This window comes from Lutra lutra, chromosome 9, assembly GCF_902655055.1.
Source record: "Lutra lutra chromosome 9, mLutLut1.2, whole genome shotgun sequence".
NCBI classification, from domain to species: domain Eukaryota; kingdom Metazoa; phylum Chordata; class Mammalia; order Carnivora; family Mustelidae; genus Lutra; species Lutra lutra.
In genome coordinates, this window is record NC_062286.1 from 118,874,540 (window position 1) to 119,010,587 (window position 136,048).

Below are 136,048 nucleotides of genomic sequence, written 5' to 3' on the forward strand. Positions count from 1 at the left end.
CTGAGAAGATGGGATACAGAAAGGACACAGGGAATATGCATATACAGGAAAGGTTCCTGCTCAAGAGGGAGGAAGAGGAGGGTGTGCTTCAGGAGCCCACAGATATGTGGGAGGCCCCAAGCGCAGAGGAAAGGGGTTATGGGAAACTGCCAGACCCCTAAGGGTGGAGCCAGGTCCAGGTGGAAGATTATGATACAGCCACACCACAGAGGTGTGACAGGCAGGACAGTGACTGTCATGTGCCCAAGAGCAGTGCCATCGAGGGAGAGAGTGAGAAGTCCCCCTCCCCACCCACATCCAGCCCCATGTGGCCCTGGCAGGGCAGGGCAGTGAGCAGAGAAAACCCGGCTCCCAGAGAGCTATGCATTCAGAAATGTCAATAGCTCCATGACTGCCAAGGGCGGCAAAGCGGGTAGATGACCCTCCCACACCTGGGCATCTGCCAAAGTCCACAGCGAGCTAGGCCTGGCCCCAGAAAAAGGCAGATGAAAGGAAACTTTGGTTTGTGATAAAATCCCCATCACGGGCAGGATGGAGGCTCATAATAGTCTCTGTTTCAGGAGTGAAGAGGGGTCAGCAGCCTGGTAACCCCAGCTCACCTCTGGAAACTGGTGGGCCTGTGGGGAGGCCCTCCCGGCAGCGGGTTCTTCACCCACTGCCCACAGCAGGTGGTGCCCCACATGGATCTGGTGCAAGGGTCCCTGGCCTGCAGTCGGAGGCTGCAGCCCGGAGCAAACACTGCTGTGGGTTCTCTGCTTGATCCCCCGACCTGTTCTACAAATATGAACCACGAGCCTGGCCGTGAAGGAAATAAGTCCCTTACAAGCAGCCCGCAGAGAAGTCCCTGGGCAAAAGGACAGGGCCACCCCACACTTGGGCCTTGCCGTCTCCCAGCCTTTGGTGCGTCTGTGATACACTAAGATCGGGTGAAGAGTGGGAGACACTTTCCCAGAGGAGAGCTGAATCCTAAACCCAGAATTTTCCCACTAGGGGACTAGTGGTGAGCACTCTGCCTGGTGCACGGTAGCTACATAGTAAGCACAAAACAATGGAATGAAGACAACCTCAGGACCCTGAAGAAAGCGGGGATGGCCCTGGCCTGCTCCTCAGCAGGAGTGAGCTATCCAGCCATGAGAGGGCCTGCCTATCAAGGAAACCCCTCCATTCCCCCCCCTGTGATACTGACAAGTGCATCTCACTTTACAGTCCAGGCACGGATACCTGCACGGACAGTGCAGGCACGGCACTGACATGCCCATCAGATTCTACAATAACACTGAGTGGAACATGAGGGGCTGTGCAATGACCCCCACTTGCCCAGACAGGGTTGCCCACACCCCTTCTGGTGCCAGCAGTCAGGACACCGGCTCCAAAGACCACCATCCTTCTCCCTCTACCCCAGATGGCCTCTCCCTGCCCCCACTTCCATCCCAGGCCTCTTCGCTCAGCTGGGGAGCAAAGAGTCCAAAACACCTCTCCCATTCACCTGCACCGGTGGCCTAAAGTCTTCCCCAGTGGCATCACTCAAAAATTACTTTTTGAGAAGTAGTTTTCCCATTTTTTCCAAGGCTAATGATTCATTTCCTCAAACAAAAGCTTACAAAGAAAACTGATACATAAGAAATGGCAAGAGAGAGGCTCTGACTAGAATGAGACCAGGAACTAGAGTCCCGCCCCTCTAGTGCCACCTTCTAACCCCCAAAGCAGACACACCTGAGGAAGCTCTAAGCTCCATGAGGTTAAGGCACTGGGTCACCCAGGAGGGAAGCCCAGTGCATGTGCCATCAAGAACCAAGGAGCAGTACGCACAGGACAGATGTGTTTTGACAACTAGGATAGTAACCTAGAGAATGGGGCGGGGGGCACCTGCTGGCTCTAACAGCTGAGCATACTACTCCACTCTAGATCTCGGAGTGGTGAGTTCAAGCCCCATGTTGGGTCTAGAGACCACTTAAAAAAATGAATGGGGGGAAATTCATCAGAAGAAAGAAAGGGGCCTAGAGGAAGGACACAGAAGATTCTCCCTCTTCCCCACCCGCAACAAGGCACCACTACACCCCCAGCTGAGGGCTCTGCCTTCTCCACACCTGGTCCAACACCCAGTCCAGTCCTGTCGTCCTGCTTTGTAAATGACTCACACCTCCACCTGCAATACCAATGGACAAGGCACCCTTCGTCTCTCACCTGGATTATAACATCGTAGCCGGAAAAGACTTTTCAAAACATAACCCGAATCATGTCACTCCCTGGTTAAAACCCTCCAGTGGCCTCCCCCACAACACAGAAGAAAATTCACCATCTTCACCACAGCCCCCAGCCTCTGCCTCTCCTGGTCTCCAGTTGTGTCCCCACCAGTCCCTTCCCTTCCCTCGGCGGGTACACTGGCTTTGACTTGCTCCCCACCAGGTTGCTCCCTACTGCAGGCTTGTTGTGCAAGCCATTCCCTCTCCCTCTCCCCCGGCCCCCCGCATGGGTAGTTTCTTCTCATCCTTTAGATCAACTTAGAAATCGCCTCATATGAGAGGCCCTCCACTACCCCATTTCAACCTTCATTTCTTTCAGAACACTTAGCACAACTTATTATTTTATTGGATGGTCTGTTACTTGTTCTGTGTCCGTCTCTCTGACTACAAATTATGAGCGGAGAGATCATGGCTCATTGACACATTTCTGGGCTTGGTATACAGTGGGTGTTTAATAAGTATCTGAGGAATACATGGATGGATAGATGGATAGATGGATGGACGGATGGATGGAGGAGGGAGGGATAGATGGATGGATGGATGGATGGTAGATGGATGAACTCATCACCACTAACGCAGGCCCTGCTCCCATCTGAGGACACACTACTGCCAGAAATCAGAGGGGAGGCAGGACCAAGGACTTCAGATTTTCCATTTGCATAAACATACATTTCAAGGAGAAAAAATCCTTATCTCTTTTAGGTGATACCTTAAAGCAAACAAAACCTAGTTTGAGATGTTAGATGGAGTCAAACTGCTTTTCCTTCTAGTGTAAACTTGTAATTCAGATAATTCACTTAATGACACTCACCTTCTCCCACAAGAAACCCAAATGCTTGAGGTTGGCCAGAGCAAGCCAGATCTCACATGGATCCTGAACATATTCATATTCTTTTAGATGCATATGATAAATTTCCACTTCTGGAGATTTTCTAAAGAAATCATCAGAGATTCAGAGAAAGATTTAAGGGCAAGACTGGTTTGCCACAGCATGGTTTTATGATGAAAATTTGGGAACAAGTGGGGCACCTGGGTAGCTCAATGGGTTAAGCCTCTGCTTTTGGCTCAGGTCATGATCTCAGGGTCCTGGGATCAGGCCCCGCATCAGGCTCCCTGCTCAGCAGGGAGCCTGCTTCCCCCTCTCTCTCTGCCTGCCTCTCTGCCTACTTGTGGTCTCTGTCTGTCAAATAAAAAAATAAAATCTTGGGGCACCTGGGTGGCTCAGTGGGTTAAGCCATTGCCTTCGGCTCAGGTCATGATCTCAGGGTCCTGGAATCGAGTCCCACATCAGGCTCTCTGCTTAGCAGGGAGCCTGCTTCCCTCTCTCTCTGCCTGTCTCTCCGTCTACTTGTGATCTCTATCAAATAAATAAATAAAATCTTTAAAAAAAAAAGTAAAAATAAAATAAAATCTTAAAGAAAAGAAAAGAAAATTTGGGAACAAGCTGCATGTCCAACAGAGCGTTTTTTTAATGAAAAATTATTAGTAAGAAATATTGCATAGCCATTAAAGTCATGCTTTTATTTATTTATTTATTTATTTGGATTTATTTATTTGAGAGAGAGAAAGAGCAAGAGTGATTGCGGTGGGGAGAGACAAGGGAGAAGTAAAGTGAGTCTCAAAGCAGACCCTGTGCAGAGCACAGAGCCCAACATGGGGCTAGATCTCACAACCCTGAGATCAGGACCTGAGCAGAAACCAAGAGTCAGACACTTAACTGACTGCACCAACCAGGAGCCCCTCACATCATGCTTTCAAAGAGAATTTGGTGTCAAAAGAAAATGCTCACAGAAAACCAGGATCCAAAATCATCTAGAATAAGATCCCCGATTTGAATATATATAAATGAAATTAATTCAAAAGGTTGGTTGTGATTGTCAGATGGCTTGAGTTGGTAGGATTGCATGTGATTTTTATTTTCTTCTTAATATCTTTTTCAAACATTTTATGGTGAACATAACTGATTTTTATCATTACGGGGAAAAAATGCTCAATTTATTCAATAAATAGGATATCAAACACCTACTCTGTGCCACATAAGCGAGACAGAGCAAGAATGGCTTCTGCCTCATAAAGCTCGTGAGGGAGACGACATTCAACAGCTCAGCCAACAGACAGACACATGACTACAAATTCCAATGATGGCTAAGAAGGAAAACTGTAGAGGTACTGAGAGAGATAACAATGCAAGGGCAGCCCCATTTCAACAAGGTGCCAGGGAAGGCCTCTCAGCTGCCATACATAAGCTGAGACCTGCCAGATGAGTAAGTTAGGCAAAATGTGAAGGAAAGGGATCAAGGCGATGGGACCAGAATGTGAAAAGACCCTGACACAGGAACAAGGTAGGTATATCCAAGAAACTGAAAAGAAAGCCAGTGTGGCTAAAGAGATTAGCAAAAAGTGTTGGAGAATGAGATTAGAGGGGCAGACAGGAGTCACCAGAAAAAGCCTCACAGGCCAGGGCCAAAAAGCCAAAAATACTCTGTGCACAATGGTGAATTATTGTGAGTAATTAGTGACAGAGAGAGAGAGAGTTATGTGGACCAAATTATGTCATATATATATATATATATTTTTTTAAGATTTTATTTATTTAGAGAGACAAGGAGCAGGGGCCGGGCAGAGGGAGAGAATCCCAAGCAGACTCTGTGCTGAGCACAAAGCCTGACATGGGGCTCAATCCCATGACCCTGAGATCATGACCGGAGCTGAAATCAAGAGTCAGATGCTTAACCGACTGAGCCACTCAGGCGCCTCTGAGTTATGTCATATATTTTTAAGAGAGAAAATACTGAACCAGAGCTTCAAAGCAACAGACCCATAGAGCTTTGGGAGAAAATCCAACGTCTTTATTTAATCATGAGAATTCAAAGGATTTGTCCAGAGCCATCCAAACTGACAACCCCAGGGGGCCCATATCTCTGCCCAATGCCATTCTGAAAAAGAGTCAAGACAGGAGAAAGGACAGCTGAAGATGGAGGGAACTCCGTGCCCCACTTTAAATGCTCAGAGCCACTATCTGATTCCCATAACCATTACGTAACAGAAGGCAAGGAAACATTAGCCAATTTGACAGACAGAGAAACTGAGAAGTTGGCCCGCTCATTTGTTCATTCACTCATTTATTCAACATTTGCTACATGTTAAGTAGAGACAGGAATAGACAAGAGAAGTAAGACACGCCCTAGCCATCGAGAATCTCACGGACTAGTAGAACAAGAAGACAAATGGCATGTTCACAGGCTTTGGTTTCAGGCACATCTTGGGCTTGAATCCCCATCCTGCCTCCTCTGTGGAGAAGTCACCTAATTCGTGTGAGCCACGGTTTCTTCATCTCTAAATGGGGATGTGGGTGATGATGGTGATGCCGCTGTTGATGATAATGGTAACAAAAGATTGGCGTCAGGGTGGAAAGCATTTTCTGAGTGCTCATTAGTAGGGGTTTGGTGGTTGTGGCCACAGCCTTAGGATTCAAGTTGACTGTGCATGACCCTTCTCTCCTTCTCAGGCAAAGCTAATTCCACATAACGTAAAACCCAAGCTGGCTGAAACCACAGGCAAATGATGCCAAAGTGACCCCCGCTGCTATATATGGAGCCAACTTATTGCACTTTCAAACAGGATGACCATTAGCAGCAATGGGTAGCCAGTGATGGCAAAGTCGCAGCAGGTGCTCAGAGGGAGAGCAGCAGAGACAATGCCCACCAGCTACTTGCCCCTCTGGGAGTAATGAAAAGCTCCTCCAGGCACAGTCACACTCACCTCTGGCCTACAAAGTCAAGACCACAGGCCTGACAATGGACACTGACATCTGTGCGGCAACTGGGTAGGAAAAAAAACAGAGCCAATACACAGACACTTGCAAACGCGTCCTGGAAGTAAACACTCAGCCTTCTAAAACCTCTCATGCATTTGTGAGAAGGTATATTCACCAGTACAGTTGCAGCTGAATGTGCCAAGAAAACTCTATCCTTCTACTAACAATGAAAACCCAGAGAGACATTAAAACATCTCTATACCTGCCTTCATTTTTTTTTTTTAAGATTTTATTTATTTGTCAGAGAAAGAGAGCACAAGCAGGGGGAATGGCAGGCAGAGGGAGAAGCAGGCTTCCCTACTGAGCAAGGAGCTCGGTGTGGGACTTGATCCCAGGAACCTAGGATCATGACCCGAGCCAATGGCAGATGCTTAACTGACTGAGCCACCCAGGCGTCCCAACCTGCCTTCATTTTGATAAAAGCACAGTAAAGAATCCATTTTTTTGGTAAAGAAACAATTTTAAAAATCCATATTTTTTTGTTACAAATAAGGTTTGAGTAATTGCCAAAATCTAGGGAACATCTAGGGAAATGGTATAAAATCTGAGAGAAAGGTGGATGGAAAAAAACTGAAAATGGCCAACACAATAGTAAACAATGATGATGGTGACGATGATAGTAAATTATAGAATACTCGCATATGCTAACTGTGGTGCTAATCTTGTTACATATTTCATCTCGCTTAACCCTTGTGACAGTCCCATATAAGGACAGTATTATCCCTACTTTACGGATGAAGAAACTAAGACACAGAAACATTGGATCATGCCCAAGAGCACATACCAGCAGGCAAGTGAACCAAGATTCACAACCAGGTCTGTCTGGCCACAAAGCTTATATGCAGGAATTTCGCCTCCTCCTAAAACCTATATTCTTTGCCTTTGAGAACTCACAAAGCCCACTGAAAATCTCATGAGAGATCCTAAGAAATGAAAATTGACCCAAATTTTACAAGCAGCATAAGAGTGTGCAGGGACACAAGTTCCCTGAAGGAGGCCCCTGTGAGTTCCTGCTACCGGCCAAGATCTGAGATTGATTACACCAGAGAAGGAAACTGAGGCAGGAATGCTGGACATGACCGCTGAGTTCCAGGGCTAGAAAGACATAGACAGGCATATAAATGTGTGTGCAATATGTGTGTATGTCACTAAAGAAATACCTATGAAAGGTCAAAATCCTGATGGCTGTCAGTAGGACACGCACAGCTCAGCCAGACCTATGGAGACATCTTCTCACAGAGGCCATTAAGAATTGGCACCTGCCTTATCATCGGCACCTCTGATCTCAGCCAAGCCTTGGCCAGCCCTGAAAGGGTCCTCTCTTTCAAGAGTCAGCAGGTGAAATCACTTAGGGCTTGGGAACAAGCAGGTCCTTTTACCCAGTGTGATAAGCCACCCTGAGTGAAACGGCTTCCCATAAATCCTGGATTAGCAGAATTCAATGGCTGCCCCACCTCCTAAATCTAAAGGAGAGAAAGACAAAGAACTGGGAGGCCTCAAGGGCCACTAGAGGCTACATCCGGGATGTGCCCTTTCCCAACATCTGAAGTTGGATTCATTCTTCGGGTCCAGAGAACCACTTGGAGGTACCAAATTCAAAGGCCACATCCACCAACAGCTGTCACAAATTATGCCTAAAAGATGACTCCATGTCCTTCAGATGTCCAAGAAAAATAACACCAAGACAGTTGGGTTTTGTCTTCTACTTATCATCATCTATAAAACTCTAAGTTCTGCCCTTTGAGAAAAGGTCAAATGTCATTCGTTTTATGCATCCGACATTTCAGCAAAACCCAAAATGGGACATTTGGCAAATGGAGCTATCGTTGAGGTTCACAGCATGAGAACCCCCATGGGGCTGAAGAGAGCCCTGCAGCAAACATGTGGAGCCTGCTTGAGGGCAGGGATCCGGGCTAACTCCCCAGCCTCAGGTGGGCAGGAGCAGGCATTAACCAACCCCTTAGTCAACATCATCTCTCTCTCTCTCCCAGACTCTTGCACTGATCATACAGGATGTACAAAATCACAAAATTTCGAGTGGTAGGAACCTAACAGGTGACTAGGCCCTTCTCTAAAATGGAGGAGGAGCCAGAGGCCCAGTGAACAGGCTCTAGAGTTTTAGGGGTCATTAAATGAGGTAACAGAGGAGAAAAACCCTAGAATTCTTGAATACAAATGAGCACCACACCAGGCTACAGACTCTGTTCAAGTTTTATCCCAAGTGCAATTAGGGAAAGGAAAGAGGGCTGAGCAAATTCTAGAACTCCTATGCTTAAAATTCCCCAGGCACACATGCATATTCTCAGCGGATGCAAACACTGTGTATGTTCCCATCCTGCATCCAGAGCTTCCTTCTTATCTCATACATCCGATATAAAAAAGTCACTTGACAGGAAGGCTGTCTCTAAACACTCTGTCCCTCACATCCCCACCCTAGCACTGGTCACTGCTGAGTGCTGACCACGGTGAGGGCATGGTCCCAACACCAGAACAGGTGTCCCACTGGGCTGGCACCTGGCACCCTTACACGGCCTTCCCCTCTGCCATGCACCCAGCACCCCCCCAGCTAGAAGATAACAGGCCTGTGAAGGTTTAAAATAAGGAAAGGACAGATACCTGGCCTGTTCCAAGCACCCTGAACATCCCTGAGAAAGACACCGGCAAATGTCGCAGCCATTAGCAGGTGCTTATCTTGGCAGTCAGCCTGTATCACGCCACCCTTATCAACACATTTGGATCATGTCCCTTCATGTCTGACAACTTCTGTGAGAGACACAGGACTATAAAATGAGATACAGCTTTGCTTCTGACAGTTCACAAGCAAGAGAAAGAGGAGAGACAGCTTCCAGAAACGTCCACCTATCAACAGAGACCCATCAACACTGGCTAAGGTAAGAACTTGCTAAATCAAAATTCACGAAAGTAAAGGTCAAAACTCTGAGGCTGGAACAAGTATAAGGCAGCTTAGCAGAGGATTGATACCTAGGGTTTTGTGTTGATCATCTCCTTAGCAAAGCCCCTTCCCTACTGAAATGCACAGCACTCTGCCTAGCATGGTAGATGTTAACAATTGCCTGGTAGGCAACTGCTTTTTAAAATGGGGCATCTTTTGGGGCACCTGGCTGGCTCAGTCGGTAGAGCATGTGACTCTTGATTTCAGGATCGTGAGTTCGAGCCCCCCATTGGGCGTAGAGATTACTTAAATAAGTTTTTAAAAATTAATTAAAATAAAATCTTTTTTTTTTTTTAAATGGGGGATCTTTCCTGGGATTCTTGAATGATGCCATTCAAAACAATGTCTTTACAATTGTGCCACAAATTCAGTCACAGGCAGAGAATTTTATTATTTCTCCATCACAGGACACCTACATGTTGCCTTAGACACCAAATTCCAATTTCTCACAGATGAAGGTAAAATGAGAAAAATAATGACAAAGTAATGAGCTTTTTCCTAAAGTCTAACAAATTCAATGTGAAAGATGTCACTGACTTCCCATTATGTCTTTCCCATCATTTGGGCAATAGCAGTTCTTCTCGGTCTTGGTAAATGGCTGGCAGTTTGATTTGGGCAATGCCTAGGCATGGCGAGGGCACAGGTCAATGAGCCTGAGCTTTTTTTTTTTTTTTTTTTTTGAGATTTTATTCACTCATTTATTTGAGAGAGAGAAAGAGAGCACCAGCAGGGGGAAGGTCAGAGGGAGAGGGAGAAGCAGGCTCCCCACTGAAGACCGTGGGATCATGACCTGAGCAGAAGGCAGACACTTAACCAACTGAGCCACCCAGGCGCCCTGTTGAGCCTAATCTTATTAAACCTGACAAGGTAAGAAAATGCAAGCAGACAGGAACTCCAGAGTCTACTGGTTTCGCTGAGGGAAAATACCCTAAGACACGAATCTCCCTACTACCTTAACATGAGAGGAAGCCTTGAGAGAATCGTTGTAAGGGAGGAATGTGATGGCCAGGAAGGGAAGCTACCCTTGAGTCACACACCTGAGCTCAGAGTCAAACAGGGATTTTCTGCTGCATAGACCCAGCTTTCTGTCTTCTTGCTGAGGCTAAGTCTCCTCAGCTGGAAATGGGGTAGTAAGTATTATCTAGTTCCTGGATTTGCTGTGAGGATTACATAAGATGTTGGGGACCAAGGGCTTAGCATACTGATCAGTACCTACACTGACCAGTACTCCATAAGTAGATATGTATGGACACATCCCAATAAAGAGAGGGAAAGTCAAGTCTTACCAGTTTACACATCCACAACAGCTATGGCTGCTCATCCCTGGCCAAAAATAAAAAGAAGCCACATGCTCTGTGGTTAATACGCCCATCCAGTTCCCTGCAATAGAAGAAGTGACAGAAAGTGGGTAAATGTGCTAACTCCATCATCAATCCACACCCAGAGAAGTCTCCTTTGTGCCAGCCAACACAACAGTGAGGACGGTCCAATGCCACCATCAGACCATGCCTGTGCTCTCCGAGAACACGGGAACAGGCTTTAAAAAGATGAGAGAAGGCCTGACATGGTCATGCTGACATAAAGGTAGCTCTAGCCTCTGCACCCTGAGATGAAATGCCAGGACAGACCAATGACCAAAGGGGTAGATGGTGCCAAGCCTGGAACTGATTGATTGGGTGATTTAGTCCTGATTGAGCAAAACTACCAGCTGGAGGCTGGCCAGTGGGCTCAGGTGAGAACATTGCCTACTCTGTACCACAAGGTTCACCACTGGTAAAATGAGGATATATCCTCCTTCTCAGGGTTGTGTAGACAGTTTAGACCAACTGATGTCCATTTACTCTGACAAAGACTCTGTGTCTGACAAAGCTCTCTTTTGCAGGTATCAGTTGCCAAGATGCTGACCCTCTGGGCCCTGGTCATCACATTGACCGTCCAGGCAGGAGCACTTGACCTGCAGACTCCGTCTTTACTGCTGGGAAATCTTCCGGTCGATCAAGTAGCCACTGAGGCTTTCAGAAAAGGCCCTCTCGATCTAACTGGAAGACTGCTCCGTACTTCCCAGAGAGCCCCTCCATTTAGAAAACATCAAGCTAGGACCCTAGGAGGCAGGTGTCTATCCTCGGCCAAGTACTTACTGTCTCAAAGCAACCTCAAAGAATGTAAGTAAAAATTGTTTCACCTGCATATCTTTGATTTTCCACCCCCTCCCACAAACTTCTCATTTCTAAGCCCAAAAGCTAATTATACCTTCAATAAGGAGAATGCATCAGTATCGCCTTGGGAGCTTGTTAACGAAACAACTGCCTGGGCTCCACTTCCAGACACTGTGGTAGAACGGTACTGCAGTGGGCCTGAAAACCTGGTTTTCTAATAAGCTCCAAGTTGATTTTGAAGCGCTTGTCTGTAGTCCACACATGGGAAAGGACTGGCCGAAGCAACCCTGGAGAAGGGAACTCTTGGATCCAGCCAAATGTCTGGTTACCTGCCTTTTATGGGACCTTCATCGCCTGGACACTGCCAGGAGCTCCCACAGCTGCTCAGGGCTGCGCTCTACAGCTCATCTCCAACACCCCCACGTGCTTAGAACATCAACCTGGCTGACAAGGAGGCAGGAAATGGGAAATCCAGGTCCACTACCAAACCCGCTGACCAGATTTGCTCTCTCCAAGCTCCCTTCTCACACCCTTGCTAAGTCTCAGCCTCCCCCTCAAAGATGTGGCATTCTGTCCTCCAGCAATCTCCTAGGGTCAGAGAGCAGAGGAGCTCAGGAATTCCAAGGCTTGGCGAAGAAGTGACTCTTTTTGGAAACCAAGAAAGGAGTAGGACTCATCAGCAAATGAAGGCCAGGAGGAGAGCCCATAAGGCAACCCGTGATGGCCTTTTGCAGCTCTGGCCTCTGCAGCCAGCCTTCCAGGATGACAGGACAGGGTGACATAGGGGAATTAGTGCCTGCCTAATGATCACAGTGCCTAGCCCACAAGCTCACACATCCACTGCTTTGCCTCTTCAGGAACATTTCCTCCTCTCTGCCTACCCTCATCCTGCCTTATGACAAAATCCTTGAAATATATAGAAAAGTTTCAACAGTGGTAAAAATAACAGTTGTGGGGGCACCTGGGTGGCTCAGTCGGTTAAGCGTCCAACTCTTAATTTCAGCTCAGGTCATGATCTCAGAGTTGCGAGATCGAGTCCCATGTCAGCTCCTTGCTCAGTGCTGAGTCTGCTTCAGATTCTCCTCCCGCTCCATCTGCCCCTCCCCCTCCTCATGCCCTCTCTCTCAAATAATATATATCTTATTATATGTCATATTATATATAATATATATCAAATAAATAAATCTTTAAAAATAAAAATTAAAAAATAATAGTTGTGTACCCAACAAACAGTGATTGGTGGTGCTGGTTGTTAATTTCATTGTCAGACATCAAAAACCATAAACGATATATACAACAAATACTCTTGTAGACACAACTGAGATTAAGGAATAAAACCCAGCCATAGGGCTGAAGGCCCCAGGGCTCCTGCAGGGCTGCAGGGTGGCCTCCCTCCCTTCCTCCCCTTCTCCTCCCACCTCTGGAGGAGACCTCTGGCCTGATTATTTTTCCCTTGCTATTTCTCTATATGTTGTGGTAAGTGGCTATTTCTTCTTAATATTAAGAACTGCACTACATGTTATAAAGTTTCCCAAAAGGTAACCTGCTTGCAGTGTCTCAATCTTGTTTCTGAGGTCATTCATCCATGTTTAATGAGAAAGACTTTCCATTCACTTTCACCATGGTATTCTACTAGATGAATCTTCGATAATGTGCATCTATTTAATTTCCATTTTGTGTAATTCTCCGCTACTCCAAACAACACTGACCTGAACACCCTTGTGCGGGTCTTGTGGTGTTCGTGGGAAATTCTCTGCACATCCACATCAACCTCCACAGGCAAGGGCTCTGCAGAGTGTGGAGGACCACGCATGGGAGGCAGCAGCAAGGCTCCCAAAAGCCAAGGCTCATCAGCTCAACAGGGCTGGTACCCGTGAACTTCTTCCTGCTACTCTGTTGTACTTTGGTCCAATTAACTTGTTTGCTGAGGTAGGTAAGGTTCATCACCACCCAGATGCAACAGTTCCCCTTCTGAGTTTCTTACTCAGGCCACTGAGAACAGTATGACAGGGTAGGACTCCCATGACTTCCCGGCTCTCCAAGCTGGCTCTTGACCCTTTCTCCTTCCCCACCATCTTCTGGGAGTCCACGTCCCCTTGCCCTGCTTACCTCCAGCGTGGACACAAAGAAATGGTGAGCACCTCCTCCACCCTAATGATAACAATGCTGCAGAAGGATCAGCGCTGATGCAGGTGTCCTCTTAGTGTGGGCAATTTGTCAAAGGTGGCAAGACCTCTCAATGACCCACGAGGAGGAAATGAGGCCTGGAGAAGAGACTTGCACAGAATCACACAGATGGAGACAGAAGAGTCCAGATCTATCAGCACCACCACTTCTGCACTAGCCACCTCAACCCTACTCTGCACTTAAAATCGGCTTAACTCCTTAGTCCTGTCCCCAGCAGCCCATGCTGCAGGCTCTATCATGCATTCTGGACAGGTGCAGAGACTGGGGCTCAGGAAAGAGAAGACCCTGCTTTGGGCCATTTGGACTTCTAGGAACAGAGTCTAGACCTTACAAACTCAGGGCTACTGGGCTCAAAAACTAAACTAAGTCCTTCCATGCCATGCCCAGCCTGCTTTAGAGTAACATACTCAACACCAGGCTGGCCTCAGGTAGGTGCTAATAAATGTTAACTCTTAACAGAAGACAGGTTATCTCTGCAACGGCAGGATGTCCTGTGGGGGGCAGGGGCAGGGATGGATTTATCCAGAAGGCATGACATATAGGACCTATGGGCCTCACAATTCAGAGGTGCTGGTTTTCCAGCTGGGAAGTTTCCTCTGGCTGAATCAGTTGCACAGCCAACAGCAGGATCATGTCTCTTGACCCATTTCAGATATGAACACCGTCCTGCCCCCAAAGATCCAGAAGAAGCTGATGTGTGAGAAGGTACTTCTGTCTGGCACAATTGGAAAAGTGCTATCCACGGTGTCTAACTCCGAACTACTGTCTATATTAAACAACAATGCAGTCCTCAGCTTACCTGGAGGCGATGCTCTTGGTGGCATCCTGAGCAAAGGAAGTGGTGGCCTGACCTCACAGCTCCCACTGCCATCACTCTCAAAGGTCACTGACGCCTTCAGGATCCCAGGGGATCTGGGCAGCCTACTACCCACTGGTGCAGAGAAGAATCCTGCAAAAGGACTCGTCGACACCCTTGGTGTTGCAAATCTCCTCCTGCCCCTGAATGATGTGGGTGAACAAGCCGGCAAGCTCACAGAATCCACCCAGGACATGCTGAACAATGCACTGCCAGCAGGCGTGGGAGATGCAGTCACAGGCCTGCTGGGAAATATTAACATAGAAGACCTCTTGATAGGGTAAGTGATTCCTTAATCCTAAGGTCTGGCACAAGAAGAAAGCTGCTGTTTGGGGACACTGAAGTTCAACCTCCAGCAACCTCATGGAAAGGGACAACCACATTTTCATGAAGCAACATTCTAGTTCTATGCTGAAAGGGTGCCCTTTCATTGGGAAATATGTTCATGATTTCTTGAGCTTAAAGAGCAGCGTGGGGAAGAGGGCTAGGGAGTCCCAGAGATGGATGGGTTGGTAAGTTGTTAACTGGCTGCTTCGAGGGTATTTCTCCTGCTGCCCAGGCTGATTTCTGGAGCCAGGACTGACCCATGATATTGTCACTTTGCAGATTAAATGTTCAAGCCGTGACTGTGGAAAACATGACATCAACCATGACAGGTGGTGGGATCCTTGTCCAAGCCACAACTACTGCCATCATAGGTGGAAAAGGGTGAGTATGTTTTCAAAGCAGTCAACTGGGACAGCACAGACTAGAGACTTAAGATCCAGGGTCCTAGGGTCAGGCAGAGACAACACAGAATAAGGTAGGATGCTTGAGGATGGGATAAATTGGACACCAGGCACAGCTGTCTCTCTCCTCTGCCCCAAAGGACCAAAGCAGGAGAATGACCCCATGGAGCCCCATCCTCAAATAGTGTAAGCACAGCCAGAAATCCAGATTTCCATGTGAAATCTGCACAATTTTATACATGGGCAATGAAGAGAGAAACCTCAGAGAATGACATGTACACTGGTATTATGACTCCAAATAATCTGGAATCTCCGAGGAGAATCAGCGCACTCCACAAACACCACAGTCTGAGGCAGTAATGGGGGACGGAGAGGACTCATCCACCTAGTGGGTACTTAATACACAGCTCCCTACCAGATGTCATGCTGGGCACATAAGGAGCACTAATGTCGGTCCCTGGCCTCATCGAGCATCAGCATGTGGGGAGAAACAGGTTAACAGTGCAAGCCCAAGGCACACAAGAAGACATGAGAGGGAAAGGCAATCCACACTGGGGAGAAGGCTTCTTGGACTAACACACACAGCACTAAAAACTGAGTAAGCTCCAGCCAGGCACTCAGCTGAGGCACTCTGAACTCCCTGAACCCTTCTGACGACCTCGTCAAAAAAGCAGTCCTATTTCTGGACTAGGGAACCAGTACAAAGTCAGTTACAAACCTTGCTCAAAGTCACGCAGCTGACAGAGTTGAACCTAGGCATTGTGTCTTCAGAACCCACATTTGTAACTAGTACAGTTAGCAGTATCAGGGAGAACTATTTGTCTTCTCCAGAACATCCGGCGTTAATGAGACCTGTGGCTCTGGTAAATGGTGGGTTTTTCTTATGCTGTCACCTACGCAACAGACAGCTGGGGATGCTGGGCACAGAAGCGTAGACTATAATGGGCATCTTGTTACACGCAGGCCTGGGGACACCAACAAAAGACTTCTTGAAGGCTGGTGAGGAGAGTGACTTTATCAGTGTTTACTGAATGCCTCCTGTCACCTTTGCGAGGTGGGGATCCTGGTGATCGGGCCCATGTGATGGGGGGACTACCGACTGATGATCAGTAGACGTCTTTATTTCTTACGATCACTTCTTTTATACCTTCCACAAGATCCAACTACAAACAGGATATAGATTTATGTGCAAGGCACGGGCTACATGTGAGATGTGATTTACATGTAGGCAATCAAGTGAAACAAGTGAAAAACAATGATTATCTCTTAGCTTTAAATGACAATATCTCTTAGCTTTTTTTTTAAATTTTTTTTTTAAGATTTTATTTATTTATTTGACAGACAGAGATTACAAGTAGGCAGAGAGGCAGGCAGAGAGAAAGGAGGAAGCAGGCTCCCCGCTAAGCAGAGAGCCCGATGTGGGGCTCGATCCCAGGACGCTGAGATCATGACCTGAGCCAAAGGCAGAGGCTTTAACCCACTGAGCCACCCAGGCGCCCCAGACACTATCTCTTAGCTTTAAATGACAGGAGCAAGTTAAGGATTCTCCACACTTATCAGATCTATCTTAAAGGAGGACCTGAAAACACCCCAGAGATCCTCCCATGTTTATTCTGGGCATTGACCCAGGAAGACTCTTGCCCTCCATCTCCTGGAGTTTTCTCACAGGATTCGACAGGACCCCAGTCACAATGGCGAGGATCTGGGTTGTGTTCCAACAACCTCCCATGAGCCAAGCTCTGAATCCTGTGTAGAGGAGGAAGGCCAACCTTGAGGCATCCTCACTGGAAAGCACCAAACTTTCCCTCTCTCAATTAATCTAGACAAACACACAAGGCTGACTCCCCAAATGCCTATTGGTTGGCCTAAGGGACATCCTGGAGCCAAGTCTGGTTTCACCTGCATCTTGCTCTCCACAGCCTAGCAGGACCTGTAGTCAGCATACTGGGATATCAAGTACATGGGGAAGTAACCCTGAAAATTGGTCTTTCCACGAACAACACCCAGTGTGTCAACCTCCAAGTCCAGGACAAGGACATCAAGGTCAACAAAGTGTCTCTTCAGATAGTGGAAATGTACGTAAGACCATTTTTCTCATTTTCTAGATCAGTGTGTGCCAGAATGTCCCCACTAATGCCACCCTTAGAGATGAATTTGGCCAATCCAATGGTGTGAATGGTCTGTAAATGGAGGCTCAGAGAGGGGTCTCTGTTTGGGAACAGCCCACTGTTTGAAAACTGTCTTCTCTTACTCTGCCTGTACTATGCTAGACATACTCTTTGTATTTTGTTCCTTTTGCATAAGCAATACATCTACTTAGATTAAAATTCAAAAGATACGAAAAGCCATGTGAAAAGTCTTCCTCCCACCCATTGATGCCAACTGGCTAATTATCCTTCTTGGAAAGAACCAATGAATCTAGTCTCTTCTGCTGGCTTTCAGCAATGTTGTATGTGTGCAGCTGCGTGTATGTGTACACACACTAAAAGGGGCAGATATTTTATACACCTTTCTGGACTCTGGATTGTTTCACTTAAAAAAAGAACTTGGAATCTGTTGCATTCATATATAGCTTCTTCATTTTTTTACGGCCTAGCATTCCATTATGAAGAGGCATGCGATTTAACAGTCCTTTATTAAAGAAGTATTGTATTTTTCAGTTATTAACTTTTGTATCCAACTCCAACTAGTAAGGTCCCAGACAAGTCTGTTCACTTTTTTTTTTCTTTTTATTTATTTATTTGAGAGACAGAGAGAGAGCATGAGAGGGGAAGTCAGAGGGAGAAGCAGACTCCCCATGGAGCTGGGAGCCCGATGTGGGACTCGATCCCAGGACTCCGGGATCACGACCTGAGCCGAAGGCAGTTGCTTAACCAACTGAGCCACCCAGGCGCCCCGTCTGTTCACTTTCAATGGGTATCTGAAGGATAAATCCCTCTGCATGGGATTGCTGGGTCAGATGTCAGGCATCGGCAGTCTTCGCAGGTATCGCTGCATCTTCCTTAATGACTGAAACTGTAGACAAAAGGACTCAGGTGCTTGCACAAATTAGGAAGCAGGACATCAAGCAGCTGTTTCATCGGTAGATGGGTTTTTTCCCAATGTCTGGGCAAAATCTAGAAATGCAAAAATCACATGGTTCTCCACATCTTTCCCAGGCTCACAGGTACTTTGTCAGGGACCATCCCTGTGCCTCTACCTTTGGACAACATCATTTCTCAATTGTTGACAGTCGCCATGGAAGAAAATGTAAGTCCTAAGAAAGAGGAAAGCACCACCTCAGAGGGCTAGGTCACTGGGAGAAAGACAGGGAGGAGCCCTTTCCTTGGATGTAGCCTGATGTGGGAGAGACTCAAGAAGGAAATAATCAGTCAGGCCTTCTGGCCCCAAAGACCCAGCAGCAGGACAGGATAATGCCTCTGGCTGGGAGAGGGAGAGGATGAGTTCTGTCAAAGAGAAGTCCAAGAAATAGGACTGGAAGAAGGGAAGGAGAACGGGGAGAAGGGGGAGAGGAGCTGGGATGAGGAGGAGAACAGGCCTGCTGCACTTCCTTGGCAAGGCTAACTGGTGGTAATTTCACAGTTTCAAGAATCAGAATCGTGTGACATTGAGTTCAGTGATTTCAACGAATGCAAGAACTGTGAGTACAAATTCCAGACCTTCCTGAGGCTCATGGGTCAATGGAGGGCTCCTCTGGGATCCCACCAGATGACAGAGCAGAGAGTATGGGGCTGTGAGCTACAATACCACGTACCTCCAAGCATTCAAACCTCTGCACCCTCATGGCAGAAAATGTGGCAACCTACAGGCTTCTCTGAATCACTGTGACTCATTCTCTAGGATAGAGCTGGGTAGAGACCCTTAGAAGTCTCTTTGTTAACCCTACCACCCAAGTGGTTTGCAAAGTGCACATGTGTATAGAGTTGGAGCAAGGAGCATTCCCAGTCCTCACTCCAGGGAAGCTGAGAAGCAAAAATTCCCTCCAATGTCCCCATATATATCTGGGAGACAGGAATGAGAGGACATAGTGGGACAGTGGCTGCCAAGACAGTCAAAGCAGGAAACTAGTAACATTTTCCAAGTCCCAGAGTAGATGAAACTGGGGCCTGGGCAACAAGCCTTTTCCTCTCACTTGAGGTTTTGGCACAACAAGAATAGGGCCAAGCCCTTGTGTTGTCTTCCTCCCTGAAGCCTCCTCCCAGAAATGTGGAAAAGCCAGTAGGGTACCAGCTTTCTGCCTGGGAGCAAGAAAGCAAGAGGTGTCCACACTGATCCCCCACCTGGAGGGCGGGGCCACCAAGAGCCCAGGGGTGGCAGGGGTCTCTCTATATACTCTTTCCTCTCACCTGCAGCTACTGGCTTGTTCAAGTACGAAGTTAAAAGCTCCAGGATTTCCACACGAGGTCTTTCTATCTCCTACTGTGTAAGTGTTCTTTATGCTTACAACAGAGACATCCCTGAACTCATGAAATATATGCTACTTAAAGAACCCTTAAATAGGGGAATCCACCTGAAAAGTGAGGTTCTATGGCTTCTCTTAGACAATCAAAAGCCTGGTGGGCCCAAGTTGGACTACATCAGAGCAGTGTTTCCTCCTTTATAAGAGGTTCCTACTCTCCAGTCTCCACAAACCCCACAAGTTCCCATAGGCCCCTAACACGGAGGCTGGGTAGGTCTACTGCTGTCATCATTCTCATCCACTGCAGTGCTCACAGGGGGCCACGTCACTCCTCGAAATCTCAGCCGGAATTGTTAGTCACACATGATGACACAGACTTCTGCCTTTCTTTCTCTAGGCTAAAGCCCTCTTTAGCAGTGGTACAGTCCCTGTGCCTGGAGGTCCCCTGCCACCAGATCCCAAAAATGCCAACATTTCCTTAACTCTGTCTTCTAAGTTTTTCAAAGTAATTGTCACTCAAAGTGCCAAGCAGAGCTCTGTCAAGGTAAGCACCATCTACATGGCCCCTGGCACCATTCTCCTCTTTGTGTAAACCTAGTCTGTCAAACCCTGAAAGAAGGTAAAAAGGAAGTGGGTTCTAGAACATTCCTCCAGAGATAAATATGAGGAAATGCTGTGGGATGCAGATTTTCCCTTAACGATCATGTAAATGGATCTTTATTAACACTGACAGAGAGCAGGGACATGGAGAACAAAGGTTTTCTGAGTGCCTACTTTATGCCAAGGACAAAGCCAGGTGCCTTCTTTACATAATGAATGTCCTCGCATTGTCACAACAGTACTAGGAGGTTGGGGTTCTTATCCCCATTATTCAGAGAACCAAAGCCAGAGAAGTCATTGACCCACAGCCACGGTATGAACTAGGGAGTGGGTTTATCCACATGGGAGGTAGTCATTTGCTTCTGGCCCCGAAAGTGAGAAGAGAGGCAGTAATAACAAGGATATGATAATCACTGAGTACTTTCTATGGGCCGGGCTCAGTTTCAGCAATGTACGTTGTTTCCTTAACAGTGTCCCAACATGATCAAGTACAGAGCGGTCACAAGAGCACAAAAAGAAATGGTTTTTTAAGTTGCTTGAAGGGTAACAGAGAAGCAAAATTTTACATGTTAAATGCCTTCCTGTCCTTCTGAGAAAGGAAATGACCTATAGGAAAATATCTGGAATTAGACCCACTAGGTGAGCAACTCGTACTAGAGGGCCAATAAATATTGAATAAATGAACTGAGTGATGCCCGAGTATCTCACTAGGCAACATTCTGCAGTCCTTCTTCCTCTCCATATTTTAAATGATGACTTCTTTACAACAGATGAATAACCTGGCTGCAAGCATCACCAAAATAGTCTACTCCTTCCAGTCAGGAAACCAAATCCAAGCCACCTACTGGGTCACTGTGGAAAAGGATGGTGATAGTTTTGCTACTGGGAAAAAAGTAAGTACTGAGTAACAAATCAGGATTGAGCTGAGAGGAGGAACTAACAGGAACGAAGGTTAAGAAAGAAGAGTGGCCTGGATGGTAAAGAGAGCTAACATCAAATCCCTGCAGGCCCAAGTGCCTGGGTGTCCCTAAGACAAGGGAGGCTGGTGGGCTCAGCCACCAGGGCAGAAGAGATAAATAGGTTGTCTCCTGAGACCAGGTAGTCTCCGTTCTTGTCCTTCCCTATGATCTTGCTGGTCATATCACAATGGGATACGTTTGCAGATTGGCCAGGTCAAGATATTATTTTTAACTCATGTTTGTTTTATATGAATGCAGACCTTGATCCTCTCCCATGACTGCAAGATTTTGAAAGACAAACTGATACCAGACATCAAGGTTAAGAGGTACTGTCTGTAACTACAAAATCCTGTCATTTGTCAGTATAGAAACAAATTATCAAGAGCACAACTGAGGGTGCCTGGGTGGCTCAGTGGGTTAAAGCCTCTGCCTTCGGCTCAGGTCATGATCCCAGGGTCCTGGGATAGAGCCCTGCATCGGGCTCTCAGCTCAGCGGGGAGCCTGCTTCCCCCTCTCTCTGCCTGCCTCTCTGCCTACTTGTGGTCTCTGTCAAATAAATAAATAAAATCTTAAAAAAAAAAAACACTTTAAAAAAAAAAGAACACAACTGAAATCACATGCATAATTATAGGAAAATCAAAATGGAGCTTTACTCACCTTAAAATTCATTTCTCCTCTGTATCTGACATTTTATAAGTGGCTTTGAGAAGTGACTTAATACCTAAATTCTAGAATTGGTTAATATTTTTTATGTGAAAATAATTTTTCCTTGTACTGTTTCCTGACAGCTCTGAACACTCGGTGACACCCCCTGAGGCTGTAAGTGGATTCAATTTTCAAAATATCTATATGTGAGAAATTACTTTAGGGCCATATGCTCAGTGACACAAGGACTCTGGAAGGAAAAGGTCACACAGACTAGATCACACATGCAATGTGGAATGGCACTATAGGTTCCAAACCTAAGCCCTTTCTGGAGAGTTCTTAAAACTAGTTCCCAAAGCCCATTATTGGAGTCCCACATTCAGTCAGTGACTCCAGGAAGTCCTAAATCCACGCTTTTTTAGTGTCCTGGGTGATTCTGATATACAAGGAAGTTCTAGGGTCCATTAGAAGGATGAAAAGGTAATCTAGATTCTAATCTTGCATGGGATCATGGGGGCTGCTCAAAAATATACCCAGCCTCCCACAGCCTCACCCTTCCCATCAGTGGTTCTCAACCCATGTTCTACGGAATGAGCACATGGATCATCAGATGAGACCCTGGGAAGTGGGGAAATGGGGAAAGTGAGGGTAGGGCCCAGCGAGTGGGCTCCAGGAAATTCATAGGAAGTTCCCCAACCACACCCCCTTTAAGATACTTGGTCTTACACATGTTCATGCCATTATTCAACAAATGTTTAGTGAGCACCACTATGTGCCCAGCCCTAGGATACAACAATGATGAGATCCCTGACTCCAAGAGTGACTCTCAAGTTTAAGTGGTAAGACAGAGACAAATTAAAATCATTAATGAATCAGGTAAATCTTGAAGAGTCAAGTAGCCATACACTGTAGAGGCATATACATTGGGCACCCAGAAGTGAACAACCTTATAGCTATGGGTGACTACAGGTGTTGTTCTTCTATGTCAGCCCTGAGATAAAGAGGAGTCAGTTGAGAGACAGACTCTGGGAGTGTCGCAAGCCCAGTGATCCTTCATCTCATCTTTACTGCTGGGCAGCTGTGTAGACATGCCAGGCTCTGTGCAGGGGACGGACTGTGGAAGGCACGGTCCCTAACCTTGTATAACTATCCACCTGACAGAAGACACAAGATTTATGCAGAAAGTTGTCGATTTAGCATGAAGATGAGAGTAGAGACCACCAACTAGGAGGCAGACAGTGAGTTCCCTGAGAAGATGATATCTGTACTTAGCCTTGAAGGAGGAGCGGTTTACTACTTTGGTACCCAAAGTGGGTACCAGGCAGAGGAAACAGGATGCATCAAAGGTAGGCATCACGGCATCATAGGCCTTTTGAAGAGGGGAAAGTTAAGTAGAATGTCAGCAGAGAGAAGCAAATTTGGGGAGATCCTAGAAGGGGATACAGAGGAGGCAGGCTCAGAAACAACCAGGCCTTCCCAATACTGAATTCAGCATCTGTCTTAAGAATATGCTGCACCGCTGTGACTACAGCACTGTCTGAAACATAATAGGAACCCAATAAACATTTGTTCAAAGAGCCACCTAAGGCATCAAAACCCCTAAGGCAGAAGAGGCCCAAGGGATTGACTGAGTTCCACCTCTCCACCTAGTCTTGTTCAGTAACAGACTTCCACTGAACCCACATGTCAGAGGCATCCAAGATACACTGAAAAAATGCTCTTCCCATCTCTTCCAGGAGGATGAGGTGCAAGATATAATGCCCGTGGTTCTGAAGAAATTTTTGTCTGCCGTTAACGGTATGTGGAATTAGTAATGTAAACACTTAGAAGAGTCATAAGGGACAAGACTGTGAAACCACACTGCAGAATGTACTCTGGCACTGAGCACAGTATCTTTCAATCACCATCCAGACTGAAAATCACTTCTTGTCTTCAGATAGGGACTTCAGAATCTTGAGATGCCAAAACATGAAAATTAAATCTAAATGCCTCTTCTATAGGTCCTAATGAAATCTTGCCCACTAGGGGGTTTTCAGGACCAACATCATCATACCACTGGACCTGGATCACCTAGTCACAGAGATGCTGGAGTTTGAGTCACTTGAGACTGAGATCATGAACTTCACAACCATCCAGAGATGATGGTACAGAATACCACCTGTACATACTTGTGATGAACTCTAGAGGGGTTCAAAATATTGCAAATAACACCAAAATAGTAGGGTCTTTTAGTCTTCTTAAGTTAGTGAAGGCAGACATGCCTACATGTCTCTTAATACTTATTCTCTGAACATAGAATACCCACCAGGTTTCCAGTTATTTCTGGGGTCATTTCTGATCCTTGCAAACTTACCCATACACACACACAAGACTAAGAGAGTCTATGTCTAGAACCTGTCCATTGAATGGGCATGGGAACAAGTTCTCCTAGAGCTGTACACTGACCAGAGATCCTGCCGGTTGACTGTGGCTAAAACAACCCAACGAGATCATTGTTCTTTTTCAACTCATATCATAAAATTCTTCTTTATTTTAGAACTGACAAGTATATGGAATGTGCCACCAGGAATAACCTCAAATCCTCTAACCAAAGCCAAGATTGAAGTACTTAAATCGGTAAGAGAGAAATATAAATATTTCCCTTTTGCACTAAGGCCTACTCTGTACTTCAAACTTCACAGGAATACGAATGGGGCCAGTGGGCCTCAGCCTCAGTCTGTTCCAGGCTGCCTTATCAGCTCCAACCAAACTCCCCACTCTTTCCTAGGTGGATTCATTGCCTACTGTCCCTTTAGTCACAGGTCCTAAAACTGAGACACTCTTGGTTATATGCAGGCAAATAATCTATCCATACCCATGAGGACTCTCATACTTTTCTGACTATGCCTCAGTCCCTTCTTTGGAAAGACTCCTACCACATATCCCTGACTTCCGTATGCTAGAGCCTTTCACTCTTTGCCACCCTGACTCTCATTTCCCTCCTTCTTCCCATCTATCTATCTAACCTTAAAACCAGAGAAAATTTCAAAAAGAACCTGCTTCCTAAGAAACAGGTAAAAGAATGGGATTTTTATTTAAATTTGTCACCAGAAAAACAGTAAATGATGAGAGTGGAACAAGAGAAGATATCTGAGAGAGCAAATAAGTTCAGAATCTCCATCACCCTTAGATGTTTCATTCTTGATAAACATGCTTATCAAGTATGTAACCCAACTGGGAAAATAACTTCTTTCATTTTGGCTCAAATCTCAGAAGTTGTATATTCATGTTTTTACTTAACCCACAAATTTCCCTGGATCTATGGCCAAATCAACTATCAGAGTATAGAGCAGAGTAAATCAGCATTTACCTCAGTGTTGGTTTTCTCCCTCCTGCTCTTACCTGCACCTGTACTCCATGGCTCTGAGTGGCCTTGGACATATCAGTTAGCCTCCCGAAGTCAGCCTTGAGTCAAGGGATTGGATTAGATGAACATCAACTGTGTTCCAGCTACAAATGATAGCCCAACCAGAACTGGCTTATGCAACAACGATAAAATTATAGGCAATGAACATCCAGGGATGAGACTAGCTTCAGCAGTGGCCTGATTCAGGGCCTAAATGATGATACCAGAATCCATCTCTTGGCTCTACTATTTCTAGGTGGGGTGTACTTTGGCTGTACATGGAGGTCTCTACCTACCAAGAGCTTCACTCTCCATATCTTTCTGGAATAGTTCAAACAACAATCACCCAGAAATAACCTCTGGGACTCCCATTAACCTGACTTGTTCCTTCCTTGAAGCAAGCACTGTGGGCGGGGGGATAGAGTGCACTGGCTAGCTCAGTCCATGCCTATAGTCAGCTTATGTATTTGAGTATAATTAGTTGTCTTTCATCTCCTCACAGAACGATCTTCAGGCAGCAAACTAAACCCAGCATACCTGATGCCAGAGAATTTTCCAGAATGAAAGCATTCTAAAACTTCTCTAAGAAATATTGAGCCAAGAACATCCTTATCATTAAAAAGCCAAGTAGAATAGTGTTCTGAACATGCCAACTATTCTTCGGAATCTCACCAACATTATCTTGAATTAACAAGTGCAACAAAAGCAAGAATCCAGCAATTTTTGGCATTCTGTAATCACTTCTTTAATAATTAACCTGTTTTCATGCAAAAAAAAAAAAAAAAAGACTCCTTTGTCTTCAATTCATAGAAACAGGAATTTCGTCTTGTGTTTATGACTAGTAAAAGCACTATTTACTAGGGACATAAAAACAATAGTATGAATGATGAGGCAACAAACCCAGGGTTAATTTATCTTGTGCACTACGGAACAATCTTGACAATGATTAAGACTTTTCAGGGCACCTGGGTGGCTCAACCGTTAAGTTTCTACCTTCAGCGAATGTCAGGATACCAGGGTCCTGGGTTTGAGCCCACATCAGACTCCCCACTCAGCAAGGAGCCTGTTTCTCCCTTACTCCCTCTGCCTGCCGCTCCCCCTATTTGTGCGCTCTCTCTGTCAAACAAATAAATAAAATCTTAAAAAAAAAAAAAGACTTTTCTACCCCTCTTTCCTTTCCTCTCCAATTCCAAGTGCTTTCTTTCTTTTTTTTTTTTTTAAAGATTTTATTTATTTATTTGACAAATCACAAGAAGGCAGACAGGCAGGCAAAGAGAGAATCAGGGGGAAGCAGGCTCCCAGCTGAGCAGAGAGCCTGATGTGGGGCTCGATCCCAGGACCCTGAGATCATGACCTGAGCCGAAGGCAGAGGCTTAACCCACTGAGCCACCCAGGTGCCCTCCAAGTGCTTTCTTTTTTGCCCTTAGCCCAATATGAAAATCACACAGGGGATAGAATCCAACCTCCTCCTAAACAATGAGGGGCAGAGTCCAAATGCTAAAAGGTGGTTGGAAAAGAGCACAGGAGAGCCTGGCAATTCCATGAATAGGGTACCAAATGATCTGGGTTCCAGCTTAGGAATTACAGGCCATGCCAAGTGGCCGGAGGAGGAAAGCTAAGCCAAGCAGTCAGGAGACCAACATATACAAAGAGCCCCAGAAAAGTATGCAAGAGGGATACTGAAAAACACAACTATGATCTCTACATCAGGCAAAGACTCTATGCCTTCCGCCCAATGTCTGTTCTGGAACCAAAAGAATTCATATTGTGGACACAAAGACCAGGTAGGGGAAGAAGAGCGAGATACTGGGCTTGTCTCACAGCAAGGGGCAGCACCCTATAAAATAAAGGCCAAATCACACTATTACCTTCAGCCTCTTGTCCAAATGTAGGTCTTAATTTCTCCCCAGGCCATACCTCCCATAGTCAATCCCAGCTCAGTAAATGGCAATACAATTCACTCAGGTTCCCTAGCCAGACCTGGAATCATTCTTGATTCCTCTCCTTCACCAACAGACCAAGTCCTTTTGATTCCACCTCAAGAACACCTCGCCCATCTGTTTGCTTCTCTCTCACCATGCCAGTCCAAGTCATCATCATCACTTACCAGGGCAACTGGTCCCCCTGCTTCTGCCCTTCCCACCTACCATCTAGTCTCTACCTGGCAGCCAGAGTGCTCTCAATAAAACACATGCTCCTACTTAAAAACCTTTCCATCACTGTGAGCATATGGAGAAATTGGAACCCTCATGCATTGCTAGTGGGAAAGTAAAAATGGTCCAGTCTCTGTGGAAAACAGATTGGCTGTCCCTCAGAAAGTTGAAACACAAAATTTACACATGACCCAGTAATTCCACTCCTCGGTATATGCCCACAAGAACTGAAAACAGGCATTCAAACAAACGCTGTACATGATTATTTGTAGCAGCACTGTTCACAACAGCCAAAACATCTGAACAACTCAACATTTAAGATGTTCAAATGTTCAACTATAAATGGATGAACACATGTGGTATGTACACACATACAGGCACACACGCAGATGCATGCACACACAAAGGAATATTCTTCAGCCATAAAAAGGAATGAGGTACTGATACATGCTACAATGCAGATCAACCTTGAAAAGATTATGCTCAGTGAACAAAGCCAAGCACAAAACATCACATATTGTAGGACTCGATATATATGAAATATTTAAAATGGGTAAATCCATAGAAACAGAATGCAAAATGGTAATTACCAGGAAGGCAGGGAGTAGCTAAGGAGCCTAACTGCTTAATGGGTATGGAGTTTTCTTCTGGAATGACAGAAGTATTTCAGAACTAGATAGAGGTGGTGGTTGCACAAAATTGTAAATATACTAAATGCCTCGCCTCCATTTAAAACAGAGACTTCTAAACAAACAGAGACTTCTAAACAGGGACTAAACAAAAGAGACTTCCAGGGAAGATGGCGGAGTAGGAGGACCTTGCCCTCACCTCATCCCACAGATACAACTAGGTAACACCCATCAGTGTAAACAACCCAGAAAATTACCTGAAGACTGGCAGAAAAGACTCTCCACAGGGAAATGTAGAGAAGAGGCCACACTGAGGAGAGCAAGAAGGAAAGAGAAATGGTGGGGAGCTAAATGGAACCACAGGGCTGACCATGGGAGGGAGCGATGCTGCAGGTACTGGGTACTGCGAGGGGAGAAAAACAGACCGTCACACCAGGCATCCCAGGCACAGGGAACCCACACAGGAAGACTGGGAAGACAAATCCCCGTTACATTTGGCTTTGAAAAGCATAAGGGCTGAATTTCACGAGTTCTTACCTTACCATCAGAGGTGCTTAACAGCTGGAACTTTAAAAATCAGCAGACTCAGCTCTAAGAGAGCTGAGAGAGCAATAAAAAATTAAAAATTGAAGCAAAAACCTTCCAGGGCACCTGGGTGATTCAGTCAGTTGAGTGTCCAACTCTTGGTTTCAGCTCAGGTCATGATCTCAGGGTGTGATCTCAGGGTTGTGGGATTGAGCCCCACATCAGCTCCCTGCTCAGCAGAAAGGCTGCCCTCACCCTCTTCCTCTATTCCTCTCCCTGCTCACTCGCTCACTCTCCCTAAAATAAATAAAATCTTAAAAAAGAAAAAACAAAAGCCTTCTAACCCACAGTAACAACAAACCACCCAGATGTTGGTTTCTATTATCATTCTCTACAAAAGTAATCAGGATCCCTTGGAGAAATGGCTAATTCTAGGACTAGAGAAAATATATAAAAGATGACCCTGAAGCATCTTATTAATTGCTGAAAGTAAGAAAGTACTCAAGGAAACCACAATGAGGGAAGTATGTCAAAGTTAAAGAACCAACTGAAAGGGCTGCAAAAGCTGAAAACAACAGGACCAACAGAATAAACAGAGTGGTACTGGATTATAACCCAAGTATAAAATAAACATCCAGCAGTCTATACTGATATAAACAAATTATTCAGCAGATAAATGAGAGGAGAACAGACACAGCCCCTGTGCAGAAAAAGCCTGATTTACATAGCTACTTCACCTTCATGGACATGGAGCAATACTTCCCACTGGCTAAGTCTCAGCGGCACAGTGACCTTTCTCCCAGGAGCACAGTATGGAAAGGGGGCGAAAGCAACTTTACAATCAAGAAAACTGACAAACACTACCTCAAGCCAGGTGATCAAGGGTAATATGAATAGTGATAAATAGTATTACATATGTACCCTTGCGATGTGATGAGAATGGTACTTTATTTCTGTAGTCTTCCTCCCCTAAACACGTAACTGCAGTCTGATCATGAGAAAAACAAGTGACAAAATCCAATTGAGGGGCACTCTACAAAGTATCTGACCAGTTCTCCTCAAAACTGTCAAGGTCGGGATGCCTGGGTGGCTCAGTTGGTTAAGTGTCTGCCTTCTGCTGCCTTCCGCTCAGGACATAATCCCAGGCTCCTGGGATCGAGCCCTGTGTGGGGCTCCTTGGTCAGAGGGTAGCCTGCTTCTCCCTCTACTTGCTCTGCCGGCAGCTCCCCCTGCTTGTGCTCTCTCTGACAAATAAAATCTTGAAAAAATAAAAAACTGTCAAGGTCATCAAAAACAAGGAAAATCTGAGAAATGGGCACAATCAAGAGGAGAAATTCACTTTTAGAACCAAAGACATGGGGTGCCTGGGTGGCTCAGTGGGTTGGGCCTCTGCCTTCAGCTCATGATCTCAGGCTCCTGGGATGAAGCCCCACATCGGGCTCTCTACTCAGCAGGGAGCCTGCTTCCCCCTCTCTCTGCCTGCCTCTCTGCCTACTTGTGATCTCTCTCTGTCAAATAAATAAATAAAATCTTAAAAAAAAAAAAAGAACCAAAGACATAAATAAGCTGAAAGTGAAGGAATGGAAAAAGGTATTTCATTCAGGGCGCCTGGGTGGCTCAGTGGGTTAAGCCGCTGCCTTCGGCTCGGGTCATGATCTCAGGGTCCTGGGATCAAGTCCCACATCGGGCTCTCTGCTCAGCAAGAAGCCTGCTTCCCTCTCTCTCTCTCTGCCTTCCTCTCCGTCTACTTGTGATCTCTGTCTGTCAAATAAATAAATAAAATCTTTAAAAAAAAAAAAAAAAAAAAGGTATTTCATTCAAATGGTAACCAAAACACAATTAAGGAAACTATACTAGTATTACACAAAATAAAATAAACTTTATTTTTGGGGCGCCTGGGTGGCTCAGTGGGTTAAGCCGCTGCCTTCGGCTCAGGTCATGATCCCAGGTCCTGGGTTCGAGCCCCGCATCGGGCTTTCTGCTCAGCAGGGAGCCTGCTTCCTCCTCTCTCTCTGCCTGCCTCTCTGCTTACTTGTGATTTCTCTCTGTCAAATAAATAAATAAAATCTTTAAAAAAAAAATAAAAAATAAACTTTATTTTTTAAAAAAGATTTTATTTATTCGTTTGTGAGAGAGAATGGGGTGGGGGAGGACGGGCAGAGGAGAGGGAGAAGCAGACCTCTTGCTGAGTGCAGAGCCCAAAACAGGGCTCGATCCCAGGATCCGATATCATGACCTGAGCTAAAGGCAGCCGCTTAATTGACTGAGGAACCCAGGAGCCCCCAGAAAATAAATTTAAAACAAAAACTGTTACGAGAGGGCTCCTGGGTGGCTCAGTGGGTTAAAGCCTCTGCCTTCAGGTCAGGTCATGATCCCAGGGTCCTGGGATGGAGCCCCACATTGGTCTCTCTGCTCAGTGGGGAGCCTGCTTCCCCTCTCCCTCTGCCTGCCTCTCTGCCTACTTGTGATCTCTGTCTGTCAAATAAATAAATAAAATCTTAAAAAAAAATTTTTTTTTAAAACTGTTACAAGAGACGAAGGATATTATATAATAATAAAAAGGCAATTTATTGACATGATAAAACAATTATAAATGTAGGTGCAATAAGCCCAGAAGTTATGTAGCAAACTCTGACAGAACTGAACGGAGAAATATATAATTCAATAGTAACAAACAGAGAGCACAACATCCTACTTTCAACAGTGGAAAGAATAATTACACAAAAGATAAACAAGAAAGTAGAACATTTGAAAAACACTATAAACCAACTAGACACAGCAAACATACAGAATCTACCACCAACAAGAAAATACATATTCTTCTCAAGTACACCTAGAACATTCTCTAGGAGAGACAGTATTTCAGATGACAAACAATTCCCAATAATCACGTACTTTAAAATGGTGAAATTACTGGGATTTGAATTACATTTCAATAAAAAGGGAAAAAGGGAGAATTCAGCCAAAGTGGCTACAGTAATATTAGACAATGTCGATTTTAAAGCAAAAAATATTACCAGGGAAAGGTGCGTGGCTGGTTCAGTCAGTGGAGCATGCAGCTCTTGACCTTGCGGTGATGAGTTCAAGCCCCTCACTGGGTGTAGAGATTACTTAAAAATAAAATCTTAGGGGTGCCTGGGTGGCTCAGTCGGTTAAATGTCTGTCTTTGGCTCAGGTCATGATCTCAGGGTCCTGGGATCGAGCCCCGCGTCAGGCTCCCTGCTCAGAGGTAGGCCTTCTCAGTTTGGAAGATACTTTACTGTCCCTCCTCCACCTTCTGAAAGTGCTGGCCTTCATAAAAAGGAACTAAATTAGGAGAAAGTGGTAGTAGGGAAACTGACCAATTATAGACACCTATTGTATTGTTTTAGTTATTTACCATATGTGTTTTACTTCTTCATACTTCGAATTTCAAATTTTAAAATTTTAAAAACAGTTTTTGAATAAAGAACTGAGGTGAAGAGCCATAACAAATATTTTCCTCAGCAGATGGACATTGAGAGCAGAAACCAATCTTCCCAGGCTAAACCAGCATCTGAGGAAGAGTTCCCAAAGGCTGCCATGCAGGTCAGTGGAAAGGTCTAAAGATCATGACCAGACACACAATAAAGGCTTCAGCATACCCTAATATACACAGTCTGTTTTAGAAGCAAAATCTTTCCATGATCACTCCCATCTGCTGAGACTCACTATTTCATAGTGCTATACTCTTCACAAGTTATAATCTCACTGAACTCCATATGAGATAAGCATTTTATTATCCTTATGTCACATGAGAAAACCAAGGCACATAAGAATAAAATAATTACTGAAGTTACTCTGATTCCAAATATTCTATGTTACCATCTTTTAGATTTTTTTTCATGATACCCACAGAATGACATAATGTTGGTAGTGAATGGTCCAAGAGTGACTTCTCAGAGCCTACTAGGAGGTAATGACATTTCAAAAACTCAAAGTGCTAACTGAATCAGTAATCAAAAAACTCCCAAAAAACAAAAGCGCAGGACCAGACGGCTTCACAGGTGAATCCTACCAAACATTTAAAGAAGAGTTAAGGGGTGTCTAGGTGACTCAACCAGTTAAGTGACTGCCTTCGGCTCAGATCATGATCCTAGAATGCCGGGGAAGAGGCCCACATCACCAGGGAGTCTGCTTCTCCCTCTCCCCCCACCACCCCTGCTCCTTTTCTCTCTCACTTGCTCACTTTCTCTCAAATAAATAAAAATAAAGAAGAGTTAATACCTATTCTCAAACTATTCCAAAAAAACAGAAAAGGAAGGAAAACTTCCAAATTCATTCCATGAGGCCAGCATTAGTACCCTGATACCAAAAACAGATAAAGGTACCATTAAAAAAGAGAGCTGCAGACCAATATTCTTAATGAACACAGATGTGAAAATTCTCAACAAAATACTAGCAAACTGAATTCAATAATACATTAAAAAAATCATTCACCACGATCAAGTGAGATTTATTCCTAGGTTGCCAGGATGGTTCCATATTCACAAATCAATCAACATGATACATCACATCAATAAAAGAAAGGATAAGAATCATACGATCATTTCAACAGATGCAGAAGAAGCATGTGATAAAGTACAACACCCATTCACGTTAAAAACCCTCAACATAATAAAGGCCACATATGAAAAACCCTCAGCGAGTATCACCCTCAATAGGGAAAAACTTAAGAGCTTTTCCCCTAAGGTCAGGATGTCCACTCTTACCACATTTATTCAACACAGTACTGGAAGTCCTAGCCACGGTAATCAGGCAACAAAAAGAAATAAAAGGCATCTAAATTGATAAGAAGTAAACTTTCACTATTTTTTTAATCCAAAATGTTTTATTTTTTTTCCTTAAATAGAGATAACCAGTAAACAATTTTCAGAACTTGAAAGTTTAAAAGCGTGCATATAAAAATGAGCATTATATACTTTTTATTGAATGTAGATTGACTGCAGTCTGCTAAGAAAAATGGGGTGTGGGAGCTGAAGAAAAAGGAAGTTGTCTTTTTTTTTTTTAAGGCTTGCTTGTGAAAGGAACAGTTGTAAAAACAAAATTGCTTGAAGCAGGGTCAGCTTTGTGCTTCAGTTTGACTGCTTCTCTATAAACTTTCACTATTTGCAGAAGACATGGTACTCTATACAGAAAACCCTAAAGACTCCATCAAAAAACTGGTAGAATTGGGGCGCCTGGGTGGCTCAGTGGGTTAAAGCCTCTGCCTTCGGCTCAGGTCATGATCTCAGGGTCCTGGGATCGAGCCCCACATCGGGCTCTCTGCTCAGCGGGGAGCCTGCTTCCTCATATCTCTCTTCCTGCCTCTCTACTTGTAATCTCTATCAATTAAATAAATAAAAAAAAAAATCTTAAAAAAAAAAACTGGTAGAAGTGATAAACAGATTCAGTAAAGTCGCAAGACACAAAAATCGATGTACAGAAATCTGTTGCATTTCTATAAACCAATAATGAAGCAGCAGAAAGAGAAATTAAGGAACCAATCCCATTTACAAATGCACCAAAAATAATAAGATACCTAGGAATAAACGTAACCAGAGGTAAAAGACCTATACTCTAAAATCTATAAAATGCTGATGGGAGAAACTGAAGGTGACACAAAGAAATGAAAAGACATTCCATGCTCATGGATTAGAAGAACAAGTATTGTTAAAATGTCCACACTAGGGGCACCTGGGTGGCTCAGTGGGTTAAAGCCTCTGCCTTCTGCTCAGGTCATGATCTCAGGGTCCTGGAATCGAGCCCCGAGTTGGGCTCTCTGCTCCACGGAGAGCCTGCTTCCTCCTCTCTCTCCCTGCCTGCCTCTCTGCCTACTTGTGATCTCTGTCAGTTGAATAAATAAATAAATAAAATCTTAAAAAATAAAAAAAAGTCCACACTACCCAAAGCATCTACACATTTAATGCAATCCCCATCAAAATACCAACATTTTGGGGGCACCTGGGTGGCTCAGTGGGTTAAGCTTCTGCCTTTGGCCCAGGTCATGATCTCAGGGTCCTGATCCCAGCTCTCTGCTCAGCAGGGGGCCAGCTTCCCCCTCTCTCCCTGCTTGCTTCTCTGCCTACTTATGATCTCTCTCTCTCTGTGTCAAAAAAATAAAAACTTTAAAAAAAAAAACATTTTCCACAGAGCTAGAACAAACAATCATAAAATTTGTATGGAACCACAAAAGACCCTTAAGAGCCAGAGCAACCTTGAAAAAGAGAAACAAAGCCAGAGGTATCACAATTCTGGAGATTAAGTTGTTACAAAGCTGTAGTAATCAAAACAGTATGGTACTGGCACAAAACAGACACACAGATGAACAGAACAAAATAGAAAACCCAGAAATGAACCCACCACAATTATATGGTCAATTCATTTTCGACAAAGCAGGAAAGAATATCCAATAGGAAAAAGACAGTCTCTTCAACAAATGGCGCTGGGAAAACTGGACAGCCACATGCAAAAGAATAATACTGGACCACTTTTCTTACACCATACACAAAAATAAGTTTACACTGGATTAAAGACCTAAAATGTGAGGTCTGAAACCATGAAAAGCCTAGAAAAAAACACAGGCAGTAACTTCCTTGACATCAGCTGTTGCAACTTCTTTCCTGAGGCAAGGGAAATGAAAGCAAAACTAAACTATTAGAACTACATCAAAATAAAAAGCTTCTACACAGTGAGGGAAACAATCAACAAAACCAAAAGGCAATCTATGGAGAAGATATTTGGAAATGACACATCTGATAAAGTGTTAGTATCCAAAATACGTAAAGAACTTACAAAACTCAACGTTCATGGGACACCTGGGTGGCTCAGTCGGTTAAGTGTCTGCTTTTGGCTCAGGTCATGATCCCAGGGTCCTGGGATCAAGCCCCACTTCAGGCTCCCTGCTCAGCTCCCTTCTCCCTCTCCTTTTGCCTATCACTCCTCCTGCTTGTGCTCTGTCAAATAAAGAAATAAAATCTTTTTTAAAAATGAAAACAAGGGCACCTGGGTGGCTCAGTGGGTTAAAGCCTCTGCCTTCAGCTCAGTTCATGATCCCAGGGTCCTGGGATCAAGCCCCGCATCGGGCTCTCTCCCAGCAGGGAGCCTGCTTCCCTTCCTCTCTCTCTGCCTGCCTCTCTGCCTGCTTGTGATCTCTGTCTGTCAAATAAATAGATAAAATCTTTTTAAAAAATAAATAAATAAAAATAAAAACAAAAACAAAAAATGAAAAAACTCAACACCCAAAAAACAAATAATCGAATGAAAAATGGGCAGAAGACACGACAGACATTTCTCCAAAGAAGGCATACAGATGGCCAACAGACACATGAAGAGATATTCTTTATCACTTATGATCAGGGAAATATAAATTAAAACCACAATAAAGCATCACCTCACACCTGTCAGAATGGCTAAAATCAGTAATACAAGACAACAGGTGTTGGCAAGGATGTGGAGAAAAAGGAATCCTTGTGCACAGTTGGTGGGAATGCAAACTGGGGCAGCCACTGTGAAAAACAGGATGAAGCTTCCTCAAAAGTTAATTACATTAGTAGGTGTGATTACAAGAACACTAATTCAAAGGGATACATGCACCCCTATGTTTATAGCAGCATTATTTTCAGTAGCCAAGTTCTGGAAGTAGGCCAAGTATCCATCAACTGAGAAATGGATAGAGAGATGTGGTGTGTATATACAATGGAGTATTGCTCAGCCCTAAAAAAGAAAGAAATCTTGCCATTTGCAACGACATGGATGGAGCTAGAAAGTACAATGCTAAGCTAAGTGAAATAAGTCCGTCAGAGAAAGACAAATACCGTATGATTTCACTCCCATGTGGAATTTAAAAAACAAGTAAAGGGGTAAAAATGAGAGAGGCATATCAAGAAACAGACTTTTTTTTTTTTAAGATTTTATTTATTTATTTGACAGAGAGAGATCACAAGCAGGCAGAGAGGCAGTCAGAGAGAGAGGAGGAAGCAGGCTCCCTGCTGAGCAGAGAGCCCGATGCGGGGCTCGATCCCAGGACCCTGAGATCATGACCTGAGCTGAAGGCAGCGGCTTAACCCACTGAGCCACCCAGGCGCCCCTATTTTTTTTTTTAATTTATTTGACAGAGAGAGAGATCACAAGTAGGCAGAGAGGCAGGCAGAGAGAGAGGAGGAAGCAGGCTCCCCGGTGAGCAGAGAGCCCAATGCAGGCTCGATCCCAGGACCGAGATCATGACCTGAGCCGAACGCAGAGGCTTAACCCACTGAGCCACCGAGGTGCCCCAAGAAACAGACTCTTAACTACAGAGAACAGAACTCTGTCAAGTAAATAAACAATAAACAAATAAATAAACAAAATCTTTAAAAAAAAAAAAAACTACAGAGAACTTCTGGTTACCAGCAGGGAGGAGTCGGAGGGACGGCTGAAACAGGTGATGGGGATTAGGGAGTGTACTTGTTGTGATGAGCCCTGGGTGATGTATGGAAGTATCGATTAACTGAGTCACTATATTGTACACCTTAAACTAATAGTCATATACAACTATAATTAACAGTTAACTGTTAATAAAAGCCAAAAACAAAAAACAAAAAACAAAAAACATAAAATAAAATCAGGAAAAAAATCCTCTAAGTGCTGTCAGACCTAAGGGCAATGAACGACCTGACAAGCTAAAAAAAGAGGCCCATGAGGGAAATCCTCCGGTAAAATGTGAGAATAAAGTAAGGAGACAGGCAGCTAAGTCAAAGTCAATAAATCAAAATATTAGAAAGTGCAGGACAGGTTTTCCCAACCAAATGGTTCTCTCCACCTTCCCCTTCTTTAGTCTTTAACTCATGGGGTCCAGAGCTGAAAATCAAACAAGTTAGCAGTGTACACAGCAAAAACTGGGTTGGAAAACACTTAACACAGACTGTAGGGGAAAGCCCAGAAACACTAACCAAGGCAAAAATGAAGTAAAAGTAGAGACAAAGGGACCACTTTACTTCCCGTAAATTTAATACCTGTAAAAGCTGTTAACATAGCAGCAAAGAGATACATTTCCCATCTGACATACAGTTGCTTCACCACTTGCAGTTTGTCTCCAGAGCCTTGTTATCGCTTTCATGAGTGACCAGTCATATCTCCTTCCCTGTCGGCAAGGACAGCCCATGTCAACCCTAAGGCCATCCGCTCAGGTCAGCAATATGCTGAGGAGTCCTTCAGGGTGGTCCTGCAGAGAACATGTCCTTTAAGCGTCTGAGAGCTGGTGGACGTGATCTGAAAGAAAACCAGTCAGAAGAAAGTGAGGTAACCAGGACTGCACTGAATGTAGAGCCTCCAGAGGAGAGGCCACCAAGAGGAGTCTAATGGAGGTGGTGACAAGCCAGCAGAGACTGCATGGTTCCCATGTGCCCCCAGTCCTGGAAAGAAAAGACATCTGATACAATGGTAATACGTATAATTTAAGAAGTCTAAGATAGTTCAGTCCCAAACTACCAATTCCCCCCCTTCTCTTGAGAGACGGTTCTTCTGCAGTACCAGCCATAACTTTCTGGTGTGAGCTACCCATCACTGACCCTGACTGCCCTCCTAAACCCCAGGGGTAAGCTGTGATCTAGGCATACCAGTCAAATCCTTCCTTAGGATATTTATGGCCAAAATTTGGTAAGAAAAGCTCTCTTTTCTCTCTAATTGAGAGCTGAAAGCATGTGACCCCCAAAGGAGCTTTCGGAGAAGACAGGCAAAAATATGTAAACAAAGATGACTTCAGGCACTGAAAATGGTTATGAAGATAAAATGGGCTAATATGATAAAGGGAACGTGCTATTTAGCTTCCCTAAAGAGAAGGCATCTCATGGAGGTGACATTTCAGAGACAAAATGAAGGTTAAAAAGGTGGCAGTCACATAAAAATCAAGAGCCTCCCAAGCAACACAACATGTGCAAAGTCCCTGACACTAGAACTAGGGTTGAGGGGCAAAAAGGAGGCCACCAAGGCTGGAGAAGAGGGTGTAGAAGAGTAGAGGGGACATGAAGTTGGAAAGGCGGCTGGGACAGATCATATAAGGCCTAAGACATCGTGCATTTCATGCTGGCTCCAATGAGAATCCACTGGAGGGCTGAAGCAGAGGAGTCAGTGACCTGATTTAGAAAGACCACTACTGTGGCGCAGACAGACTAGAGGAGGGCAAGAATGGAAGTGGAAAATATGAAGCCTTTGGAATTCTCACGTACTGCTGGTGGGAAGGCAATATGGTACAACTACTTTGTCTAGTTCTGTTACATACACTTTATGAGACAGCAATTCTAAGCCGTTTACCCAACAGAAAAGAACACGTATGTGCACTAAAACACATGTACAGGAATAGTCTTAGCAATCCCATCACAACAGCTCCAAAATGGAAACAACCAAAATGGCCATCAATAGTATAAGCCAGGGGCGCCTGGGTGGCTCAGTGGGTTAAGCCGCTGCCTTCGGCTCAGGTCATGATCCCAGGTCCTGGGTTCAAGCCCCACATCGGGCTTTCTGCTGAGCAGGGAGTCTGCTTCCTCCTCTCTCTGCCTGCCTCTCTGCTTACTTGTGATTTCTGTCAAATAAATAAATAAAATATTTAAAAAAAAAATAGTATAAGCCATAAACAAACTGTAGTATATTCATATAACATGGATAAATATAATCAGATGAACTACTCAACATAAGACTGAGGAAAAGAAGACAAACACCAAAAATAGATGTCATATGATTCAATTTTATAACCAAAATAGGCAAAACCAGCAATGGCATTAGAGATTAGGATGTAGGAGCAGCTAGGTGGCTTAGCTGGTTGAGCGTCTGACTCTTGATTTTTGGCTCAGGTCATGATCTCAGGGTTGTGGGATGGAGACCCACTGGGCTCCATGCAGAATACTGAGCCTGCTTGGGAGTCTCTCTCTCCCTGTCCCTCCCACACTTCTCTAGCACGCTCTCAAAAAAAAAAAAAAAAAAAAAAAAGAGGAAGAAGAAGAAGAAATTAGGACGTAGGGAAGAAAAGTAACTAGTAGGAACATGAAGAAATATTCTATTTCTTGATGCAGGTGGTAGTTACAGGGGTAGGATCACTTAGTGATCATTCATCAAGTAGTGTAATACGGACAATTTTCTACCTTTATGATATGCTTCAATAAAATAATTCATCTTTAAAAACAACAGAAAGGGTGCCTGGGTGGCTCAGTGGGTTAAAGCCTCTGCCTTCTGCTCAGATCATGATCCCAGGGTCCTGGGAACAAGCCCCACATTGGGCTCTCTGCTCAGCAGGGAGCCTGCTTCCTCCTCTCTCTATCTCTCTGCCTGCCTCTCTGCCTGCTTGTGATCTCTGTCAAATAAATAAAATACTTAAAAATAAAATACAACAGAAAATCATGAGAAGACTGCTAAAATCTCCCAGCCAAGAAATGATGGTAGTCTGGAGACGGAAAGAGGCAGGTTCAAGATATATTCCATAAGTGAGCTAAAACAGAAGGACTGCTGCTAGAGCACAGGAAAGTGAGTATCTACAATGAGTCCTTTATTTTTGGCTTGAGCAACCGAAGGTGCCACTTAATACAGATGGGGAACGTTTGAAAAGAAGAAAACTACAATGAAGAATTCATTCTATTTTGGCCATCTTAAGTTTAAGATGCAAGAAAGGATATAAATGCAAATCTCTTGAAAGGATGAAAAGGGATGGAAAAGAGAACATAATAAGGGAGAGTGTAAAAGAACATGAAGACGTCTCCTGTACAGGCCCATGTGTGAGTGAACAGCATGTATGGGCAGGGACCTGAGTGAGCTAGCGGAAATAAAGATGAGACAATGAGGTTTCATCTGATTGTATTGCTTTTCTCCATGAAATAGGAGACAAAGACATCAGCTGAGACTAGGGTTTCAATAGGTGAGTAAAGATTTAAGGAGAAAGAGTAGGAAAGTCAATTTACTAAGGAAATAGAATAGGATCAGATCTCAGGGCCACGCTGAGTGCTCATGTTGAGTTTTATGGTCATGAATTTGAACTGAATGCAGCTGGGTTCATGTGGCAGAAACTGTTACTCGTCTCCTAATACTTCTCTTCTTCCTAACAGAACTCCCAGTTATTAGCTGGACATCTGATCATTCAGAATGAAGACCACACTTCCCAGCTTCTTAGCAGCCTAGTACGATGTGTTATAAAATGTGTGTAGAACTCCTATAAACTGCCCTAAAAGGAAGAGAACATGCCCTTTCCCCCTCTTCCTCCTTCCTGACAGTTAGAATATGGCGGCTGCAGTAACCCCCTAGGATCATGGAACCACCTTAAGGATGGAGACCACACACAGCAGAGCAAAAGATAGGAGCCCAGACCTCTGATGATCATGAAGCCATCACAATCACCAATTCTGGACCTTCCATATCTAGATTTTTATGTAGAAGAGAACCACCACATTTAAGCCACTGTATTTTGAGTTTTTAATCATCATCTGACCTAATCTGTGTAATACAGATTACCTGCATGCTTTTCCCTACTGATGTTTAGCTGCTAGGGTGCAGATGCAAAAGAAAATAACCACTTTCACCAGGGTTGGGATTTAGCCAAATAAGCCCCAGATAAAAAAGAGAGATAAGAGGGGCGCCTGGGTGGCACAGTGGGTTAAAGCCTCTGCTTTCGGCTCAGGTCATGATCCCAGGGTCCTGGGATCGAGCCCCGCATCGGGCTCTCTGCTCGGCAGGGAGCCTGCTTCCTCCTCTCTCTCTCTGCCTGCCTCTCTGCCTACTTGTGATCTCTGTCTGTCAAATGAAATGAATAAAATCTTAAAAAAAAAAAAAAAAAAGCGAGAGAAAAGAAAGTGAAATGTGGGGCACCTGGCTGGCTTAGTCGGTGGAGCATGCCAACTGATCTCGCCATTATAGGTTCAAGCCCCGTGTTACGTGTAGAGACTACTTAAAAAAAAAAAAAAAAAACAAAACTTAAAAAAAATTGAGATATAGGAGAAAGTGGTTCTAGTACAGCCTAGAAACTCCATATAAAGAGAAATGGGAACAGCAGGGAGGAACAACAGAGAGAGTCAATAGAACCCCAGTTCCAGGGTGCCTGGGTGGCTCAGTGGGTTAAGCCTCTGCCTTCAGCTCAGGTCATGATCTCAGGATCCTGAGATTGAGTCCTGCATCGGGCTCTCTCAGCAGGGAGCCTGTTTCCCCTCTCTCTCTCTGCCTGCTTCTTATCTCTCCCTCTCTGTCAAATAAATAAAATCTTTAAAAAAAAAAAAAAAAAAAGGGACGCCTGGGTGGCTCAGTCGGTTGGGCAGCTGCCTTCGGCTCAGGTCATGATCCCAGCGTCCTGGGATCGAGTCCCACATCGGGCTCCTTGCTCAGCAGGGAGCCTGCTTCTCCCTCTGCCTCTGCCTGCCACTCTGTCTGCCTGTGCTCCCTCTCTCTCCCTCTCTCTCTCTGACAAATAAATAAATAAAATCTTTAAGGAAAAAAAAAAAAAAAAGAACCCCAGCTCCACAGCACCTTCTTCATTTAGATCCTTCCACTAAATCTTACCTGTGGGTTTTATGTCACTTGGGGGAAAAAAAGGGAGTAGCAAGTAATACAGCATAAACTTTCTACCTTTCTTGACAGATGGAATTTTTCCATTACATAAAAGAATATCAAACTAACAATACAAGCCAGCACAACAACCTCATCTCCCTTTTCAAGTAACCCTTAGCTATAGTGAAAAGGAGGAGGGGTGGGAAAGCAAATAAAAACCAAAAAAGCAAACATTCAAAAGACAGAGAAATAAGCAAACAAGACAGTGTCCTCCAAAAAAGAACAAATGGAGAAGCCTATGAGGAATTATTTCCAAGTCAATCACATTGCTGTCTAGTAGCAATTATTCCACTTAGTAAATTCTTAAAGTAAGACAAAGCCCAGTTGAAACAAAGCCAGAAGGAAATAGGATCACGTAAAGTCCCCAACCAGCAAACTGACTGTGTTTTAAGCTTTTGTCAGATGGACAGAACAGAACATCTCACGGTGGTAAAATTTCCAGGCCAATCCAAAGAAGCTACATGCCTTCTTCAGCTGCAAGCCACGGACCATGGCCCCCATGACAAAAAAGATGTGACAATAAGAGCAAGGACAGCAAGTAAAGGGTGAGGCATGGGGGAACAGGGCAAAGGATATAATACTAATCAGCATCAGCAGAAAAAAGAATCACCCTCTCTCCATCTCTCTCTTCTGCATATTCTTCATAGCTTAGTGTGGGAGAAGAAGCCTTGTTCCTGCCTAACTCATCAGAATATGTCCTGTCAGTCTCTGGTTCTGGGGTAAAATGGACATAAGGACCAGAAGGAAAGTAGGATGGCAGTAACAGACCTGTGTAGTGTGGTAAGAAAAAGAGGTAGGAAGAAAGTACATGAAGGAGGGGAAAGGGGGGGAAAAAAGAAAGGGGGAATCCCACACCCATTCATCTGGATCTCCTAGTCCAGGAGAAGTGAGGGATACCTAGGGCATCAGAGACCTCAAAGGGCATGCTCATCACTGACAGAGACAATGAACTCACTCGGAATCACTTCCACTTCCTAGTCTCTCTGCTGCAGGGAACTGTATGCTACTGTGTACTCCAGTCTCACTAAATTCCTAAAAAGAACCCTTCTAAGACAGAAGAAAGGCAAAGAAAAACAAGAAGGCATTAGTTAGGAGCAGTTCAAAATTCAGTTCAAGGTGCCCTTTCATTGTTCAGGCTGAGAAGAGCTATTTATTTTACTAAAGAATTTCTCCTGGAAGAAATTTCATTCTACCAAATTATCCAACCCAACATCCATTTCATGATGCAAGATAAAACCCCAAAGGAAACCTTACCTTCACCAGCACATAGTCCCCAGGCTGAGCTCTGACCCTGACCTCAGAGTTATTAACGTCCTCCATCTCTACATCAGGGAAGATCACTTTAAGGTTTCCATCATTCCGGCCACACAGATCAGAAGCAGAGCGTTTACTGTGCTGCAAAAAGAACAGAGAGTTATTAATCTGTCAGTCCTCAGTTCCGGGAGGACAGAAATTATGCCTTCTCTGTCTCAGATCCCTAAGGGTCTCACTTACAGAGCAGTCCTTAATCAAGGAATCACTAAAGACTGCATCTTTACTGCTGCTTCACCAACAAGGACAATGTGTGGCACACTATAGAAACTCAGTAGTTTTGCTGACTATACGTTAATAAATGACTCAATCAGTCTTTGATTACAGAATTACCTTTCTCAGGAATGGACTTCCAACAGTCCTAAAAGCAAGGACATATGGGTGATGCAGTTGGCAAACTGACTTTCACTATATCCAGTCTCACAGTAATCACTCAGGAATGTTCTGGGGTTGTCTTGCCTGGGTTACTTGTAACCCTAATGAACAGGCAGACATGAAGCTAGAGTCCCCAACACAATGTACAGAAGATGGGGGTCAGGAGAATTATAAAGCCAGTAGAATGGTATTAACTTCTAGAATATACAAGTTTTTCTCTTTCAGCCATTATAAAGTGACAAGAACCAAATTTACCCCCTGGCCTTAACCAGGAAACTGGACAAAATATATGAAATCATTATTCTCAGATACTGAACTATAGACCGTACAAGACTGTGAACCCAAAAGAAGGGAACAAATGAGATGAGCCCTCCAATGACCCCTGCATTCTGCCAGAAGGCATGTGTAACATAGAAGCATGCAAAGCAGGAAGATCTTGAGGCAGAGCACTGTGGTTCTCCCTGGATTTCGGAAAAAGAGATCAGAGTTCAGGGAGCCTGCAGTAGCTAGAAACTGCAGAGCAAGTTCTAAAGAAGAGGGAGGGAAGCAGAAAAAGAGCTATAGAAATATGCACAGGGATCATTTAAGTCCTTGCTGAATACTGACACCTGCTTGTATAGTGAAACTCCACTGAATCAGTCAAAGAAAGTAACTGTCAGCAGATGGGCTCCCAGAGCTCATCTAGACCTACCACTAGACAGTCCTCATTGATTCCTTGGGACATGCAGTAGTGTCTCCAGAAAAGCCACACCTTAATAATGAGGCTAAACTATGCTTGGGATAAAAAAGCTTTTCCTTTTTTTTAACTTTTCTAACAAAGTTTAAAAATGAGTCTTGAAAGGATTAAACTCAACTGCAAATAACTGCCTATCAGAACAAAGCCCAACACAAAATCCAGACCTCAAAAATGAACATCACAATGTCAAATATCCCACCAAAAATCACTAGATATACCCAGCAGAAAAATGTGACCCAGAATCAATAGAAAAGTCAATCAACAAAAACAGACCAAGAAATAACAGCAATAATGGAATTATCACAAAATAATAAACCAAATTTTATAATCAGATTCAAAGGAAACTAAGTTTCAAAAGAAAACAAGAATACAGAAGGGAAGGTATTAAAAACCAAATGTAATTTATACAGATGAAAATATAATATAGAAAATTAGAAATTCAAGATAATAGCAGATTAAACACTGCCAAAGGAAAAGATAGTGAACATGAAAACAGAGCAAAAGAAATTATCCATAATGAAGCACAGAGATACAAAAGGCAGAAAAAAATGAACAGTTTCAATGACCTATAGAACAACATCAAGTGGTTGGATATATAAGTAATTGGAGTCACAGAAGGACAAAAGAAACAGAACAAGTGATGGCAGGAAGCAGGAGTACAGGAAAAATATCTGAAGAGTGATAAATGAAATTCTCCAAATTTGATGAAAATTATAAACCCACAAACTAAGAAGCCTTAACACATCACAAGGAAAACACAAGGAATACACACAAAGAAAGCCATGCCAAGACATCAAATTTCTAAAAACAGTGATAAAGCAAATATCTTTAAAAAGCAGCCAGAGGGAAAAGGTATTTTAGTTCTTAAACTAATACTACTTTAGGGAAACAACAATCAGGTAAGATTTTTTTCTTAAAGATTTTATTCATTTATCTGACAGGCAGAGATCACAAGTAGGCAGAGAGGCAGGCAGATAGAGAGAGAGGTAGAAGCAGACTCCCTCTCGAGCAGAGAGCCCGATGCGGGGCTCGATCCCAGGACCCTGGGATCATGACCTGAGCTGAAGGCAGAGGCTTAACCCACTGAGCCACCCAGGCACCCCAACAGTCAGGTAAGATTTAAAAAGACTCCCTACCCTCTCCTTACAAAACACTCACTAACAAAAGGAAAAAGAGTAACTTTTTAGTCAGCAAACCTAGCTGACATCATCTTAATGAAATGTTCAAAATTATTATCACCAGTAATGAAACCATCACAACTGTATGCCACCCCAAAGGATACAATAGGAAGGACACAATATCATGTCCCTAATACGCCTGCCTAAAAATATATAACCTGAATCTTACCACAAGGAAACTCTTCAAACTCAAATTAAGGAACATTCTACAAAATAATAGGCCTGGGGCGCCTGGGTGGCTCAGTTGGTTGAGTCACTGCCTTCTGCTCAGGTCATGATCCTGGAGTCCTGGAATAGAGTCCCTTATCAGGCTTCCCCATCTCTGCAAAGAGCCTTCTTCTCCCTCTCCCTCTGCCACTCCCCCTGCTTGTGCTCTCTGTCAAATAAATAAATAAAATTTTAAAAAATAAGTAAATAAATTAACACGCCTATAATCACCAAGTGTCGAGATAATGAAAGTCAAAGAAAGGCTGAGGAATTATTCTAGACTGAAGGAGACCAGATAAGACAATGCAACATATGACACTGAACTTAATCTCTTTGCTGTAAAGTACAGTTCTGAGAAAATGGAGAAACTTAAATGGGGTTGGAGGATTGGATTGCAGAAATGTAACAAGGTTAATTTCCTGATTTTGGTAGTTGCACTTTAGTTATGTAGGAGAATGTTGCTGGTTTTATGAGATATATACTACAATACTACAGTATTTGAGGGGGTTGAGGGCATCAGGTCAGCAAATAATTCTCTAATGAGTCAAAAAAATTTTTGGTACTGTATTACAACTTTTCTGTAAGTTCATGATTGTTTTACAATAAATTTTTTAAAAGACAGTGTTTAGGTTCCGTGATTTGAACAAAACAACCATAAAAATATAAAAATATTTGAGACAAGGGGCGCCTGGGTGGCTCAGTGGGTTAAAGCCTCTGCCTTCGGCTCAGGTCATGATCCCAGGGTCCTGGGATGGAGCCCTGCATCGGTGGGCTCTCTGCTCAGCAGGGAGCCTGCTTCCCTTCCTCTCTCTGCCTGCCTCCCTGCCTACTTGTGATCTATCTGTCAAATAAATAAATAAAATCTTTAAAAAAAAAAAATATTTGAGACAAACAGAAATTAGAACACTGACTAAATATTTGACAATATTAACAAACAACTGTCAATTATTTCAGATATGACAATAGCTTTATGTTGGTTTCTTTAAGATTTTATTTACTTGTCAGAGAAAGTGAGCAAGAGCAAGAGTGAGTGAGCAGCAGGCAGAGGGAGAAGCAGGCTCCCCACTGAGCAGAAAGCCCCATGCAGGACTCCATCCTAGGATCCTGGGATCATGACCTGAGCTAAAGACAGACAACTTCAGTTTAATCAACTGAGTCACTCAGGTGTCCCTGTTGGGTTTTTTTCTTAAAAGAGTCCTTATCTTAGGGCATGGGGTGGCATAGTCACCAGTTCTTGGTGTCCAGTTCTTGGTTTCAGCTTAGGTCCTGATCTCAGGGTTTGAGAGCAAGCCCTAGATCAGGCCTGCACTGAGCTCAGAGTCCGTTTAAGTCTCTCTCTCTCCCCCTCCCCATACCCTCTCTCCCCTCTCTAAAATAAATAAATAAAGCTCTTTAAAAAAGAGTCCTTATCTTTTAAAGATATATATACTGAAAGGTTAACTGACAAAATATTATGATATATAAGTATAATATGTATAGGGGCACCTGGGTGGCTCAGTAGGTTAAAGCCTCCGCCTTCAGCTCAGGTCATGATCCCAGGGTCCTGGGATCCAGTCCCACATCGGGCTCTCTGCTCAGCAGGGAGCCTGCTTCCCTCTCTCTCTGTCTGCCTTTCTGCCTACTTGTGATCTCTCTCTCTCTGTCAAATAAATAAATAAAATCTTTAAAAAAAAATTTTTTTAAAGCATAATATGTATAATATGACATATAAGCTACTTGTTTCAAAACAATCTAATGGGGGCAGTAAAGATGGAAACAAGATTAACCAAGATTAACACTGTACTGACAGCTGTTAAGGTTTGTTAATGGGTACACAGGCATGCATTATATCGCTCTCTCTATATCTATGTATCTTTTTAATTCCCCATAATTAAAAGGGGGGAGCGCCTGGGTGGCTCAGTGGGTTAAGACTCTGCCTTCGGCTCGGGTCATGATCTTGGGGTTCTGGGATCGAGCCCCGCGTGGGGCTCTCTGCTCGGCAGGGAGCCTGCTTCCCGCTCTCTGCCTGACTCTCTGCCTACTTGTGATCTCTCTCTCTCTCTCAAATAAATAAACACAATCTTTAAAAAAAAATAAAAAATAAAAAATAAAAAAGGGGGAGGAAATGTTGTACAGAGGCTCTGGAATGAGATAGACCTGACTCAAATTCTGGCTCTGCCACACTATCTGAATGGCCTTCAGGAAGTTATTCTACTTCTCTGAATCTCTGTTTCATATCATAAAAGGGCTAATAATAGCACTACCTCCAAAAACTGTGGTGGAACTCAATGTGCCAAGGACCATAAAGTGCACAGCTCCTGACAGAGAATAAATGTTTAGTATACATGAGTTACAATCATCTTCTCTGCCACTATGGATATAGCAACCTGAAGGGGTTTTTTTTTTTTAAGATTTTATTTATTTATTTATTTAACAGCGAGAATGAGAGAGAGCGCACAAGTAGGCAGAGTGGCAGGCAGAGGCAGAGAGAGAAGCAGGCTCCTGGCTGAGCAAGGAGCCCAATGTGGGACTTGATTCCAGGACCCTGGGATCATGACATGAGCCAAAGGCATGGCTTAACCGACTGAGCCACCCAGGTGTCCCAATAGCAACCTGAAGTTTGTTTTTTTTTTTTTTTAAGAGTTTATTTATTGGACAGACGGAGATCACAGGTAGGCAGAGAGGCAGACAGAGAGAGAGGAGGAAGCAGGCTCCCTGCTGAGCAGAAAGCCCGGTGCGGGGTTCAATCCCAGGACCCTAGGATCATGACCTGAGCTGAAGGCAGAGGCTTTAACCCACTGAGCCACCCAGGTGGCTTGGAACCTGAAGTTTTAAACTGGCCAGGACTAAAGGAAACAAAGTCCCTCTAAAAGAAAGTAAAGACTCCCAACTGCTAGCCCTGAAAAATCCATTTATTCTCTAGCCCCAAGTGAGTACTGGCTTATGTTATATGAATAAGAAATAATCTTATTTCAGTTTATTTAATTACCATAGGTTCTCTGTAAGCCTGATGAAGTTAGGGACACAGACTGGTAAACTCTGAGTACTTATTCATTCATTCAAAAGAGAAGTACACAGGGGAACTGGGTGGCTCAGCTGGTTAAGCAACTGCCTTCAGCTCAGGTCATGATCCCAGGGTCCCAGGATCGAGCCCTGCATCTGGCTCCCTGCTCCTCAGGAAGCCTGTTTCTCTCTCTCGCTCCCTCTGCCTGCCGCTCCCCCTGCTTGTGCTCTCTCTGTCAAATAAATAAATAAAATCTTCAAAAGAAAAAGAAAAAATAGAGAGAGAAGTACACTTTTCTGTGCCTGACTCTGTGAGGAGAGCTGGGAATACAGTAAGACCTAATTCTTACTGGACGAAATGTAAATTGCTAATAGACATGTACAGATCTCCAGAATCACAGATGATACTCTAAATTACAAAGCATTTAGTGAGGCAAACACCCTTTGGGATATCATGTTAACTGAGCTCACCATCCATCAGCCAACTGCGAGTCTAGACCATAGGAAGATCGCCTAACCTAGATGAGCTGATCAAGTACGCTTCCTGGAAACTGGAGCTGGTGCTGAGAGACACAATTTGGGTCTGTGAATAGCTAGAACTATAATATGTAAACACAGGAACTACAGGGCTGCTGTGCTCTGTAACAAAAATGAAGAAGCAGGAAAAGCTGGTCCAAGGAGACAAGAAAGTATGAGCCTAAAGGGCTTCCTAGGCTAAGCACAGTCCTTCCTGCTCTTGGGCTCCACAAAATACCTCTGAAGTATAAAAAAAAAAAATTCCTTCTGGCTTAGGCTGAATGGCTTGAAGAAATTTTCTCACTGTTACTCACCAAAGAGTCCTAACAAACATAAATACCAGACAATTAGTAGCTCTGATGGCTACCATATCCTAAAACATGGAACACTACTCTCCTTTCTCAATCCAGGACTTGGGAAGAGTCACATAAAGGGCGCCATCTCTCTCTTTCGCCTCCTCTACAATGGCTGCAGCATATAGCTTCAGGCTCCCAAACTCACCCCCTATTCCAATCTGTTCAGTGCTCTAGTATCTAGGTTCCCAGGCCTGACTGGAGAAGCCTATAGGAACATCAAACTTCCCAAAATGCAGTACATTTCTAAGAAAATGTGATTTATTTTTTAAAGATTTTATTTATTTATTTGAGAAAGAGAGAAAGAGAAAACACAAGTGGGGGAGAAAGGCAGAGACAGAGGGAGAAGCAGGCTCATTACAAAGCAAGAAGCCTGATGCAGGACTACCCTGGTATCATGACCGGAGCCAAAGGCAGACACTTAACCAACAGAGCCAACCAGTAGTCCCAAAAATGTGATTTTAAAAAGGACTGAAGGAGCACATAGCTGGCTCAGTTGGTAAAGCATCCGACTCTCAATGTCGGGTTTATGGATGAGCCCCAAATTGCATGGAGATTATTTAAAAAAATAAACCTTCAAAAAATTAAAATATAATAAAAATTTAAAAGGATTGAAGACAGACAATAAAACTAATTCTAAAAACATACATATGATACTGCCTCCAGAAAGATGGAGCAGACATACTCTTCCTAATCCTTCTGCTGCTAAGTACAAAAATATCTTTCAAGAATGAAGGAGAAATCCCGACATTCTAAGATGAAGGAAGAGAATCTACTGCCAGAGTGTCTAAAGGAAGTTCTCTGAAGGGAGAGGAAAAGATAAAAGAAGGAAGCTTGGAACATTAGGAAGAAAAAAACATAATGACACGATTACCTATGCAGAAAAGCTCAAGGAAAATGCCAAAAAACCTCCTAAAACTATTGATTTCAGCAAGGTCACAGAGTATAAGATAAACACACAAAATTGAGTTATAGCTGTATAATAAAATGAGCACACGAAACACCTGAAATTAAAACATACAATAGCAACTATCTAACAAAATACATACAGGATTCCTAACACAAAAACTCTGCAATCAAAGAAGATCTAAATAAAAGGGAGACACAGGGGCACCTGGGTGGCTCAGTGGTTTAAGTGTCTGCCTTCAGCTCAGGTCATGGTCTCAGGGTCCTGGGATCGAGTCCGACATTGGGCTCTCTGCTCAGCGGGGAGCCTGCTTCCTCCTCTCTCTCAGCCTGCCTCTCCGCCTACTTGTGATCTCTCTCTGTGTGTCAAATAAATAAATAAAACCTTAAAAAAAAAAGGGGGGGAGACATATTGTGTTCCAAAAAACAAACGAAAAATATATATACATATGACCTTACCCCCTCCACCAGGACTAGCTGGGTACAACCCACAGAGGCCATGTTGGCTTTTGTTGCTTCTTCTCGAAAGACAGTAATAAGTTCCTCCAAACGCCTTAATTTTACCTCTTCTGGGACATCATCTTTCAGCCTGTGATATGCCCTGGTCTTCTACAAAAAAAAAAAAAGAGAAAGGTTACCAAGGACTCATAGAATTCCCTTTTTTCCCCATTCTTCTTCTTCTTCTTCTTTTTTTTTTTTTTTTTTTTTTTTTAAGGACTTGTTTATTTTAGGGGCACCTGGGTGGCTCAGTTAGGTGTCTGCCTTCAGCTTGAGTCATGATCCCACGGTCCTGGGATCGAGCACCACATCAGGCTCCCTGCTCAGCGGAGAGCCTGCTCCTCCCTCTCCCTCTGCTGCTCCCCTTGCTTGTGCTCTCACTCTCTGTGAAATAAAATCTTAAAAAAAAAAAAAAAAAAAAAGACGTATTTACCTTAGAGAGGGAGAGAGAAAGTATGCGTGCGTGCACAAGTTGGGGAAGAGGAGGAGGGAGACAGGGATAGAGAATCCTCAAACAGACTGCCCTCGGAGCAGGAAGCCTGACAAGGGGCTTGATCACAAGATCCTGAGATCATGACCTGACCCAAAATCAAGTCAGATGCTTAATTGCCTGAGCCACCCAGGTGCCCTCACCCCAAAGAATCTATTCTTAAGGGACAGAGCGGGACCAAGTTCATTCCACCTCTAAGTTACAGTCATATATACAAGACCCAAGCCATGCCAGAAGGGTTCTCTAGCTCTAGGAGCATTCTGAAAGAGAAAGGTAACTATGCAGTCAAGTCACATTTTTACAAGGGTGAAATTCTAAACTTAGTACATGAAAATCAGACTCAAAATTGTATTTAATTTTGTAAGAGAGAGAGAGAGAGAGAGAGAGAGAACAAGAATGGGGGAAGCAGAAGTCCCGCTGATCAGGGAGCCCAAGACAGGACTCAATCCCAGGACCCCAGGATCATGACCTGAGCTGAAGGCAGATGTCCAACCAACTGAGCCATCCAAGCACCCAACACATTTTTTTTTTAAGATTCTATTTATTTATTTGTCAGAGAGAGAAAGAGAGAGAGTGAGTGAGCACAGGCAGACAGAGTGGCAGAGGGAGAAGCAGGCTCCCTGCGGAGCAAGGAGCCCGATGCGGGACTCGATCCCAGGACACTGGGATCATGACCTGAGCCGAAGGCAGCCACTCAACCAACTGAGCCAGGCAGGCGTCCCCCAACACATTTTTTTTTTAAGTTTTCTGTATACAGGTTTGTAATACCGTTGAAGAACCACTGAGCTAGATATAAGTATGGAATTATAGGAAAACCTATATATCAATGTGTGGCCATTCCACTTGTCCTTTGAGAGAAGTACAAAGACGAATGGGTTTACTCTATTTTGTCTCATTAACAAAAACTTGCATCTATTGTGCATTTACCATTACCAAACACTATTCTCACTTCAAAGGTGGAGAAACCAAGGACCTTTCTCAAGATCACACAGTTATTAAGTAAGACTGGCAGAACCTGAATGCTTGCTCTCATCCACTAGACTACTGAGGTCTCTATAACCTTAACCCTAACCTAGAAATTAGATCTCAAAGTGAACACTCATATTAATCCCCATGACGCTTCCACCACAAACTACACACCCATTCCCAAATCTAACATTAGAAAAGAATTTCTCTTGCATATTTGTGATGTCTATGGAAAAGCAGCAGCAGATTTGGAACCCAAATCTACTCTGAAGCTTCATCCCTGAAGTAATTCTGTAACAGACATAAATACATACAATAGCCCACTTACACTGCCTACAGAACAGTAGGCAGTGAGCTTTAAAAGACATGAATTAGCTTTGCTGATGGCAGCTGAGTGATGGTGGTGGCTAAGGTCATGGGATCCTTCATTCATCAATCAGCTTTCCTGAGCCTCCTGGCCACCGAGCCTCTTCAGCCTCCAGCCCAAACACAAAGAAAGCCCCCACTAAGGTGACTGAAGAGAGGAGATATGACCTGTGCAAATTCATCCCTACCATCAAGAAAATGGCAAAAGATCAGAATTACCCCTCCTCTGCAGGAATTACACATTACTCTCCCCTTCCTTCCTCATCTCCTTCCGCTTTATATTCCTGGGAATCCGTGTACAGAGAAGCTCTCTAGTGGCTATAAGTGGGTTCGCATGGCCTAAAAAATGAAAACTAAAATAGCTGAGGATGGCTAGGAGGACAACAAGGTGCATCTGTGAAACAATGCACATCTGTACGCCAAAAAAGTCCTGCATGATTTTAGCTTTCCTATAAGAAGAATAGCATCCCTACCTGCACATTCAAATTCTAAACGATCTAAACATAATTTAAAATATTTTAATGAAAATAATGTCACAAGCAATCCATTTTCATCTCAAACCACTGAACTGTATAAAACAGAAGACAGGTTGATTAAATAAAAAATAAAAAAATGAGTGGTAAGATCCTCGTGGCTTCTCAAGAACTGCCTTGCTGCCACTTTCTTTTCTCCCCAGTTGTCCACAATCAACCAGAAACCAGTCAGAAATTCTGTTGTATCACAGAAGTAGCTTCTCCTGCATCCCAAGAAGGGCTTACCTGTCTCATACTGTAAGCAAAAAGGAAGCCCATGTTGTACTGAACTTCCCGAAGCAAAGACACCGTCTGGAGGTGATCTTCCTCCGTCTCACCACAAAAGCCAGCAATGAAATCACTGCTGAGGCTCACTCCTGCAACGCATGACAAAGGACAACATGTCACTGCTGCCTACCTTCAAGAGAAGCCTTTGGCACTTGTGGGCTACAAAGGGTAGGACAGCAATTGTAAACTTTCCCTGGAGGTGCTCAGCTCATGTGCAAGTGAAACAAAATAGTCGTTACAGAGCAAGATGGGCTAGGCCTGCTTATCCAGAATGTTCCCACGCCAGTTTCCATCCTTTTAGGGCACCTGGCTGGCTCAGTTGCTTAAGTGTCTGACTCTCGGTTTCGGCTTGGTTCATGATCTAAGGATCATGAGGTCGAGCCCTGTGTGGGGCTCTGTGCTCAGCACTGTCTGCTTCTCTCCTTTTCCCTCTGATTCCTCCCCTTGCATGCAGCACTTCTCCCTCTCTCTCAAATAAATAAATAATTCTTTATAAAACAAATAAATCTTGGGCGCCTGGGTGGCTCAGTGGGTTAAAGCCTCTGCCTTCAGCTCAGGTCATGATCCTAGGGTCCTGGGATAGAGCCCCACATCGGGATCTCTGTTTAGCAGGGAGCCTGCCTCCCCCATCTCTCTGCCTGCCTCTCTGCCTACTTGTGATCTCTATCAAATAAATAAAATCTTAAAAAAATAAAATAAGGGCGCCTGGGTGGCTCAGTGGGTTAAGCCGCTGCCTTCGGCTCAGGTCATGATCTCAGGGTCCTGGGATCGGGTCCCACGTCGGGCTCTCTGCTCAGCAAGAAGCCTGCTTCCCTCTCTCTCTCTCTCTCTCTGCCTTCCTATCCGTCTACTTGTGATCTCTCTCTGTCAAATAAATAAATAAAATCTTTAAAAAAAAAATAAAATAAAATAAAATAAATAAATCTTATATAAAGTTTTTTAAATAGGGGGACCTGGGTGGCTCAGTCATTAAGGATCTGCCTTCAGTTCGGGTCACGACCCCAGGGTCCTGGGATCAAGCCCGGCATCAGGCTCCCTCCTCAGTGGGAAGGCTGCTTCTCCCTCTCCCACTCCCCACCTGTGTTCCCTCTCTCGCTGTGTCTTTCTCTGTCAAATAAATAAATAAAAATTTTTTAAAAAATATAAGTAAAAATTTATATCTTTAAAAAACATACCTTTGAAACCAATTTTATACAACGTTTAAGACTATAGGAACAATAACTATTGGTCATTAAGTACGAAGTGCTACGCTTTCCTATCTATTTAATTTAATCTATGTAATTATTCCCACAATCCAATGAGGTACTATCAACACTATTTTACATATATATATGTAATATATATGTATATATATGTGTTTGTTTTTTTAAAGTAAACTCTATGCCACACATGGGGCCTGATCTCATAACCCTGAAATCAAGGGTCCCATGCTCTACTAAACCAGCTAAGTGCCCCTTACTAACTCTATTTTATAGATGAGGAAACTGCAGCCCAGAAAATCTCCACACTATCCTGCCCCTCCAAAATGAAACTATGCATAATTCAAGTTACAATAATATGAAATTTGGAAACAAATGTAGATACTGTCAACCAAATCTAAATTAAAAAGACTACAAAGTTAGGTCCTGGGATCAAGCCCCGCATTGGGCTCAGCAGGAAGCCTGTTTCCCCCTTTCCCACTCCCTCTGCTTGTGTTCCCTCTCTCACTATGTCTCTCTCTGTCAAATAAATAAACAAAATCTTTAAAAAAAAGACTACAAAGTAATTTTATTAGGAGAAAAGGGAAAGAGAAAAAGGAGTAAGAGTTCAGATAATAGGAAAGGAATTACCTCTAAAAATGTGTACATTTTAAAAGATACCAATTGTCCCCAAATTAGAACTAATTTAGACCAAACTACCTTTGCCAGCTAACAAGAAAGATCAAGATCTGCCCATATGTCCAGAAACATGAAGAATATAGAAATATCTTTCACCTTGAGGTCACAAACTGATCCATACTTTTGTGCACATCTAACAAGACCAACATATTAAAAAACCAGAGAGGAGTAAAATGAGAGAAAGAGAAAAATGAAGAGGAGCAAAAGCAGCATGAAGGGTGTCATAAGGCAGCATCAAAACAAAAACTCTGTGGCCACTGGTAGAGTGATGTGCTCGACAGAATATTTCTTAAACGTACCTGGGATAGATTCTCTGATATGATGAATTAACTCCATGTAAGCTTCTCTTGAATATCTGCAATAAAGAACAAGAAGAAAAGGCTTAGATGAACCAATCTTCTTTAAAGGAATGCTACAAAAAGATAATGCTACGAATCACCACATATAACCACTTCTCAACCACATAGGACAGTACAAAAGTAGGTTAAAGTACACAAGAGTCCTTTTGATCCAAATCCTGTAGTATAACCTAATCTATAGCCCACAAATCTTTAATTCAAGACATACATTATTTTAAATAGCTTTTTTAAAAAATAAGTAGAGGATACCTGAGTGGTGCAATAGGTTAAGCGACAGACTCTTGGTTTCAGCTCAGGTCCTGATCTGTGTCATGAGATTAAGCCCTATGTCAGGCTCCATGCTCAAGGAGTCTGCTTGAGATTCTCTCTCCCTCTCCCTCTGCCCCTTCCACTCATGCTCTCTCTCTCTCAAATAAATAAATCTTAAAAAAACAAAAAAGTAAATAGTCTGTTTTTATTTAGTGAGGACAGATTAAACACTTTAGAGGATTTCTAAAACCGCTCTAAAATAGCGGAAAACAAGACAAGGCACTAGTTCCATATGGGTTGCCATTTGTCACGTCACCCTTTCAGTCTTACCTCTGCAATACATATTAGTCCCAAGATAAGTGAACAGAGATATGTTTAAATTCCAAGACTTAAAAAGCTTTAATGTTAAAAGCTACAGGATTCCAATTTCAAAAGGAATGTACCACACAGTTCATGCTTAATAAAAAATGTGCTGGGGGGCCTGGATGGCTTAGTCAATTGAGCATCTGACTGTTTTTGGCTCAGGTTGTGATCTCAGGGTCATGAAATCAAGCCCTGTGTTGGGCTCTGCACTCAGTACAGAGTCTACTTAAGACTCTCTGAGTCTACTTAAGACTCTCTTTTCCCTCCATGTGTGCCCTCTCTATATAAAATAAATATAAATCTTAAAAAGAAACACTAAACAAATGACATGACTGATTCAGTCCTTAGTCTATATTTCTGGAGTAAACAGAAGCAAGTTATTATGTCCATGAGTTTATCAATAGAACAGATATTTATTGAGCAGTTACTATGTGCCACACACTATACTAGGTCCTTAGACATGGTGTGGTCCTTAAGAAAACATGGAAAGGTGCAGGATACCCCATCCCCAAGTTAAGTCTGACCCCCTCCGCATAGCCTCCAATACACGGCTGCTTCCACTCTGGGCTGGTAGATGAATCTGTTTACAGATGTTGTCTCTCTCATCAATCAGCTGTAGAACCTGATCAGATAGAACACAGTAAGGCCATCAAAGTCTCACCAAAGTATCCTGCAGAAAAGAATACCACTCCCACTGTTTCTCTACCAAGGTTAATTTTCAAGTAATTAATAGGCCAATTAAACCAAACACATGAATTACCCAAATCCTTTACTTTTACTCAAGCCATGTTATCTGTCCCAGACATTTTACCTGATGGCATTTCTGCTTTCAAAAACTGAAGCAAGCAAGCAGAGGTCAAATTCAAGCCATGGGGTGACAGAGACAAGACAAGAAAAATGGTATTTGTTTCATCTAACTTCCAAACTAATTAACCACTTTAAAAGACACCATCAAGGGATGCTTGGGTGGCTCAGTTGTTAAGCGTCTGCCTTCGGCTCGGGTCATGATCCCAAGACCCTGGGACTGAGCCCCCCATCTAGCTCCCTGCTCAGTAGGGTAGGGATCCTGTTTCTCCCTCTCCCTCTAACCCTCCCCTGCTTGAGCTCTCTTTCTCAAATAAATAAAATCTTTAAAAAAATTAAAATTAAGATAAAAAAATAAAAGACCATCAAGAAGTGGCGCCTGGGTGGCTCAGTGGGTTAAGCCTCTGCCTTTGACTCAGGTCATGATCTCAGGGTCCTGGGATCGAGCCCCACATCGGGCTCTTTGCTCAGTGGGGAGCCTTCTTCCTGCCCCCCCACACCTGCCTCTCTGCCTACTTGTGATATCTCTCTGTCAAATAAATAAATAAAATCTTAAAAAAAAAAAAAAGACCATCAAGAAACTGGAAGTAGGGGGGCGCCTGGGTGGCTCAGTGGGTTAAAGCCTCTGCCTTCAGCTCAGGTCATGATCTCAGGGTCCTGGGATTGAGCCCCACATCAGGCTGTCTGCATAGCAGGGAGCCTGCTTCCCTCTCTCTCTCTCTGCCTGCCTCTCTGCCTACTTGTGATCTCTCTCTCTCTGTCAAATAAATAAAATCTTTAAATTAAAAAAAAAAGAAACTGGAAGTAGGGGCATCTGGGTGGCTCACATGGTTGAACGGCTGCCTTTGGCTCGGGTCATGATCCCACAGTCCTGGGATCGAGCCCCACAATCGGCTCCTTGCTTGGCTCCTGGCTCTGCCTGCCTGCCACTCCCCCTGCTTGTGCTTTCTCTCTCTCTTTCTCTTTCTCTGTGTCAAATAAATAAATAAAAATCTTTAAAAAAAGAAAAAGGAAGAAAGAAAAGAAAAGAAAAAAAAGGGGCGCCTGGGTGGCTCAGTGGGTTAAAGCCTCTGCCTTCGGCTCGGGTCATGATCCCAGGGTCCTGGGATCGAGCCCCGCATTGGGCTCTCTGCTCAGCAGGGAGCTTCTTCCTCCTCTCTCCTCTCTCTGCCTGCCTCTCTGCCTACTTGTGATCTCTGTCTGTCAAATAAATAAAATCTTTGGGGGGAAAAAAAAAAAAGATACTGGAACTAGGTGTGGCACCTGGCTGGCCCAGTAGGTGGAGCGTGCAAACTCTTGATCTCAGGGTTGTGTTCGAGCCCCACACTGGGTGTGGAGATCACTGAAAAAGAAAATCCTTAAGGGGCCCCTGGGTGGGGGCACCTGGGTGGCTCAGTGGGTTAAAGCCTCTGCCTTCGGCTTGGGTCATGATTCCAGGGTCCTGGGCTCCCCAAATTGGGCTCTCTGCTCAGTGGAGAGACTGCTTCCTCCTCTCTCTCTGTCTGCCTCTCTGCCTACTTGTGATCTGTCAAATAAATAAATAAATCTTTTTTAAAAAGCGGGAGAGGGCACCTGGGTGGTTCAGTCAGTTAAGTGTCCAACTCTTGATTTCAGCTCAGGTCATGATCTCAGGGTCCTGGAGTCGAGCCCTGTGTCAGATTCTGCACTCTTCAAAGAATCTGCTTAAGAGTCTCTCTCTCCTTCTCCCACCATCCCTCCCTCACTTGCACACTCAAAAATAAATAAAGCTTTTTTTTCTCCTAAGATTTTATTTATTTATTTGACAGAGAGAGAGATCACAAGTAGGCAGAGAGGCAGACAGAGCGGGAGGGGGAAGCAGGCCCCATATTGAGCAGGAAGCCCCATGCAGGGCTCGATCCCAGGACCCTGAGATCATGATCTGAGCCAAAGGCAGAGGCTTAACCCACTGAGCCACCCAGGTGCCCCTAAAATAAATAAATCTTTAAAAAATAAAATCTTTAGGGACGCCTGGGTGGCTCAGCTGGTTGGGCGGCTGCCTTCGGCTCAGGTCATGATCCCAGCAACCTGGGATCGAGTCCCGCATCAGGCTCCTTGCTCGGCAGGAAGCCTGCTTCGTCCTCTGCCTCTGCCTGCCTCTCTGTCTGCCTGTGCTCGCTCTCTCTAATAAATAAATAAAATCTTTATTAAAAATAAATAAATAAAATAAAATAAAATCTTTAAAGAAACTAAAACTAAGAAAAAATATTTGAAAAAATATATTGACAAAGGATTTATATCATGAATACATGAAGAACACTTACAGCTCAATAAAAAGACAATCCAGAGGCGAAAAGGTTGGGGTGGGGCCAAAAGAGATTTCACCAAAACAAAACAACAACAAAAAAAAACTAAACTAAAAAAAAAAAAAGGTTTCACATGTGGGCTATACACTCCATGCATTGCTAAGGCACTTTGATAAGTGCCTTACATTATACCTTTAATTTTTTTATACATTATACCTATTTCCCAAAAACCCAAAGCAGGAGGTTATTATTAATCCCATTTTACAGATGAAGATGACAACCTGACCCTGATGAACTTGAAGATAAATTTTTTTAAATATATCAATCCCATATCTGCCCACCTTGGTGGACTTTAAATCTTTGGTGAAATTAAAGGGCAATACAGCAATACACAAGATGCCCTGAGCAAGACTCAAGGACTGCTGCCTCCCACTGGGTCCAGCCTTTGGCATACTTAAGAATGCCACCTAGGGTCACCTGGGTGGCTCAGTGGGTTAAGCCTCTGCTTTTGGCTCAGGTCATGATCTCAGGGTCCTGGGATGGAGCCCTACATCAGGGTCTCTGCTCAGCAGGAAGCCTACTCTACCCACCCACCCCTGCCTGCCTCTCTGCCTACTTGTAATCTCTCTCTGTCAAATAAATAAAGTCTTAAAAAAATTTTAAAGGGGTGCCTGGGTGGCTCAGTGGGTTAAAGCCTCTGCCTTCAGCTCGAGTCATGATCCCACAGTCCTGGGATTGAGCCCCACATCAGGCTCTCTGCTTAGCGGGGAGCCTGCTTCCCCCCCTCTCTCTGACTGCCTCTCTGCCTACTTGTGATCTCTGTCAAATAAATAGATACAATCTTTAAAAATTTTTTTTTTTTTTTTTTAAAAAGGATACTGATAACAGCTTGGCACAGTTCTCTGTCGATACTCACCTCATCAGGAAAGTCTTTGGGGTGGGGAGAGGTAAAACGGATCCTCATTTCAGGATCTACTCTGGAGACCTGATCCAGAAGGTGAGCAAAACGAAGGCCCCCTCGCTTGGGTTTATAGTTGGCAGAAAAGCCACGGCTGAGGTTAGTAGACACAGCATTGTTGAATTGGATCTCTGAACTGTCCCGAAAACTGTTAACATTCTGACCAAGAAGTGTCACTTCTTTCAGCCCCTAAAAAAGGAAAAATAAATACACCGGAAGCAAATTAAAACTTTTTTCGTAGTTTCATTGAAATTAGCTGACCCTACCAAGAGCCATCCATAAATGTATTCTATTCTGTCTTTAACCCAATAATTTCACATTTGGCAACTTGTCTGAAGAACTCAACTTCAGAATTTCTAAAATCTTAAATAAAAATTAGCTTCAAAGCATTTTTTAGAGTAGCAAAAACCTGGACACAAACTCAATGCTCAATAATAATGGTTAATTTGTAACACAATAAATCAAATTCTGACAGCATTCTGCCAGTTGAATATTATATAATCACTGCCTATGAAATACTCTTCCCAAAATATTTAGCCTAATTTGAATCAAGCTTTTACACCTAACTTCCAATGTGTACCAGAATTCAGAGGAATATTTTAAATGACAACATGAAGAAGCAATCAGACAAATCCAGCAATATCTGATCTCTTCAAAAACTTAATGTATCATTTAAAGCAAACAACAAAAAACTGAAAGGGTTGTTTTAAATTAAGAGGGACTGAAGAGGGACGCCTGGGTGGCTTAGTCGTTAAGCCTCTGCCTTTGGCTCAGGTCATGATCTCAGGGTCCTAGGACTGAGTCCCACATTGGGCTCCCTGCGCAGTGGGATGTCAAATAAATAAATAAAATCTTTAATTAAAAAAAAAAAAAGAGGGATTGAAGAAATATAAAAACCAAATAAAACAAATCTTGATTGGATCTTGGTTTAAATATTTTTTTAAAAATGATATTTTTGGACAGAGGTACCTGGGTAGTTCAGACAGTAAAGCATCTGCCTTTGAATCAGGTCATGATCCCGGAGTCCCAGGATTGAGCCCCATGTCAGTCTCTATGCTCAGCGGAGAGTCTGCTTCTCCCCCTCCCTCTGCTCTTCCCCATTTGTGTTCTCTCTCTCTCTCTCTCTCTCTCAAATAAATAAATAAAATCTTTAAAAAAAAAAAAAAAAGGTATTTTGGACAATTAAGAAATTTGAGGAGCCCCTAGCTGACTCAGCCAGGTAGAGCTTGGGACTCTTGGGTTGTGAATTCGAGCCCCACGGTGGGTGTAAAGATTACTTAAAAAAAAATAAACTTAGGGCGCCTGGGTGGCTCAGTGGGTTAAAGCCGCTGCCTTCGGCTCAGGTCATGATCTCAGGGTCCTGGGATCGAGTCCCGCATCGGGCTCTCTGCTCAGCAGGGAGCCTGCTTCCCTCTCTCTCTCTCTCTGCCTGCCTCTCCGTCTACTTGTGATCTCTCTCTGTCAAATAAATAAATAAAAATCTTAAAAAAAAAAATAAAAAAATAAACTTAAAACAAAAAAAAAAAGAAATTTGGGAGCACCTGGTAGCTCAGTTGGTTAAGTGTCTGCCTTCGACTTGGGTCATGAGCCCCACATTGGGCTCCCTGCTCAGGGGGAGTCTGCCTCTCCCTCTGCCTGCTGCTCCCCTTGCTTGTGCTCCCTCTCTAATAATAAAGTATTTTTTTTAAAAATAATAGTATACAGAATGTCTCTATCCTGATGAGTAGTTCTGGTACTATGGGGGAGTTGGAAGGGGAGAGGAGACGACTTGAGACCAGGAAGCACGTGGAAAGGAGGGGTATGGAGAAGACCCCACAGTGCCTGTGAGCAGCTGGGGAGCAAAGCAGGGAACTGAGAACTGGGGAACGGGAGATAAGAGAGCAGTGCTAGAGTGTAAGAACAGAGACAAACTGCTGACTGAAAAACGGAGCAGGGGCTGGCTCCCACAGTTCTTGAGCAAGCAAGGAAGGAAAGAGGGAGACTCTAGTGGAGGAAAAGCTCCATATCCCAACTACATCCTCCTCTTCAGCGCTAAAAGATCCAGGCCTAGAGTTAGCGGCGACCAGCTCCCAACAGGAAGAAAATAGCAATTATCTCCCCTCCGGCCTCTGCTGGGATTCACTAACCTCATCTATTCTCTGTCCCTCAACTAGCAAGCTGGCTCTGTGATAAAATGAGGAAGATATCTGGGGAAGTTTTCCTAGAATGGACAAATAAATCATTCTCTGAAAATTTACTATATGCCAGGTAGTTTAAAAACATTTAGGGGCAGGGCACCTGTGTGGCTCAGTCAGTTGAGGGGCCAACTCCTGATTCTGGCTCAGGTCATGATCACAGGGTCCTGAGATCAAGCCCTCAGGTGGACTCCACGCTCAGTGGGGAGTCTGCTTGAGATTCTCTCCCCTCCCCTCTCCCTCTACCCCTTTCCTTTCTCTCAAATAAACAAATCTTTAGGGGCGCCTGGGTGGCTCAGTGGTTTAAGTCGCTGCCTTCGGCTCGGGTCATGATCTCAGGGTCCTGGGATCAAGTCCCGCATCGGGCTCTCTGCTCAGCAGGGAGCCTGCTTCCCTCCGTCTCTCTGCCTGCCTCTCTGTCTACTTGTGATCTCTCTCTGTCAAATAAATAAATAAAATCTTAAAAAAAAAAAAATCTTTAAAAAAAAAATTACGGCACCTTGGTGGCTCAGTCAGTTGAGTATTGATTCTTGGTCTCAGCTCAGGTCATAATCTCAGGATTATGAGATTGAGCCCACGTCAGGCTCCACACTTAGCGCCAAGTTTGCTTATGATTCTCTTTCTCCCTCTCCCTATGCAACTCCCCTTCCTCATGCATTCTTTCTCTAAAAATAAATAAATCTTAAAAAAAAAAAAATTAAACTACATGGGCACCTGGCTGACTCAGTTGGTAGAGCATGTGACTCTTGATCTCAGGGTTGTGAGTTCAAGCCCCAGGCTGGGTGTGGAGATTTCTTACAAAAGAAAGAAAGAGAGAAAGGGAGAGAGGAAGGAAGGAAAGAAAGGAAAGGAAGGAAAGAAAGAAAGGAAAGGAAGGAAAGAAAAGAAAAAAAAGAAAGACATTTAAACTACAACAATCTTCCCCAAAAACCCAGCAAGAAAGTTACTATTTTATCTTCTTTTCATAGACTGGGAAACTGTGTTTCAAAGATAATAGTTGAGTGACCAAGGCACCAAACCAGAGAATGGTACAGCCAGAATTCATACTCAATCATCTGATTCTAAACTCATGCTCTCTCCATTCCACTGTGCTGCCTCCTAAACAAACTTCACATGGATCTGCCCATAATTCATAAGCAGCAAATCAAAGACATGTACCCAGGTATTTCTTTCCAGCCAGGTACGGGTTCTAAACCTACACGGCTTAGAGACAGAACAGGCAGCAAAACGAGAAAGGTTGTTCTCATCCCCCTAAAAACATGTTTACAAGCCAAAAGCCTAGAGAACTTTTCACCTGCTCTGAAAGCTTCCTCACTTCCTCTAGAATGGAAGCAACAGGCCGACTCCTCTCCCGGCCACGTGTGAAAGGAACAATGCAGTAGCTGCACATGTTGTCACATCCTCGCATGATAGACCTGGGGAGAAAAGCACCAAAACTTCATAACAGGAATAGGATGCCCTGCTCCACCCAAGGAGCAAGTCATAGCTCCCTTGGCATTATCCTTTGACTCTGAATCCTCTGGGCACCATACTCGCACTGGACCAATCTGAGACATTTTTTTTTAAAGATTTTATTTATTTATTTGACAGAGATCACAAGCAGGCAGAGAGGCAGGCAGAGAGAGAGGAGGAAGCAGGCTCCCTGCTGAGCAGAGAGCCCGATGCGGGGCTCAATCCCAGGACCCTGGGATCATTACCCGAGCCGAAGGCAGAGGCTTTAACCCACTGAGCCACCCAGGCGCCCCTCTGAGACATATTTTAAGGCAAACATTTTTTGTCTTTAAAAACTAGGGGCTCCTGGGTGGCTCAGTCGTTAAGTGTCTGCCTTTGGCTCAGGCCATGATCCCAGAGTCCTGGGATCCCCTGCCCTTAACATTATTTTAAAAGTGAGAAAGGAGGGGCATCTGGGTGGCTCAGTGGGTTAAGCCTCTGCCTTAGGCTCAGGTCATGGTCTCAGGGTCCTGGGATCGAGCCCTGCATTGGGCTCTCTGCTCAGCGGGGAGCCTGCTTCCCCCTCTCTCTCTGCCTGCCTCTCTGCCTACTTGTGATCTCTCTGTCAAATAAATAATAAAATCTTAAAAAAAAAAAGTAATTAATTAAATAAAAGTGAGAAAGGAGGAGTGCCTGAATGGCACAGTCTTTTGGGCATCCAATTCTTGGTTTTGGCTCAGGTCATGATTTCAGGGTTGTGAGATCGAGCCCCTTGTTGGGCTCTGCACAGTCTGCTTAGGACTCTCTCCCTTTGTCCCTCCTCACCTCCAGCCCCCCCCACCCCCAGCTCATGCACCTGAGCTCTCACTCTCTCTCTACACCCCCTCTCAAAAAGAAAGAAATAAAAGTGAGAAAGGAGAAGTTCACTCCTTGTCTCTTGCACGATATCTCACACGAAGGCTGAAGTAGCACTGGGGCTTGTCTGGACTGGCATGACATCGGCATAGGTCTCATCCAGAGAGAGCAGCACATTGGCAGCTTGTTGGCCTGAACTGGCAACAGCCAGCAGACGAGGAAGGTCCCGATAGGCATCTGGACCGGCCAAAATATCCACCATTTTCTCCCTGTTAAGAATCTCCTCCTTCAATCTCTCAGCCATGCAGCCTGGGAAGGAAAAGAAAATGAGCACCTATTCCCAAATTCATCTGGTCCCACGTCTACTTCTCTGTACACATTACCTCCAGCTAGGATCAGAGCCAAGGGCACAGAAACTTCTCTGAGAGTTGAGCATCATCGCTCCTCAAATTTACCCAATACTTCCATAGCACTAGAACCTGCATCTTCCTATACAAGAAAACCACAGGAAGCAAGCAACTAAAGAAATTCAATTAAATGCCCAGAAAAGGGGCGCCTGGGTGGCTCAGTGGGTTAAGCCGCTGCCTTCGGCTCAGGTCGTGATCTCGGGATCCTGGGATCGAGTCCCATGTCGGGCTCTCTGCTTGGCAGGGAGCCTGCTTCCCTCTCTCTCTCTGCCTGCCTCTCCGTCTACTTGTGGTCTCTCTCTGTCAAAAAAATAAAAATAAAAAAAAATAAAAAAAATAAAAAAATCTAAATGCCCAGAAAAAATTAGCCATCGCCCAAAGACATTTCTAGACATGAACTTTTTTTTCAATTGAAATTTACTTCAAACTCCAAACAAAAACTTTTTATTCAGGAACCTATTAAAAAAAAAAAAAAAAACTTACATACAACTGTACTTATATCCTTTATCCCTTTTCTTACCCATAATACTTGCTAAGACCTTTAAGAAATGAATTAACCATCTATGCTGCTATCCTCTGTATCCTAAAAAAACACTGTTTATCAGTAAGGCTATAGAATCTCAAAACATAGGGGCACCTGGGTGGCTCAGTCAGTTAAGCATCTTGACTTTGGCTCAGGTCATGATTTCAGCATTCTAGCATCAAGCCCCACGCTCAGGAGGGGGTCTGCTTCTCCCTCTCCTCCTTGACCACTCAATGCTCTCTCTCAAATAAATAAATAAAATCTTTAAAGAAAAAAAGAAGGGCTCAAGTGGTAAATTTTATATTATGTGTATTTTACCATAATAATAAAACAAAGTATTGGGGGGATTTCTGAAATTCCTAACAAAGATATAGCCAGGGGCTTCTATAATGAAGAAACTGATATGAAACATTCAGTTAATCCTTCCAACCTCCTACATCACTTAGTACATTAATCTGTGTAACGAGATATGCTCCAACCATGTTTGGACCCTTCATCAAGAGAAATTAATTATTCCAAAATGAACAGTCTGTTTTAAAATTAAATACATTAACAAAATTCTGGGACCAAAAGGGCATAGAATATTCATTTTTGAAATATGCTTCCCAGCTATCTAGATCAGAACTGTCCAACGAACTAAGATGATGAAAATGTTCTTTATCTGTGCTGTCCAAACTGGTAGCCACTAGTTAGATGTGGCTACTGAGCAGTCAATATGTGGTTTGTGAGAATGAAGAAGGGAATTTTTAATATTATTTCATTTTACTTATATTTATTTATTTTAAGATTTTATTTATTAAGAGAAAAACAGAGAGAGAGAAAGAGAGCGCTTGAGCGGGGTGAGGGGCAGAGGGAGGAGTAGACTCCCTGCTGAGCAGGGAGCCCAATGTGGGGCTCAATCCCAGAACTTCGGGATCATGACCTGAGCCAAAGGCAGATGCTTAACCAACTAAGTCACCCAGGCACCCCTTAAATTTATTTTTTTTAAGATTTGTTTTCTTGGTTTTGTTTTGTTTTGTTTTGAAGATTTTATTTATTTATTTGACAGACAGAGATCACAAGCAGGCAGAGAGGCAGGCAGAGAAAGAGGGGGAAGCAGGCTGCCTGCTGAGCAGAGAGCCCCATGCAGGGCTCAATCCCAGGACCCTGAGATCATGACCTGAGCCAAAGGCAGAGGCTTAACCCACTGACTCACTCAGGCGCCTCCCCCCCTTTTTTTTTTAAGTAATCCCTACACCCAACATGAGACTGAAATTCACAATCCCAAGATCAAGAGATGCATGCTCCACCAACTGAGCCAGCCAGGGACCCCTAATTTTCATTAAATTTAAATAACCATTTACATAACTAGTGGCTACCACACTGGTCAGTGCAGATGTAGATCTTCACCTGGGCATACATCAGGAGTCAAGATGAAAGGTGCCTTTACTGTAAATTCATGCTGTTCTTTCAGACTCCAAACTCTCTCCTATCCATAACTCTATGCTGCCATAAGCCACATTAGAGTCTAGGAAGGACAGACCACTTTCTGAGTACCTATTACTTCAAGGCACTATGAAAAGCCCTTTTATGAGCTTCAGTTCATTTAATCCTATAGTCTCTGCCATCAAATATAAGAGTTACATGAGGTGTACAACAATTCTTCACACACTGGGAATCCAGCCTCTAAGGGTTTCCCAAGTGTGAAAACACAAAATCTACAAATTACCGGATACCTAGAATCCCAATCCTCAGAGGTACTCGAGAGCGGAGCCGTTTTGTCTTCAGGGCTTTAAGCTGATGTAAACGATTCCAGATGGTCTGCTCAGCCTTCTCCCTGCAAAGATCAAGAGGTAGAACTCAACCTGAAAATAAACTACAGCACAAGCTAAAAGAGTACAATAATGGAAATAAAATAAAAACAAACTTCAACCCTTTAAATGAATGTCTAGGGGCGCCTGGGTGGCTCAGTGGGTTAAGCCGCTGCCTTCGGCTCAGGTCATGATCTCAGGGTCCTGGGATCGAGTCCCACATCGGGCTCTCTGCTCAGCAGGGAGCCTGCTTCCCTTCCTCTCTCTCTGCCTGCCTCTCTGCCTACTTGTGATCTCTGTCTGTCAAATAAATAAATAAAATCTTTTAAAAAATAAATAAATAAATATATGAATGAATGTCTATCTTTCAGGTTAAGGGAAGATAGGCAGGGAGCCAACTGAGGAAGCACCACTTCCTTCCAGCTTCTCCAAACCTGACAAGCCCAAACTCAGAAACAATGTACTTCACAAAGCCTCACAGAGTTTGTCCACCCTTTAACTGCCCTATCACTTTAACTACACTTTTCCTAGTTAGCAACTTCTCTTTTTTTGTTTGATTTTTTACATAGTGCTTTCTGCCAGATGTTAGAGCTATTTGTGTATCTGCCTTAGTTCCCATATCAAACCAAGCTCCTTAAAGCCAGGCTCCACAGAAGAAGGGTTTATTTCTGAATCTCCCAAAGCCATGTAGGTCAGTGTCTTACAGCACAAACACTTATATTAACATTAAGGAAACATTAACACTACAATGCCTTGTACACAGAAACAAAGCAGGAAATAATATGTTCACTTCTGATGGATGCCACCATCTCTGCACCAACTGCACCCGAACCTTTACAATGTGAATTACATCACGAATATGTGCCATTACCTGCAAGAGAAACCTTAGGAAAAGTTGGGTGCCTCAGCAAACTCTCGGTTTCCTCATCTATAACACTGGTAATAATAACACCTATCTCATAGGGCTGTTGTGAGAATTAAATTAGTTAGTGCATGTACAGTGCTTAGCACAGGACCTGATACAGAGTACATGCTCAGCAAACGTCAACTTTGTTCTATCATTGCTATCTCCACTGCTGTAAAATCACAAGTCCACTGACTGATTGCCACAGGTCTGCCGGCCTGGCACTGTTAACTCTGGCATAAAATATATTCACTCTCTAGATAAAGAACAAATTCTCACCTGATAGAACATGTGACAAGGAGGATCACATCAGCCTGAGTGGAAAGCAACGGAAAAAAAGGGAAAATTATGATCTTTGAAATCTGCCTTGTAGAATCACTATCCATTTATTTTTTTCTTTATCACTGTGGTAAAACATACATAGCATAAAATTTACCATTTTAACCATTTTTAAGTGTACAATTCAGTAGCATTAAGTACATTCACACTGTTGTACAACCATGACCACTATTAAGCTCCAGAACCATTTCATGTTCCCTAACTAAAACTCCGTACCCATTAAACACTAACTCCCATTCCCCCTCCACCTCCCAGCCCATTGTGAACTTAGTTCCTTGCCTAAAAGTGAGCACCACCATAAAAGTTTTAAAAATAACTGGAACAAAAATACACCTTAGTTCCATGTTATGCATTTTACTCAAGGGAACTCACTCTTACCAGGCCATACCTTATTTCTGAAGCTACATCTGAAAACTGGCACAAATGCAGAGTCTCACCCAGGCCCAGAAAACAATGAAAGCAGAAAATGCACGTACCTCTTGGAGGTTCCTGGTCCGCAAGTAACCACTCTTCTGTAAGACAGACCAGGCTATCTCTGTGTCATTCACGTTCATCTGGCAGCCATAGGTCTCCAGGTAGACTGCAACGAGAGGGGGATTCCACAATAGGTAAACTAAAAGGGACCACATGTCTCAAAAGGTCTCCTTCCCAAATGCCCCAGAAACATCTGAGGCAACTAGTCATCCACTAAATCCCGCTGCCTCAATTCTAAGACAACATTAAGTTCCAGGTCTACCCCCAAATTAATGACAGCCTTTCAGAACAAAAGAAATACCACATTACGGGGCGCCTGGGTGGCTCAGTGGGTTAAAGCCTCTGCCTTCGGCTCAGGTCATGATCTCGGGGTCCTGGGATCAAGCTCCACATCAGGCTCTCTGCTCAGCAGGGAGCCTGCTTCCCTCTCTCTCTCTCTCTCTCTCTGCCTGCCTCTCTGCCTACTTGTGATCTCTGTATGTCAAATAAATAAATTAAATAAAATAAATACTACATTACATACATACATAATTACAGGCCATATTATTTAAAATACAGGAGAACTATGCACCTGAGAGTCAAAGCAATATGGTTATAAAAACAATTAGAAAAGGGAGGACTAGCTAATAGTGCTGAGTATCAACTTGGGGGAAAAATTTAAATCCATACATTACACCCCTCCTTCTCACAATGAAGTTCTCCAACCTCTGAAGGGAGCAGCAATGGCCAGAGTGCACACAAAGCCAGAAAATAAAAATGAGGTTACTTCCTACAGTAATTTCAAACAAACATACTGAAACGAAAGCAAGCACTGGGGCGGCTAGCTGGCTCAGCTGATAGAGCATGCAACTCTTGATTTCCAGGTTTTAAGGTCAAACCCCAGATGGGGGCAGAGATTACTTAAAAATAAAAGCTTTAAAAAAAAAAAGAAAGAAAGAAAGCATGGCTGTATTATGATGTGAAACACATTTGCATCAAGTTTTAAGAACATCAACTTCATACTCTGGCAAGTCCTTTGAAATTATATTCCTACATCAATTCCTGCCCCCACCCAGTACCTTTTAATCAACAGACCCAAATAAAGTCCAAATGAAGTTAAAAGTTCATGACAAAAAAATCATATGAAAACCAACATAGAACAGCAGTAACTTATAGAATAAAGAAACAAACAACAGGGTTTTTTTTAAACCTTCCTTGGCTCACTTTCTTGGCCTTAAACAAACAAAAAAAAATTACGTCAGAACTGAGGGGAACAACAAATATACATGTTTACATATATGTAAAGGACTACAAAATATCTAGCAGGAGGGGCGCCTGGGTGGCTCAGTGGGTTAAGCCTCTGCTTTTAGCTCAGGTCATGATCTCAGGGTCCTGGGATTGAGCCCCTCATCGGGCTCTCTGCTCAGCAGGAAGCCTGCTTCCGCCTCTCTCTCTGTCTGCCTCTCTGCCTACTTGTGATCTCTCCCTCTGTCAAATAAATAAATAAAATCTTTAAAATATATATATATATCTAGCAGGAATCACAAGATGTACATACTCCTTGATTTACTAGTTTAATTCCTAGATATTTGTCCTAGAAAAAAATTTAATAGGACATAGACATACATTTATACGTATATACGTGCATGTATATATGAAGATACATATTATAGCATTACTTATATAAAACTTTCTAAACAACTTATATAGAACTTTTGAAACAATGTCCAACTATAGAGGACAGGTACATCATAGTACAGCACAACGTAACATTTTATACCAGTTTCTAAAAATTTAATTACAAAGGAGCAGCTGGGTGGCTCAGTTGGTTAAGCAACCCAACTCGATTTTGGCTCAGGTCATGATGTCGGGGTCATAAGATGGAGCTCTGCATGGGGCTCCGCAGTCAGTGGGGAGTCTGCTTATGGATTCTCTCCCTCTACCACTCCATGCTCACATGTCCATGCATACACTCTCCAATAAATATATAAATAAATCTTTAAAACAAAAAAAAAAAAAAAGAAAGAAAGAAAAGAAGGGCACCTGGGTAGCTCAGTCAGTTAAGTGCCCACTTTTCATTTGGAGTCCTGGGATGGAGCCTGGGATTAAGCTCCACATCAGCTCAGGAAATCTGCTTCTCCCTCTCCCTTTGCCCTTCTCCCTCCCTCCACTTGCGTTCTCTGCTCTCTCTCTCAAATAAATAAATGAAATAGTTTTGAGTGAATTTCTACAGCACCAACTGTGAAAGCTTTCTTATGACTTAATATGATCTAAAAATCGGGGCGCCTGGGTGGCTCAGCGGGTCAAGCCTCTGCCTTCAGCTCAGGGTCCTGGGATCGGGCCCCGCATCAGGCTCTCTACACGGTGGGAAGCTTGCTTCCCCGTCTCTCTCTGCCTGCCTCTCTGCCTACATGTGATCTCTATCTGTCGAACAAATAAATAAAAATCTTAAAAAAAAAAAAAAAAAAAGATGATCTAAAAATCAGAACAGAGTAATTATAGGGTTTCCAAAAGTAACCAAACAGAAGACTCCCCAGGACTTCCACCCACCCTAGCTACATGGACCAAAAGTTTGAGTTTCTTTTTTTTTTTTTTTAATTTAATTTATTTATTTGAGAAAGTGCACAAGCATGCACAAGCAGGGGAAGGGGCAGAGGGAGAGGGAGAAGCAGACTGCCCACTGAGCACAGAATCTGACACAGAGCTTGATCCTAGGACCCTGAGATCATGAACTGAGCCAAAGTCAGACAACCAACTGAGCCATCCAGGCACCCCAAAATTTTTTTTAAAGATTTTATTTTTAAGTAATCTCTACAGTCGACATGGGGCTTGAACACACAACACTGAGGTCAAGAGTTGCACAGTCCACCAACTGAGCCAGCCAGGCGCCCACAAGTTTCTTAATATTGTTACTTGATGAAATCTGACAATTCCAGAACCTAGCAGCCTTCCCACCCTATTAACCCTCCAAAGCCAGGTCTGCAATAAAAGAATAATTAAGAATTAGGCTGTGGGTACTAGAAAGGAGCAAAGCAGGAAGTCTGAAGAGAGAAGAAAAGTAAAACCAACCTTTTCTTTGCTTCCCTAAAAGTTCATCCACTGTGAGATAGGGGGGAGGGTCCTCCATGTCTGGTTTTTCTTGAGGAGCTGACGTTCTTCTTAAAAAATGCTGAAAAGTCGGCCCACTGGCAAGCCTGGAGCTGAAATCCTTCCGAACTCCATCTTCCTGCTGCTTCTCTACACTGGGACATGCAGTGCTGGGAACACTACTACATGCCCTGCAGGTCCTGAGCAGCAGCCAGGACACAGAAGCCAAGGGCCCCCACCTCTGTGTCTGCAGGACACACTGCAAAGGATGCATGGCACTAAATCAAAGTCCAAAGTCTGCAAAAGAATAACAGGTACCACCAACATTTATTGAACACTTCATACAGGGCAATGCTATAAGCACATCCAGTGTATTAATACATTTAATACCCAAAAACCCAAGAAGAAGAAGGTATTCTTAATACCATCCCTATTTTATAAGTTAGGAAAAAAAAAAAAAAAAACTGGGACTACTTGCCTAAGATCAGACAAAGGAGTGCCAAAGGTAAGATACAAATCCAGGCAGTTTTCAAAACAAAGGGGTGGTAGAGATGAGATGAGATGGTGTGACAAAATAACAAAGAAGCACCTTGTGCCAGGAACAGTTTCAAGGGCATTAAATCTTCACAGCAAACCTCAGCAAGATAGACACAGGTGGTACTATTACCCCCATTCAGAGATAGGGAAATAGACACAGAGAAGCTGAGGAACTTACCTAAGCTCCCATCTAAGCAACAGAGCCAGGACTCAAATGAAGGTCTATATGACCACAAAGACCATGCTCCTAGCCACCTAGCTATGCTGCCTCCCATTACTATGAAATCCACTTACTATCTGAGGGGATCTTTCTTTGAGTTCCTTCAAATGGGACGTATCTAACATGAGGCACCATATGTCTGATCAGTGAATCCTACCCTCCAAGAATCTCGACTTACTGCCTTCAAATGTTCTACCCAGGCCCCCTCACACATAGCTGGGGAGATGAAAATAGCATAACCTTTACAGAGGCCAATTTGCCACTTTCCATCAAAATGGCACAAGCCCTTTGACCAAGCAGTTCCATTCCTAGATATTTATCCCACAGATAGAGTCTTACATGTATAAAATGACCCATGTGTAAGGATATTCAATGCAGCAGTGTTTCTAACAGGAAAGGAATGGAAAAGACCTAATGTCGTCGAAGGGGACTATTTAAGTAAGTCATGGTACATCCATGCAATGGGATAAAATGCAACTGTTAGAAAGTAAGGCTGTATCCATACATGACAAAAACAAGGAAGCAAACGCTCAATAGTGTCTGTAGTATGCTATACCTTAACCTGCAGGGGAAGGAGCACAGGAATATTAAGGTACATACTTGTCCATGAGCACAGTACCTCTAGGGTGCGTAAGAAACAGTCACTGCCTCCCAGGAAGGAACCCAGGTGACTCGAAGTCCAAGAGATGGAGACGCACTTCCCACCACACACCCTTAACGGACCTCACGATCTCCAGCCTGACTGCCTCACTTCTTCCAGTCACACCATTTTTGTACTGATCTTCACTAGCTTCTAGGCTTTTATACACGCTGTTCTCTCTAGCTAGTGTGTCTTCTCTCTGACTTAGCCAACTCCCATGCTTTTAGGTCTCTGCTTCCTCCTAGATGCCTGTCCTGGCCACCATTCTCCAAGTCTAGGCTGGGGTCCTCCTATAGATTCCCAAAGCCTCCTAATTTCCATCTCAAGACTTAGTTGTTAATTACTACTTACACTTCTGCCATCCCTTACAGGCTGGGAGGTCTCTAAAAGCAGGGAACAAATCTCATCCATTTGTACATCTTCAACATCTCCCATTCAGTAACTAACTCATGGCAGGTGCTGTACATGTAAGATGAACAGCTGCAGCCTGTTGCCTCTCGAACTCGGTCACCTGCTACCAGCACTTTAGGCAGGTGCAATGCTAACCTACATTCAAGCATCAGAGAACAGCAGACTTGTAAGTGTGGGCTTTAAAGTCACACTTCCCTGCTCCTTACTTGCTGTGTGACCTTGGGAAAGTCAAATTCCTATCTCTGAGCTGCCAATTCCACATCTGTAAGATAAAGATAAAGGTAGTACCTATGTCCCAGAGATACTGTAAGAATTAAAGAAGGTATTAAAAACAAAACTCGGCATGAGGTAAGCATTCAGTAACTGCACACTTGCAGCCCGCACCCCCTTTTATGGGAGATATAAAGCAATCCGGTTAAGAGCAAGGACTCTGGAGTCAGTCTGCCCCAGCTGCTGCCTAGCCAGGAAACCCTGGGCACCTGGGGAGCTTCTTAAACTCGGGGAGCTTCCATTTCTCCAGGAGTCAAATGGGGATAGTAATACCTGTGTCTGCTGTGAGGATCAAATGTGATAATGCAAATAAAATTGGAGCCACGGGGGGGGGGTGGTAATGCTCAAAAATTGGTAGTCGGCAATAACGAGACAGCAGCCTCATCTCAACAGAAGTAAGCCTAAACGATAAAACACCCCAAACACTTTGTTGGGGTGGCTACAAGGCTTCAGGCGCGGTGCTTAGTGCTTCCCATGGATTTCCGTATCTAATCCTCACCCACATTGTAAGCCAGGGTCTATCGTCCCGACTTCACGCGTGACGAGGCCAAGGCTCGGGGGCAATGGGGGTGACGTGCCCAAGGTCACAGGCGAGAAGGCAGCGGGGCGGGGGCGCGAACCCTGACAGTCTGACTCCAGGGCCCGCGCCATCCTCCCCTCGAACACCTAGCATTTGCGGGGCTCCACCGCCCTCCGGCCCCATGCATGGACCACTTCCGCGGGCCGCGCCGCTCACCTCCCGCAGCCCGAGCGCCCTGCATCCGGCAATGCAAACCCCACTCAGTCAGCCGGGACGCCGCCCCAGCGTTCAGCGGCTGAGAGCACACACGAGCGACTTCCGTTCCGCCACGACTTCCGTCCGGGACGTCCCGGCGGAAGTGCTTCTCCCAGTAGGGTCCGGGTGGGTACCCGTTCCCGGCTTTGCGAAACCGCTCCTGTAGCTGACCTGAGTGGTAGCCCCTGGCCGTCCTGTGGCACCCGAGTGCTTGGGATGAAATGAGTGCGAATTAATGTGCTCTAAATGTAAAATACACACCGGATGTCGAAGAAAAGGTGCAGAATAGCTCATCAATCATGTTTATATTGATTACGTGTTGAAATAATATTTAGGATATACTGGGTCAAATGAGTTTCATCTGTTTCTTTTTACCCTTTTAGTGTGGCTATTTAAACTGCATACGTGGCTCACGTCCTGTTTCTACTGGACAGCGCTGCGCTATAGGTTAAAGACTTCCATTCACTGTTCCAGCCTGGACCCCTTAGCCCCCCGGGGATAGGCGTTACAGACCCATAGTTGAGTGGCATATGGGGCACCTCCCCTTGGGTATCTAATGACTGACTCTTAATACAGAACGCTTCATTTCCACACTCACAGCCTCTCCCAAAACCTGTTCCTTCCCAGTCTAGACCATCTCAGTGAATGACCCAACCATCCACCCAGTTACACTAGGAGAAATGGAGGAGTCATTTTCCCCCCTCTCCCTCTACTTTCCATCTGTCAGCAAGTTCTGTCAGCTCTAACTCCAAAATGTCTCAAATTGATCCACTTCCCGTGCTACAACTCTAGCCCAGGCCCCCATCATCTCATCTGAAACTACTGCAATAGGCAGGGAAGTGGTTTCCTCGTTTCTGCACCTTGTCCTTGTCTCCTACAGACTATTTCCCATAGGGAGCCTAAGAGAATTTGTCTGGAGTGCCTGGGTGGCCCAGTGGGTTGGACGTCCCACTTCTGCTCCGGTCATGATCTCAGGGTTCTGGGGTTGAGCACCCCCCAGCACCCCCTCCCCATTGGACTCCCTGCTCAGCAGGGAGGCTGCTTCTCCCTCTGCCCCTTCCCCCCAATAAATAAATCAATAAAAATCTTTAAAAATAAAAAAAGAGACTTTGTGTTGTTATTGACTCAGACCACATCACTCTTCTGCTGAAAATTCTGGGTGGCTTATCATTGGCATTGCAATATTCACTTCTCGTAACATGTTCTCTCTAGTTGACTACACCCCAACTCTGTAACTTTATCTTGCTCCTTCAATAAATTCTCCAAGCGTATGTTTACGTTAGAGTCTACTAACTATTCTTTCTGGAATGCTTTTCCCCCAAATTGTTGCTTGGCTGGCCCCTTCTCATTCTTCACGTCTCAGCTTGGATACCAACTTTTCAGAGAGGCCCTCCCTGACGACCCACATATAACCCACTCCCATCATTATCACATCATTTCCTTCACCGTACTGGACACTCTCCAAAATGATGGTATCATTGTTTACTTGTTGTTGCCTGTTTCCCAGGCTCTCGGCTCTCTGAGAGGAGGGACGAATTCTGTCCTGTTCATCGCAACATCCCCAGAAACCAGCACAGAGCCTAACACATGGAAGGGCTTAATAAATAGTTATTGAATGAATAAATGATTGCATTATATTTTAGTTTGGGTTCTCCAGAAACGGATCCCAAGATAAGGATTTGAGGGCAAGCCGGTGGTCTCAGGAAACACTACTAGGGTAATCAGGGAATGAAACAAGTTAGGAGTGATAGCCAATAAAGAATGTTACCATGAGGGGCACCTGGGTGGCTCAGTCCATCGAGCCTTCAGCTCAGGTCATGATCCCAGGGTCCTGGGATGTAGCCCCACATCAGACTCCCTGCTCATCGAGGTGTCTGCTTCTCTTCCCTCTGCCTCCCCCCACTCATAAATAAAGAAATAATCTTTTTTTTTTAAAGAAGAAAATGTTACCATGGTGGGCATCTGGGCCTTACTTCCATTGGGCAGTTTTGGGAAACAGTGTAGTTCACACACCTCAGAATTATTTCATCCAAGAGGAGAGGAAGCTAGAGCAGTTCTATGTGAGCCATCATGGTGGAAAGACGTTCCTGTGTGTACTAGTTCCTCAGCACCTCTGCTCTGTCCATGCAAGGAGGTCTGTGGTTTGGAAGAAAGCCCTGTGTCAATAAGATGGAGACACTGGCCCCAGCACTTTGAATCAGTAAGAACCTGAGGGCCCTGCTGCAATGACTTCTCTGACTCCTCATTAGAACTCTGAGGTTATTATTGGCCCACTTGAAGGCAGGAAAACTGAAAAGACAAAAGGTGGTCATATGCTGAAGCTGGCACAACCAGTGTGTGGCAGAACTGGGATCCACCCACAGGCCGGTTGGACCCCAAAGTGCTGTTCTGACCACTGACTAAGTGAAAGTCAGACTGGCTGGGTGCCCACTGAGGCTTTGACACCATAATAGCCATGGCCAAGTTAATCAGCCCTGCTGATTCCCAGATTCTTTGCTTATAAAGTGGCTGCTGTGGGGAGAATACACTGCACCTGGGGTAAGAGGATGGAGAGACAAGTAAGGAGAGCATTTAGGAGACTGTGGCAGTCGCCCAAAGATCATAGAGTCCGGGACCATTGTGCTTTCTTGGGGCCATAAGGATGATGGAAACAAACCTGAATTAAAGGCGTTTGAGACACTGGAATTAAGTTCATCCTATCTCCTTAGATGACTGCTGGGTGCCAGTTCAGTCAAAAATACAAAGGCAAATACAGGCCAATAGCTGTACTATGGTCCCTAATTTTTACTGTGGGTTCTCCAGATAACCTAGAATGCGATCTGATCACTTGAGGTAATTATTAGTACCGTAAAATACAACGTAGACAATTTCCTGGACACTGGGCTCTAAAGATTCCAGCTGGAGAAATATTCAGGTTTACTGTGAAGTTTTTTACTGCAAAGGGAAGATGTCTTGTCCTAATGTGGCCATGGAGAGGGTGGTACCTTTGCCACACAGAGTCCCACTATGGTGGCAGCACCTACATCTGTTATGAGTTATGTCAAGCGGGGCATGCCTTCCACACCTCCAAGGGCGACAATCCTCCTTCTCCCTCCCTGGCAACCATCAAGCATGGCCCCTGTCCTTCCACACGTACCAACTCCCTGTTTCAGGTCCTGCTTATGGTAGTAGCATCATGGCCCTTCCCTCTTTACTCTCAGTCTTCTCCTCTTAAAGTCATGAGCGAGGAATTCTAGAGCTGGAAGGAAGCCAGCATCAGAGTGTTCCAATGTGAGAGTCAGGGGAAAGTCAGGGTTTGAACCCACGTCTCTAGGGCTCTTAGAATTGCCTCTTTCAAATCTGGCCCTTCCCCCTAGGAACCCCACAGGGAGATGTCCCCTTGCCCCTTTGATCAGGGCAGGAAGCTGCAATTCCATGGCCCATGGTACAAAGCTGGTAGCATGAGGAATGTTCTCTGTTACGCTGCACCGCCCAACACACACACACACACACACACACACACACACACACACACTCAACAGCTGTTCCCAACATCCCCTATATCCTGCCCCACACACATACCAGCCCACCTGGGAACCAGGGACCATTTCCCACCACCTTCCCCATAACATCTCACCACATTCTTTTAAGCCTCTACTTAGAGTTGCCATGTTGTAGAGTTTTAAACAGTGCTGTGTTTTGGACAATGAAGGTGATGAAAACAATTCCCAACCCCCCCAGATTCCAGGAGTTTAGAAGCCCTTTTGTTCCATCTCACCCCAGGATCTCTCACCTGGGATGCCATTCCCCCTTTCCACCTACTTCTTACTGGTTGGTGATGGTTCTGTTACTGAGCTCTTATTCCTCCCTTCCCCTTCACCACTGACAGCTCAGCTACAGGACTTGTTTTGGCCAATAGAATGACAGAGGACATAACACAGACAGAGGATGTAACCATGCTTATGCAATTTGCTTGCCTTTGAACTCCAGTCACTTGCGGGGAGAAAAGAAAGTGCCTTGAGAGCTGATGTCCCTTCATCCTGGGCTCCAGAAAGAACACAGAGTGGACTTGAGCCAAACCCATAGCCTGGAGCAAAGCCACCCAGCCAAGCCCAGCTTATAAAGGTCAAGTTGCAGTCAACAGGCAGCCCCAGGAGCAGGAAAATAAATACTTATGGCTGTGGTCCCTGAGGTTGGGTTGGGTTTTTTCCCCCATAGCATTACAGCAGCAGGAGCTGATTTTTAGTATACTCCTTCAGATGAACTTTAGCTCCCATGTCTCCTTCTGAGAGAAACCTCCCCTAAACCCCTAGAGTAGGTCAGGTTCTCACTGGCCCCTCTTCTATGTCTGCTCAATTTATACCACACATATGCTTGTGGGAGATCCTGCTAGATTTCTGTTCCCTGTGCATGGGAATCTGTCCGTCTTGCTCTCAGCAAATCAGCCTCTGGCCCCAAGAACTACCACAGAGTAGGCACACACTAGATATTTCTCAGATGAACAATGAATTGACAGATGGATGGGCAGATGGGTAGATGCACAAGCAAGGCTGGAGTATCTCTGCTCACCTGAGTCTCCCCAGGCTTCCAGAACTATAGCTCCGGCTGTGGCTTGTTATGTGACTTCACGTGGTCCTCAGTTCCCTCCTGCGGAGGCTTTCTTAAAATTGCTCAGTCCAATACAACAGCCACCAGCCACATGTGGCTACTGAGCACTTGATACGCAGCTGGTGTGAATGAGGAACTAAATTTTACTTAAGTTTAATTCATTTTTTTAAAGATTTTATTTATTTATTCAACAGAGAGAGAGAGATCACAAGTAGACAGAGAGGCAGGCAGAGAGAGAAGAGGAAGCAGGTTCCCCGCTGTGCAGAGAGCCAGATGCAGGGCTCAATCCCAGGACCCAGAGATCACGACCCGAGCCGAAGGCAGAGGCCCAACCCACTGAGCCACCCAGGCGCCCCTTAAGTTTAATTCATTTTAATTTAAAAACTGATGCTCAATTTAATTATTGGAAAATTTTAGTGCAGTTGGACTAACGTGGGCATGTGAATCTACTTTCTTCGACTATAAGTTTTATGAAATATAAATATAAATCAAGAATTTCCAATTGGGACGCCTGGGTGGCTCAGTGGGTTAAGCATCTCACTCTTGGTTTCAGCTCAGTTCATGATCTCAGGGTCATGAGATCCAGACCCACTTAGGGCTCTGCGCTCAGCTTGGGGTCTACATGAGATTCTCTCCCCTGCACCTTCCTCCCTCTCTGTTCCCCCCTCTGCCTATGCTCTCACTCTCTAAAAATAAATAAATAAAATCTTTTTAAAAAAAAAGAATTTCCAATGAAAATTTGGCACTTAGAGATGTGCTATAGATATAAAATACACACCAGATTTCAAAGAATTAGTACCCAGAAAAAGTGAAACATCTCAACAGATTTTTGTATATGTGAAGTGATATTTTTGACACATTGAGTTAAATAAAACATATTATCAAAGTTATTCTCAGGGCGCCTGGATGGCTCAGTCATTTAAGCATCTCCCTTGGGCTCAGGTCATGATCCTGGGGTCCTGGGATCAAGCCCTGCATCTGGCTCCCTGCTCAGTGGGGAGTCTGCTTCTCCCTCTTCCCTTACCACTTGTGCTCTCTCACTATCCCTCTGTGTCTCAAATATATAAATAAAATATGTTTTTAAAAAATAAGGGGTCCCTGGGTGGCTCAACTGGTTAAGCATCTGCCTTCGGCTCAGGTCATGATCCCAGGCTCCTGGGAGAGAGCCCCACATAGCAAAGGGCATCCTGCTCAGCAGGGGGCCTCCTTCTCCCTCTCCCACTTCTGCTCCCCCTGCTTGTGCTCTTTCTGTCAAATAAATAAATAAAATCTTTTTAAAGATAAAATAAAAACAAAAAATAATTTTCACCTTTTTATATTTTAAAATGTGGCTACTAGAAAATGTTTAATTACACATGTGATTCACATTATATTTCTAATGGATAGTGCAGGGCCAGAATGTCTCCAAGGTGCACATGGCTCTGAAGCAATAAAGACCTGGTTTGAACCCAAGCTTAGATGCCTCAGAGCTGTGTGACTCTGGGCAAGTCACTTTCCCTCTCTGAGCCACAGTTTCTGCATCTTTGAAATGGAGATCATAGGTGTGTGGTGAAGATCCAATGAAGAAATGTATGCAAAGTGCCTGGCAGAGAGCAAGCAGTCTCCAATCATAAGCTCTCATTACTGTCACTGATCTTCTGGACAGCACAAGCAAGTAGAGTTATAAACGTGGCATACTCACATCCAGCCAGCACATTACAGCTTCTAAAGAACATTCCACAAACCATTTTCCAAGTGTCCTCTCCCCCACAGGAAAGGAGCCTGAGGCTCTCTATGATGTGTTGTTGGTGGTTTTTGGGTTTTTTTTTTAAGATTTTATGTATTTATTTGACAGGCGTAGAGAGAGAGAGAGAGAGAGACAGAGCGCATAAACAGGGGGAGCAGCAGCAGAGGGAGAGGGAGAAGCAGGCTCCCCGCTAAGCAAGGAGCCTGATGTGGGGCTCGATCCCAGGACCCTGGGATCATGACCTGAGCCAAAGGCAGACACTTAGCCATCTGAGCCACCCAGGTGCCGCTCTATGATGGTTTTTAAATAGGTCCACAGATTCTCTGACATTCCTTTCTTCAATAAATGGAGCCTAATTTCCCTCCCCTTGAGTGTCAGCTGGGCTTAGTGACTCCCTTTTAATGACTAGAATACAGCAGAACTGACAGTATGAGATATCCAAGTCTGGGTCATAAGAGACACTGTCAATTCCTCTTGGCTCTATCTTCTGTGTCACTCCCTCTGGGGGAAGCCAGCTGCCTTGTCACAAGCGTACTTGAGCAGCCTTCAGTTAGGCCCGTGGGGTAAAGAACTAGGGCTTCCTGCCAGCAGCCTAATGAGTGAGCAATGTTGGGAATAGATCCTCTAGCCCCAGTCAAGCTTTCAGATGAGGACAGCCCCAGCCAATACCTTGACTGCAACCTCATAAAAAAAAAACCCTGAGTCAACAATATCCTGGCTTAGCCTCTCACATATTCCTGATCCACAGAAACTGAAAAATAATAAACTTCAAGCTGTTAGATTTGGGGGTAATTTGTCACACAATAAATAGATAACAAATACACTTTCTTTATGGCCCTGTGGTTAAAGGTCTGCTCTTCTCCAGGAAAAGAGCCCCAGTTCTGGGTCTGGTCCATCTTGGGACTACGGTGGCCACCAAAGAGTCCAGAGGCCAAGGCACAAACCACAAACACTAGGCCAGGCTGCCTATGTGCTCACAGGCTCTTTATTTATCCAAGAGGAAGGAGGAGAGAGGATGAAGAGAAAAACTGACACTCCAGGTGGTGGAGCTGAGGGGAGAAATGAACAGAAAGGTTCCTCCTCTTTCTCTTGCTATGGACCCCAGGGAACTCCAGCTTCAGAGGAGGCCTCTGAGGGTGGCTTAGGGGCCTCTAGGAGGCCCGGCAGTTGTTGTCTGGGGTCAGGATCCCCACAGGGGCACGTCCCAGGCTCGGAATGGCTTTTGTGTACACAAAATATCTCTCTGCAAAAGGCACTGGTGGGGGAATGGTGGGGCAGCTGGGAGGTTACCCCATCACAGGCAGGATCCACTGTGTCCTGAGTCCGGGTCCCAGTCCCAAGACCATCCCAGACTCTCTTAGAGGCTGGGACTCCAATCTCTTATTCCTTTCCACTCCCTTCCCTCAGCCCAGTGGTGAGCAGGCAGTCAGCGGAGGGCCGGGTCAGGCCAGGTGGCAGACACCCTCTCTTCAGGGCGAGTGCTTCCAATGACCTCTAGGCCAAAAGCCCCAGGCGGGTGACTTTGGCCGAGAGGAAAGAGTGGATGATGAAGACCATGGTTTTGGGGCACGAGTGCAGGTCCAGCTGCTGCAGGGTGGATGGAAAGAAGGGTCAGGAGCCCCACCCAGCCTGGCCGCTGGGACAACACAGCCTCCCGCCCCCTCCACTCACAATCTCTCCTTCAGCACCCCGAAGTCCAGGAAGAGGAGGCTGGCACCGTCATCCGAGGACATCTGCAGCTTCTCAAAGGGCTGTCGAAGCAGCACGGCTCGGGCTGCACCAGGGTCCGCCGCCCACAGTGTGAAGCCCTTGTCGATGTGCACAGAAAGGCTGCAGGGCCGGCCATTCCACGTGCAGGCTGTGGGGGCAGGGGGGGTTGCACATGGGCACAGGCACAGCTGGCCCCTCAGAGACCATGAGCCCCACAGCAGACCCTCATCAGTAATGCCACAGATGGGGCTTGAGTACCGCTCGGGACGGGGAGCTCACTGCCTCGTAGGCCATCTGTACATTCTCCCCGCATGGAGTTGTCCCCATCCTCAAATACAGAAAAATGGGCTCTTGGAGAAACTACCCCACTTCAGGTCCCACCATCAACACCAGAAGTAGAAAGGGAAGCTTAAACTCTGCCATTTTCGGAAGGCCCACTCCCTCTCTCCCTATAAAGGTTATCAGGAGACCCACCAAGCATGGCCCTTGGAGACCTTAGAGACCCGTTGAATTGCCCCGTTAAATGTGAATTTTGGATAAGCAATGGATAATTTGGACATATTTACACTAAGAAAGTATTTGTTGTTTTTCTGAAATTCACATTTAAGTGGGCGTCCTACGGTTTTTCTGGCAACCATACCCCAGGGGAATCACAAAGCCAGGCAAGAAAACCCAGGGCAAAGAGTCTTACTACCCACTGGGGCACCTGCACATCCAAAAGAGAGAGCTCCTAGGGACCCCAAAGCCCACTTCATATTCCCCTCCTGAAGCACCCTACAGAAGGAAGTTTGAATGCTTCTGGGGGTGAGAGGCTCCAGAGAGGCACTCCCAGATCCGCCCAGCCCACCTGTAGACACCTCTTGCACACCCTCAGCAGCCCGGTGACAGCCATCCACCAGCTGGCGGGTCCAGGCGGCCAGCTCCTGCGGCGACTCCACGCTGAACAGGTGAGTGTCCACACCATGACGTGTGCCCGTGCGCAGGGCGAAAGAGAGCTCTGTATCGTAGGGCACCGAACCCTTGGAGGGACCTGAGTGCACCAGCCTAGGAGTGGCGGGGTGGAGTGAAGGGGGAGGGCAAAGTGTGATATCTCAGACAATAGGGAAATAGGCCATGGGGGTGGTGACCTGGGGAAGGGCCCCTGTGACTCCTTTACCACCTCATCAGTGAACAGGACTTCCAGCTCCGCCCTGACAGACTCACCGGCCCACCTCCTGCCACCCTTCCCTTGCTCCCGCAACTCCGTCCATGCTAGTGTCTTCAAACACGTGGAGCACATTCTTGCCTCAGCACATCTGCACAGGCTGTTCCCTCTGTCAAGGGCACTCTTCCCTGATGACCTGCATGGCTCCTTCCCTCACTCCTTCAGATCTTTGCTCAAATGTCATCTCTGAGAAGCCTTCCCTGACCTCCCTGTCTAAAATAGCACCCCTGGCACTCACTAGCCTTTTCATCATGATAACCAGAAATTATACTTATTCTTTATTTGCTCCACTTGGTTTTTGGTTGTCTTTTTCGCTAGAATATCATCTAGGATACAAATTTTGTCTAATTGGTTCACCACTCTCTTCTCAGCAATTAAAGCAATGCCGGGCATGTAGTAGGTGTTCAATAAACATTTGTGACCTGAATTAATGAGTCCCTTGATTAGTTTGGCAATCCATGACCAGCTTATTCCTGGTAGACATCTGGCTCCTGACCCATGGGCTGGAGCCCCATCCAGGGGAAGAGATATGAGCAGCAATGGCCCAGGCACTTGGTTTGATTCCCACTTGCTGTGTTAACCTAGGGTAACTCACTCCCCCTCTCTGGGCAACAGACGCAGAGTTCTGGCCCCTAACCCTCTTTGCTCCTCACTCCACACACTCTCTCTCATAACTTCAGCTACCCACTAGAGCTGCTATGACACCCAGTTTCCCATTTTCGGGCCCGGAACTATAAATCCACAACTCCCCAAGATTCCCATCCAAACTCCCTATCCGTCCCCCACTCAACTCGGCAACTTGCTCCAGTCTCCCTCTTTTGCACTCCCACCCCTAGTCCCACTGCTCATCCAGACACAAGCTCCAAACCTCCCATTCATCCATTCATCCTGGACACCTCCCTCACCCTCCCCATCTGGGCAAGCGCTAAGCCCAGTTAATTTTACCACCCATGTGTCTTCCAATGCAAATGCGGCCTTTCTTCTCCATCTGCTGCCTCCACCCACCTCCACCATCTCTCCTGCATGACTGCACCAGCCTCCCAGCTCCCATCCTTCCCCCTCCAATGCATTTCCCATGTGGCAGCCACAAGAATTCTTCTAAAACTCAACCCAAGTTGGGGCACCTGGGTGGCTCAGTCGGGTAAGCACCAGACTCTTGATTCCGGCTCAGGTCATGATCTCAGGGTTGTAAGATCAAACCCCGCTTTGGGTTCCACATTCAACAGGGAGTCTGCTTCGGATTCTCTCTCTCCTTCTCCCTCTCCTTTTGCACAACACCCCCACCGATCGCTCTTACTATCTCTCTAAAATAAATAAATAAAGGGGGACCGTGGTGGCTCAGTCAGTTGAGTGTCTGCCTATTGCTCAGGTCATGATCTCAGAGATAGAGCCTCCACATATGGCTTCTTGCTCAGCAGGGTATCGGACAACGGGCGGTGGGGAAGGTGGCCTGCTACTCCCTCTCCCTCTGCCCCTCTCCTCTTCCTGCTTTCTCTTGCATTCTCTCTCTCATAAATAAATAAAATCTTTAAAAATTAAAAGAAATCTTTTTTTAAAAAGCTTAAAAATAATTTTTTTTAAATTAAACATAACACACACACACACACAGACCTCACCTCACTCCCAGGCTAAAACCCTTCCACTGGGCCACAACTCTTAAGATAAAGCTATTTGCATTCCTTAAGCGGGCAGGAGAGTTTCCACAAGATCAGGCCCTGCCAGCTCCCTCCCTCGTTTCTCTCCATTTCCTGTATAGAGTCTACATCCTGCTTACAGCACACTCGGAGCTCCATGAACACCCTGTAGCCCTTAATACTTCTGTAACTTTGACCATGTTGTTCTCTCTGTGTAAGACGCTCTTCCACTCTTTCTGAAATAGCAAACTTCTACTCGTCCGTCAAAGCCCAGCTCAACAGCACCTCCTGCTAAAGCCTTGCCCATCAGACCAGGCAGAGTGAAGGGGTTCCTAAACTCTGTGCTATGGGGACTGTTCCTAGAGCAGCCTCCCCCACCAGACTGGGTACTCCCTCAGGACAGACTGCTGGGATCAGCTCCCTGTCCCCTGAACCATGCTACACAGATTGGGGCAGAGTAGGTGTCAATCAGTGAGTGACTAGTGGGACCTCGCATCCTTCTCTTGCAAGCCCCCATTTTACAGATAAAGAAACTAAGGCCCAGATAACATAGAGACTTGCTTCAAGTCACCTGGCAAATAACCCAGGGCAGAATGAGGCTGGAATCCCCCAAGCTCTGAGGCCCATGGAGAGCATCACCCCCACCCAACCTCTGGGTGAGACAGGCACCCCTGCCTGCCCACGGATACCTGGTGGCAATGAGGGGGGCCGTACGGACTGGCTGGCTCAGAGCCTCACGGGTTTGGGGTAGATGGCAGTAGAGAAGCAGCTCCTTCTCAGTCAGCAAGGCCAGGGTGGGTGCCGTGCCCCCACTGGGCAGCTGCAGGGGGCAAGCCAACAGTGAGGAGGGGCAGGGAGGGGTGCAGTCAGAGGGCCAGGATGGAGTGGGATGGTGCCCAGGAATGTGGTTAGCTCCAGGGGAGGGGTCAAGGTGGGGGACTGAGGCCTGGCCCAGCAGGCACCTGCTCAGTCAGCCAGCCGATATGCTTGATGTCCTGGCTCCCGGCTGTGCTGGTGGCTGAAAGCAGTGTCTGCAGCTCATCCTTGACCCAAGGCATCAGAGTGTTGACCTGGGCCTGGATAGCAGCTGCCCACGACTTTGCGCTAGCCTCGTCCTTGGCTCTCAGGAAGAGGGTGTCTTGGCCATCTGCTGAACAGATCTCCAGATACCTACAGGCACAAACAGAGGGGAGGGGAGAACCAGCTTGTTGGGCTGCAGCTGCCCAACCTTGAAACCTGGCCCCAAACCCCACTCTCTGCAAAACCAGGAGAAACCGCAGGGTATCCAAGAGATGGTGGGGAGTGACACTCCCTGCGGGGGCTCCAGCCACAAGTGGGGCTTCGTAGGGCCTAGGAACAAGAGACTATGACACATACACACACAGGCATATACATACAAATTAAACACATATGCAAACATGTGTGATAGGAGCCAAAATCACTGCGTGAGGATTCATGATCTTACTTTTTTTCTCCTGGTTTCTAAGGAGAAGGATTATCCCTCTGAGCCAGCTCCCAGCTCCTCCCTTGTGGCACAGGATGCAAGTAATAAACTAACGGGGGCGGGGGTGGGGGGAGAGCGTAGAAACTGAGAGGCCAAGTCAGTCTGCATAAAAAGAGCTGGAGGAGTGGAGAACAGAGAAGGGAGGGAGAAAAAAAGCCATGTGGACAATTGTGGGGGAAGGGTTTCCGGGAGGTACTGAGAGGAGCAGTGACAGGGAAAGGATTTTAAAATGTTATGTTTGGGGGCGCCTGGGTGGCTCAGTGGGTTAAGCCTCTGCCTTCAGCCCAGGTCATGATCTCAGGGTCCTGGGATCGAGTCCCGCGTTGGGCTCTCTGCTCGGCAGGAAGCCTGCTTCTCCCTCTCTCTTTGCCTGCCTCTCTGCCTGCTTGTGATCTCTCTCTGTCAAATAAATAAATAAAAAATCTTAAAAAAAAAAAATGTTATGTTTGAACCATGAACGATTCGCTCCTCTTTGCCCTTTCTGTCACAGATGAAGTGAGACAGAAACTGGAGAATGGCTCACACAATACCCATTCCAACCCCCTTCTCCTTTGCCTCCCTCTAGGAAGGGAAGTACCTGAATTCCCATCTCCCTTGCAGCTAGGGCTGGCCACCAGATCCAACCACGAGACATAGACAGAAGTCTCTGGCGAGGACGTCCTCTCCCAACTGAAGGGAAAGCTTCCCTAGATGGGGTGGTTACTCTCCAAAGATGGCTTCCACCAAATCCATCCCTCCCTGTCCACACAGTCCACTTTTCATCAAGAGGTGAAGTTTCTTTCTCTTCTCCTTGACCTTGTAACTTGGTTTGACAAATAAAATGTGACAGAAGTGACATTCTGGCATTCCCAAGCCACCACGAAGTCCAAGTACCCTGCGACCAACTACCCTGAGAGGAAGAACAAACAAGGCACATAGAAAGGCCTTGCGGAGGGCGCCTGGGTGGCTCAGTGGTTAAAGCCTCTGCCTTCGGCTCAGGTCATGATCTCAGGGTCCTGGGGTCGAGTCCCGCATCGGGCTCTCTGCTCAGCAGGGAGCCTGCTTCCTCCTCATCTCTCTGCCTGCCTCTCTGCCTACTTGTAATCTGTCTGTCAAATAAATTAAAAAAAAAAATCTTTAAAAAAAAAAAAAAAGAAAGGCCTTGCGGAAAGAGGACTGCTTAGCCAGCCCCTGGCTGTTCCAACTATTCTAGCTGAGGCAGCAGCCATGGGGGCGAAGCAGCCATCTTGTACTTCCAGCCCCCGCAGACACCACAAAAAGCAGAAGAACTGACCAGCCGAGCCAGCTCAGATTATAGATTTATAAGAAATAATGAACTGTTATCTTTCAAGACACTATATTTTAGGATGGTTTGTTATGCGGCAAAGGAACAAAATACCAGGAGAAAAGCTCCTTTGCCTTTTGCCTTCTTCCTGCCTGGAATACGGACACAGGCTTCAAGGCACAACCAACATTCTACCTCTAAGAAGAAAATACACAATGAAAATGGCAGAGGAGAAGCTAGAAGCTTGATTCATTAAGGGCATTCTTGAGGAGCGAAAAAAGCCTAATTAGCTGATCCTGAACCATTTCTCAAACATGTGGAAAAGTAAACCTGCCCTTTATTTTAGCCATTGCTTACTGGCCTTCCTGATACTTGCAGTCCAGTGTGATCCTAACACGTAGTAAAAGTGTGAAATATTTTTCATTACAGTTTGGTTACCAGATCATGTTCCTTTGACTGGGATATTTAGTGCTGATAAGGAACCACAGGTATATCCAAGTTATCTGTGTTACACACGTGCCCATAGTCAAACACACATGTACACACACACACACACGTGGATATTAACACAAACATACACAAACACATAGGCACAAATCTACACCCACACCCATGCAAACGCTCACATATGCACACAAACGCTTGCATTTACTGTCAATTCCCCATGAACACAGAAAACACACGAACACACATGTTTCGGGTGATGTCTGGAATCAGGCTGGGAACCACAATTTACCTAATGTTCAGTAAGTCTCAGGAATGACTAATACCACCTCACCTTCATCGAACACAAAAGGCCCCTTTGGTGGAACATCTTAAGTGACCTACAAATCACCAGCTCTTGCCTCGTGGGGGCAGGCTGGAGCTGGGATCGCGGGTAGGGCTAGGCCATCTGGATGCTGAACCTCCAGGCCAACGTTGGGCTTCGGCCGGCATTGAACCTCAGCTGTAACTAGGACCCACAGCAAAAGCCTTTTATGCTCACACTATGTAAACACCACCCTCGATCCTGCATACCCCACTAGGTCAACATTCTCCCGTCAACTGCCACCATCCCTCAGGCACCTGCAGTTTCTAAAGCAGAGAGGGCTACTGGGAATGAGTCAAGTTCTATCCCTTCCTAGGTGTGTGATCTTGGGCAGGTTACTGCCTCTCTCTGTCCTCATCTACAAAATGGGGCTGAAATAATGGGCCTTTGCTCGTAGGGGTGCTGCGAGAGTTAAATTGTGCATGCTAGGAGCGCCTGGGTGGCTCAGTGGGTTAAAGCCTCTGCCTTCAGCTCAGGTCATGATCCCAGGGTCCTGGGATAGAGCCCCACATTGGGCTCTCTGCTCAGCAGGGAGCCTGATTTCCCCCTCTCACTCTCTGCCTGCCTCTCTGCCTACTTGTGATCTCTGTCTATCAAACAAATAAATAAAATCTTTAAAAATAAAATAAATCGTGCATGGTAAACACTCAATAGTGTTGGCTCTTACCAATCTTACCATCAATGAACTGGTAAGGGCTGCCCATATGTGAAGGACAGTAACTTTCCACGGCCCTGACATGAATGTTATTGGACATCTACAAACCTCAGCAGAGTTAGAAGAGACTTGAGAGGATCACTGAGTCTAGAAGCTTTATTTCCCAATGGGGAATCTAAAGGTCAGTGAGGAAAAGGGACTAGTTCAAGGAGAACCAGGACTGGACTCCAGGACTCTTCTACAGTCCAAGCTCCTCCTCAGATGTGAGCTGTTCAGAGGAAAAAGAGAGAACCCAAGCGTACCATCATCCTCTTCACTCTTACACCCATTCAACAAACAAACATTTCTTAAGCCCTACTATGTTCAGGTATTGTACTGGTCACTCGCAACATACCGCCATCTTTCCTTCGACCCCACCACTCATATCTGCCTGAGTTGCCCCCCCCCATCCCAGACTTACCTGGGCTCTGGGTCACTGGGGGTGCACCTCCTCGATACATATGCCATCTTCAAGGACACGCGTTTGGCATCACTGAGGTCCCGGGGTGGGGGGCCAGGGGAAGATGGCTGTCGCTGAAGGGGTGAAGCAGGAGGCGAGTCCCAGCCAACCGAGGTCCCGCTGGCAGAGTTCTTAAAATATGGTGAGACCTCCTTCATGTACTTGACTGGGCAGAGGACAGGTCAGCAGTTACTGTCATGACATGGGCTCCCATGCAGCACACAACACAACTGTCACTAATTCATAAGAGTTTAATTTATGTCCCATATCACTATCCTCCTCTAGGTAAAGTCTCTGACAGGGCAGCATGGTAGAAAATACTGGATGCATGCCAACATCCATGCTCTCCTGTTTCCCCTGGCTTACAGAACCACGCCCATGCCACCTGGAAGAAAAACCACACTTCCCAGCCTCCTTTGCAGCTAGGTGTGGTCACATGACTAAGTTCTAACCAAGTAAGTAGAAGTGTTTGGACCTTTGGGATGGCTGCTTAAAGGGACTCGACAACAGCCACAAGAAGGTGATGAAAGAGCACTGAGACAGGAGTCAGGAGGTGGGACTGCTCTTCCACTGATCCACTGTTTGCCTCTATTTCTTCAGCCTGCTCACCTGCAAGGAGGAGGTATGGAATGACATAGTCCTGTGGGACCAGCTGCCAATTGTCCTCCAAGATAGAGACAGCCTTCCAGCTTGAGACCCTTTTTGAGGCTCCCTTATAGTTATGAGTACTTATGTGACCAAGTCTGGCAAATAGGATGAGAGCAGAAGGGATGTGTGCCACTGCCAAGGTCTGCCTATTAAAGAGGCATGCCCTTCCTTTCCTCCTCTGTTTCCCTGACAGGGTCGAGCTGGCTGGGACACAGACTGATGAAGAGCCATCTTGACCATGAGGTCATGAGCCACCGTCTAAGGAAGGCTGGCCAACAAAACAGAAATAAATGGATGTTGACACTTTGGAGATGCCACGTCAGACATGGTCTGTTTCCTAAGAAAGCAAGGATTTCTATTATATGTATTTGTAAAAGATATAATAGAGAGAGAGAGAGAGAGAGAGCACACAAGTAGGGGAGGAGCAGAAGAGAAGGAAGAGGAACAAGCAGACTCTGCTCTGAGTGCAGAGCCCTATGCAGGCTTTGATCCCAGGACCCTGAGGTCATGACCTGAGCCAAAACTAAGAGTCAGATGTTCAACTGACTGAGCCACCCAGGTGCCCCAGGACTTCTATTATATTTAAGCCACAGTATCTTATGGATCTCCCGTTAAGATAGCATAGCTAGTACCCTAACCGATATAGACGCTCTTAGCTCTGACCAAATATCATTAAGTATAATGGACACCTTCTAGAACAGCACTGTCCAACAGAGTTTTCTGCACTTAGGTAAATGTTCCATATATACACTGTCCAATGCAGTAGCCACTAGCCACATGTGGCTATTGAGCACTTGAAATGTAGCTAGTATAAATGAGGACCTGAATTTTTATTTTATTTTATTTTATTTTAAAGATTTATTTATTCGACAGACAGATATCCCAAGTAGGCAGAGAGGCAGGTGGGAGGAGTTGTGGGGGGAAGCAGGCTCCCTGCTGAGCAGAGAGCCCAATGAGGGGCTCGATCCCTAGGACCCTGAGATCATGACCAGAGCCGAACGCAGAGGCTTAACCCACTGAGCCACCCAGGTGCCCCTGAATTTTTATTTTTCTTTAATCTTAATTACTTTAAAATTAAATTCAGTCTTGGAGCGCCTGGATGGCTCAGTGGGTTAAAGCCTCTGCCTTCGGCTCAGGTCATGATCCCAGTCCTGGGATCAAGCCCCGCATCAGGCTCTCTGCTCAGCGGGGAGCCTGCTTCCTCCTCTCTCTCTGCCTCCCTCTCTGCCTACTTGTGATCTCTGTCTGTCAAATAAATAAATAAAATCTTTTTAAAATTTTTAAATTAAATTAAATTCAGTCACACACTTGGAGTCAGTGGTGACCACAATGAAGTTCTAGAATAACAGCCTAGATCTACTTCTCTGCCCAACTGACCCATGAATTCATGTTCTGCTATGTTATCCTGCCCTTCCGGCTACGCTAGCTGGACCAAGATGAGCTCCTGACCCACAGTAGACTCCCCAACATGAGACTGGGAGAGATTCCAGACTGGTGTCTTAAACAAACACGAATGCTATGGGGGCAACCACCTTCTGCTGTGGGGACAGAGAAGAGGAAGAAGCTGGTTTGTAGAGAGAATTAGTGGAGATACATATTGATAGAGGGAAGGTGCTGTCGATCACCTGCTAATGCTCCAGTTTCTGATACTCGTCCTTTAGAAAGTCTAACTGCTATCCCAATAGGAGTTATGATATTTGCAACCAAAACAGTCTTCACTGGGGCCTGGACCCATGCCTTTTTAGAAAAGGAAGATCTCACTAACAATGGCAGCTGGAGGTGAAGGCAATATGATGACAAGTTTGCTCTGAGATGAGCCTGATAGGAGTAGAGATTTAGAAACAAGTCGGTTTTCCTGAGTACCTACCATGTACCAGGTATGGACTGGCCTTAGGTAGGTAGGACTGAGATGGTAAACATATGTACTTCTTTATCCCTTGTTCATGGAAGACATCATAAATCAATCATAGTATTCTATGGCATGCATTACCCAGCCACTAAGCCTGATTGGTAATAAAATATTTTGATCATTCTTGTTATATTTATTAGAGGTGCCTGACTGGCTCAGTTGGTAGGCATGTCTCTTGATCTCGGGGTCATGAGCCCCACACTGGGCCTAAAGCCTATAAACATTTTTTAAAAATAGAATAAAATATAAAATGCTATTTATTTTTTTAAAGATTTTATTTATTTATTTATTCGACAGACAGAGATCACAAGCAGGCAGAGAGGCAGGCAGAGAAAGAGAGGAGGAAGCAGACTCCCTGCCGAGCAAAGAGCCCGATGCGGGACTTGATCCCAGGACCCTGAGATCATGACCTGAGCCAAAGGCAGAGGCTTTAACCCACTGAGCCACCCAGGCACCCCTAAAATGCTATTTAAAAAAGCAATCTAAAGGAAGGCAATTTTAGGATTGGTTCAGTGACTCAATGACATTGAATTCAGAGTAGGCCTCTCTGCCAGTCTCTTGGCCTTCCCCTCATGACCATAAGATGACTGCCACAGCTCAAACCAATCATTCCTTACATGACAAAACCCAAAGCAGGGAGGTGATAGGCAGAACAAAGGGCTTTCTCCTCAAAACTCCTTATCAGAGAGGTAAATATTCCCATGAAGATTTATATCTCATTGGTCCGACTGGGCTCCATGCCCACTTCTAGAAATATCATTAGTGAAAGGGAATCATCATGATTTAGATCATATATCCACCCAATAAAATCAGCATTCTGTTATCAACAAAGAATTCTGGAAGGCAGGCAACCAACACTGTCTGCCACATTTGCCCTGGCATCTGGACTGTTCCCAATTCCGATGAGCAGCAGTCTCCTCATCTCTAAAATCAGCTACTGGGAAGACATTGTGTACGTCATAGTGATTAAAAGACTTACCCAAGTACTGGTCTCTCTTCTCCTAGCTATGCTGTCCCCACTGCTGCCCTACTAAGGGGTGCTTATGCCTACTAATCCTTGGGCAGCCTCCCTTCCTCTCCCTTCAACTACCATGCCCTCATGGCCATCTGACTTGCCAACCATCTGACTTTTGCAGTCAAAGCCTAAATAGTATGTTCTGCCTGTGAGCAAACAAACCAGGAAGGGGTGAGGAAGCAGTTACTGGCCCAGCTCCCTGGAAAAGCCAGATAAGAAGCTATTTCTATCACAGAAGACTGTCCCTCAGGCTCAGACAGGATCCAAGGCAAACAGCAGTGAAAGTGAGAGGAAGTTACAAACCCTACTAGGGTTGGAAGAGCAATTGAGCTGAAAACAAGAGCAGGTTTTCTTGAAAGAATTAAGTCTAGGTCTGAAGTTTGGGAACTAGGACTAAAAATGACTCAATGACTCATCCTCATCATTGCAGCAATGACTTATCCCAGAACTGACTATTGGATTATGCCTCAAGGGGCAATGGAGGTGGGACACATTACAGCCTAAATAATAGTCAAACCATTCCCCGGCTTTTCTCATTGCTAACAGAATCCTGAGCCCCACAGATCCGGCTTCTTCCCAAACAAGGAAGAAAATCATGATGGGTCAAAGCTAACCATGATCCTTCCATCCCTCTTCCTTGTGACTGGTTTAGAAAAAGTCAGATGAAACAATTCTGGCCAATGAGAACTGAAGGAAAGTACACTGCCTTCCCTTTCTCTCCTCTCTCTAGCCTTATAAGTTGCTGGGAGGGGGTTGGTCCTAGAGCAATGATATTCACATTTTGAGCACAAGGATTGGGGTCAACACATTGAGGATGGTGAGGCCTTAAACTAATATACCATGTAGCCATGCTGATTTTAGGTTTTCTGGGGGAAAACTCATTTCCTTCACTGTCTTAACCCCTTTGAATTGAGTTCCTGTTACTTGCGGACAAAAGCTTCTGGATTAATACAGCCTCCCCACTCCCCACCCTGTATGGGGAGGGGAGATACAACTGATACATTCCCCGGCTGTCACTAGCCACACCCCTCCCCTGCACCTTTCATCAAAATCCAAGGCTCTCTAGGACCTGAGCCCTGCCTACCTCTATGGTTTCACCTCCTGCTACATCCCTAATCTCACCCTCTAGTCTAATGATCCTGGCCTCTTCAGGATGCATGCCAACATCCATGCTCTCCTGTTTCCCCTGGCTTATAGAACCATGCCCATGATGCCTGGAAGAAAAATCACACTTCCCAGCCTCCTTTGCAGCTAGGAGTGGTCACATGACTAAGTTTTAACCAAGTAAGTAGAAGTGTTTGGACCTTTGGGATGGTCCAAACTTGCACTCTTTTGAAAACGTTCTCTCAGGACACCTGGGTGGCTCAGTTGGTTAAGCAGCTGCCTTCGGCTCAGGTCATGATCCCAGCGTCCTGGGATCGAGTCCCACATTGGGCTCCTTGCTTGGCGGGGAGCCTGCTTCTCCCTCTGCCTCTGCCTGCCATTCTGTCTGCCTGTGCTCGCTCGCTCTCCTCTCTCTCTGACAAATAAATAAAATCTTTAAAAAAAAAAAGAAGGTATTTTTGGGGCGCCTGGGTGGCTCAGTGGTTAAAGCCTCTGCCTTCGGCTCAGGTCATGATCTCAGGGTCCTGGGATCGAGTCCCGCATCGGGCTCTCTGCTCAGCGGGGAGCCTGCCTCCTCCTCCTGTCTCTCTCTGCCTGCCTCTCTGCCTACTTGTGATCTCTCTGTCAAATAAATTAAAAAAAAAAAAAATCTAAAAAAAAAAAAAAAGAAAACGTTCTCTCTGCACAGAATGCTCTTAGTACACAGTTTTCTTTTTTTTTAAGATTTCATTTAGTTATTTGAGAGACAAGAGTGTGTGTGTGCACGTGTGTGTGTGCACGTGCACTAGATGGGGAGGCAGCTGAGGGAGAGGGAGAAAGAATTTCAAGCAGACTCTGTGCTGAGGGTGGAGCCTGACACAGGGCTCGATCTCACCACCCTTGAGATCATGAGCTGACCAAAATTAAGAGTTAGACGCCTAACTGACTGAGCCACCCAGGCACCTCAGTACATAGCTCAGATTTACAAATCTTGGATTTGTATTCCAGCTCCAGTGTTGTCTAGCTACGTGACCAAGGACAAGGAAATTCACTTGCCTGGGCCTTGTACTGCAAGTCGATAAGAGAGGAATAACAATATCTCCCCCAGAAAGATGTTAGAATTAAATAAGATGATATAAAACATGTGGCAGAGGTAAGGGACTCAAGAAATATGAGTTTCTTACCTACCAGCCACCCCTGCCCTTCTTAGAACTCTGCTGAGACTTCGTATGCTGGGGCTCTCTCTCACCAAAATGGGAGCTCCTAGAGGACAGAAAATGGACTGGAGCTGAACCAGGAGTCAGTGTTCTGTAAATGGAGAAATGAATGCCAAGGTATGACAGGTTCATTCAGGAAAGAGAAGGGGCCACAAACCCAGCCCAGTTCCATCACCCCCTAGGAAGCCTTCCCAGATGCCCACTCTGGATCCACTATACCCATCACTTCTGCAGTCCCCTACACCCCACTCTCCTATGTGTGTGTGTGGAAGTCTGTGTCCCCCAATAGGCTGGGAGCTTTGTGAGGGCATGAACCTCATCTGACTCATCTCTGTGTCCCTAGAATCCAGCAGGGATCTCCTATGCTACATGCTTGGCAAATGAACATCTGTCAACTCTGGAAGCCAGAGAAACCACTTAGAGCCGCTGCTCACCCAGGCTGTCCCAGAACTGGGTCCTCCCTCTCCTTTCCCACAGAAACATACTATAAATGGACAGCACACAAGCTGATGCCCAAAACAGGGCTTGGGTTTCACAAACCAATTGGCTTGTCCCAGAGTGGGGGTGGGGTTCAGGGGGCCCCAGAATGTGGCCATAAATAGCCCAGCTCAGAGGCCTCCTCCCTGCTCTGATTTCTGCCTGAGTCACCCGCCCAGGCAGGGTGGGGCTAGCCAAAGGCAGTGGCCTGAGGGCTGATGGCCCTGTGGTCAGCATTCTTGAGACTCCAAAGATAAGCCCAGCTGGTATCCACGCCCTCTCCAGCCAAGCCCCTGACCCAGGAGCCTGGTGAAGCAGTGACACTTGGATCCTTCCTCCTCAGGGAAGCTAAGACACACAAACATAGGACACCCTGACCCTTCCAGAGGCCCCCGTTCCCTTATAGCTCTGCCAAGAAGAGATGGGACCCAGGCCTGGCCCCAAGGATCCAGGAAAAAGACTCCCCCAGGAACACAAGGAACTGAAACAGGGCAGGATCATTCACCTGGCCCAGGACAATTGGGAGGAGCAAATGTGCTGCAGAGAGAAGGGGACACATCCATTTTAGCTCAACCAGTATCCCCAGTACTTATCCCAGTGTTCACTAATGCTTGTGACTGAACGTCCTGGCTTTGAGTCTTGACTGAAGCCCGTCCTCTAAGCTCACTTGTCTGTTCAGTGGGCACTCACCTACTTGGCCCTGGCCGAAATCACGTGATCTAAGATCCAATTGTTTACTAGGCTAGAGCCTCTCTCCTCCAGCCAAAATGTCAGTTCCATGAGAGTAGGGACTTGCTTTCTTATGCACTAGGTACCCCAGAATCTAGTATAGTACCTGACATATATACTAGGTAATCAATAAGTATGAAATTTGTTCAATGAATGAATTTAGACAGACCTGGGGCTTCTCATTTTGGAGAGTGGGGGCTCTGGAGTGAGGCAGGTTTGGGTGTAACTTCTTTGCTCGGCGACCTTGGACAAGTGACTTGAATTCTGTGACCCTCTATTTCTTCATCTTTAAGATTTTTTAATTTTATTTTATTTTTTTAGAGAGAATGAGAGAGAGACATCACGTGCAAGGAGGATGGAGGGGAGGAGAAGGAGGGAAAGAGGAGAAGGAGAGAGAGAATCTCAAGCAGACTCTGTGCTGAGCCCAGAGAACAACACCGGGCTTGATCCCATGACCCTGAGATCATGACCTGAGCAGAAATCAAGAGTCAGCTGCTTAACCGACTGAGCCATCCAGGTGCCCCAATTTCTCCATCATTATGACGGTAGTAAAATAGATCCATTTCTTGGGGCGCCTGGGTGGCTCAGTGGGTTAAAGCCTCTGCCTTCAACTCAGGTCATGATCCCAGGGTCCTGGGATCGAGCCCCACATCGGGCTCTCTGCTCAGCGGGGAGCCTGCTTCTTCCTCTCTCTCTCTCTGCCTGCCTCTCCACCTACTTGTGATCTCTCTCTCTGTCAAATAAATAAATAAAATTTTTAAAATAGATCCATTTCTCACAGTACTGAGACTCAATACCAGTAAAGCACTTCACCCTGCCTAGCATAGACTAAGTCTTCAATAAACTGCCTTGTGGTTATTTTTGCTGCTGTTCTTGGTATGACTATCTAAGGGGATAGGCCCAGGAAACAGTGATAGGCAAAGTTTTCAGTCCAGGCCCTGTCACCTGCTCTCTGGCTTTGGCAATCCCAAGGTCTCTCTGCCTCATTTTCCTTCCCTGTATGATGGGCACTGATACGCCAGCTCTCTGAGTAGGTATTGTGAAGACTCAAGTTGAGGCTGCCCACCTGCTCACCAAGGATGGTCTGGAGAGGATGTGGGATTCTAAAGGCTCTGGAAGGGGCGACCTTTAAGGTTCTGCTGGTCTAGCAAGGCTGGGTTATAAATAGTTCCCAGCCCCTGGCAGGCCCTGCATCAGGCCTGACCAACAGAGCCTGCATTGCCACACTCTGGGGCATGACAATCTCACCTTACCACACCCTCGAGCAGTACAACAGATGCCATCTGTCAAGATCCTAAAGGCAAGTGAACCCTTTGACCTCACAACACCCTATGCAGGAACCCCGCTTCAGACAAATGCTCACAGGTCCACAGAGGGCTCACAGCACCATTGTCTATGATGCAAAAGGCTAAGAACAACTTGAATGTCCATGAGTAGGGGCTGCTAAGTATAAGATGGGAGCCCTCTGACTAGCAGACCACTCAGTCTTGTTCAGAGCTATGTCCATGGCGCCGACATCAAGTCCTATTGCAGAGCAGGGCATCAGTAAATACTTGTTAAATAAATATATGAATCCCAATAAAGGGATATTATACTACCACTAAAAATAATGAGACAGAGTTACATGCACTAAGTTGGAAATAGGTCCTCAACTTGGGGCGCCTGGGTGGCTCAGTGGGTTAAGCCGCTGCCTTCGGCTCAGGTCATGATCCAAGGTCCTGGGTTCGAGCCCCACATCGGGCTTTCTGCTCAGCAGCGAGCCTGCTTCCTCTCTCTCTCTGCCTGCCTCTCTGCCTACTTGTGATCTCTGTCTGTCAAATAAATAAATAAAATCTTTAAAAAAAAAAAATAGGTCCTCAACTTGCTAAATGATCAAAACAAAAATGGAAACTTTCTGAAAGTGTAAAAATATCAACTGCGGTTATCTCTAGAAGAAGATAATTGCTTGGGACACCTGGGTGGCTCAGTCATTTAAGTGTCTGACTTCAACTCAGGTCACGATCTCAGGGTCCTGGGATGGAGCTCCATATTGGGCTCCCTGCTCAGCAGGAAGCCAGCTTCTCCCTCTCCCTCTGCCCTCCCCCCCACCCCACTTGTGCACTCTCTCTGTCTCAAATAAATAAAATCTTAAAAAAAAGAAGTGGGGAGACGCCTGGGTGGCTCAGTGGGTTAAGCCTCTGCCTTCGGCTCAGGTCATGGTCTCAGGGTCCTGGGATCGAGCCCTGCATCGGGCTCTCCGCTCAGCGGGGAGCCTGCTTCCCTTCCTCTCTCTCTTTCTGCCTGCCTCTCTGCCTACTTGTGATCTCTGTCTGTCAAGTAAATAAATAAAATCTTTAAAAAAGAAAGAAAAAGAAGAAGAAGAAGGGGGCGCCTGGGTGGCTCAGTCGGTTGAGCATCTGCCTTCATCTCAGGTCATGATCCCGGGGTCCTGGGATCGAGTCCCGCATCAGGCTCCCTGCTCAGTGGGGAGCCTGCTTCCCCCTCTCCCTCGGCCTGCCTCTCTGCCTACCTGTGCTCTTTCTCCCTCTGTCAAATAAATAAATAAAATATTAAAAAAAAAAAAGAAGAAGGGGCACCTGGGTGGCTCAGTGGATTAAGCCACTGCCTTCGGCTCAGGTCATGATCTCTGGGTCCTGGGATGGAGTCCCTCATCGGGCTCTCTGCTCAGCGGGGTGCCTGCTTCCCTCTCTCTCTCTCTCTGCCTGCCTCTCCGTCTACTTGTGATCTCTCTCTGTCAAATAAATAAAATAAAAATCTTTAAAATAAATAAATAAATAAAATAAAATAAAAAGAAGAAGAAGAAGAAGATGAAAAAGAAGATGAAAAAGATAATTGCTTTACATTCTCCTCAGGGTTTTTATATTTTACTTTTTTACATTTTTTAAAAATCTACTTTACTTTCAAAAATATACCACCGTATGGGAGCTACAGGCAACTGATGAATCACTTAAATTCTACCTCTGAAACTAATAATACACTATATGTTAACTAAATTGAATTTAAATGAAAATTTAAATATCTATATATACACTTACATATATCAGCACATTCCAATCCGTGTAAGACAGGATCCGGAGATGAAGTTCTTGTCACCTCAATAAGCAAAGGACTCCAGGACCTTAGTACTGGGAGGAAGTCACGCTTACTGAGAGCCCACCATAGAACAAGCACCAAGCCTGACTCTCACACACATCTTCACCTGACAGCAATAGTTCAATAAGGGTCCCTGTCCTTATGTAACAGTTGGATACATTGAATAAACAGTCTCACGGGGGTGACATGACTTGCAATGCATCATAAATACTTAAGAACATGAGTTTTTATATCTGACAGATCTGAGCTCAAATCCCATCTCTGCCACTGTGTGACCCTGGGGAAGCAGCATCACCTCTCTGAGTTTCAGTGCTCTCATCTGCACCATGGGACAAATAACAAGCCTAAGTTATAGAGGTGGTTTTGAGGGTTCAGTGAGAAAACATGGAAGGCACCTAGCACCGTGCCCATCATATTGCTGGTGACTCAATAAACAGCAGACACCACCATCACCATCATTATTGTCATTATTTCCTCTACCACCATTGGCAGCCAGGCTCACACAGCTAATGGAGGCCAGAACATGTCTCCAGAGACCCCATAGGCATTTTAATCAAGATCCAGGGAACAAGGGGCACCTGGGTGGGTCAGTCATCGGGCATCTGCCTTAGGCTCAGGTCATGATCACAGTGTCCTGAGATTGAGCCCCACATCATGCTTCCTGCTCTGCAGGAAGCCTGCTTTCCCTCTCCTAGTCCTCCTGTTTGTGTTCCCTCTCTCGCTGTGTCTCTCTCTGTCCAATAAATAAATAAAACCTTTTTAAAAAAATTTTTTAAAGATTTTATTTATTTATTGGACAGAGATCACAAGTAGGCAGAGAGGCAGGCAGAGAGAGAAGAAGGGAAGCAGGCTCCCTGCTGAGCAGAGAACCTGATTCGGGGCTCGATCCCAGGACCCTGAGATCATGACCTGAGCCGAAGGCAGAGGCTTAACCCACTGAGCCACCCAGGCGCCCCCCTTTTTAAAATTTTTAAAAAATAAATGGTTCCTTGAGAACAATGATGAGAACAACAGGTCTTGGTGGCCATGGGAGGACTAGATGGGGGCTCCATTCAGAAGTCCCTCAGGGGTCTCAGGGGCACGGCATCACGTGGCTAAGCCAAACAGGGTAGCTTCAGATTAGCTGCATCCGTGACTCACGTCTCTCCTTTGACAGCCTCTCCTTTAACAGCTGTGATACATTAAGACTTTGGGCAGGACACCTGGCAGCACCCATCTCCCAGGGAAGGAGCCGGCAGGAGTCCCAAGGACTCACCATGGATACTCTCAGGACTTCCTCAAGCCCGGCCTGAGCTCTGAGCCCCATCTGAAACATTTAGGAAAGCCAACCGCAATTGACAAAGTTCAGGTAAAGTACCTGAAGGGTCAGAGATGTACCCCAGGGACAGATCCCTACTGACCAGGAGCTAATTCGTGCCGCTGGGCTCAGTGCCAGGTGCAGGGCTCTGAGACAAACTGCACATGAGTCTTGCCCTGAAAGACTTTCAGGTTCACTGGAGGAAATAACACTGAGGGCTTGCTGGGGACATAAAGATGAGAGAGGCTGGGGCGCCTGGGTGGCTCAGTGGGTTAAAGCCTCTGCCTTCGGCTCAGGTCATGATCTCAGGGTCCTGGGATCGAGCCCCGCATCAGGTTCTCTGCTCAGCAGGGAGCCTGCTTCCTCCGCTCTCTCTCTCTCTCTCTCTCTCTCTCTCTCTCTGCCTGCCTCTCTGCCTACTTGTGATCTCTATCAAATAAATAAATAAAATCTTTAAAAAAAAAAAAAGATGAGAGAGGCTGACATTCACTGAACGCTTATGTGTGAAAGACATCGTGCTCTGCACTTCAAATGCATGGTCCCGCCCTTAAAAAGAGCAAATAAACTAAATAATCGAATACCTACTAGGAGCACTGGCCTTGGTGTGTTTTAGTTTTTAATCTTGCAAATAACCATGCAAGGTAGGTATTACTCAAGGCTGAGGCCACTCAGCAACCAGACAGACCTCAGTTTGAATTCAGTCAATTTACTCGTCGTATGACCCGAAGGAAGTTATTTATGCTCAGCAAACCTCAGCAACCTTGTCTGTAAAATGGGGATTACAGCAATGCTATCATTCTATGCTGCTTTTTTTTTTAAGATTTATTTATTTTAGAGAGAGAGAGGGAGAGAGCAGTGGGAGAGGAAAAGAGAGAATCCACAAGCACACTGTGCTGAGTGCAGAACCTGACACAGGGCTCGATCCCAGGACCCTGAGATCATGACCTGAGCCAAAATGAAGAGATGGACACTCTACTGACTGAGGTACTCAGGTGCCCCACACCATACTGCCTTTTATCATGAATATTTATGGACATGCTACTCTATGAGTGCTGTCTTTTAAAAGTTTGATCATGGGGTGCCCAGTTGGGCATCTGCCTTTGGCTTAGGTCGTGATCCCAGGGTCCTGGGATTGAGCCCCACATTGGGCTCCCAGCTGGCTCAGTGGGGAGCCTGCTTCTCCCTCTCCCTCTGCCTCTCCCCCCTGCTTGTGTGCTCTCTCTGTCTCTCTCTCTCTCTCAAATGAATAAATGAAATCTTTAAAAAAAAAAGTTTGATCTTTATGTGGGATGTACCTTCTCTATTTTGTATAAAGTATTGAAACTGACTTTAATTTTTATTATCCTTTATTATTATTATTTTTTTTAAAGATTTTTGTTTTTAACTAATTCTTCACCCAATGTGGGGCTCAAACTCACAACCCCAAGATCAAGAGTAACATGCACAGGGCACCTGGTGGCTCAGTCAGTTAAGTGTCAGACTCTTGGTTTGGGCTCAGGTCATGATCTCAGGGTTGTGAGATTAAGCCCCACCACAGGCTCTGGGCTCAGAGTGGAGTCTGCTTAAGACTTTTTCCCTCTCTTTCTGCCCCTCCCCTACTCACACCCCTCCTCTCTCTCTCTCTCTCTCTCTCAAATAAAAAAATAAAATTTTTTTAAGGTTTTATTTATTTATTTGACAGAGAGACAGCAAGAGAAGGAACACAAGCAGGGAAAGTGGGAGAGGGAGAAGCAAGCCTCCCGCCGAGCAGGGAGCCCGACGTGGGGCTCCATCCCAGGACTCTGGGATCATGACCTGAACTGAAGGCAGATGCCCAATGACTGAGCCACCCAGGTGCCTCAATAAATCTTTGGGAAAAAAAAAGAGTGATGGGGTGCCTAGGTGGCTCAGTCAGTTAGGTGCCTGCCTTTGGCTCAGGTCATGATCCTGCGGTCCTGGGATAGAGCCCCAGTTAGGGCTCCCTGAGGAGCCTGCCTCTCCCTCTCCCTCTGCCTCTCTCCCCTGCTTGTACTCGTGGGCTTTCTCTCCTTCTCATATAAATAAAAGCTTTAAAAAAAAGAAAGAAAAGAAAAAAAGAGTGACATGCTCTACCAACAGAGCCAGCCAGGTGCCTCTGTCCTTTAGTATTATTTTTTAATGCATCACAGGCTCTCTGTTGTCCCTGTCTTGACAGCCACAATGGGGGTGGAGCGGGTGGGGGGGGTGGACAGCATTTGGCTGTCTCTTGATTTTCCCCCAGGCCTGGTCTCCAAGGGCCTAGGCTGGCCCTGGCTCCAGGTCTGTGCACACAATGGGCCTCTCTAAGCAGCAGACAGAGGCGTGTTGGCTGCCAGCTTGGGCCCAGACTCTGATCACAAACACATCCCTGTGGCTGAGAACAAGCTGAAAACATTTATGCAAACCCCTGACCTATCAGAGGAAAGGGCCTAGAAGGCAGGTCAGGGTTAATGAGGCCCAGCTGAACCCCTGACTTAGGCCAGGGAAGTAGGCTGCCACCCAGAGTTAGCTGGTGACATTCCTTCTAGGATGCTCTCGGGGGGCTCTGTACCCACTGAGCCCCAGGCCTCAGGAAAGATGTCCAGTTGCCCTGCCAGGTTCATATCCACAGGACAGGCCATCTTTCCATGCCCCCTGGATGTGGCCTCAGGAATGGGATGGGGGTGAGGAATTTTGAACAATGTGGCTAATAATTGGGCTCCAAGGAGGAACCGAGGCCCAGAGAGTGTCAGGAGTCCTGAGTCCAGACGGATGAAGCTGCCAGTTCCTTACCATCCCCACAAGCTCCCCCATATCTCAAGGACCAACCACATCCCAACATCCCAGCTCCCTCAAATCCTCCGGGCTCCCCAGGTCACTTCAGCAATTCAAAGACTCTTGATCCTAAGGCCTGTCCCTGGCTGAATTGGGTGGAATTATCCTTCCACAAGGCTGCTGGGCTAGGAAAGTAGCTTGAAAGAGACTTCAACTAAGAAAAGGCTGGAAAAAACTAATAAGAAGGTCACACGTCAGACTCCTCCTCCTATCCAAGCCTGCTTAGGACAAACCACCGCCATCCGCTTCCTGCCCATGGTCCCAGCTTCCTCACTGCCATTTTGCATCTATTTCTGCCTCCTTCAAACCACGCTGATGCTGCTAAAACCCAGATATGCCCATGTGCTGCACCCCCTCTAATGGCTCTCTGTTTTCCTCCAGGGGAAGTCTAAATGCCTTTAGCCTGGCATTCAAGGCCCTGAAGTCTCTCAGTCTGGATAGCCTCCTCTTTCTCCACTCCCTCATGCCCTTGGCTCAGATATACCTAACTAGTTCGCAGGCAGTTCCCCAGCTAAGTCAAGTCATTTCATCCCCTTGAGGTCTTGCTCACAGAGCTCCCCCGCCTGGAATGCCCTTCCCCCACCCCATACCCACATCTGCTTGTTGTTCATAAAGTGCCAGCATCCCCGCCTCCAGGAAGCCCTTCCTGACTATCCAGAGAGAAGTAACCTCTGCCTCCTCTCATCCCTGGACAGATCCCACTTCAGCACCTATGACACATCTGTAATCTGGTAGTTTCACTCAGCTGTTCCCCCCAACCCCTGCCACTAGGCTGAGATTCCCCTCAAAACCACTGAGCAGAGCAGTATAAAGGAGGAGGAAAAAGAAAGCAGAGAGCACTCGCATCCAAAAGGGAGGAATAATATGGGAAGATTATAAACAAATTTATTTTGCCAAATTTTTAGTTGTCAAATTTATAATAAAGGGCACCTGGGTGGCTCAGTGGGTTAAGCCTCTGCCTTCAGCTCGGGTCATGATCTCAGGGTCCTGGGATCGAGTCCCGCATCGGGCTCTCTGCTCGGCAGGGAGCCTGCTTCCTCCTCTCTGCCTGCCACTCTGCCTACTTGTGATCTCTCTCTGTCAAATAAATAAATAAAATCTTTTTAAAAATTTATAATAAAATAAATTTGTTAACTTAGATGAAATGGACAAATTCTTTAAAAAGACATAAACCAGGGGCGGCTGGGTGGCTCAGTGGGTTAAAGCTTCTGCTTTCAGGGGCGCCTGGGTGGCTCAGTGGGTTAAGCCGCTGCCTTCGGCTCAGGTCATGATCCCAGGTCCTGGGTTCGAGCCCCACATAGGGCTTTCTGCTCGGCAGGGAGCCTGCTTCCTCCTCTCTCTCTGCCTGCCTCTCTGCCTACTTGTGATTTCTCTCTGTCAAACAAACAAACAAACAAACAAATAAATAAATAAATAGCAAGCTTCTGCTTTCAGCTCAGGTCATGATCCCAGGGTCCTGGGATCAAGCCCCGCATCAGGCTCTCTGCTCACTAGGGAGCCTGCTTCCCTTCCTCTTTCTCTGCCTGCCTCTCTGCCTACTTGTGATCTCTGTCAAATAAATAAATAAAATCTAAAAAAAAAAAACACACCTTTCTATAGAGGCGTCTGCAATGGCTCAGTGGGTTAAGCCTCTGCCTTCAGCTCAGGTCATGATCTCGGGGTCCTGGGATCAAGCCCCACATCAAGCCCCACATTGGGCTCTCTGCTCAGCAGGAAGCCTGCTTCCCCTGTCTCTCTGCCTGCCTACCTGTGATCTCTCTCTCTCTCTGTCAAATAAATAAATAAATCTTAAAAAAAAAAAAAAAAAACAACTTTCTATAAAGATGGCTTCCTTGGAGAATGCTACCAAACATTCCAGAAGGAAATAATACCAATTCTAAATAAATGTGACGGGAGGAGGGTAAATTACTAATGTTTATTGAGTGCCTACCGTGTGCCACAACCTATTTTGGGCAAGAGATAGGCCAGGCTCCAGCCAGAGACCGGGGGCAAGGTTTGCCAAGGAAAGATCTCACCCTGGGAAAAGTCTCAGAAAATGTAACGGCTACAGACCCTCAATCCTAGAGCGGTACACACGTTACTTCTGTTCCCTACTGTACCCATGATAGATATGGCTAATCACTTCCAGCTCCTTTCTGCTGAGCCCAGACAAGACTTCCCAATCCTTCCAGATACATGCCTCCCAGTATCCACCAGGAGAGATGACACTGAAGATGAAAGCGATTGATCATCTCTCCTCTAGTCTAATCCCAACTGCTAGGGAAGCTGAGGGCCAGAGAAGGCAAGGGTCTTACCCAAGGCCAGAGACTGATCACAGAGCAGACATAGTTTAGAAACTGATTTTTAAATAGTTTGTATGAACGAGACAGTGTTTACATTTTATCTCCTCCAAAAGATGATGAGCTCCTTCAGGAGAGGGCCTGGGTCGGATTTAGCTTCTGACCCAATGCTCTGCACACCAGGTACATAGCAGGTGTCTATAAGTGTTTCTTGGCTTAGTAAGGAAGGAATGGAGTACCAGAATGATACCGAAGGTTTGGGTATTAGCTCCTGAAGCCAAGAGTTGCCTCAAGCTTCCAACACTCAAAGATGCTATCTTTTCAGAAAGACCCACGCTGAGAACTCAGATAGAGAGACATTCTCCATCTGAAGATGAGAGGGGGAGGAGGACCTCTGTGTGGATTAGGAATGTGTCTACAGTAGAAATCTTACCACCTCCAGATTAAACTTTCAAACAGCAGAAACTAAGAGATCTTCTCAAGTCAACCCAAATATGACATTTTGATGAGTTTCAGCTGCATTACTGGCTATAAATACCAAAATAATGAGGCATAGGGTAGGGAGAGTCTCTTTTATCTCTATCATTTATCAGTGATCTTGTTATTTAACTTTGCTGTTAAAATATGACTGTTACACTTAAGCTTCAAGGACCAAGACCACAGAGTTGACTTTTTTTTTTTAAAGTGTATACTTAGGGGCGCCTGGGTGGCTCAGTTGGTTGAGCAGCTGCCTTCGGCTGGGGTCATGATCCTGGAGTTCTGGATCGAGTCCCCGCATTGGAGAGGTGTGCCTCCTCAGCGGGGAGTCTGCTTCTCCCTCTGACCCTCCCCATCTCATGCTCACTCTCTCATTTTCTCTCAAATAAATGAATAAATAAAATCTTAAAAAAAAAATAGAGGGCGCCTGGGTGGCTCAGTGGGTTAAGCTGCTGCCTTCGGCTCAGGTCATGATCTCAGGGTCCTGGGATCGAGTCCCACATCGGGCTCTCTGCTCAGCAGAAAGCCTGCTTCCCTCTCTCTCTCTCTCTGCCTGCCTCTCCGTCTACTTGTGATCTCTCTCTGTCAAATAAATAAATAAAGTCTTTAAAAAAAAAAAAAAGCTTTAAAAAAAAAAATAGAGATCTATCCACTTAGGGAAAAAAAAGTGTATATTTTAAAAATGCACCAGTGGCACTTGAAGACATACACTGAAAATGTAAAAATAAAACAAAATGAGAGAGAACCAAGGTCAGGGCCACGAGCATGCCAAAGATCCCCCAGAGCCTGTTTGTTTCTGTGGCCTCTTGGAGACCTGTTTGGGGACACAAAGGCAATCTATGAGGATCCAGGCCTGGGGCTCAGCTCAGCAGCTTCGCTGGCCATGGCATTCTCCATTAGCCCCTGCCATCTCCCTGTGCCTGTTCTGGGCCAAGAGCCAAACACACATTCCTCAGGCCCCCACAGCTTCCGGAATTGACAGAGGGGAGTTTGAAGAAAGGGCTGAGCAAAGCAGAAACCTCCTGAGAGAGATGGCAAAAGGCAGATATGGGACAGCCACAGCAAGAGGTTTATCACAACCAATAGGGAAACCAAGGCTCAGAGAACACAATCTCCTCCAAGACCACACAGTGCGAGGATAGCAGAGGAGAACCACCAACGTCCTCCCTCCAAGACTCTTCTCTGATCCTTGCTGGAAGGATCTGATGTTCTGCAAGATAAAGGCCAAGTCTTCTCCCAAGGGAGCATGGGTCCCAGGGTTTCAGGGTCCCTGGAGCTGGAAACTCTCCAGTTTCCTCAAGAGAGAATATTAGCTGCCCCTTCCCCAGTCCCTCCCTGCCCCTCTCTTTCCCTGATTCACTCACTGGGTGGCAGATCCTGCCAGGTCCGTTTTGCTCTGATCACACAACCCAGCAAGACAGAAGTTACCTCCCTGTTCTACAGATGAGGAACCCAAAGCTCGGGGAAATGGAATGACTTGCCCAAGTCTACAGAGCTAGGGAATGAAAGAAAGGAAAGGAAAACTAGGTCTGTCTTGCTCTGTGTCAGCTTTCCCACCACCACCCCAATTCTGTGTCAAGGCAGGTCCCCAAGTTCTGTTTCCACCCAGCCCACCTCCCAGCCCCCGCTGCTAGGCGGGGGCCACTTGAAGCCTGGGGGAAGCAGAGGAAAGAATAACACCCTTGGGGTCCCCAGTGCTTACCCTCCAGCACCACCTCTTTGCCTGTCTTCTTCAGGACCTGTACCGCCTCATCGTGGGTAGCAGAGGAGAGGTCTTCCCCATTCACAGACAAGATGGCATCCCCCACGAAGAGGGCCTCGGTCTGGTCAGCTGCCAGGCCCTTGAAGATCTTGGAAATGAGAATAGGCATCTTGTTCTCCCGGCCCCCTGCACAGGCACAGAAAGAGGAAGACACTGAGGCAGACACTCCAATGCTTGAGAGTACATGAAGGCAAAATTATTTCTGAAGGCCTACCTCGGTGCCTAGCCCAGTGCCAGGAGAGCAGGGATGAGAGAGGAAAGAGGATCTCAGAAATGAGTCTTAGGAGTCTGGAACACTAATAAGTGTTCTAAATTCATAATGGAGTTTGGTCACTGGATCTTTGGCTAAACGCTTTGGGTGTTCGTCCATATTTGAGCAATTTACAAGTGCTTCAGTCACTTTTTCTTAAATATTTTGTATTTTAGGCAACTTTCCCACAATGGGGGAACCCACTGATCCCTTTATCCTGGAGTAAAGATAGAAGTCCGTTATTGCAATGCCCTCCACCCAAGGATCTCTTCTGCAATTGGAAAGCTTTACAATCCAGAACCCAGCTGAAAATCAAGGCCTGAAAGTCTAGATTTCAAAAGCCTATCCAAATTGCATCTCTGATACAAAAAAAAAAAAAAAAGCTAGTAGATCTTACTGAATCACTTTATTGCTAAGTGCTAAGCTCTTGAATATCCTTTTAAAATATGAAATAGACATAATAATTCACATTAGTTTCATACACTAAGTGCCAAGCACCATGCTAAATGCTCTCAATGTCATCTCACTGTATCTTCACAACATCCCAATCATACATGCATGCTCAGTCTCCTCTCAGGAAAAATGAAGTGCGGAGAGAAGCCCCTTGCCCAAGGTCATTCAGCTAGCTGGTGGCAGGAAAGCAGCATTTGAACCTAGGTCTCCTGGCTCCAGAACCAACACTCTTAACCCCATGCATCTCAGATACCACATTACTGGTCGAACCCAGATTACTGAAGATGAGGAACTAGTGGTCCATAAAGAGGAGGTCATTATTTCAAGGTCACATAACAAACTGGTGGCAAAGGTCAGACTGGAATACCTCCCCTGGCCCCCACACAGGCCCAACTCACCGCACCACACAGGATTTGAAGCCTAGAAAGGAATGGGTTATTTCTCTCTCTCTCTCTCTTTTTTAAGATTTTTATTTACTTATTTGAACAGAGCAAGAGAGGGAGAGAGAGCATAAGCAGGGGGAGGGGCAGAGAGAGAGGAAGTAGCAGGCTCTCCACTGAGCAGGGAGCCTGATGAGGGGCTCCATCCCTGGAACTTGAGATCATGACCTCTGTGGAAGGCAGACACTTAACCCACTGAGCCACCCAGGTGCCCCAGGGAATGGGTTTCTATTTATATCTGCTCTCTCCCATCAGAAACTAGGGACTTCAGTTCAGTTTGAAGCTATGATCATTCCAGGCTGCCTCAGCTGGGCTGGACCCTCAGAGGGCGGTCACCATGGAAACAAGAGCCCAGGCTTTATCCATGAAGAACAGAATGGAGCTGGTACTTCCCCTGACCCCTCCTAAAAGTACCTTCACTCCCAACTGGCAGTATGGAACTAAGGAGTAACTTTATGCGACCTTGGAAAGTCCGTCTCCTCTCCAAGTCTCAGCTTGTCCATCTGTAAAATGGAACTCTATATTAACTCTAAGTTCCTTTCTGCTTTAACACATTGAGTGTATAATTTCTGGATTGATCTGCTGCCCTCTCCCCTTCTGGAATTTAGGGGCGAGACTGGTGTCCATTCTCTGTCTTCCCCCTTTCTCCCTTTTTGATTCCTTTGGTTGGCTATCTGGGAATGTGCCCTTCCATGGGGAAGAACCAAATCCGTGGCTACTCTCTTAAGGCCTGATAATCGAGGTTGAAATCTCAGACTGTCATTCACTGTTTGAGCCTGGGAAAATGGTTTTATTTTTCTGAGTTTCGGTTTTTCCACCTGCAAAATGGATATTATGCTCCCCACTTTTTACCACTTGTTGCCTGGATGAAATGGATCATAAGCCTAGAGCACCAGACACAGCATTCAGCACACAGTGGTGGCTCAGTCCTCACCATCCCTACCCCCTCACCCAGGCCAAAGGGTCTGGAGACACCAATGAATAGACGCAGCACTGGGGAGAGAGAAGAGTGCATATCCAAGGTGATACCAGAGCCGACGCCCTTTCCCAAGGCAGACAGCACCCCGAGAAGCAGATGGGTAGGCATGGTGAACCCAGCTGCTGGGAGTATACTGGGATTTTAAGCACTATGGTTAGTTGCTTTGGGAGTCTCTCCTGGCCTCCTTTTTTCCTCTCATCTAACAGCAACAATTAATCAAGCACCTACTGTGTGTTTGCAGGGTGAGTACTTCAGACTCCAGTTCTCACAGAAACCTTACAACTCTATCATTAGCCTCAACATACAGTGAGGAAACTCGAGTCCAGAGACGGGAAGTGATTTGTCTAAGTTCACACAGATCCAGGACTCAAACACAATCCTGGTGCTTCCTAAAGAAATCGCTCAGTATTGGGGGCTGAGATTTCTCAGAGAGGAGTAACAACTCTATGTGCACTCCTCTCAATTATGTGCAAGGTGATGATGGCCAGATCAGGAAATTCAAGCCCAGGACCCTTCACCTAAGTACACAGGGTCCTGGGTCCTCAGATTTCTAGGTCCTTCCTGGACCCCTGTCTGTGAACCCAGCCTGTGCCTCTACCCAAGTCTCCAAACCTGGGCTCCCAACTCCAGGCCTTACCCCTCCCCTCCACCTTGGTTGTGTCTCAGGGACTTCCTCCTTCCTGCCCAGTAGCTTCCCAGGCCTCAATCCCCTTTCTCCATCCTTTGCTCTCCTACCTTCCCTCTTGTCCTTGATGTCCAGGCAACTCTGACATCTCAATGCCTCCTCACAGAACTCCCCACCCACCTGTCTTTGGTGCGCCCCCACCCGCTCCACCTGTGCCTTCGGACTTAGGCCTCGGTCTCTCGAAATCCCTCCGACCTTGGTGCTCCCGGTGTCCTCGGTCCCTCTGTCCACTCAGACACCCTCCCTGACCCTAGACAGAAGTCTTCCAACTCCGCGTCCTCCGTAGGCTGCCAGGCTCCGCGACCCCTGCGCCCTCGGCGGCCCCACAGACACCGCGACCCCCATGCCCTCGGTGCCCCCCGCGCCCACCTTTGATGCTGATCCCCAGCCCGCCGGCGTCGGCCTTGCGCACCGTCACGCGGCGCCTCTGGAGCAGCAGAGCCTCGGGCAGCTGCGGGGGCGCCGCGCCAGGCTCGGCGGCGCCGTTGAGCTGCGCGGGCTCCGGCTCCCGCGGGGCGCCAGGCTCCGGGCCGATCTCGCCGTCGGCGGGGCTCACGGTCAGAGCGTCCTCCGCCAGACTGAGCAGCACCCGCTGCCACCGCTCGCCGCCAGCCCCCGAGCCAGCCACGGCGCGGAGTTCCAGCAGCCCGGTGCGCGGGGAGCGTCTGCCTGACGCCATCTTCGCCTCCGAGCCCCCGGGCCGCCGCGCTCGCCCTGCCCCGCAGTACCCGGCCGGCTCCGACCAAGCGCCCAGGGCAGAGGGCAGCGGGGGCCCTACTGGGCCAGCCGCTACACTAACCCGGGCCGCTGGGGGTGGAGCCTCGGGGGCGGGGCTGTCCAGGGGGTGTGGCTACGGAGAGGGGCGGGGTCGCAGGCAAACTGTGGATGCGACGCCGCGGTGCCCAGGACCTGAAGGATGCAGCGTGAGAGTACTTAGGGGTTGCGGGTGTTGTGGGTAGGAGGTAGGGGTCAGGAGATAAGGAGAGAGGCGGGTAAGTGAGGAGCTGGGCGGGGCCATAAAAGGGCGGGGCTTCGCATCGGAAGCAGGTTCCTGCCACAGAGACTCTGAGCTCCCAAGGCCGTCGAGGGCAGGGACCGTAGCTCACAGGCGTAGGAGCCCAGGAGAAAGAGAATCATGGATCCTGGTGCAAGGCTTTAGGCGTCGGGGCAGAGCTCTGTGTGGCGGAGAGCTGCCCTCCAGGGACAGGACTTGTGTAGATACCGGGCCCCCAGGGACTTCGCAGGCGGGATTTCGGAAGGAGCTGGTTTCCCGAGGTGGGGCCGAGCCTTGGGTCCGTGGGCGTGGCTTATCTGGGGGCGTGGCTTCTAAAGCGGACAGGTCCCGCCCACCAAGATGAGCACGCTACGAGCTGTTAAGGGCTTGGGGGCGGGTGGACACGGTCCTCACCTCGAAATTGGATGGGAGTTTAAGCAATTAACCACCTGTTCTGTTAACAGTCGAACAGAGAAAAGCCTGAAGTCCCATACTCTCAGGGAGACCTGGCTGAAGGAGAGCCCAGAGCTCCTGGTGTAAGGAAAGAGAACTGGAAGGTGGGGCTCTGGGTCTGGGTGTCACTCTGTTACCCCCTTGTGGACCTTGATCCCATCACTTCACTTCTCTCGGCTTCAATTTCCTTATCTATGAAATGGGGATGGCAAGAATCGCTACCTCACAGGGTTTGTGTCAGGATTAAATCGTGAAAATACATTTTATGAGACTGACTTGTGCTGCCTACTGCGCTAAGAGGGCGGCTTGTGAAAATGCACTTTAAACTGTGACCCCTGTGCAATCAATATGTTGCTTTTATTTATTTTTTTTTTAAGATTTTATTTATTTATTTATTTGACAGAGAGTGTGCACCAGCAGGGGGAGGAGTGGAGGGAGAGGGAGAAGCAGGCTCCCGGCTGGGGCTCCATCCCAGGACCCCTGGAACACGACCTGAGCCACCCAGGCACCCCTAGTCGCTTTTATTTATTGAATGCTTACTATTGGCCAGGACTAGATCTGAGGATGTCCCTGTTTTATCTTTTATCCTCATGTTTTATCTTTTTATCCTTTTATCATAGCTGCAGTTCACAACACTCCCATTATACAGTAGGGAAAACTTGGATTTAGAAGGTCGAATTGACCCATCACACATTTGTGAGTAGGACAGAGTGTGGACTCAAAACGAGACTTGTTTGACCCCAGTGCCTAGGCATTGAACCACTGCCAGACGGCTGCCAAATACAAAATTGAGGTGGGATCATTACCAGAAAATTCCCACCAAATCGCACACTTCGCCCAGCCTTCATATCTGCCCCTCCTCTCCAGCTCCCACTCCTAGCAGGGATGTGTTAGGCAATAAATAGTTAGGACCACATCCCTATGTAGACCCCCTGCACCCTCAGGTAGAACAAGGGAAAAGGAAACTCATAGGAAAGCAGGTACATATACCAATTGTCCACAGCAAACTTAAGTTTGCAAATAACTAGAGACCAGCCCAACTGTCCAACTGCAAGGGAACGACTCCACTCTATACCAGGGAAAATCCACTGAGGCCACATACAGAATATGTATGTATTACATATACATGTACATATAATACACAGATGCCATTTATTCAGCTTGCTATACGTTGGCACACGAGCTGGCCGATTTACAGACATTGTCATTTAAACCTCACACACCCTGCACAGCCTATTATCCCCATTTTACAGATGGGGAAATTGAGACAGCACTGGTAAGAACCAACTTCTAACCTGGCTCTGTCTGGTTTCCAAGCCCATTCACTCCTACTCCTCCTTTCTGCAGCCCACCTAGCAGCAAAGGATGAGTTTGTAATTAATTCATTCAGCAATACGTATTAAATATCCCCTCTATGCCAGACACAGTGCTAGGTAGACAAGCACTAGGTTACAACAAGATAGTTGTAAACAGGGGGCACCTGGGTGGCTCAGTGGGTTAAGCCGCTGCCTTCGGCTCAGGTCATGATCTCAGGGTCCTGGGATCGAGTCCCGCATCGGGCTCTCTGCTCAGCAGGGAGCCTGCTTCCCTCTCTCTCTCTCTCTCTCTCTCTCTCTCGGCCTGCCTCTCTGCCTATTTGTGATCTGTCCCTGTCAAATAAATAAATAAAATCTTAAAAAAAAAAAAAAAGATAGTTGTAAACAAATAGTTGTAAACAAGATGGATGGGAGCTCACCTCACAGGACACACAGCCCACTGAGAGGCAGGATCCCCATGGTGGTTAAGAAGATGGGTTTTGTATCCTGATTTTCTGTGTTCAGAAGCTTTTTTTTTTTTTTTTAAAGATTTTATTTATTTGTCAGAGAGAGAGAGCGAGCACAGGCAGACAGAATGGCAGGCAGAGGCAGAGGGAGAAGCAGGTTCCCTGACGAGCAAGGAGCCCGATGTGGGACTCGATCCCAGGACGCTGGGATCATGACCTGAGCCGAAGGCAGCTGCTTAACCAACTGAGCCACCCAGGCGTCCCTGATCTTCTGTGTTCAAATGCTCACTGTGCCCTTTCTTCCCACCGCCCCTACTGAGATGTAACTGACACATTACACTATGCCATTTTCTATCTCTGTGGTTCTCGGTGACTTATTTAACACCCTAAGCTTTCCATTTCACAATCAATAAAATGAGAATATTGAAATTACCATCCCTGGGATTATTATAAGAAATAAATAAAATAATGCTGGTAAACTGCTTGGCACAATTCCTGTACATAGTAAGCACTGAAAAAAAAATACGAGTTATAATTATCTTGAAAAACAGGCATCAGTCAAATAGCTTTAATTTAGAGTGATAAGTATCAAAACAGAAAAGACACAACTAAAACACAAATACACAAACGGGGTCTGACGTGTATATATATGATATTCGGTAAGTAAGAGAGAAAGAGACAGAAAGTGAGAGAGGAAGGAGGGAGGGGAAGAAGAAATATAGCATTATGCATTGATTTTTTTTAAGGTGGTTTTTTGTTTGTTTGTTTGTTTAGCAATCTCTACACCCAATGCGGGGCTTGAACTCATAACCCTGAGATCAAGAGTCACATGCTCTTCTGACTGAACCAGCCAGGTGTCCCTATGCATTGATATTTTAAAAGTATGAGTTTTGGGACACCTGGGTGGCTCAGTTGTTAAGCATCTGCCTTCAGCTCAGGTCATGATCCCAGGACCCTAGGATTGAGCCCCACATCTGGCTCCCTGCTCTGCTAGGAAGCCTGCTTGTCTCTCTCGCTCTCCACCTGCTTGTGTTCCCTCTCTCGCTGTCTCTCTATCAAATAAACAAATAAAATCTTTGTAAAAAAAAAAAAAAGTATGAGTTTTATGCTCTAAAGATGGTAGAGCATGGGGTGCCTGGGTGGCTCAGTGGGTTAAGCCTCTGCCTTTGGCTCAGGTCATAGTCTCAGGGTCCTGGGATCGAGCCGCATCCGGCTCTCTGCTCAGCGGGGAGTCTGCTTTCCCCTCTCTCTCTGCCTGCCCCTCTGCCTACTTGTGATCTCTGTCTGTCAAATAAATAAATAAAAACTAAAAAAAAAAAGATGGTAGAGCAAACCTGAGAAAAGTAAGGGTAAGCACTTGTGATAAATGAGAATTACATTCTGTTTGGCTTTTGCAAGCTTCATTCTAAAGGTAAAGAGGGAGGGCAGGAGGGATCAAGCAAGAGGCGAGAAACGATGGGAGGGCAAGAGATCAGACTCCTTTCCCAGGACCAAAGCCTGGAGCCAGATCCTTAAAAGTCCCCCCACGTATTGCCCTGCTTAAAAAAGACTTAATGAGCCTAGACAAACTTGATGAGAAAGAGCCCTGATACAGAATTCCTCCCCTGGGGGACTGTTTTCTATGGTTATAATGGGAAGGGAGGAAGAAGAGAGGAGATGTGTGTGGAATAAGAGGAGGCTAGCAGAGAAGGGCAAAGGAGGTACAGCGAGAAAAGAAGAGTGATGTGTGCATATGTGTATGTACATGCGTATGTGTGCATATATATGAGTGTGTGTGTATTTTATGTGTGTGTTGGTGATTACACAGTATGGGCAATGCCCATCAGTTGTGCCCGTCAGCCCACCCCCAGGACCCCAGTAGCTGGCAGAACACCCTACCCCTCCACTGTGGTCAGCTGATGCTTCTCTGCTGTAGCTCAGGAATTGGCCTTCCAGACACACACACACACACACACACACACACACACACACACGCATGCACACGCCTGGCTCCCCACCAAACCCCACAGCACAGCTCCCAGAGGAAACCAGTTCAGTCCCAAGGAATGAGAGGGGGAAGGGCAAAGGGAAGAGGAAAGGGAGCCGCCCAGCTAACTATTCTCAAATTCCCACTGCAGGCCCTGCAGGCTCAACCCCTTGGACCTAGAGTCTGGTGCCCTAGTCAAAGGGGGAGCCCTCTATGCACGGGCTCCAAGGCAGGAAGCAGAAATTCCTACATCCCTGGCCTCCCAGACCCAATGATGGCAGCCATAATGTGAGTTTACATGCTCCACTGCTTAACATAACTGCTTTCCAGAGGTCATCTCATTTACTCTTCAAGACAACCTAGGAAGTAGGTCCTGTTTATCCCCATTAGACAGATGAGGAAACTGAGGCTCAGGGACGTGAAGTGATAAGTCCAGTCAGTCTGGCACCAGGACTCACTGGGACATCATACTGCACTCCAGAAGAGGTTTGGAGCTTACTGGGGGTTTTCAATTTTTTTTTTTAAAGATTTATTTATTTATGTGACAGGGAGAGAGAGAGAGCGCACGTGCACAACCAGGGGGAGTGACAGGCAGAGGGAGAAGCAGGCTCCCCGCTGAGCAAGGAGCCTGATGTGGGACTCGATCCCAGGATACTGGGGTCATGATCTGAGCCAAAGGCAGACACTTAACTGACTGAGCCACCCAGGAGCCCCTGGATCTTATTGGAGGTTGACAGGCTTCCAAAGCCTAAGAGTCCATGGTGCCCTATGGGATTAGAAACCAAACCAAGTGGGCGCCTGGGTGGCTCAGTGGGTTAAGCCGATGCCTTCAGCTCAAGTCATGATCCCAGGTCCTGGGTTCGAGCCCCGCATGGGGCTTTCTGCTCAGCAGGGAGCCTGCTTCCTCCTCTCTCTCTGCCTGCCTCTCTGCTTACTTGTGATTTCTCTCTGTCAAATAAATAAATAAATAATCTTTAAAAAAAAAAAAGAAAAGAAACCAAACCAAGTACTTCCCTTATTCGGCACCTTTCAATCTGCAGTGCAGCCTGATAAGGCAGGCTTTATCATCTCCATTTTGTGGACGAAGAAAACAAGGCTTAGAGAAGGAAAGGAATTTGTCCAAAGTCATACAGCTAATAAATGGCAGAGCCTGAATATGAACCAAGTTATTTCTGATTACAGCGCTTTGCCTACACTAGGATCCTAAGTCAAGGTCAAATTCACAGCATGTAGGCATGTGGAACTCAAAGGAATGTTAGTATCCTAAAGTCTTGGTGGTTAGAAGATGAACCCATTAAATATCACCAACTCCAAATCCCCACCCAACTCCAAGCAAGAAGCCCCTCTGTAGCATCCCTGAAAGCTCCCCCTCCAGCCTAAGCTTGGATGCCTCCAGGAACGGGGCTCTCACCTCTCCTCAAGGCAGCCCACTCCATTTAAGAGGCCACTCCCCACCTAAGCCAAGGTGGGGAGAGGGAAGTCACACTCACACTTTTTATTTTTTTTATTTTTTTAATTTTTTTATTTTTTTTAAAAGATTTTATTTATTTGACAGACAGAGATCACAAGTAGGCAGAGAGACAGGCAGAGAGAGAGGAGGAAGCAGGCTCCCTGCTGAGCAGAGAGCCCGATGCAGGGCTCGATCCCAGGACCCTGGGATCATGACCTGAGCCGAAGGCAGAGGCTTTAACCCACTGAGCCACCCAGGCGCCCCACACTCACACTTTTTAATCTTGCTGTCCCGGTGCGGGGGATTCAGGCTGCTCCTTTTTTTTTTTTTTTTTTAAGATTTTTTTAAATTTATTTAGCAGACAAACCATAAGAGACTCTTAATCTTAGGAAACAAACTGAGGGCTGCTGGACAGAAGGGGGTTGGGGGGATAGGGTGGCTGGGTGATGGACATTGGGGAGGGTATGTATTGTGGTGAGCGCTGGGTGTTATGTAAGGCTGATGAATCACAGATCTGTATCCCTGAAACAAATAATACATTATATGTTAATTACAAATTAAAATAATTTTTTAAAAGATTTTTATTTATTTATTTGAGAGAGAGAGCATGCAAACGGGACGGGGGTTGGGGGAAGAGCAGAGGGAGAAGCAGGCTCCCCGCTGAGCAAGGAGACTGATGTGGGACTCCATCCCAGGACCCTGGGGTCATGACCTGAGCCAAAGGCAGAGGCTTTACCCGACTGAGCCACCCAGGCGCCCCTGCCCCTTAAATATTTTTAATAGTTAATAAAAATTGAATGTAACCCTATCAAGCAAACCATGTCAGTTCTCCGCTGAATCTCTGCCAGTATCCTCCAGCTTGGAATAAAATCTGGGTGTATTTCCTTGTCTCAAAGAATCAGCATTGTCTGGCTCCTCTGACCTCTCTGCACCTTCTCCTTTGGTCATTGAACTAGAACCATCCAAAGAAGCAAAGGTCTTTCCCACCTCAAGAGCTTTGCACAGACTCTTTCCTCTGGGCATAATTGGCTCCTTGTTAACTTTTAGGTCTTACCTTGAATATACGTCCTTCCCTGACTACTGTCCAGAAGGTCCTCCTGCCCCTTGTTGTCCTCTATCATTGTCGCCTATTCATTTTTTTTTTCAGGCACACATTAGGTTTGGTAATTATTTTAATTGTTTTTTTGTGTGTTTGTTTGTTTAAGAAAGACTCCCCCATTAGATTATAGATTCCATTAAGGCAGGACTGTATACATCTTCCTTCAGTCATTTTTAAGTAGACTCCACATCCAACATGAGGCTTGAACTTGTGACCCTGACATCAAGAGTCCCATACTCTACCGACTGAGCCAGCCAGGCACCCCAGGACTGTATACAGCTGTCCAAGGTCTATCCCCGGTACATACCACAGTGTCTATGTCAGAGCTGGGCCTTAGCAAATATTTTTGAATGAATAAATAAATGAATTGATGTCAGATTGAGAGAGGAGGCCCAGGAAGTGTCTGTTTGATCAGAAAGGATGTGATTTTCCCTACCTATCCCAGCCCCACTAAACAAAATTTATTAAATAAAGTAAGAAGAAAAGAATGGCAGCCATGGACGGCATCCTTTTAAGTGGAAACCAGAACCCTTTTCTGCTATTCACCACTCACTCATCAAACATTACTGGACTTTTACTGTTTACCAGGTCTTGTTGCGGGGGCTTTAATAGTGGGCAGTACAGTGCCTGCCCTAACAGTGGGAGGGCGCTGGGTCCTGCCTGAAGGGATGAGGTGCTGAGCTTAGCCCCTCCCCCAGCCTTCAGCCTGGAAGACCATCTCCCTGGTTATCTTTCAGGGACCTAAGCTCCTAATGCTCTCCCTCAGCAAGCATTCATTCATTCACTTATTCATTCATTCATTCATTCATTAATGCCAGGCACTATGCTAGATAGATAGAGTTCCTGCCCTCAGGGGGTGTCCTGTCTAGTGGGGAAACAGGTGATAGGTAAACAAACATGGAAAGCATGAAGTACAAGTTGTGATGAGTGCTGTGAAGGTAGTGCTTAGGATGGTCATGGGAGAATGTATTTTTTCTCAACTTTAATTTAAACAAGCTTTTTTTCCTTTAAAGATGTATTTATTTATTTGAGAGAGAGAGTGAGGGATGGCATAGCAGAGGGAGAGGGAGAGAGAGAGAATCTCAAGCAGACTCCCTGCTGAGCTCAGTCTAACGTGGGGATCAATCTCACGGCCCTGAGTCAAAATCGAGGGTCAGAAGCTCAACTTACTGAGCCACCCAGGTGCCCCAATTTGAACAAGAATTTTAAGGAGGCAGCCTGAGGGCATCTGGGTGGCTCAGTTGGTTAAGCATCTGCCTTTGGCTCACATCATGATCCCAGGGTCCCAGGGTCCTGAGCCCCGCATCGGGCTCTCTGCTCAGCAGGGAGCCTGCTTCCTCCTCTCTCTCTCTGCCTGCCTCTCTGCCTACTTGTAATCTCTGTCTGTCAAGTAAAATAAATAAAATCTTAAAAAAAATAAAAAATTTAAGGGGCACCGGGTTTGCTCAATTAAATGTTTGACTCTTGTTTTCAGCTCAGGTCTCAATCTCAGGGTTGTGAGTTCAAGCCCTACTTGGGCTCCACGCTGGGCTGGGAGCCCACATTCATATAAATGAATATATATATTATATATATATATATATATAATATATATTATATAATATAAATATAAATATAAATTCACATATATGAATATATTATATATTATATATATAATTCCATATTATATATAATTATACATATGATTATATTTTATATATTTTATATATTATATATGCTTTTATATATTTTATACATTAATATATAAATATTATATAAATATATATTTTATGCATTCATATATTTATATACATTTATATAATATATAAATAATTATATATATCATATATAATTACACACACACACATAAAATAATTACAACATATAGGGGCACCTGGGTATCTCAGTTGGCTAAGCATTTGCCTTTGGTTTAGGTCGAGATCCTGGGGTCCTGGAATCAAGCCCCACATTGGGCTCCCTGCTCAGCAGGGAGCTTGCTTCTCTCTCTCCTCCCCATTTGTGCTCTCTCTCACTATCTCTGTCTCTCTCTCAAACAAATAAAATATATTTTTTTAAATGTCTTACTACGGGTTGCCTGGGTGGCTCAGTCCTTAAGCGTCTGCCTTCAGCTTAGTTCCTGATCCCAGGATTCTGGGATCAAGCCCCGCATCGGGCTCCCTGCTCGGCAGGAAGCCTGCTTCTCCCTCTCCCACTCTCCCTGCTTGTGTTCCCTCTCTCGCGCTCTCTCTCTCTCTGTCAAATAAATTTTTTTTTTTAAGATTTTATTTATTTATTTGTCAGAGAGAGAGAGAGGGAGAGAGAGCAAGCACAGGCAGACAGAATGGCAGGCAGAGGCAGAGGGAGAAGCAGGCTCCCTGATGAGCAAGGAGCCCGATGTGGGACTCGATCCCAGGACGCTGGGATCATGACCTGAGCCGAAGGCAGCTGCTTAACCAACTGAGCCACCCAGGCGTCCCTGTCAAATAAATTTTTTAAAAAATCTTTAAAAGAAAAAAAAAAAAAGGTCTTACCAGTGGACACCTCCCTTCTCCAATTTGGAAGTTATGTTCTCTAATTGTATTAACTCTATTACCTTCAATTACTCTTTCCCAAATTATTTGCTCTCTTTATCTACTATTTTGGTGCTCATTGTTTTCCTAATCCCACAAATCAGATATCGTCCTTGATTACACCGTGAATGTTCCCTCAGAGTTACCTACATGTTTAATTTGCCCTTTGGTGTTTCTTGCATCTCAGAACTTTCTTCTGAGATTATTTTCCTTCTTGGAATTATATCCTCTAGAATTTCCCATGGTGAGTGAGGGTGCACTCATGGTAAACTCTCTGTGTTTCTTTCTTTCTTTCCACTTTGCCTTAAAGAATTGTCTTTCTTCCTCCAGATAGGAAGGAGGATACAAGTTAGAAATTTTACCAAAGATTCACAATAATCTTTGATTCTTCAAAAGGGGTGCAGGCCTCTAGAACGTCCTCAGGTTACACAAAAGCCTTGTGAGACTAATTCAACTGGAACTATTAAGTACCCTTTCTTTTTTTTTTTTTTTTTTAAGATTTTTATTTATTTGGCAGACAGATCACAAGTAGGCAGAGAGGCAGGCAGAGAGAGAGAGGAGGAGGAGGCAGGCTCCCTGCTGAGCAGAGAGCCCGATGTGAAGCTTGATCCCACGACCCTGGGACCATGACCTGAGCCGAAGGCAGAGGCTTTAACCACTGAGCCACCCAGGTGCCCCTTAAGTACCCTTTCTTAGGAAAGCACAGGGACAATGGTTTTCAAGAAATCTTCTATTCCAGGGGCATCCAGGTGGTTCAGTCAGTTGAGGGATTGACTCCTGATTTTGGCTCATGTGATGATCTCTGGGTCCTGGGATGGAGCCCCACCCCCACCTCGTCGGGCTCCAAACTCATTGCAGAATCTGCTAGGGGATTCTTTCCCTTTCCTCTCCCTCTCCCCCACCCCTCTCATAAACAGATAAATCTTTTAGAAGAAGGAGGAGGAGGAAGAGGAGGAGGAGGGGGAGGAGGAGGAGGGGGAGGAGGAGAAGGAGAAGAAGGAGGAGGAGGGGAAGAAAAAGGAGAAGAAGTCGCCTCATATTCCAACTCCATAGTTGAGAAACTCCTGTTACAGAACAGACTGAACCAAGCAGATCAGGCTACAATCTACTTACTGCCCTGTGGCTCACAGGGCTCTCAACCAACACCTTCCCACCCCTAGTCCACTCGAAGTCTGCTTTCTGCCACCTGTAAATCCTAAAGATCAAGAGACCCAAGGCTGTAGATGTCTACATAGCTTCTCTTGGAAGCCCAGCAGGGACGTCCTCCCCCAAGATCCACCCTGTACCCTCTGATTGTGCAAACCACACACAGGAGCAAACCCAGGTTCCCAGACCAGCCAACATCGGAATGAGGCACAGCCCGAGGGGAAGAGAAGAAAGGAAAGCGCCAAAGACACAAAAAATCTGTTTCTCTTTATCTGAAAATGTCTTAATTTTATGCTGTTCTTAAAAGATAATCTCACTGAGTGGAAATTCTAGGTTGGCAGCTTTTCCCTCAGCCTGTTCCCTTAGCCCTGTCTTCCGGCTTCCGCTGAAGCTATTGACAAGTTTGCTGTCACGCAAATACTCCTTCCTTTTGTAGATAATCTGTCTTTTGGTCTTTCTTTCAAAAACCTGTAACCCAAGTCTAATCATGAGAAAAAAACATCAGACAAATCCCAACAGAGAGACATTCTACAAAATACCCAACCAGTTGCCAAAACTGTCAAAGTCATCAAAAATAAGGAAAGTTGGAGAAACTGTCACAGCCAAGAGGAGCCTAAAGGAGACATGATGACCAAATGAAATGTGGGGGTGCCGCTGAGCTGGCTCAGTTGGTACAGCATCCAACTCTCAGTCGTGAGTTCGAGACCCACTTGGAGGCTACTTAAAATAAATAAACAAAATGTGGTGTCTTGGAGAATGATGAACAGGAAAAGGGAATTAAGGGCAAAAACTAAGGAAATCTGAAAAAGTGTGAACTTTTTTTTTAAGATTTTATTTATTTATTTGACAGAAAGAGACAGCAAGAGAGGGAACACAAGCAGGGGGAGTGGTAGAGGGAGAAGTAGGCTTCTCACTGAGCAAGGAGCCCCATGTGGGGCTTGATCCTAGGGCCCTAGGATCATGACCTGAGCTGAAAGCAGACACTCAACGACTGAGCTCCTAAAGTATGAACTTCAAGTAATAATAATATATCAATATTGGCTAATTGTGGCAAATGTACCATAATAATGTAGGAGATTAGTAATAAGGAAGACCTGATGTGGAATATGGAAACTTTCTGTACCATTCTCAAAATTTTTTGGTAAATCTAAAACTGTCTGGGGACGCGTGGGTGGCTCAGTTAGGTGTCCAACTCCTGGTTTCAGCTCAGGTTGTGATCTGAGGGTTATGAGCTCGAGCCCCACGTCAGGCTCTGTGCTCAGTGCAGAATCTTTTTGTCCCTCTCCCTTTGCTCCTCTCCCTGCTCTCTTTCCCTCCCTCCAGTAAACAGGTAAAATCCTTTAAAAAAAAATTTTAACAAATTATTCTAGTTTTACAGTTAGTTCCTTAAATGTTTTTCTTTTTAAGATTTTTATTTATTTATTTGACAGACAGAGATCACAAGTAGGCAGAGAGGCAAGCAGAGAGAGAGAGGAGGAAGCAGGCTCCCCTCTTGAGCAGAGAGCCCGATGCGGGGTTGGATCCCAGGACCCTGAAATCATGACCTGAGCGGAAGGCAGAGGCTTTAACCCACTGAGCCACCCAGGCGCCCCAACAGTTCCTTAAATGTTAAACATAGGGTTATCATATGACCCAGCCGTGTATATACCTGAGAGAAATGAAAACACTGACCACACAAAAATTTGTACACAAATGTTCACATTATTATTATTATTGCCAAAACGTGGAAACAACCCAAATGTCCATCAACTGATGAATAGATAACTAAAATGTGGTCTATCCATACAAAAGATTATTATTAAGTGAGAAAGAATGAAGTACTGAGTCATGCTACAACATGGGTAACCTCAAAACATGCTAAATGAAAGAGGTCAATCACAAAACACCACATTCTGTACGATTTCATTTATATGAAAGGAATAGGCAAATCTATAGAGACAGAAGATAGATCAGGGGTCACCCACAGCTAGAGTAGGAGGAGGATAGAAGGGCTGCCAAGGGGTAAAGGGTTTCTTTTAGGAGTGATAAAAATATAAAACGAGGGGCACTTGTTAGCTGTGCCCATGGATGATGTCACTCCTGATCTTGGGGTCATGAATTCAAGCCCCACATTGGAAGTAGACATTATTTTTTTTTTTTTTTTTAAAGATTTTATTTATTTATTTGACAGAGAGAAATCACAAGTAAGCAGAGAGGCAGGCAGAGAGAGAGGAGGAAGCAGGCTCCCCGCCGAGCAGAAAGCCCGACGCGGGGCTCGAACCCAGGACCTGGGATCATGACCTGAGCCGAAGGCAGCGGCTTAACCCACTGAGCCACCCAGGCGCCCCGGAAGTAGACATTATTTAAAAATAAAGTCTTTTCAAAAAGAAAATAGGGGCACCTGGGTGGCTCAGTTGGGTAAGCATCTGCCTTCAGCTCAGTCGTGATTTCAGGGTCCTGGGATCGAGTCCTGCCTTGGGCTCCCTGCTCAGTGGGAAGCCCGCTTCTCCCTCTGCCCCCTCCCCCATCTCTGTTCCTGCTCTCTCTCTCCATAAATAAATTTTAAAATATAAATAAATAAATAACTCCTGAAACAAATAATGCATTATATGTTAATAAGAAAGGAAGGGGGTACCTGGGTGGCTCAGAGGGTTAAGCCTTTGCCGTCAGCTCAGGTCACGGTCCCAGGGTCCTGGGATTGAGCTCTGAGTCTAGCATTCTGCTCAGTGGAGAGCCTGCTTCCCCCTCTCTCTCTGCCTGCTTCTCTGCCTACTTGTGATCTCTCTCTGTCAAATAAGTAAATAAAATCTTAAAAAAAAAATAAAAAGGAAGGAAGGAGATAAAATGGAAATCTGACTGGATTATGGTGGTGGTCACACAACTCTATAAATATACTAAAACCACTGTATACTTTAAATGAATAAACTTGGGGGCACCTGGCTGGCTCAGTCAGTTAAGCATCTGCCTTTAGCTCTGGTCATGATCCTGGGGTCCTGGGATCGAGCCCTGCATCAGGCTCCCTGCTCAGCTGGGAGTCTGCTTCTCCCTCTCCCTCTGCCTGCCGCTCCCCCTAGCATGTTCTCTCTCTCTCTCTGACAAATAAATAAATAAATAAATAAATAAAATCTTAGGGGCGCCTGGGTGGCTCAATCAGTTGAGCGGCTGCCTTTGGCTCAGGTCATGATCCCAGAGTCCTGGGATCGAGCCCCTAATCAGGTTCCCAACTCAGCTGGGAGCCTGCTTCCCCCTCTCCCTCTACCTGCCACTCTGCCTCCTTGTGCTTGATCTCTCTGTCAAATAAATAAATAAAATCTTTTTTTAAATAAATAAAGTCTTAAAAAATAATAAATAAAATAAATGAGTAAACTTTATGGTACATGTATTATATTTCAAAACAACAGCGTATTTATGTGACTCTGGTTTATTCCAATGAAAGAAAAATTTGCAACTTTAAGAACCAAAGATTCCATTGTCATACTTGACTCATGTCCCCAAATATGAGAGAGAGGATCTGGAATAGATGATAGTTACTCCTGTCCGGTGCGTTTGAGATTTACATGGGGCAAACCTTAGCAAAGTGGTAATTTCCTTTACTTCCATATTATAAGTTATATGATTCAGATGTTGCAGAAATACTTGTGTATCAAAATAGGCTTCACCATATCCATGGTACTCTTAGAAGCTCAGTTATGTATTTTTAGATTTTTATCCAGAACCTATAGGTTTTTTTGAGCAAGAGAGTTGTTCAGAGTATCTAATCCTCTAAATTGTTAACTGACTTATGTTTTTAAAAGATCCCTCTGTCCACCAAATAGAATATGGACAATGTGAGGGGGGGGGGGTGGGCTGGAAGCAAGGAGACTATTTAAAAGAGTATACAGGGGTGCCTAGGTGGCTCAGTCGGTTAAGTGTCTGCCTTTGGCTCAGATCTTGATCCCAGGTTCCTGGGATCCAGTCCTGCATCGGGCTCTCTGCTCAGCAGAGACCCTGCTTCTCCCTCTCCCTCTGCCTGCAGCTGCCCTTGCTTGTGCACTTTCTCTCTCTCTGTCAAATAAACAAATTAAATCTTAAAAAAAGGAAGAGTATTCGGGTTATATATTACTGTATAAAAAACAACCCCACTCAGGCTTAGCTCATCTCTGTCCCACATGGTATTAAATGCAATGGCTTGACTGGAAGATGAAGATATGTTTTTCAAGCCAGCTCACTCATTTGCCTAGAAAACTGGGAAAAATGGGAATGAAGGTGAGACTGGGGACTGGGGGCTTCTGCTCCTGCCCGTGAGCTGCTGGGCTTCCCCACAGAATGGTGGCCGAAGCACAAGATCAAGTGTGCCAGGAAAGCAAGGTGGAAGGACACGGTGTGCTTACCATCTAGGCTGGGAAGTCACATAACATCATTTCTATTGTGCTCTGTGGATCAAGACAGTCACAAAAGTCCCCCCATATTCAAGAGGAGCAGAATGTTATTCCACCTCCTTGATGGAAGAATGAGAGGGTCCCAGAAGGTTATATGGAAGGGGAGCTATTGTTACGGACTTCTCTGGAAAATACAGCCTGCACAGAGGCTGTTGAAGTTGTCCATATGGCAGATGGTGGCCGCTGGGACTAGGGAGTGGCTGCAGCGGGGATGGAGAGGAGTAAATATAATTAGGGGGTATGGAGGAGGGAAGATGGATAAGACTTGCTATAGGCTTGGGTGCAGAAGGTTCTGGAGAGTCAACAGCAGTTGGGAGACGTTGAAAGTGCATGACCACCGAAGATAATCTAGGAAGAGTGCAGAGAAGGAAGAAAAATGAACCAAGGGCTGAGCCCTGGGGTAGAAGTCAAGCCAAAGGAAAGAGAGCAAGGCTAAACAACCATCTCAGGAAGCAGGACATTTGCTCCTGGGTGTTGAGCAGGGGTTTAAGAGAGGGTTTTTCTCTTTCAACCAATCATCCCAGGGCTCTGATTCTAACCCCTCAGCAAGAAAATAAACCTTGTGGGTGGATGCTACTGGTTCAGACTGGCTTTTGATAATGCTCAGGTAAGAAGCAAGAAGGTTTCAGAAGGTTTCAGAAGCTAGAAGTAAGGGGACAGGAGGCAGGCAATGGGTTTCCCTTTCTTCCTAGAGATAACAAGAAGCCAGAAAGGTGTAAACTTTGGCAGAGACAGATTCACATGGTCTAAAAGCTTTTGGTCCCAAATCCAACATTTCACAAAGGAGGAACAGAGGCCCTAGAGGGGACCAATATTGGTCCCCACCCTCTCCCCGCCCTGTCCCCGCCCCATCCCAATATTGGTCACTGGAAAAAGACACTGTAAATCAGCTGGAGACCAGTTTATGTCGCTGGGGCCATATGGTTTCCACAGCCTAGCGTCACCTCGGATGGCTGCCAGCAGAGGGCAGCAGAGAGCCAGAGCAGCAGGGTCCTAAGCTGGCAGGCCGCTCAGTCCTGGTGGAAGAAAGATGGGAGTCTAGAATGGGCGAGGCACTTTCTTCCCTTCCTCGTGTAAGAATTATACATCCACTTCGCAGATGGTGATAATAATAATAATGATTGTTACCATTAATATACCAGCCACCCTTTCGTGGGCCCTTCCCATCTCTGCACCCCTACCACCCCGTCGCTGACTCAGCCAATGGAAAAAGAACCAGTTTGGGAGGGGGCGGGGGTCAGGCAGACTTGGCCTCACACCCCAGCTCTTTCACCAACACCATATGACCTCAAGCACATCACTTCTTCTCTGAGTCCTCCTTTCCTCATCTGTGAAATGGGGATAATATAACAAAAGGCTGAAGGGCTCTGAGAGAATTAAATGGCCTTATATGGAAGAAACCCCTTCAATTTTAATTCCTTCTTCTGGCTTCTACAGACTGTTCTGTTTAGACAAATGTTATTAATGTCACTTAACAGACATTCACTCTGTGCCTGCACCTATCCTGGGTGCTCGAGGACATAGGATGGGCACCTCAAATGGACAGGAAACCTGGAAAGCACCTCTGTGTAAGGGGGGTACCCACCAAGTCTAGGGTCTGCCTATCTGGATTAACAGCCAGGATTCCAAATTCCTGTTTCCTTTGAAATTTTACTTGCGCCCCTCACTATGTGACCTTGGGCAGCTGACCCTGTTTTCTTTCTTTTTCTTTTTCTTATTTAAAGGTTTTATTTATTCATTTGATAGAGAGAGAGAGAAATAAGTAGGCATAGTGGCAGGCAGAGGGAGAGGGAGAAGCAAGCTTCTCACTAAGCAGGGACCCCAATGCTGGGCTCCATCCCAGGACCCTGGGATCATGACCCCAGCTCAAGACAAATGTTTAACTGACTGAGCCACCCAGGTGCCCATGACTCTGTTTTCTGAGCCTCAATTGCATCACCTATAAAATGGGGACAGTTGTAGAACCTAGAGGATCCAAGTGACATTTTTTTTCATGATTTCATTTATTTATTTGAGGGAGAGAGAGAGAGAATGAGAGAGAGAGAGAGCATGAGAGGAGAGAGGTCAGTGGGAGAAGCAGACTCTCTGCCAAGCAGGGAGCCTGATGTGGGACTAGATCCAGGGACTCCAGGATCATGACCTGAGCCCAAGGCAGTCGCTTAAGCAACTGAGCCACCCAAGTGCCCTAAATGACATTTCTTTAAAGTTGTATTTATTTAAGTAATCTCTCCATCCTATGTGAGGCTTGCACTCACAACCCCAAGATCAAGAGTCAAATGCCCTTCTGACTGAGCCAGCCAGGCACCCCCAGAGTGACATTTAAAAGTGACAGAAAGGGGCACCTGCGTGGCTCAGTGGGTTAAGCCTCTGCCTTCAGCTCAAGTCATGGTCTCAGGGCCCTGGGATCGAGCCCCATATTGGGCTCTCCACTCAGTGGCAAGTCTGCCTCTCGATCTGCCTCTGTGATCTGTCTTGCTTTTACTCTCTCCCAAATAAATAAATAAAATCTCCAAAGATAATAACAATAGGGTGCCTGGGTAGCTCAGTTGGTTAAGCATCTGCCTTTGGCTCGGGCCATGATCCCAAAATCCTGCTCACTCAGGTCACCAACCACCTCAGATATACCAAAGGAGGCTGGTATCAGAGAGGAGGCAAAACCCCAGATCTGAAGATTGGCTCTGTGGGGCCTTAGGCATCTACCATTTCTGTTCTTCAGTTTCCTATCCAAAATATTGGGTCCACAGTCATTCCTACTTATGAGGGCTCCCGTAAGGTGAAATGAAGGTCATACTGAGAAAGTGTTTAGCACCGTGTCCCACTGAATGAGTACACAGCATAGATTTGCTGCTTCTTCTTACTTCTTACTTCTGTGACTACTATTACCATGCTGTCTCCCACATCCATCCTGCTGTCAGTTCCTATGGAGTCAATCTCCAAAAACTTTTCAAAGCAGGCTTCATGCCCCGTTTCCCAGCCTGGCCCTGCCTTTCATTCCACACCTCTACTCTGGGCTGGTTCAAACACAGATTGCCAGGCCGCATCCGAGAGCTCGCCATTCAGCGGCTTGGCCAGTTCCTAGGTGATGATGATGTTGTGGTCCAAGAGTCACACGTTCCCACCCTCTGTTTCTAAGCTCTTCATAGCCTCTCTGACTCAGGGGACTTCCTTCTAACCCTACTCCGGGCAGGGGCTTGGAACTGGGGTGACTGCGGCAGGAGATCACTCACTTACAGAGGCAGAGGTTACAGGCTATCTGCGAGGGTAATTTTAGGGCCTAAAAATCCCACATGGCCCCCTCTCTCTGTTCCTCTCCCAAGGCCCACCCCAACACACAAACACACTCCCACCCACCCCCAGAACAGCTCTGGGAGCTCTCCTCTCCTCACTCGTACTGCAAGAGGAGTCCCAAGTCATTGAGTGCAGAGGGAGCTCCCCCTGGGCCTAGAGCCTACCACCCTCATGCTGCTTCCAGAACCGTCCTTCGTCCTTTTCTCACAGATGTTTCACTCATCCTACTCTCTGCTCTGAAATTCTCTCAAAATCATTCACTAGTAATTTTTCCAAATCACAGTAATTACCTTATTAATTTGATATTAATAGACTTCACTTGGCATCAAGGAGCCAGTTGGAACATGCCTGGACCCAGTGTGTGGGGAGGGATTCCTGGAGGCAGCCGGGCATGAAGGCTGGTCTGGCTGCAGCTCCATGGCTAGCCCCCGATGCCACCCCCCCAGCCACCCTCTCCATCCATCTTCCCTTCCTCATGCCCTAGTCCAGGTCAGAGAATCCTGGAACCAGCGGAGGTCATATCATCCACTCTCCAGAGGCCTCGAGTCACCCAGCAAAACAGAGGCAGCACCCAGAAGGGTACCCAGGACCCCTAGCCCCCCAGGGCAGCCTTTCCCCCTTCCCCCCCTTTGCTATGCCCCCAAGACAGATCTGACTCGGAGACCCTCCAAACCCTAGCCTGCATGAGGAGAGTCAAAAATGACTTCTTGCCTCTCAATAATAACTAATTCTGATTGACTATGGTCCATAAGCTCTCCAGGGAAAAATTGACTTAATCCTGGCAGATAGCCTCTCCTCTGCTGTCCTGCCTGTCGCTTCCTTGTGCTGTATTCAATAAACTTCTATCTCTTTTTTTTAAAAAGGGGCGGGGAGGGGCATCTGGGTGGCTGTCCTTTGAACCTCTCCCTTTGGCTCAGGTCATGATCCCAGGGTTCTGGGATCCAGCCCCACATCAGGCTTCCTGCTCAGTGGGGAGTCTGCTTCTCCCTCTCCCTCTGCCTCTCCCCCTGCTTGTGCGATCACTCTCTCTCTCAATCTCTCTCTGTCAAATAAATAAATAAAATAAAATCTTTTTTTTAAAAAAACTGACTTAATCCTTACAGCCTCCTATCAGGTACCTGCTATCATTTAACCCATTTTACAGATGCGGAAACAGTCCCGGTCAAGAAGAAGGTTACATATGGTAACTTGGAAAGTCCTCCCGGTGGATCCCTGGCCTGAACCAGTCAACTACTAAAGCCCTAGGATCCTCCTCCCCTCGCTCTGAGGCTCTCCTGTCTCTAGCAGCACCTGCACCCTCTCTCTAGGTCCCAGGATAATAATGAGATGGAGTTCATATGTACTCGGGGCTAGCTCTGTACCAGATGCTTTCCAGGCATTATCTTACTTCTCCCTCAGGACTGTCTTCTGTGATAAAGATTTAATTAGCTCCATTTCAGATGAGGAATGAATGAGCGCTTAGGTGATCCCAAGAACTCAGTCTCAGTAGCAGATCTGGAATTCAGGTGGGCCGGACTCTCAAGTCTATTCCAACCTTGAGACTCCTGGGCCAGCGGCCTCCTCTCTGGGCTTCAGCATCTCCATTACAGTAATCGCAGGGACCACTGATGACGGCTCACCGAGTGCCAGGCACCAGCTTGCCACAATCCCCACCTGGCCCATTGCACTTGATCTTATCAGTGCATTTGAATCTATGACCCTTCTGAACCAACCGAGCGGCACTGCCTTGGTCGTACTTGCCCATTCTCAGGTGGAGGACAAGTGGGTTTCCAAGTCTCAGGCTCTCTAGGAACATTGCTTGGGGAAACTTCTCCCATAAATGGGATGGGGGAAGGGAACTTCTAGGCAGAAACGCTGCCCAGGGCAAGGCAGGCCAGGGCTGAGAGTGATTGGCAGCCAGACTAGGCCAGCCACGCCAGTCAGGGTGGGGGAGCAGTACAGAGGAGCCTTTGTCAGGCCCGAAGCTGCAAGGCTGCCCCATCCCCACCATCTGGCTCCAGCTCCAGCCCAGTGATGCATGATGGGGGAACAGGGGTGGGGGTCCTGGGGGCTGCCCACCTGCTCTGCCTCCTGGGATAAGCCAAACCAAGACCTCCCAGGCCCATCTGGCCGACATATCCCCAAGCCCTAACCACCCCCGGGGACTCCTTTCGACAGGCTGAAATTGGCCGGGAGTGTGGCCAGCCTGTCAGGGTCATAGGTCACCGTTAATCTGCCAGAACAAGGGAAGGCGGGCGGGTAGGCAGGCAGCCGGTGTGGGCAAAGCCCTGGCAGTTCCTGCCGTCTGTTCTGGTGGCTGTGGAGGGAGATTTTCCTCTTCTGGGAGTCAGGGAGGGGGGCCAGAAAGAATACAGGGCCCCGGGAAAATTGCAGATACCCACATCTTGCTACCCAGCAATCGCACTTCTCTGTGGGGACCCCAGGGAAGCTCTCACAATGTTGCAGCACTGGATATGATAGCAAAATACTGGCAATAACCTAAATGCCCATCAGTAGGGGACTGGATAAACATAACAACCTAGACAACCGTCTTCCGTGTTACCCAACCACCAGGCCTAGAGAGGGGAGACCCCCTACCCCACCTGCTGTCAACATGACTCGACTATCTGATCCAGGAAATTCTTGCCTGGAAAGACAGGACTGGAAACCAATAAATAACTTCACTATTGGGCACCTGGGTGGCTCAGTAGGTTAAGCCTCTGCCTTTGGCTCAGGTCATGATCTCAGGGTCCTAGGATCGAGCCCCGCATCAGGCTCTCTGCTCAGCGGGGAGCCTGCTTCCCCATCTCTCTCTATGCCTACCTGCCTCTTTGCCTACTTGTGATCTCTGTCAAATAAATAAATAAAAATTAAAAAAAAATAACTTCACTATTTGCCCCAGGAAATTCTTTTTTTTTTTTTTTAAAGATTTTATTTATTTATTTGACAGAGAGAGATCACAAGCAGGCAGAGAGGCAGGCAGAGAGACAGGAGGAAGCAGGCTCCCCGCTGAGCAGAGAGCCCGATGTGGGACTCGATCCCAGGACTCCGAGATCATGACCTGAGCCGAAGGCAGCGGCTTAACCCACTGAGCCACCCAGGCACCCGTTGCCCCAGGAAATTCTTGCAGACCAATATGTTTGGGCAAACGTTTTGCTTACCTTGACAGATACCTCTCTTTGACAATAAACAAACGAAATGTGGTCTATTCATACAGTGGAAAACTCTACAGCAGGGAAAGGGAATGAACTCAAAATGGATGCGCCTTGGGCTGCCTGGGGGGCTCAGTGGGTTAAGCCGCTGCCTTTGGCTCAGGATCCCAGGGTCCTCAGATCAAGTACCATATCAGCTCCCTGCTTGGCAGGGAGCCCACTTCTCTCTCCGCCTCTGCCTGCTTGTGCGCTCGCTCGTGCGCTCTCTCTCTCTCTCTGACAAATAAATAAATAAAATATTTTTTTAAAAAATGGTTGCACCTTGAAAACATAAGGTGAAGTGGGAAAAAAATCAAGTTGCAGAAAGATGTGGGGAAAATAGGAAGATACATGGGAACTTTTTAAAAAACACACGAATAATATCACGTGTGATTTTTAGTGCAATGGAAGCACATTTCTATCAACACAAGTCTGGGTGTAAAACCATGCATGCAATGTATGGAAACCCCAAACCTGAAGACTTTATGGGAACCACCAAAACCCCCCGGGATGGAGAGGGGGGAAGAGCAGTGGGGCAGAGGAAGAGTAAATAAAGGCTTTCACTTGAAGCTGTAACATTTTATCATTTTTTAAAAAGATTTTATTTATTTATTTGACAGAGAGAGATCACGAGTAGGGAGAGAGAGGTGGGGGGAAGCAGGCACCCCGCTGAGCAGAGAGCCCCATGCAGATGATGCAGGCGTGACCTGAGCTGAAGGCAGAGGCTTAACCCATTGAGACACCCCACAGGCGCCCCACATTTTATCATTTTTCTTGAATAGGAAAACAAAAAAGATTTGAAGTAGCATGATTAAAACACTGGTACAGTATTTGATTATTTGAGGAAATAGGTACCAGATGATTTTTTTAATTTCCTGAAAAAAAAATTTTTTTTTTTTAAGATTTTTATTTATTCATTTGACAGAGTTCACAAGTAGGCAGAGAGGCAGACGGAGAGAGGCGGAAGCATGGTCCCCGCTGAGCAGAGAGCAGAGAGCAGAGATTCCTGGCTTGATCCCAGGACCCTGGGATCATGACCTGAGCTGAAAGCAGAGGCTTTAACCCACTGAGCCACCCAGGCACCCCTGTTTTGTTTTGTTTTTTTAATTTCCTTTTTTGTTTGTTTCTTTGTTTTCATTTGTTTTTATTTTTTTTTTAAGATTTCATTTATTTATTTGTCAGAGAGAGAGAGAGCGCACAAGCAGGCAGAGGCAGAGGGAGAAGCAGGCTCCTTGCTGAGCAAGGAGCCCGATGGGGGACTTGATCCCAGGACTCTGGGATCATGACCTGAGCCAAAGGCAGGGCCCAACCAACTGAGCCACCAGGCATCCCTGTTTCTTTGTTTTTAAAGATTTATTTATTTATTTGACCGACAGAGCTTAAGCACCCCACCCATTGACCTCTGGCCAAATTTTT

General features: G+C 45.8%; 3 protein-coding genes across 4 annotated transcripts; 1 reads left to right on the forward strand and 2 right to left on the reverse strand.

Moving 5' to 3' along the window:
• The first annotated feature begins 8,896 nt into the window (after positions 1-8,896).
• Positions 8,897-25,780, forward strand: LOC125108176 (vomeromodulin-like). The gene is made up of 15 exons (XM_047743616.1): positions 8,897-8,951; positions 10,896-11,175; positions 14,009-14,492; positions 14,819-14,920; positions 16,860-17,015; positions 18,099-18,189; positions 18,523-18,580; positions 19,293-19,363; positions 19,737-19,883; positions 20,710-20,832; positions 21,157-21,224; positions 21,687-21,717; positions 23,280-23,340; positions 24,080-24,159; positions 25,431-25,780. The coding sequence occupies exons 2-15, from the start codon at positions 10,911-10,913 to the stop codon at positions 25,452-25,454; spliced, it is 1,761 nt and encodes a 586-aa protein (XP_047599572.1). The 5' UTR covers positions 8,897-8,951; positions 10,896-10,910; the 3' UTR covers positions 25,455-25,780.
• A 10,884-nt stretch (positions 25,781-36,664) lies between these two features.
• Positions 36,665-72,586, reverse strand: CDK5RAP1 (CDK5 regulatory subunit associated protein 1). The gene is given in 14 exon segments (XM_047746477.1): positions 36,665-37,481; positions 43,044-43,184; positions 50,813-50,962; positions 53,432-53,562; positions 55,650-55,705; positions 56,846-56,943; positions 60,306-60,536; positions 63,816-63,936; positions 64,906-65,116; positions 67,453-67,553; positions 68,711-68,745; positions 69,247-69,350; positions 72,293-72,386; positions 72,389-72,586. Coding segments are annotated over 14 exon segments (1,611 nt in total). The 5' UTR covers positions 72,446-72,586; the 3' UTR covers positions 36,665-37,400.
• A 9,853-nt stretch (positions 72,587-82,439) lies between these two features.
• Positions 82,440-113,169, reverse strand: SNTA1 (syntrophin alpha 1). Of its 2 annotated transcripts, none has more exons than XM_047746394.1 (8): positions 112,728-113,169; positions 109,492-109,677; positions 90,716-90,920; positions 86,987-87,194; positions 86,714-86,844; positions 84,044-84,230; positions 83,148-83,334; positions 82,440-83,063 (listed from the first exon to the last, which is right to left on the reverse strand). In XM_047746394.1, the coding sequence occupies exons 1-7, from the start codon at positions 113,035-113,037 to the stop codon at positions 83,158-83,160; spliced, it is 1,404 nt and encodes a 467-aa protein (XP_047602350.1). In that variant the 5' UTR covers positions 113,038-113,169; the 3' UTR covers positions 82,440-83,063; positions 83,148-83,157. The 2 variants fall into 2 exon arrangements, with proteins under 2 accessions (XP_047602350.1, XP_047602349.1); XM_047746393.1 differs by having other exon boundaries at positions 84,034-84,230; positions 112,728-113,167.
• Between the last annotated feature and the right edge of the window lie 22,879 nt (positions 113,170-136,048).

What these genes read in the sequence shown, in the direction of transcription:
- LOC125108176 (XM_047743616.1), top strand. Translation starts at nt 10,911, where the DNA reads ATGCTGACCCTCTGGGCCCTGGTCATCACATTGACCGTCCAGGCAGGA. An exon ending in GCCATCATAGGTGGAAAAGG is followed by an intron (nt 14,921 to 16,859) that starts GTGAGTATGTTT and finishes TGCTCTCCACAG; the next exon opens with CCTAGCAGGACCTGTAGTCA. An exon ending in TTTCAACGAATGCAAGAACT is followed by an intron (nt 18,581 to 19,292) that starts GTGAGTACAAAT and finishes TCTCACCTGCAG; the next exon opens with CTACTGGCTTGTTCAAGTAC.
- SNTA1 (XM_047746393.1), bottom strand. Translation starts at nt 113,037, where the DNA reads ATGGCGTCAGGCAGACGCTCCCCGCGCACCGGGCTGCTGGAACTCCGC. An exon ending in CAAAGAGGTGGTGCTGGAGG is followed by an intron (nt 90,921 to 109,491) that starts GTAAGCACTGGG and finishes TCCTCTGCCCAG; the next exon opens with TCAAGTACATGAAGGAGGTC. An exon ending in TCGGCTGGCTGACTGAGCAG is followed by an intron (nt 86,845 to 86,986) that starts GTGCCTGCTGGG and finishes TGCCCCCTGCAG; the next exon opens with CTGCCCAGTGGGGGCACGGC.